This window comes from Mya arenaria, chromosome 6 (genome assembly GCF_026914265.1).
Source record: "Mya arenaria isolate MELC-2E11 chromosome 6, ASM2691426v1".
NCBI lineage: Eukaryota > Metazoa > Mollusca > Bivalvia > Myida > Myidae > Mya > Mya arenaria.
This window is the reverse complement of record NC_069127.1, coordinates 78,460,377-78,582,272: the sequence shown is the minus strand read 5'-3', so window position 1 is coordinate 78,582,272 and position 121,896 is coordinate 78,460,377. Positions and strand designations below refer to the sequence as shown.

The following is a 121,896-nucleotide window of genomic DNA, read 5'->3' as shown; positions in this document are numbered from 1 at the left end:
AATGCTGATCTATACACCACCATGAGGAAGAGAGATACTGGCATTGCTTGGTTTACAACATGAAGTCGGGAACTACCTTCTTCATCCGTCTACAAGTTGCAGCGGCTTTCTTTTGTTTTGTTGGGAAACGATGCTTGTCCAAATAGGGCAGGTCTAGCTGAAAGCATTATTGGAAAGGTCCAGGAGAATCAAATAAAAAGTGTCTTGCATACCTTACAGCAACATATGTCAGTCACGTGTTAGACCGGCTGTGGCTATTGTTGACGATTGGGCCTTTCCCTCCATGTATACACTGTATATGTTCCTTCTGGTTTGGGTGAAATTTATTGTTGTATTGCTTATCAAATCAGTCATATTCCCAGGCAAATATTATTTTCTTATGATTATGACCCAATATACAAATTTTCTTTAACCCATAGACACTACAGCCAAACCCTGTTCGCTCGAATTCCCAGGGACCGGCGAGAATTACTCGAGCCTCGGAAAATTTGAGCCAAGCGAAAACGTTTACATTCAGTATAAAGAAATCGGTCCTTTACATCAACTTGAGCCAACAAGGAATTCGAGCCAAGCGAAATCGAGCCAACGGTTTCGAATGTATATACCCAATTGAGATATATTAGTTTTGTGTGGTCCTCAACTCATTTTGAGGAGTACAGTTTAACACAAGATGAAATTTAGTTAAATACAATAATCTAAACTGGGTTCTATTGAACAAGATAAAATTACAAAAATATGTTTTTATTTTACACGTAATATACACAGAGGTTGAATTAATGATACAATTAACATAGATATAACACCTAATCAATATTGTGTAACTATATTATTAGCTATATAGTGAGCAAATTGTAGTGTTTATTCAAATAATTTATTGTTTGTAAACAATTGTCAAAAATAAACATCAAACTAAAAAAGATACTTCCGATATGTGTTACAAAATTTGAAAATAAACTCCAGTGAAGTTTACTCTGAAAGCAATTATTGACAACCTGTTACATATAGGCCACAAGTAGAAAAGATTATTTGTCCTTTTCCTTACCGAGAGTAGTTGCGACTGGATTATTTTGATTATAAAGGTGGTCATAATTATTTTTTCTTATTTCATAATTACAAAATGTGGGTAGTAAGATAACAACCAAACTATTTATTGTGGCCTTATGGGTCTTAATATTTCACTTGCAGCCTGTGAGGGTATTACAACAAATTGAAATGTCTATAAATAACTGTTTTATTAATAGTCATTTCAAAACAAAATGGAGATGTACGTTAAGTTTACATAACAGATAATGGCTTGATGGATGTGTGAATGATAGAAATAAATTACTGATCACTTTTTACAAGTGAACCACAACAGGCAAAAATTGGTCTACTTTTCTTTTAAAATTGTTAGTTTTACACAAAATAGCCTTTAGATTTCAGACAAAACAGAAAGATGATAACCTTCAAAATACCAATGACCTCCAAATCATGGTGCACCATGGGGGTGCCATCTGTTTATTTTCAGCCAAAGGAGACTACAATGTGTTTATTCCTGTACATTAGTCTTAAACTCCAAGTCCTATTTCTGCTTGTTGCAGTTCAATACAGAACACACGAGACTTGGTTCACTGGACGGACAATTATAGCACAATACCGTAACATTACAAATTATTTTATCAGTTATATTTCACAAAGTCATTTAATCAGTTCTATTTGACATAACAAATTATTTCGTCAGTTAAATTTCACACAAATCATTTTATCGGTAATATTTCACAAACAAATTGTATTATCAGTTATATTTCATATCTGAATATTCTGAAATTTCTTTAATAATTGAGTAATTTTCAAATTGTTTCTGATACACAGCGCACGTAAACGAATCATTGATATTACGTCACATCAAAGATATGCATACTTCACAGCACAGTTGTCTAGATATTAAAATGGTCTCTTCATAGCTAGAAGACAACTTATGATAACAAGTAAACTATTAAATATGAATACAATTAAACTTATTTTCTTGAATGTGTTTAGAATACAAGATGACCTATATCTTCAGCTAATGAATGGCCAATCTGATTTACTATGCTTTGTTGTTAAGATTTGAAGATATCATTTCATCTTTTTGGTCTTAAGTCTACTAAGCATTTTTTTTATTCCTAATCAAACAGACAATACTTTTTTACTACTATGTTTGAATTGTCCCTAAGAAAAAGTTCATCAAAATGTTCGACCACAATGGCATTATTCCTGTAATTACATGAAGTACATAAATCAATACAGATACCGACAATACAGGTAATTTGGTCATGCTATACAAATAGCTCTATTCACTGACATTTACTGACATTCAGTTTTGCAATACCTAACAAGTGCGTTAAATTATGCACAGAAATGTTATTCAACTTTCTTATACAATTCTTGTTCTATCTGAATCTCCTCTTCAATAACACGGAAGGGAATCTAATTCAAATGTCAAAAGAGAGAGAAATTGGAAAGAAATCTACAAATAGATCTCTTTATAAGAAAAGACATTTCTACAACAAATCTTTCTTCCATTATATATTTCTAACAAGAGGCCCATGATGGCAAAATTTACTACAGTGCAATCAGTTATGCTTTAACTACCTTTGTGCTTGATCAATAATGGTGAATCTGTTTGAAAATGTCATGTTATTCAGATGAGCGAAAATCTCAACTGGTAATATCAAATACTTAAGTACAATAACACCACCTTAAATTATTCAGATCTATATTAGTTTTGCTATTTCAAATCTACTAAAAACTTCAACCATTACTTCATTAACAGCCCATATACATGTACCTAATTTCAAAGGAAATATTCCTTAATATTCATTTGTAAAATCTTATTACAAACTGCATTCAAACTAATTTTAAACAGATTAGGTAAGTAGTTGGAACAAATCAAATAGTTAGCTTGGACAAGATGGGGAAACTTTACAATACATTCCTTTCAAAACATACAGAAAAAGCTTTGAATCACAGCTATTTAAAAAAAAAAATTAATTCGTAACTTCAGTGGTTTTCCTGCTAATCAGATTTTGCATTGTAAAGAAAGGGTATTTCCTAATGTTTCATCAGCCTGCTATGACAACTGTTATTCTTGTTTTATCACAGGTGAATTATTGTGTCCATGGCAACAGCTCATTTCTATGGCGACTGCAGCTCCTCAATGTAATCATACCCTGTCTCCACCTGAGAGATTGTCCTGTCTGTAGTCATGTCATCAAACTGTAAATAAATTGAACCACACATGATACACGTCCACAGTGAACAAACCATAATTGTGTAAATAAAGATCATACTTCAATTAGCCTATTTGATATAATAAAGTTGAGAGCACAAAAAACAAACATGAAACAAAGTATTTTACCTTCACAATGGGAGAATGTGTTGACTGGGTATAAATTCAACAAATTGTGCTTTGTAGTCACCCCTTAGTTTATCCATGAACAGTTAAAGATGCACTCTTACTCCCAAATAAGATTTACCCCAATTAATGCAATTGTTTATATACCAAAAAGGATAAATAAATGTCAAAAACTATGGTTTTTATGAAGGTTACCGAGTTTAATTTGAAAGAAAGGTACAGAAAACACTGTATTTCTATCCCATGCGACGATAGTAATCACTGTAAATCTTTTAGCATTTACCAATCTTTTTATCAGTGTTTAATATTTTCCATAAATGCATTAATAAGTAAGAAGTTAGTGGTTTAACACTCAAAATTTAGGTTTGTTATACATGTGTATGTACCTTTTTTAAATTAGTGTCACTTTCAACCGTGAGAGGTGTGAACTAACTGCACTCTTTGCAGATGAAGTCCACTTCCTTAAAGGACAGTTGCACCAAGGGAGTTAAATGTATATTTACTGCACTCTTTCCATACAGATAAAGTTGGCTCTCTCAATATATTGACAGAAAGGCCAAGGGAGGTTGCTGTATTAACTACACTATTCTCACTGCAGATAATTGGTCTCCCTCTACGAAACAGATAAGCCAAGGGAGGTAACTGTATTTACTCTACTCTTCTCACTGCAGGTTAATTGGACAATTAAGCCAAGGGAGGTAACTGTGTTTACTCCACTATTCTCAGTCTCTCTCTATGAAAACAGTTAAGCAAAGGGAGGCAGCTGTATTTACTCCACGCTTCTTACTGCAGATAAATAAAATTGGTCTCCCATTTATGAAACAGTTAAGCCACAAGAGGTAACTGTGTGATTCCATTCTTCTCACTACAGATAAATTGGTCTCCCTCTATGAACAGTTGAGACAAGGAAGTGTGTACTTACTGCACTCTTCTCACTGCGGATAAACTCGTCTCCCTCTATGGAGAGTTCATCAATGTCTTCCTCTATCTCCTCGGCGATGCTGCCATTCTCCTGGTTTGCCTCCGACCGCATCCTTGGGCTTTTCTGGCTTAAACTGTGCCTGTTACAGTGAAATGTAGATGATAATTGGGCTTACAGTTTATTCCAGTTATTGCAGCTTCATTATGAATATTGAAGTTAAAATTATTTCCTTGGGTTGAGTTTTAAAAATGAATTAAATCATTATACACCTTCAGAATAGTTTTTTTATATGCCCATTTCTTTGTATAGAATTCAAGGTCACTTACCCTTCACTCTGGAAATCATCTTCATATGAGTAGTCCTGGCCATCTGAAGCCAGAGAAATGTTATCATTAAAATCTTAATAATATTATTATATGTTATCATTAAAATCTTAAGTATGATATTTTAAGTAGATTTGTGATATCCTAATGTTGTAAGTAAGCAATTGGATGTGTTGCTTATTTAATAAGACATATCATTATGTATAAAGTATTTTCATATATAAGCAATATGACCCTTCCCAGTACATAAGAATGCATAAATCAGTGCTCCAGCTAGGATTTGAAATGAGCAGAGTAGAATTTTGAAAAGGGCAAGCAGCTTAAGCTGCATGGGTGTGGGGGTCAGGGGCCCACCCTGATTTTTTTTTGATTTTTAAACCCACATGAATGCATTTTCCTTCATTTCCAGGCTTTCACACATAAGTTTCAAATGTGTTTTCCAAAAAGGGTGTCTAAATCTTAAAATTTGAATGTGTCTTTTTTGGGTTAGCTAAAGTGTATTCATCCGGAGTCTCATTTTGTGAAATGTCACATTTCTCTCTTAAAAAGCATCTACAAAAAACAGTGACAGCTCACTCTTTGAAACAATCATAATGGTATAAATACTTGTCCTGTTAAAACATCATAATAAGCAGGGGCATATATTGGTACTATCAGGATAAGGTACGAATGTTATATTCAGCTCTGGTGTTATATAATTGTCATTCGTTGAATAATGTTTAATATGCTGACATTTTAGACCAAAATGACATTTATAATCACTTTCCTTGCTGAAAAGTTCACTAAATCAAACTAGAATGTTAAGGAAAAAACTCTGAAAATCGTTTCAGCAAAACAGCTATCTCACCGAATGTTTCCATTTTCTTACATCGTAAACATGATAGTAAAAACGATACCAGAACTGGCAGAAGCATATATATTGTGCTTACAAAACAAAAGTATATCATGAACAATTTATTTTACAAATAAACTATCAATCATTTGTCAATAATTGATGTATTTGATTTTCTTAACACTACATTGCCAAAGTTTACAAATATCTGCGAATGTCTGCACTTCTGAGATAAAAGACGATTATAGTGCAATTGTGTAAAAGGTACTACCCAGTTTAAAGGGAGCAGGGCAAAAAAGGGGCAAGGGGTGGAGCACCTTCCAAAAACGGGCTAGCTGAAGCACTGATAAATGCAATATTAAATACGAATTTTTATCTATAATATTAAAAATATGTAAATATAAATTAGGTGTTACAAAAAACAAGGTTAAATGTGCAAGTGATGTAATGTGCAGATGTGTTCATTAAAGTACAGACAAACCTGGCAATTCATAGATAATTCAAGGAACCATACCAGTAAGCATACACAACTATCATTTCATCATCGAGTATATGGTGACTGAATACATGTTTTCATGAGAGAAAATTTAACTTATTGTAGAAGACTTGAGCATCCTAAATTTCATCATTTCTATAAAGATTGACCCACCGCCATCAAGGCCCAACTCTGCCATACGTTTGTCCATGGATCTAAGATTGTCACTGCCATCGTGGGTTGCTGCAGAAATAAATGTGCAACCCTTTACCTCAACACCCCCTTATGTGTAGAAAACTGCAGTACAATTGTATGACTGTGTTTGTGCACTAAATAGGGAAACTATGGGTAACAATAATTGACCATGGAATGGTTTAACAAAACTTTTGTCAGAAGTAAAAGTCCTTGGTCAAACAATAACAGATATTTGGACACTCTGTACACTTCAAATTGAATTAAATTGAGCATTTACAGCAATTTTCACCATTAAAGCTCCACTGGTACCACTTTTACAATGAAATAAAGAATAATATTAATAACATTTTTCATTCCTGGGTCTGAAACTAGAGGGACCCAAGTTTCTATAGTGCTCAAACTCAGCCTTTATACATGTATCACCATATTTTCCTTACATTTTCTAGCAAGACATTGTCCTCAGAATCTAATAGACTAGCAAGTTTTATCTTTAAAAATCATTATTTCTTGAACTGTGATTTTGTAGTGCCATTTTGTTAAAGCGTGCAATGAAATCATGTTAGAACATTCAACTTTGCAACTGACAAACAACAGAACACAAACACAAATATAGAATTTTTTTATCATTTCTATTACTTAGCATTCATATATTAACTTAATGGTTATGATTTTTTTTATAAATCAAACAATGAAACCATATTTCAAAACACAGTTATTTTTTGTTCACACTGGGAGGTGCAGCCATTTTCACTGTGATGTTTTCACACACATATTACCAGAATATCTTGGTGAAGGCTTTTCCCCATAACTTGTTCTAAACACTGGCAACTGGCCTGATAGATTGTTACACACATTAGAATGGCTGCTCATTTGTAATCATGCAAAAGTTCATAATAAAGTTAACTTCTTAAAAAAAACACTTATAACCAAATAAATATGTGATTAAGACACATGTATGCCACACTAATGACGGTCAATTATTCATTTTTGGGAAACGTAGACCAAGCAACTTCGAGTAATCAATCGGAAAAGCTTCTTGTGTTCAAAGTCACTGTGACGGTGACTTTTGACCTATTGATATCAGGGGTCCTCTATTGGTCATGACCAACCTCTCTACCAAGTTTGTGGATCTGAGGCTTTAGCAATATCTACTTATTAATTGGACAAGGTTGGTCTACCAAAAGACAGAAGGACCAACCTAGTTGTGCAAAGTAATATACCCCAATTCTTTCGAAGCGCTTAAATGCTAAACATCATACTAAGTAAAACAAATGTTGGAAATATCTAGCATTAATTTGCAACAAAATAATCTTACTGTAAGTAAAGCAAAATAATAGCCAGTAACTAACTTTGTAAAACAAAATACAGTGCAACAAGTCAAGTATTCCTGAACAGGACTTATAACATGTGATTTTACTTAAACAAAGGTGAGGAATGTCAAGATCAAATTATTACAACATGAAAGTAAACAAGAACTTTCACAGAGACAGCGCACTCGACTATTCCGCCAATTTTTAATTGAAAGATTGCAAAGTTTTGGTGAAATGTGCATGGATCACAGTTGAATTAGATTTCATGAAAAAAATGACTAGTAAAAAACTAAAAGAAGCAAAATTTGCAATATATGCAAGATAGAATTATCATACTTGATTGTTTAAGTTCCAATGCATACATGATAGTTGCAGAGTTATTGACTTATATGTGCTTACATAAAAAACTTAACCAGAATTTTGATTCAGAAAATAAACTAAAATTTCTATGTTTAATAAGTAAGGGCAATTATTTGCATTATATGCATGATGGAGTTATCTTAGTTGATTGATCAAGTTGACCGGTATGTTGTATAGTAAGGAACACATCTCCTAAGTTTCAATGCAATACATGATGTATTTGCAGAGTTATTGACTTAAATGTGGTTACATGCAAAACCTTAATCAGAAGTCAAATAGTAAAGGGCCATAATTTGCATTTTATGCAAAATAGAGTTATCTTACTTGCTAATTTAAAAAAAGATGGTTAAGTACCGTTGCATAAAGTCTCAATGCAATACAGATATATTATGAGATATTAACCTATGTGTGCTTACATGCAAAACCTTAACCAAGGTGTGATGCTGACGCTGACACTAAGGTGATAGTATAGCTCTCCTTATTCTTTAAATTGTCAAGCTAAAACCAATACCTAAGTCCCATTTAAACTTACGTGATTTTCGGGCCCCCGTACTTCTGTCCCCTGTGAGAGATGGAAGCCCCTGTAGGGAGCTCATACCTCCTGAAGTTTGCCCCTTGCCTGCTGGCCCCGTCTTCTGACCTCCAGTGGGGGATACCTTTCCCTTATCATCGCTATAAATAGACATCAGGAATTCCTTGGTTTTGTGTTATAAGTAGATTAACAGTGTGCAGCAAATGAAAAACACACAGCTGAAACAAAAACTAATTGATGGCATTTTAGAAGTATTTTCTTTCAGCAAGTCAACACTTTTGTTACATACAATGTCTTTAAGGCACTATTTATGGAGCTTTAAAATTTACGTATGATCATCAAAGATAGCAACACAAGAAACAACTTCAAATGCTACTAATGCTTGAAAAGTAAGCAAACAAATAAACTATAAGAGCTCCGTCAACCTTGTCCTGTCCAAAACTAATTGAATCAAAACATACAGTTTAATGGCTGCTAGTGAGAGGGGGCTAACTTGGAAAAACACCAACCATTAAGGAACAGGAACGCAACTTTATAAAGGTAATAGGAAATGGCAGTAACCTGAACAATCAATCTACCAAACTATGAACACTCTTACCCAAGGCCAAGGAGTTCAAAAAAATCCCCCCTATCAAACAAAATGTTTTTAAGGTTAACAACTTAAATTTCATTATTGCTTGCTTTCAAATCTTTACTGATCTAGAAGTTTACTGGGCACAGAATGAAGATTAGAGTCCTACATATTGTATTTAATTTAGGCACATCATAAAAAATTGACCATTACAGGCTAACAATGTTAATCCCATTTTCAACTTTAACAAACATCTGAACAATCGGCCCATTGTTGTGTAACATATGGTGAAGACAATAGATAATTTATTTTTAATTTAAAAATTGACATCCACAATTCCAACCAATGGCATGGGTTTCTACTGTAAGTTATTAATTCAAACAGTTAACTTATTCCCTAATGAAATAAAATATGTCAAAAGTCTAAATTAATTTAAAAAACAAAACATTAATCTATTCTCACTGCAAACCATCTAATGAGGGATTTTTGTGCTGTTAGTATTTGTTTTGGCAATTAGCAGTGAACATATTTGTAGCCAAAATTGCTTGCCAAATAAACTAACATTTAGCAGCTTTAAGCATAACACATTTAAAATAATATTGTGAATCGGTGAATGGAAAAAAAATATGCATATTAAGAATGCCGTGGAGTGAATGTGAGCCCTTGCCTGTTTTAAACAACGAGGATATTTTGATAATTATTAATGCCTGGGTTATAGTGTGTACTGTCTCTGACAACATGTGTACCAAGTTTCATTTCAATATACGGTTTTTGGGCTAAGACACTGGTACGAGTTTTTTCGTCGCCGACAACAACGATGACAGGGCTATGACAATACTTTTTTCTTCAAAAAACAACAACTACAGACAATCTAAAAATAATAAACGTGTAAAGGCATTAAATCTCATCCGGCAATTAAATGGTATGAACATTTAATGTCACAAATAATACAATGAAATGGAGGTTGTTAGTACTATTGATGTAAACATGGACACATTGCTTTCCTAATATATGGTAATTCAAAAAATTCATTACTTCACATAACGATATATTTACTTCATTAAAACACACATGATGTACATATAATATATTGCTGAAAACGAAGCATAAACACAAATCAAGCTCAGCGTCACATAGAACGTAGAACAGTAACATCACATCTGTTACACAGCTAAATGGCAAAAAGTTATGTTTGTACACCAAATGCCATACTTGAGTAAGAAACAAAAAGCACTTGTTGTTTTTTTAATTTTGATCAAAATTTAAATTAAAGATAACTAATTCAAAACATTTGAAAGAAAGACAGGTTTTTATTGTATACGCATTCAAACTTATAGAATAAAAGATGGTGCTTTATTTTCTTATGTAGGTTTGACATGGTATATCATAATTCATTAGTTAAAAGGTAACGTTTCAACCCAGTTCAAACTGCTAGTGTTGTATATGATGAATATAGCTACACAATGCTCCGAACACACAATGAAGTTATCAGCTAGGTGAAAGGTATGTTTCTTCACCACGCTAGGGAGTATAGTAGGGCGCAGTCTTTTGTGGGAGTGCAGGCTGGCTGGGAGTATAATGAGTCCCAGTCTTTGGTAGACCAGCCCGGTTCATTCATGTGAAGTACTCCTCACTTATGAAATCAAACTTGAAGGGATTTTTTCCATAAGAAATTCTTTCATATGAAAAACCTAAATTTTTGTTTTAATTTAATGCTAGATTAAAAAATAAAGAACAAAAAAAATCTTAATAATTATTCGAAAGTTCGTCAATTGTGACTAAAAGTTACCCTATGCATTCCTTTGAAGTTTCAAAAGCAATCTCAAGTGCCTGTTTTATTCCCCAACAAGCCTGAACTTCCCATAGAACCATCGCCTTACACCAGGATGTTTACCTCCGCAGTGCCGAGAATACAGGTATTTGTGAGGGGCGGCCCCCTCCGCTGCTTTTCCGACTTTCCGACGAGCTACTAAGGTTGTCTTTACTACAGGCATCGATATGAATACAGTTCATATGTGGCAATCGTAAATTCTAACTAGGATTTATGATGAAATTCTTTATATTGTTAAATCTGTGCTAATATTGTCATGATATTAATTAACAAATAAAAAAATACAGGTAAATGAATCAACTACATTTAATTTTAAAAAATGAAAGCTTAGATTGTATGCTTAAATTTAATAAAAATCGAAATAAAACAAGTGAAAATAAAAATATATAATTTTGAGAACTATAAACATGCTTCTGAATACATGTAAAATCAAAAGACAAACCATTATCAACGGAACTATATTTCAGAACTAAAAATCGAGAAAAAAAATACCAAAATAAAATTAACTTCTTTTTTATCATATAAAAGGGGTATTCCATGCAGAAAATATAAACAAGGAGGGAAATACATGTACTGTATGTCTTCATGGTGAATAATTGCTTTTTAGTGTTCAAAACTGGTGGATATTAAAGAAGTGTTTTTTGTGCAAACTTGTTGTATTATCAGATATATTTTGCCAATCATGTTTTGAACACTAGTTGGCTATTATGTGGGAGCAGAAATATTTGTATAATCAATGATAGGGATTTTATACAAATGGATTTTATGGCGTCTCCTGTTAGAAGGTTAAAAATATCCCATTAGTAATGCTTGAAATACAGTTCAACACTTAATTTACAAAGCACCTGTTAGCTTGAGGCATTAAGCATAATTAATATTCATCCATTCATACACTTTCTTTTTCCTACACCAAAGCTAAGCAGTCATCACAGATAAGGTTCAATCATATTAATAAGAATTGACAGTTCAAACCATTACATAACTTCAATGTGCCGGCTTAACATTAAAGGCCAATAATTGAGGTTGATGCCAAATTCTTTTATTTTATTTTTTAATTCTTTCTTTGTTAAACTCATTTGCCTTCAATTTTCAAAAACCAAAAAAGCATATGATTGAGGTACTGATAAAAAAAATAGTGATATTTTAGCCTGTTTGTGGCTATGTAGCTATTTATTCAAATTCCCATTTATAAAGGCTAATATTTTTTTTATCCCTACCTAAATCATTTGGGTTTTTTCTGGTTTTAATCATTCATGTCAAGAGTTTAACATGAATATACCTTCAAAAGTGCATCAGCCTATATTGTGTGTCTTTAAGCTTATATCAAAGCCGATTATTTATTCACAATTTTTTAAAAACATAAGCCCAGCATGGCATGCCAACACTCTTCTGTTATTTTGTGTGTTTTTTTTAATCAAACATGGGGTACAACTCAACAATTATTGAAGCAGAGTTATGAACCTTGCAACACATGGATTATTTTTTTTTTGCATGTATTGTCTCTGGCAACATGTGTACTAGGTTTTATTTAAATTACAGTTTTTGAAAAATGGCCACGGTTCAAAAGAATACACAACAATGCCAAAAACAATGACACGAAAGCTTTTTCCAATATCTAGCCTTTTTGTGTAAAAAAAGACCAACTAAACGTTACAGTTATTATGACAAAACATGTAGAGGTCTTTTTTTTTCCAAACACTTATGGATCAGCCCTCTCACCTGGTAAATGATTTGTATCCCGGTGAGGTTGGAAGAGGGTCGTCAAAAAAGTCCTCTTCTGTATCTGTGTTGTTGTTCTCGTGAATGAGATGTTTCCCGCCATTCTCTAGGTTTCTCCTGTTTCGAGAATCCACCAGGCTTTCTGAGTTACTGGCCTTAGGTAGAATACACAAACATATTACCCACAGAAACATTAGCAAGTACATGAAACAAACATTTTATTAATATACAAGAAATAAAGATTATACAGTCTAACCTCGTTGGCTCGAACGCGCTTGGCTCGATTTCCTCTTTGGCTCTAACTTGTTATAAAGGACCGATTCCTTTAAACTGAATGTAAAAAATCCCGCTTGGCTCGACTTCCCCGAGGCTCGAGGTAACTTCACCGGTCCCTTCAAGTTCGAGCCAACGGGTTTCGACTATATATGTGATTTTAACCACTTTTTTGCACTTTTTAAATCTTTCAAAAATCAAAGATAGTCATTAGAAAAAGGTCTCCAAAGCTAGACAACAGCCTCCAAAGCTGGACTACTATTGTGGAGAATTTCAACACACATTTTGCAATTCCAGTCCTCTTTGGCAAAGGGAAACCACCTACCTTACTGACTGGTGAAGACAGGGACTTGTTTGGTGATGTTGGGGAGAGGATGTCGGCCACATCCCCGGACACAATCCCCCGACATTGCAGGAACAGGCGCTTGTACATGCCCACAAACTCCTGAAAACTGATGCCTGTAACACACAACACAGGTTACACTACACTATCAAGGCTGCAAAACATGATATTTTCTATTAAGTAAATAGTTAAGAAAAAAAAAAAAATGAATCTCTTTAAATAGAGGTTGTTAGAAAATGATTTAAACTGCTTGTGACTGCAGTAACTGTAAGATGTCTCAATGAACTATTGATTCACTTTCTACTGATATAATTGACCCTCCATGCTGAACAATAAACATTCAACACAACTTATACATGCAGCATTCTACAGCCTAGTCCTTAATAAAGTGCACTCACATTCATGATTGTACGTTTTAATCTACATGATTAATAATCGAACTTACACATGCATCATTCTACAGCCTAGTTCTTAATAAAATGCACTCACATTCATGATTGTACGTTTTAATCTACATGATTAATAATCGATCTTACACATGCATCATTCTACAGCCTAGTTCTTAATAAAGTGCACTCACATTCATGATTGTACGTTTCAATCTACATGATTAATAATCGAACTTACACATGCATCATTCTACAGCCTAGTTCTTAATAAAGTGCACTCACATTCATGATTGTACGTTTCAATCTATGAGATTAATGCATTCATTTTGCATTATACTAATGTGCTTAACTAGTGAATTATAGAACAAAGCCCCAAGTATGCAATAGGTTATTGTTTTATTTTTCCATAGAGAAGAAACACAAAATAACAAATTTCTAAGATAAGAAATGAAACATCCAAAACAAAAAACAGCCTACAAAACCCAAGAAGAAAATGTAGTCATTTTTGAAGACATTCACAAGACACAATGTAGTACACAGACTACACTACAACAACAACATCACACACATTTACTACAATATATTCCTAATTGTGGAGACAATACATTTGGGTTTTGGCATTAGAAACACAGCGTGAACAATTTTCCAGCAAAGGACATTAAAATGGACAGTGGGGAATTCTCTTGTGAACATCCTTGTCATGTACATAGTATACAGCTATTCTATGTTCTACAAAACATAGGTCAACATTAAAATAGCTAAATGTATGAAAAAAATGTAAGAAACAAAATGGTAATGTTTCTATGAAAGTTTAAGAGTCACATTTCATTTTTACGAATACGAATATATGAAAAAGTAGAAGTTTGTCTGTAAATGTAATGTTCTTATTCCATTGTGCAAGTTGATGCTTTTTTTCCCTGAGCTCTTTAAAACATAATAGATGGAATAATACATGTAAGGAAACTGATATGCAATCATGTGATATACATGTAGCTGACATCTGTGTGTGTATTCTTAAGTTGACAATATATGTTTGCAGGATACCACAAACTTAACCATTGTACCAAAAGGTCCATGCCAGAGTGAAGTGTTACATGCTAAGAAATAAACCCGCTCAACTTTACCTTTACTAGTAATTGATAAATACGACTCTAAAACAAAGCAGAATCATTTGTTTATAGGAGTAATTATCAGTGGCTGAAAGTGTTTGCTGATCTTGCTCAAAATCAGAATTTGATAAGGCCGGGTTTGTTACATTTTCTTTAGCCAATGTTAGTATTTGGGCTTTTTTTTCAAAACCATAAATTCAATGGTTGAATTATGTCATAAAATACAACAAGAGTGCCAACTGGCACAAAATACGCCCATCCTAATGTTAGGCCACAAAATTTAGTGATAAGTGGTAGTATGTTAAGCCATATTTAGAGAGTTGAACCTGTAAATACAGTTTTTGCGAATTATCTTGTCCAAGATAGTATGTCCATACACATTCTGACCAAATTTGGTGAGATTGGACAAACAACTTTAAAATTTTTGATTGGACAAGACTGATTTTAGGTAATTTCATTAAATAAGGGTGATAACTCTCTGGTGACTACAGGTATATGGCTGGTTATCGAACTTGTCCAAGATATTATATTGGCTTTCAAAATTGTATAATGTTAACGGCCATAAATGCTACATACGTGACATATGTTATATGGATGTGATTTCCAGCTATAAAATCAAGTTCAGAATTTTTAAACAAGACACTCTCATATAGTTAATCATAAATATAAATACTGTTACTGAAGTCCCTGTCTGATGCCCTGAACTCATCATTCACATAACGGTCAAGCATGTTCCTGAAAACAAACGATCAGATTTGATAATTGACTCTTTTTAAAAGGATGAAAACATATTTACTAATAAAGAGAATTTTTTTGACAAGCACATGAAGTTTAAGTAAAAGGGACATGCATAATTTTTACATTCAATTTTCTTCTTTCACACAAGAATTTTTAAGCATGTTGTTGTGGGATTTTTTTAATGTAAAGGTATAGTATATTGCTGATTTAACCTTTCACACCATAATAAATATTCTAAATGCAACTACTCTATGCATCATACAATAACCTCTGATTCATTTAATACAACAAGTGGAGGAAGTAGTCCTTAGTAGAGTGAAAGGGCACATGTTCTCAATCATTTGAATACGACCATTCTAAACAATGGTTTTTACAACAACAAAAATCGTTATTCTCACCTGATCAGAATATTAAATATTCTTTCATTACAATATTCTTCATTTTCTTACCTGTTAAACGCTGGGAAAAGGTCCATAAACAGTTCCCGTAACTCATCCTTGTCTATCTCATTGTTCTTGTCCTGTAAACAATCGAAACAATGGTACTATTACAGTGTTCTCAAAGGCCAAAGTGGACGGTTCAAATGGCAATAGGGCCGGTTCAAATTTGGAAAACTAAATGAATTTTCAGTAGAATAAGTAGAAGCTGGTCGTTTACTTTACTATTTGAGACGGTTCAACCAAAACTTATTGAGAACCCTGCTATTATATTGTAACTGTCAACTTATGTCATGTTACATTCAGGTACCTGACCTACAAACACTAAAATACATCAAGTACATGTACAAAATAGATAAAAACAAAGTCATAATTATATTCTTTCTCATACATAACAATAAAATTCATAAAGACTATATTCATTTTTCTAATTTAAAACTATTTGGAATCTTTATTTCTGACAGAAAAATACATGCTTTACACAACAATGTCCACTCACCCGGTCATAATAATCAAACTTTTTCCTAGCATCTGTCAGCTGCTTTTGTGATAACTCCTGAAATGAATGGGAAATTTTATTGACATGAATGTTACAATGACTGTAGAAAGCATCATAAACAGCTGCAGAAATGAGTACTTGCAAACATGTGTCTACAGACAGACTTTTAAACAAGCAACAATAGAACTTTTACAACCTTACAAAAATTAAATTGGCATGATGCCCAAAAGAATTATTGTTAGTGAGTTTAGTATTAACTGGTTAACATGAACTGAACACATTGAATAATTTGGTATCAATAAACATGAAAACTTATCAAAATTTATTTTATAAAGGTGTTGAAGCTTGCATTCATTGAACTTTATGAGAGAGGGATCTATATTAAATGGAGAAACATCACTTTATAAGTAGAACACATAACTGCACATCATAGTTATTACCTGAGGTACTACACACCATAGTTATTGACAGAGGTACTACACACCATAGTTATTGCCTGAGGTACTCGACACCATAGTTATTGCCTGAGGTACTCCACACCATAGTTATTGCCTGAGGTACTCCACACCATAGTTATTGACAGAGGTACTACACACCATAGTTATTGCCTGAGGTACTCGACACCATAGTTATTGCCTGAGGTACTTCACACCATAGTTATTGACAGAGGTACTACACACCAAAGTTATTGCCGGAGTTACTACATACTACTGTTATTACCTGAGGTACTTCACACCATAGTTATTGACAGAGGTACTACACACCATATTTATTGACAGACGTACTACACACCAAAGTTATTGCCGGAGTTACTACATACTACTGTTATTACCTGAGGTACTACACACCATATTTATTGCCTGAGGTACTTCACACCATAGTTATTGACAGAGGTACTACACACCATAGTTATTGCCTGAGGTACTCGACACCATAGTTATTGCCTGAGGTACTACACACCATAGTTATTGCCTGAGGTACTTCACACCATAGTTATTGACAGAGGTACTACACACCATAGTTATTGCCTGAGGTACTCGACACCATAGTTATTGCCTGAGGTACTCCACACCATAGTTATTGCCTGAGGTACTTCACACCACAGTTATTGCCGGAGTTACTACATACTACTGTTATTACCTGAGGTACTTCACACCATAGTCATTGACAGAGGTACTACACACCATAGTTATTGCCTGAGGTACTCGACACCATAGTTATTGCCTGAGGTACTTCACACCATAGTTATTGACAGAGGTACTACACACCAAAGTTATTGCCTGAGGTACTCGACACCATAGTTATTGCCTGAGGTACTCCACACCATAGTTATTGCCTGAGGTACTTCACACCACAGTTATTGCCGGAGTTACTACATACTACTGTTATTACCTCAGGTACTTCACACCATAGTTATTGACAGAGGTACTACACACCATAGTTATTGCCTGAGGTACTCCACACCATAGTTATTGCCTGAGGTACTTCACACCATAGTTATTGACAGAGGTACTACACACCAAAGTTATTGCCGGAGTTACTACATACTACTGTTATTACCTGAGGTACTTCACACCATAGTTATTGACAGAGGTACTACACACCATATTTATTGACAGACGTACTACACACCAAAGTTATTGCCGGAGTTACTACATACTACTGTTATTACCTGAGGTACTACACACCATATTTATTGACAGAGGTACTACACACCATAGTTATTGACAGAGGTACTACACACCATAGTTATTGACAGAGGTACTACACACCATATTTATTGACAGACGTACTACACACCAAAGTTATTGCCGGAGTTACTACATACTACTGTTATTACCTGAGGTACTACACACCATATTTATTGACAGACGTACTACACACAATAGTTTTTGCCGGAGTTACTACATACTACTGTTATTACCTGAGGTACTTCACACCATAGTAATCGAGAGAGGAACTACACATCATAGTTATTGCCTGAGGTACTACACACCATAGTTATTGCCTAAGGTACTACACACCACAGTCATTGCCTGAGGAACTACACACCAAAGTAATCGACAGAGGAACGACACATCATAGTTATTGCCTGAGGTACTACACACCACAGTTATTGCCTGAGGTACTACTCACCATAGTAATTGACAGAGGAACGACACATCATAGTTATTGCCTGAGGTACTACACAACATAGTTATTGACAGAGGTACTACACATCATAGTTATTGCCTGAGGTACTACACACCGTAGTTATTGACAGAGGTACTACACACCATAGTTATTGCCTAAGGTACTACACACCATAATAATTGCCTGAGGTACTACACTCCACAGTTTTAACCTGAGTTACTACACACCATAGTTATTGCCCGAGGTACTACACATCATAGTTATTGACAGAGGTACTACACACCAAAGCTATTACCTGAGGTACTACACTCCACAGTTATTACCTGAAGTATCTCACACCACAGTTATTGCCTGAGGTACTTCACACCATAATTATTGACAGAGATACTACAAACCATAGTAATTGCCTGAGGTACTACACACCAAAGTTATTACCTGAGGTACTACACTCCACGGTAATTACCTGAGTTACTACATACTACTGTTACTACCTGAGGTACTTCACTCCACAGTTATTACCTGAGGTACTTCACACCACAGTTATTACCTGAGGTACTTTACACCACAGTTATTACCTGAGGTACATCACACCACAGTTATTAACTTAGGTAATACAAACCATATTCTACACACCATAGTTATTGCCTGAGAAACTACACACCACATACTGCACACCATAGTTATTAGTGGAGAAACTACACACCACATTCTACACACCATGTACTACACACCATAGTTATTGCCTGAGAAACTACACACCACATACTACACACCATGTACTACACACCATAGTTATTGCCTGAGAAACTACACACCACATACTTCACACCATGTACAACACACCATATTTATTGCCTGAGAAACTACACACCACATACAACACACCATGTACTGCACACCATGGTTATTGCCTGAGAAACTACACACCACATACTGCACACCATATACTACACACCATTGTTATTAGTGGAGAAACTACACACCACATACTACACACCATGTACTACACACCATAGTTATTGCCTGAGAAACTACACACCACATACTACACACCATGTACTACACACCATAGTTATTAGTGGAGAAACTACACACCACATACTGCACACCATATACTACACACCATATACTACACACCACATACTACACACCATATACTACACACCATGGTTCTTACCTGAGAAACTACACACCACATACTACACACCATATACTACACACCATAGTTATTGCCTGAGAAACTACACACCACATACTACACACCATATACTACACACCATAGTTATTGCCTGAGAAACTACACACCACATACTACACACCATGTACTATACACCATAGTTATTACCTGAGGTAAGATGGTTGGTGTCAGAGATTCCTGTGGGGAAAATGGCAGAAAGATAGAGATAAGCTCTGGATTAGGAATAGACAATTATACATACATGTATATACAATGATAGCGTGGAACATGCATTACAGTAGGTGCCATATATTATCATTATATGTTTGCAATTGTTTATTAAAAATATCGAAGACTTGCATCATCTGCTTTGCTATGCAGTTCTATGTAAAGTGCAAATTAAACATGTGCAAAACAAGGATTTATTAACAGTTAAATAATTATAAAATGTTAAATTCAACAACTGTGTAATTATCATTATCATATAAATGTTTTATGTCTTTTAAGCGTGCTCTTTCTTTACATCATTCTTCTTAGTTACTGTGAAGTATTAATTCAAAAGGTGTGGAGAACGTTGATAATATATTTAGAAGTGTACTGAACACGATGGGGGGATTGCTCAGAGTTAAGTTAACAATGTCATAAGGGCCATCATTTTTAACCTTTAAACGTGAAATATTTGATGATGCGGTCAAATATTCAAATATAACCAAGTACAGCTGAAACAGTTGTCTCCAATCATGTTAGAAATTGCAGATCACAAGTGTACCTATTAATCTTACAGAGCATCATTGTTTTGAAAGTTAACAACAATGATGATAACAAAGCTCTGAACAATCAGCCCAATGTCAGTAATATGAACCGCAACAAGCAGAAATGGATCTCTTTTAAAAATCATTATTCTCGGCATCACATCAAATCTATTCAAGGTTCTTAAAAAACCATTAACCAAGTGCAATTGGACTTTTGAAAACCATAAACCTGGTGCAATTGGACTTTTGAAAACCATTAACCTGGTGCAATTTGACTTTTGAAAACCATTAACCTGGTGCAATTTGACTTTTGAAAACCATTAACCAAGTGCAATTTTACTTTTGAAAACCATTAACCTGGTGCAATTGGACTTTTGAAAACCATTAACCTGGTGCAATTGGACTTTTGAAAACCATAAACCTGGTGCAATTGGACTTTTGAAAACCATTAACCAAGTGCAATTTTACTTTTGAAAACCATTTACCTGGTGCAATTTGACTTTTGAAAACCATTAACCTGGTGCAATTGGACTTTTGAAAACCATAAACCTGGTGCAATTGGACTTTTGAAAACCATTAACCTGGTGCAATTTGACTTTTGAAAACCATAAACCTGGTGCAATTTGACTTTTGAAAACCATAAACCTGGTGCAATTGGACTTTTGAAAACCATTTACCTGGTGCAATTTGACTTTTGAAAACCATAAACCTGGTGCAATTGGACTTTTGAAAACCATTTACCTGGTGCAATTGGACTTTTGAAAACCATTAACCTGGTGCAATTTGACTTTTGAAAACCATAAACCTGGTGCAATTTGACTTTTGAAAACCATTAACCTGGTGCAATTTGACTTTTGAAAACCATAAACCTGGTGCAATTTGACTTTTGAAAACCATTTACCTGGTGCAATTTGACTTTTGAAAACCATTAACCTGGTGCAATTGGACGTTTGAAAACCATAAACCTGGTGCAATTGGACTTTTGAAAACCATTTACCTGGTGCAATTGGACTTTTGAAAACCATTAACCTGGTGCAATTGGACTTTTGAAAACCATTAACCTGGTGCAATTGGACTTTTGAAAACCATTAACCTGGTGCAATTTGACTTTTGAAAACCATTAACCTGGTGCAATTGGACTTTTGAAAACCATTAACATGGTGCAATTTGACTTCTGATTTTTTGACTTGCTTATCAGGTTTCAAATTTATCCATTCATTTTATGCAATATGCTTAAAAGCAATAAGATTAAGAATTTAAGATATTCAGAAAGATATGAAAACTGATTAAATGCAAATTAAAGCAAGTTTGAGCTCTCTAACCCACCTGAAGCCCTGTGGGTCTGCTGGTGACAGTCTTCCCCCCTTGAGCTCTCTTCAACACCTCCAGTAGGAGGGGCTGTTTCTGTCCCCCTCCATCAGTGACGTTCAACTCCTTGGCAAGACTGGCACGACCCTCAAAAGTCTGCGCCTAAAATATGGGACAAATATTGGTCAAATACCACACAGAAAGATTTCATCACATGGGCTGGGCAAACAACATAAATGTACATAACTTGGTGTACATGCATTCCCTGGGGATACATTCCAACACACATTTCAACTGTGTTAATGTTGAAACCTTATTTCAAGGTTTCCTATCAAATGTAAGATAAGAAACTTGCAAAGATTAAAAAATATTTAAAATATCTTTTGCTGAACATTTAGAAGAAAATCTGTGTAAATATATGCCTGAGCTTTCATTGAGGGATTTCCAATTTAAAGAACTCAAATATTACTAGCAATATTTACAAGCTCTCTATTACTTATAACACATACATTTCACAGGAAGCTAAAATACTGGTCAAGAAAATTAGTGTTCTCTACATTGTTCATACTTACAACGCCTGACTCTGGTTCAAAGACTGCCTGCGTAAACTCGAGGCTAAAGTAGTCCAGAAACTCTCGGACCAGTTCCACAACTGTGCTGCCTTAAATGAGGACAAAAACAGGTTGTAATCTTGAAGGGCACATTGAAATGATGCTGGTGCCTGGTCTTTCTTGCCTGTACATTATAAGGAAATACACAATTACCGTAAGATAGACAGTTGCAGACACCCACAAAATGTGTTTAAGCCCAGGTGCAAACCAGTGATTTCCAATGGTTGATAAGATGCACAGTCTACCCCAAGAAAGTCAATGTTTATTTTATAAAACAGAACATAACCCAAGATATCCACAATTTGATAATCATAAATAAAGGGTCTATGTGACATGGACAAAATCGAACAGTAGCTATAAATTCCTCATTCAAAGATTTGCCTGACATGGCAGCTCAAGGGCTGGAACCATTTCAGCGATGGGTTTGGGGGATGCTTTAGGCCTCCAATTCCTGCCCAGAGGCAAAACAGGCTTTAAAAAAAACAAAAACTTTTATCGTTAAGATAAACAAGCCGGAATCCTGCGTAGAAATAGCAGTTAACCCAGATGTTAAATTGAACTACTAAATAAGCTTTAGTTGACAAGTTAAGTTGGCTTTGTCTGACATCCTATGGTAACTTCAACCGATGAATGTTCATGCTATACAAAAAATAAAACAATGTGTGATTGCTATAGAGAGGAATGCCTGAAGACATTCTTTTCTATTTTCCATTATAAAAAACATTGTACGCATTAGGAGAAAAAAATTAATAACCACAATTTCACATATAAGCCAGTTTATATTACTGCAGTAGAACTCAATAAAGATTAATGTGAAAGTTTTTGACATTTTAACAATAATCAATAATGAGAAAACAATTATTATTTTGCCAGATTAATGTCCATTTATTTTACTATTAAAATGTTACTGAAAATGTACCAAAAATGCTTAGCGCAAACAGAAAATTAAACAAAAATTAGTGTCGAGAAAAAAAGGAGTAACACTTGAACTTCTATTTTTTAAATGGCAAACTATTGGGTTGATGTGTCTAGTTATTTGAAGATAAAAAAATCTGGCCTTAGATGTTAAATGTATTTGCACCTGTCAATCATTCTCAGGTCTTACCTTCCTTGGTTGACAGGAACTTCTTCAGGTCCTGGTTAAGGAACGGGGTCTTGTTCTGAAAATACAGTAGTTTACTTTGAATGTCAAAAACACCACTAACAAATAGGAACTGAAAAGTTAAAAAGATAATAATTATAAATAAACTACTCATTAGTTCATCAATTCAGATCTTTTTTAACACTCACTGCTCACCAATGCAACCAAGGTTTGATTCCTGGCCTGGGCGCATGAGCGTTTGGTAAGTGGTCACAAAGCCCCGACAAGTCTGTTTCCTCCGGGTACTCCCCAGATTTCCCCACAGCAAGAGACCAAAGTCTCGCACAACATTGTGCCAACGAGAGGCTTAGTATAAGTTATCATTACTTGCATCATAATAGTTGTAAAAATAAAAAATAAATTGTTTAAACTTATTCAGATCTGATCGACTAAATTGACATTAAACAAGAGCACCGGATTTTCAATTGTTGATAAAGTTCCAATGAACTTCATATTGAATAATTCCTTAATCGGCTCAAAAACAATCTATTGATGAGTGTGGTGATGCCAACCTGAACTGTCTCCTGTTCTTCCAAGGCTAAAAACACACTGGCACGCAGCTGGGCCTGCAAAGAAACAGAAACATGTTCTCATTTCTTATAAATAACAGGAAAGCAAATACCCTGAAAAGCATCTTGCCATGTGAAAAGTGAAAAAAATTGGTATATTGTTCCAAAATTCTAATCCACTCATTACAGATCAAGATGCATGTTTTCACAAATTATAATAAAATCTGTTTGTCATGGAAAAAAAGGTTTTGTTTAAAATGTCTGTAGAATACCACAAAACATCAATAGCTGACTTCGTGGTGTTCATTCAGTTATAGCCCTAGATTAAATTACCAACTTAAATTTAAATCTAACAGACATGAAAGTAAGAGTAGATTGTCAGTGTTTTGATTGGACTGTAAAAATAACTAGCCAATATACTGAATGGAATCACTGAGGCATATCTAAGTAGTGTTCAAAGCCACATCAAGATTTCTTAAACAGAAAAAAATGGGAAAATTTCGGATGCAGAAGATCAATCTCAGAACCAGTCCTTAACATACTTATGTCATTTATGTTTTAAATTGAAAACTAAAATACTGATAGTACAGTTATGAAGCCTTTTGCAATTTTTGTATCTGGCCAATTTGGGGCTGGAATTTGGCTCCATTCTCAATGCTAAAATAAATATTTTATGCTCAAAAAAGAAAATTCATTCCAAATTTCTGTTTTGAAAAAAAGGTTTCCTATCGTTAATTCAAATTGGAGGACTAAGGCATAATTACCACACACTTGTACATTTGTTCACATCATGACATGTACTAAATTATAAATAAACATATTATGATAACTTGTAATATGACATGAGGTTTTGGAATTTCAACCATGCCAATAAAGGATTCAAAATTAGGTTAATCCAAACACTAAAACTATTATACTATTATCACTGATCAAACACTTATCAGTTGATCAAATAATGAGTTTACCAATATCTGTTAGAAGTCAACACCTCCAGAATAAGGCAATAGGCTTCAACATTCTTTCAGAACCTATATACCACACATTTAAACTATGCTATGAAAGGAATTTTTCTAAAGATTTCAACTGCAACTGAAAACCAATAAAATCTTATTTATTTCAAGACAATGTTATATTGAATATTTGCGATGTTTAGTAAGTTGTTCAAAGTTTGGTCCTAGTGGAGTGATCTGCTCCACAATTTGATCGCTAGGCCCAATTTTCCTTCAATGTTTTTATATTTTGAGAGTCAATGTAAAAATATCCTAGCACACAATGTAAACAAGAGGCCCGAAAGGGCCTATGCTCTACTGGCATGGCTCTTGTGGTCATTTTCAATCCAGAGCATGTACGTTTGAGTAATAGGCAACAAATATATAGTTCACTTTTAGTGTTTGGGTTAGCTGAAAACGCTGCACGTTCAACATCTGAGGACAGGAAGTGTTGTAAGCAGATTAGTTGCATAAACTATTTTAATAAGTAAAGGTAATCTGAGGGTAAAAAATATTTGCTTTCAAAACTGTACTCATCGTCAAAATTTCATTTCTGTAGCTTTAAAAATAAAAAGTTGGTCAAAGGTCAAAGTCAAGGACATCCGAAGACAACATTAATGCTTGTTTGCAAAACTGTTCACATGGTCAAAATTTCATTACTGTAGCTTTAAAAATTAATAAGTAAGTCAAAAGGGGTGGGGCCAGCTTTTGCCCAAGGGGCATTATTTCAAATGTTTTCAATTGCATCATATGATGCTCCACAACAAATATCAAAGGTATGGGCCTTGTGGTTTGAAACAAGAAGATTTTGAAAATATTTCTTAAATAAATCTCTAGGAAAATACTGACACCCAGGGCAGTGCCAGTTTGACCCAAGGGGCATAATCTGAACAACCATGGTAGTGGACCACTAAATAAAGCCTTGTTCAAAATAGATTTCAGACAAAAAGGTTTTTAACATTTCCCAATTTAAGGGGGGGGGGGGAGTCCGTCCCTTACAAAGAAAAGAGAACTCTTCCCTGGGCCTCCGCCAACGTCGCCGAGGTCGTTTGCATTTGCCGCACTGGTCCCTTGCGGGACAATATCCGTGGGGGGTGCTGGGGCGCAGTAATGACCCCAGGGGCATAATTTGAACAAACCTTCACAAGTAATTGTGACTTTACATGTAAACTTGGCTAAAAATAGACTTCGCTCATGTAGACTTGGCTTAAAATAGACTTAGCTTAAAATAGCATTTTTTTTACTATCAAGACCCATAATCTAGGCATGCGTGGGCGGATCTGGCTGGTTTTTGAAAGGAACCGAGCTCTAATGGATATTTAAATACTGTACAAGTTTCATCGAGATACAATCAAAAATGAAGACTGTATCATGTTCACAACCAATTGTTTACACAATAGCATTTTTTTATACTATCAAGGGCCATAATATATGCATGCATTGGCGGATCTGGCTGGTTTTCGAAAGGAACCAAGCTCTAATGGATAACTAGATACTGTAAAAGTTTCATCGAGATACAATCAAAACTGAAGACTGTATGGTGTTCACAAGCAATTGTTTACAGACGCACGAACGCACGGATGCACATACTACGTACACATTACCATCGCATAAGCTCTTTTGGCCAGTAGAGCTTTTGGCCAGTAGAGCTAAAAATTATAAAAGTTTTGCCAGTCCACTAATCATAAATATGTTGAAAAAATATTCATCAAACATGAAATTATGCAATAAGACATTAACTTGGCATAAAAACTTCTGTGGCAAATAAAAATACACAAGATCACCTCAACAATGGTCATTTAACAATAAAGCAAATGCCAACGTTCATCTGCTGTTGTTGTTTTACTAGTCACAAGGGGAATAATCAAAAATTATTAAAGCCAGAGTTTTGGGCCTTGCTATAGACATGTGTATCTGGACATATATGTACCAAGTTTCAGTTTCTTGAATGTTTTTTAGTGAAATGGCAAAGGTTAAAGCTAAATGCCGCCATCTTAACACCAATGCTATCAAAATATATCAACTTTTGATTTTGATTATGAAGCTTTATTCCTTTAATATAGAAAATAAACCAGTCCAATATGGCAGATAACTGCAATAAATTTTAATGAGTTGAAACAATTACGGAATACAGACAATTTGAAAAAGTCTGTTTTAAATTCTGAAGATGGTCCGTAAATTGGAAAATAGATTAGTTATTTTGTAAAAGATTATGATTTTTTAATAGCAGGAGCTGAGGAGGCATACTGGCAGTTGGTGTTTTGGGGGTCATGTGTTCAAGTCTGCTTAGTCACACTTCCTTCCACTCCCATGTTTAATAAAGCTAGTTTATTGCCAGGAAACAATGTGTGTTTTAGTTGTGATAATCATGACTACAATAGCTTTTTATATGTTCACTGTTTGCCATTACTAGTAATGATGTCATCTCTGATTACAATCTAAATTTGAGACTGTTAAAATGGCCACCAGATCTTTAATTTGTATGTATGATAAATTGTTCTAGCACTTATTTTCAAATTAGTCAACAAATTTCAAAGAGCATCAGTATTAGATTTAACTGGAGCTATGATGGCAATATCGGAAAGGTTTTTATTTATAACAAACCTAGACACCAAATAGTGACATGTCAAGTTCAGGGGGAGGGGGTGCAAAGCTATTTTGCACAAAACAAGCATTAAATGCATTAAAAGACATGTTTGATTTACCTTTCCAACAAAATGAAACTTGAATGACACAGGCAACAACTGTGCCAAACATAACAACTCAACCTAATCGTATAAATAACTCGGCCTCCTCCGACAAGCTTCGAGATAGGACTCGTAAATACAATCGTACCAAATCTAAGTATTCCAATTGTTGTAAAACTGTGAACTGCAGCCTTGCAGGTGCCCTTCATGTGTATATTGTTAAGTTGTTACTGAAATCAATTAACACTTATTGTTTACTTTGCGTTCATAGATGATTATAGGGATGAAGGTTGCAATTACGACAGTGGTGTCTTTCGCACATTCCCATTTTGATAAAAAAATAGGAGGAGTTTGGTTAATTGCACTGTTGAACCTCACCGACACGCCTTCATGCTGTCGTCGATCCTGAATGGCTGATACAAATGCCCTAATAGTCCCGACATGCCTTCTGGCTGTCAGTCAACCGTTGCAATCGCAACAAAACTGTGTATTGTCAAAATTGGTGATTGTTTTGATAAGGATTGTCGCTACGCGGATTAAAGCATGTCGGCATAATTAACGCGTGTCGGTAATAAGCCTTGCCAGCGGAAGGCACGTCGGGCCTGCCAAGCCATAAAGGGCTGGCGGAAACCCTGTGATAGTAAATATTTACACTGAAACTGAAGATATATTTGCCGAAAAATTAATGGTGCTTCATTTGACCAAATGGAATTATATCGGACCAGTCTAAAATATTAGACGTGTTATACGGGATTCTTCCAATCCCTAACGTCTAAACGGGAATGTGCAAAAAAACGGGGGTGTTTTGAAAATATTGAAATTGTTTTAAGTGAAGTATTTTATGGTTGAAATTGATCATAAAGAGTTATATTCATATTTTACCATGTAAGTGAAATGCTATTTTGCACTAAACAAGCATTTAATGCATTAAAACAAGTTGTTTACCTTTCCAATAAAACGAAAGTTGACTGATACAGAAAACAATTATGCGAAGGGGAACAACTCGATACAATCGTAATAACTCGGCCTCCTCCGACAAAGCTTCGAGATAGACCTCGTTATACAATCGTAACAACTCGGCCATGGCCGAAATGTTCCGAGCGATTTAAAACTGTGCCCTGAAGCCTTGCAGGTGCCCTTCATGTATATATCATTATGTTTTGACAGAATGAAATGAAGAAAAGCTGTCAAACTCATAATTATAAGTTGGATATTTATTTTTTTGTGTACGGAACTAATATAAAATAACATTATCTGGTAATATTTCTTGTTTTTATGATATATTATAGACGCTATATGCTTTAACCTGGAATCCTGATCGGAACAACTACCCACTTTTGATACTAAACAATTTGTACGTGAAGGATTTGCCATATCAAAAATCTAAAAAAAAATCAACGTACAATCATTTGGACTAATATCGGACATGTCCGACTCCAACAGATACTTGCATTGAATACAGGTTGTTTAGGAGTTGGGACATTTTGACTTTTAATTGATAGTGAAATTTGACACAAACATATCTTTTTAAACATGTTACAGTGTGACCACAAAATAACGAATCATGATCAAAATGTTGAACATATATTAACCAGATGCACGGTGTGGGGATCCAACCATGCTAGTGTCTGGCGATTGTGTGTTCGAGTCCAACACTGGACACACTATTCGTCAATGGTTTACTTTGAATATTTCTACATTAAAACTCCACCCACTTAAAATAAACAAGTCTAAGCAAGACGATATGCACATCGACTTGTCAAACTGCATAATATAAAATGCAATGTGTCCGAAATGCATATCGATGGCTTAAACACATTTAAATAATGAAAATACCCTTATTCTTCCGAGTACTCCATTTGTTTCTAGAGTTTGGGCTACCAAATCTCTTAACTCGGTATCTTCGTCGGCCGACATGTTGGAAATATCAAAACAAATCGTCTGCGCATGCCCAATTTACTAAACCCAACGAAAAACAAAAGAAAATAAAACCGATATTTTTGTTGGGGAACTCTTTGTCTGGTACTCTGCACAACAAGATAATGAAATGGCACAGGTAACCCAGGCTAGGGAAATCTATGCAGCGTTACTTGAATCTGGGACCAATAATAAATTTAATCCTACTCCCAGCTTGAATTTACCTGTGATGTGTAAAACGTATTTTCGTGGTAAAATAGTATCCGTGAGACGCTCGTGCCACATCAAGAGTTCTTACAATATATATTATATAAAGAGTAATGATTTAATGAGCACATATATGAATTGCTAGAATAGTAAACAAGTGTATCAGGTATGTAATTTTGCAAAACAAATTCATGGTACGTTCTTATTGGGTAACACATTGTCTTTTGTTATTGATATTAACCTGTCTTACAGCTCGTGTCTTAATTACACGTTTACTAACGCTTCTTCTGATTCTGAATCACACAAAAACTTCCTCGCCCAACATAAAAGGTGTTTAAACATAAACAAAAATCGGCCGTATAGTGCCCATGATTTTTACAAGTGCCCTAGCCGCCGAAAAGAAAAAAAAGATGCGAAAAAAAACACAATAAAAAATAGCTAAAAATTAGTCACGCAATTTTCTATTCTCACTTTGTAATCAAGCAATCGTTCAGCTTATACACTCAATAACTTTTTTGTTAAAGCCTCTAAAAACATAGGTTGAGAAGCTTAAAAGTGTGGCCTCCGAGTAGGCGTATTCATATTGCGAGACAAATGATATAACTTACTAACCCGGTAAAAATATCCTCCTTAACACAAAAATCCCTTCAAACACCGCCATTTTATTCCGCATCACACATTTCCCTCACTTAAAATTCGGAAAACACATAGACGTTGGACACCCTGCTCTATGATCTATATTTTTTTTCCTCCAGACTTCATGAGGAACTGGTGTGTCATATTTTCTTCTGTCTTGTGGGTGTGTGTGCATTGACACACTTACTTCCTACACTAAATTTCATAACCATGTTTCTGATCATTTGGATAGATTGTCCAAATCACCTTGTTAAGTGTTACAAGAAGGGTAGGTTGGCTTTTAATTTTTTTTTATAATGCTGTCATCATTGAAGAATGTTTTTTTGAAGAAATCTTCTGTGTAAAGCTTTAAAGGTTTAAAACGACATATTAAAACCCACACTTGATTTGTTTATTTTACAACTGACTATAAAAACGGTAGGGTCGGTGCCTATTTCGAAGTTAGGGTCGGGGAACCCGAACCAAATATATTTAAAGGCCTTATTAAGTGAGTTTGTCAGGCTTGTCAGGCTAGCTGTGGTTTGTATACGTTTGTGTCTCTATAATTCATTGGCGTTTGTACCCGTGCATTGTACCTCTGAACATCAACATTTTACCTTTTAGCTACTAGGGTTTACCCTGTAGTTTTAATTGCATTATCGAAAAACACCCGTCATTTGGATAACATTTGGAAAAACATATTCCCAAAACCTGGGTTCAAGCATGGTTGGGACAAAATAACATGTAAGGGAGGTAACCTTTTATAAGTTTTCTTTTCGATAATTGTTAAAACTTTTTAACTTTTACGCATTTTTTGGTTTATTAACTATTTTTTGTTAAAAATGGTAGATAATTTAAATTCTCAGTAATATATGATATAAGAGAATAGTGAAAGATAAAAAAATGGTAATTAAGATAATAAGCCAATACGAATTAGGATAAATACGAATTGACCAATGAGATTGCAGACAAAGATTACAACTCTCCGTGGCACTTGATTTGAAAACCTGGTGATTGTCCTGATTTCCGTCGGCTTCTTTGGTAAAGTTATTTGCATGTATCCCTGATTTGGCATTTTATCTGAATCATTGCTGTGTGAATTACATGAAATTTACACCAAAATCGCACTTTTAATCGCATATCTTTACCGTAAACAACATTTGCAATGTGACACCAATCGCGGAATTGTATGACATTTTTTCATTTATAAATATATATTTTTGTTTAAGTTTAGAAAATGTCCTAAACCTGCACTCTCAAAGATTTACCATTTTTATATCTTTTTTATTTTTTGTCTGGGAATGAACATCTTTTTGCGTAAATACCTGCAAACCAGTGATAAAAGACTGCTGACAAAAGATCAGATCGCAGAATTTCATATTTCCATTCTAAAGTTACTGTTCTGTTTTATCAGAGACTTGAATGTATGATGCAGATCCCAAGGCTGCCCATGGCTTACTTTTAATAGTTGCCTGTGGCCTCAGTTGGGTAAAATCAGTCTTGAAAAGCCCTGAAAAAAAAAAAAAAATACGACATTTTATGGGCTGCTTAACACGTCATGGAACACAATTCAACTATTAAACATGATTTGTCGACAATATATCAACTTTCTATTAAAGCCATAGTAACTTGCTAATGCACCAGTCAATTCTAAATGTCTATGTCCCTGTAAAGGGTTCAACAGAACAGGAAGATAGATAGATTCTAACCACGGCCCCCTGGTCCGGTATATTGCGGTCCAGCTAAGCCCGGGTAAAATCCCTGTCCTGCGGGGACAAACTGCTTGTAAAATCCCTGCTAAATGCCCCTGCACGCCAGGAACCCCAGTTAAGGCGCATTCCCCACTACTTTTGACGCAAAGACAAAACCACAGAATTCACCCGGCACTGTGGGGCCACCTTGAAGGTGGTCACTCTTCTCAAATATTAAAACAGGCATATCATTTGCATTCTTACTACATTGTTTCTCTGTAACAAAAAAGACTGTATATACATATTTATATCATAATGTGATCCTTTAAAAATACACCTTGACGTGTGTTTTTCCACTTATAAGGGAATGGTGGAGGGGCCCCATGATTAATATGGTATTGTCGACTTGTTTTCAATTACAGTCGAAACTCGTTGACTCGATATCTCATGGCTCGATATCCTCTTTGGCTCGAACCAAATTAAAAGGACCTCTTGTATTTACTCTTTGTTCATATAAATTTCGATCGGATGGCTCGATATCTTGAGGGTCGATATTTCTCCAAGCTCGAAGCCTTAGTCGTTTTCGCGGTCCCAGGGCTCTCACTAGGCTGAAAATTTTGGGAAAAGTGATTTCTCCCTTCAGTCTATTTAGAGACAAGTGGGGAGACTTTAGGGAGAAGTGATACTTTTCGTAACACCTGATACAAAAACTATGCCATACCACACACCTCAGTTTATATTCACATTCAAATTGATTGCTATGACTATATAAAATGTTCATAAAATAGTGTATCATACATATCATTTTTGGCTCAGCAAAAGTGTATTTGTCAATGTCACATAGTTTATCTCCAAAAAGTATCTAAAATGAAACAAAAACCAAGACAGCTAAGGATTTGAAACAATCAAAATGACTAATAAATTAACTGTCAATATAGTAGGCCGGCGAATCTTATTTTGGTACGTTCGGGATAGGGTACGAATGTCACATTCAGCTATGCTGTTATTTACTTGTCTCTGGCTAAATAATTTTAAATATGCTGACATTTAAGAACCAAATGACATTTAAATCACTGTCCTTTATGAAAACTATACCAATACATAATGGGAGGTTGAGAAATTAACTCGGAAAAATGTTCTGACAAATTGGCGATCTCGCCGATTTTTTTTGACATCGTAAACAGGAGAAAAATACTGTAAGTATTAGAAAAAAAAATAAAAAAAAAATTGTGTTAACAAATCAATTTTTTATCATGAACATTTCACTAAAACCAATCAAATATTTGGTGATACGTCATGTTATTGATTTTCTTAGCGCCACCTTGCTGATGGCCCGAGATGGCTATGACCGTCTGTTTCAAAAGCAACAATGTTTAAAATGTCTTGCATTGTTTGTTCAATACATATATCAATTACTTTTTAACTTCATTAATGCTTCACACGATTTTATTTATAAACGGCGATGTTTTGGTAATTGGATGACACCGCCAAATTATCGGATTAGGAGATTACCAAATTTTATGAATGGCTAATTGCGATGTCTTGACTAATGGGACAGTGGCCAAATACTCGCTGATTGACAGTATTACAATGTGTTATAATTTCGGCGAAGTCAATGTCGCTTTGATGATACAAATGGGCGAAGTCTGGGAATTTTAGGCGACCACTTCGCCCAAGTCGCCCCCTCGCGAGAGCCCTGGGTCCCAAACAAGAATTTCACACTTTGATTTGGTTGCTTGGGTTTATGTCATTTTCGCGGGCTCAGTTAAGAATCTCACGCTTTGATTTGTTTGATTGGCTTCATTTAGCACAAGGCGCTAATCGATTAAAATTGCTTGACTGATATTATAATTAAATTATAATTTAAATGGTTTAAGTTTGAATAAACATGCCATCATTTTAAGTTATGTCTCTAATTGTTATCCATCCCTAAATTACTATGCATTTTGATATAACTTTTAAGCTATGTTTGTGTTACCCATTGTTTACAATTGCTTGTTTTCGCATAAATGTGTTTTTATTATAAATAAAAAATAAAATGATATTTTCTAAGAATCGAATAAGTCATATTACGAAATTTAGGGTGCATAACTATGCCCAATAAATACTCTTCCTTCTCTTGCGGAGATAGCGTAGCCAATAACAAACGAGGTAAATAAGACTTTATGTAACAAATGAAAAAATAACATTCTGTAAGCAATCCCGCTTGGCTCGATATTCTCGAGGCTCAAAGTACTTTGGCCGGTCCCTAGAATATCGAGCCATCGAGTTTCGACTGTATTTAATAGTTTTTAACAAAACTATCGACAGAATCATGAATTGCACTCTTTTGCTACATTTGCTAAAGTTTTAGAGCTCAATGCTCCACACAAAAAAGGGATTTTTTTACCTGAGTAGGGGAATATATATGGTTTTCCAGGAGGGAAATGGGACTAAATTTCAGCCTAGAAAAGGACCTAGGTGTCTTCCAGTTTAAATTAGGTTATTCTTTATACAGTGTATTTTTTCTACCCTTTTTATGAATGAGTCCAGGGCCATTAGAATTCTGAAAACAGCAACACACATGCCATAAAGTGTAAAATTACCACAGAATATTTCAAACCAAGCCAATCCCCATGAAGATCCTTGGTTCTGATACAATGAGATTTTGGTACATTTGTGTCGTAAAATGGAATTAGGGTCTTAGATAAGTTTTATTATTTTGCTACAAATTTGAGAGAACTTTAGCCAGTATTAAAAATGAACAAAAGGTCAAGTAAATCAGATAAGCAATGTATTGCCATTTTTGACATTGATACAGATTTAGATTTTAAAGTGAAGTTTCGGCTAAAGTTCTTCATTGAAACAGCCCCTTTGGTTTAAAGACTTTAGGAGATTAAGACTGCATTTGAACATACCTGTAAAGAATTGAAAAAAAACTATGTAAATAAACAGTAATAGTTAGATGACATTAAGTAATAATTTAATGATTAAGAAGGGCTTGTTCAGTAAGCTCACTTTGCCCATTCTTAATCATTAAAATATTACTTCAGGTAATCTGTCATTAGAATAAAACCTCATGGACGACACATTATCAACACAAAATCTGACAAAGGGATTCAGTGATTTTTTTGGTGCAATTTACTGCCTTCTAAAGGCTGTTTTCCCTTGTGAAATATTACCATTTCCCACGAATTCTTTTTTTTTGCCAGATTGATTAATGTAGCTTTTGTTAATAAAAAAAAAGCAATGAATTTCTTGAAATATAAACAAAATCTTGACAAAACTTACACTTTAACAGCTTAATGTATGCATAAAAAAAGTTAGAACATGAATATTTACCATTATGTTAACAGTTAGCTATTTTAGTCTGATTTTGTATATTCCCAAATCAACTTTTTTTCAAAATTTGCAAGGCAGACAGTAAAAATAATTCCAAAAAAAAACACAATGAAATTATGTTTCAGATGAGTTGCATTAAGCAAACATTTAAACACCTGCCAAAGTAGAAATTCTTAATGCTAAGGCTAGCACTTAATGACTGCCTTTCTGCAATTTTGTGGCTAAAATGTAGGTTGTTACATATAATTCTATGTGTTAAACAAAATGAAGGTCTGTTCCCTGATGAGTGGAGGATTTTTATTCATAACTTTAAATGATGTTTATAAAATACATAACAGGTACATGTATCATCAACAGTATGTCCTGTATATTAAGATAAGCAAGACAAGTTTTAGTTAAAAAAAAACTGTCCACTACATTACTTATTATTACTAATGTTGTGAGGTTTCTTTCTTCAGGATAATACTGGACACAACCATCAAACACACAGCTTACGATTCATCTCCCTGACGGAATCAATACCTACCTGCTGGCCAGACACCAAAATATTTAGGCCAAACTTTGAGTCAGTACATCATTACTTTACTTTTACATTACTTTTCTTAGAATTAAAGAGATGTGCAAGTTTTATTCTCTGTGGAGTTTATAAAATCAACAGATTGTGTTGTAAAGTTGTACTTACATATAATATGTAACTTTATATTATTTGTATAAACGTCTAATACTTGACATATATAACAAATTCAACCAACTATTAATGAAAAGTATGTCATGCTAGTATGTGTCACTATAATAATAATTATTATTTCATAAATTCCAAACTGGAAACATGGTCTGAATAATACATTTGTATATTAAGATGTTATGCTAAACCATTCTGACATTTTATTTTTTCACAGGCTGATAAAAAAAAAGTTGTTTCCGTTATATTTGCCACCTAAAGATTTCCACCATGCCAGAATCCAGCAGACTGAAAGAGTACAAGAACAAGGGACGAGATGTGGATGTAAGGACTATTAATGGGAGGAAATTTCTCCCAAGATTTGAAATAAGAAAAATTTGTGTGATAATTAAATAATATAGCTATCATTACACACACATAAAATTATTATTTTTGTTTCATTGCATATGCATGCCCATTGGTGTGTTTTCAACTGAAGGTAATTCTCTTAATTGATCAATCAAAGCAATTTTCACAAAATCACTATGAAGATGTCCATCATTTTATTAGGAGATGCGTCGGCGGCGTCAGGATGTTTCAGTTGAGTTGAGGAAGCAGCGGAAGGACGACCAGCTGTTGAAGAGGCGGAACGTCGCCCTGGACGACGAGCCCACCAGTCCACTCGGGGACGCCTCAAGCAGGGTAAGATTGGGCACTGGTGATCAGTTTTAGAACTGCTGTTCATATAAATAAACATAGTGAATAGGCAGACTTTGTACATGTCTTGACTGCCTTTTTTGTTCTAAATCAACAAGGTTAATAAAACCAGTAAACTTGAATGCAAATTTAAATAATCTTGTTTTACTAATGCTGGCTCATTAGTGGATGGTTATTTATCTTTCGAGTAGTAATTTCTAATTATGTCTCCCACATTCATGGGGAGACATATTGTTTTTGCCCTGTCCGTCAGTCAGTCCGTCAGTCAGTCACTACGTCACACTTCGTTTCCGCTCAATAACTATGGAAGGCTTAGACCCAGGAACTTCATACTTGGTGTGCTAGTTGGTCATTACTAGTAGATGACCCCTATTGATTTTTGGGTCAAAGGTCAAGGTCACCATGACCTTGAGGTAAACAAACGGTCTCCGCTCAATAACTAAAGATCCTTTGGGTCCAGGAACTTCATACTTGGTATGCTAGTTGTTCATGACTAGAAGATGACCCCTATTGATTTTTAGATCAAAAGGTCAAAGGTCAAGGTTTCCTTCAGGTAAAAAAGATATGTTGGCGGTGACTTAAAGCTTAAAAATGGTTTCTGCTCAATAACTAAACAACGCTTGCACCCAGGAACTTCATACTTGGTATGCAAATTGGTCATGACTAGTAGATGACTCCTATTGATTTTGAGATCAGTCCGTTAGTCAGTCAGTCTGTTCGTCACACTTTGTTTCTGCTCAATAAATAAAGAACGCTTGCACCCAGGAACTTCATACTTGGTATGCAAATTGGTCATGACTAGTAGATGACTCCTATTGATTTTGAGATCAGTCCGTTAGTCAGTCAGTCAGTCTGTTTGTCACACTTTGTTTCTGCTCAATAAATAAAGAACGCTTGCACCCAGGAACTTCATACTTGTTATGCTAGTCGGTCATGACTAGTAGATGATCCCTATTGATTTTGATATCAGTAGGTCAAAGGTCAAGGTTGCCGTGACCTTGAGGTGAAGAACAGTTACCGCTCAGTAACTAAAGAACACTTGCAACCAAGAACTTAATACTTGGTATTCAAGTTGGTCATGTAGATGATCCCTCTTGATTTTGTGATCAGTAGGTTAAAGGTCAATGTCACAATGACCTTGATCTGAAAAATGGTTTCCGATCAAAAAATAAAAATGCTTGGGTCCAGGAACTTCATACAATGCAAACTTTGTTTACATTTTCCAATATTAATCAACAACACTTTTTTCTCTTCACTATTTAATATGGGTGAATAATTCAAACTTCACTGTTGGTTCGTGTCCAGTCCAAAATTACAAATTTCATGTCCATCATTTATTTTTTCTCAGCTACGACCACACAATAGGGGAGACGAGCGCATTTTTAAAAGAGCAATCTCTAGTTTTAAATTATTAATTTATGTCAAATGTGATCGATCATTACAAAACTTCTATTTCACAGCAAAATGTTGTTCCGGACATGAGCCTGCAGGAGATGATAGCTGGAATTAATGGGTCAGACAGTGAACTGCAGATGAAGGCTACGAGGGCTGTTCGAAAAATCCTGTCCAAGGAGCGGAACCCACCCATTGATGACATCATACAGTCTGGGGTTATCCCAAGACTGGTTGAATTCCTGTCACGCTCTGATAGGTTAGTAAAATGGTTTTTAGTGTGACTTGTGTAATGGTGTTAGTGTATGGCCTTGATTCAGATTAGGGCATGTGGATGTCACACTGTATTACTAATCATATGTTCACGGGAATAGATCAAATCAATAGTTACAAAATTATATGACTAATCACAAGTAGCTACGCATTAGTTTAAGTGGAAATTCTGTACCCTTTTTATGACAAATGTCATCACAAAATACCTTCCAGTGCTGAGCTTGAGTTCGAGAGTGCTTGGGCCCTTACCAACATTGCGTCAGGATCCAGTGACCAGACAAAGGCAGTGGTAAATGCCGGGGCTGTGCCCAAGTTTGTCAAGCTGCTTGAGTCTCCACACCCTAACGTGTGTGAACAGGCTGTCTGGGCTCTGGGAAACATTGCTGGTATGTGCTTGCTATGTGATTAATAGCCTCTCTGTTGTTTGTGATAATGTTGCACTGACTTAATACTCACTTGGTCACCTTTCTATTTTATAACTTGCTTGTCAGATATACATATCTGGAGTAAAATGAGAAATGTATAAGAAAAAGCTGACAGGAATCATATCATTAATGCATGTTCTAATAAAGAATTTGATTTAGCTTTAAGTTAGACTGAATAAGTGAATAGCACGGTGCCACCCTTAATCTATCATATAAAGCATCAAGCATGAAGAATGTCTACTCCCAGTTTCTGTTTCTTGTAAATCAAATAAATATGGTGGTGTATTACAGGTGATGGCCCAGACCTGAGGGACTATGTGACAGACTGTGGCATTGTAGAACCACTGCTTAGGCTCGTACAGGTCGACACCACGGTAAGAAATGGGATTGCCCCTGCTATCATATTATTAGCGGTATTGAAGAAACAGATACATCTGATGTTTGGTTTTGGTAAAATGTGGCAAAAATTTAAACTAATTTAGGACATATCTTTTAACATGATACACTGTGGTGTTAAGAGTAGTTTCTGTTCTAGTGGTTTAAATGAAAAAAGTAACAAAATTAAAAATCAAAACTAATTTTCCCAGCCTGCATTCCTGCGTAACGTTACATGGACGCTGTCAAACCTGTGTAGGAACAAGAACCCCCCTCCCAACTTCAAGGTTGTGAAACAGTTTTTGCCCACATTGAACCGTCTGCTCCACCACACGGACAAGGATGTGCTGTCTGACACATGCTGGGCTCTCTCCTACCTCACGGATGGAACCAATGACAAGATACAGGAGGTCATTAACAGTGGTACGTTGGGAAGAAGGGTAGTTGTTGTGTTGTGTCTTCCATGTATAGGACCCTCTTCCACTCATAAAATGCAAATGCATCATACAAAAAATCACAAAAATGTGCATGTGGTAAGGATATTGTTGCCCTGAACTGTGTGAAAATATCATATGATAAGTATCCTACAATAATGTTCTGAAAAATTGACTACTGCATTTTAGGTTTTCTTACTCAGTGTTATCTCTGTAATTCTCCAGGTGTAGTTGCGCGGCTGATAGAGCTCCTGCAGCACAATGAAGTGGTTGTCGTTACACCTGCCCTCAGGTCTATTGGCAACATTGTCACTGGAGATGACTCCCAAACTCAGGTAAAGGATGACATACATGGATTGGTATTGCTGGGTTTCATTTCACACTGGCATCTGTAAAGTTTGAGTCCAAATGGCAAATCTCAGAAAAAAATTGTTTTATAGTACATTGTAAGAACCCTGGTTATATCCCCAGATAGATATGTCTTGCACCTATATAAAGAGTTGCGTTCGCCCCATAGTGTCCTATGCCAAAGGTCCGCCCGGTTAGCTCAATCGGTAGAGCATTGGACTCTGAATCGGACAACCCGGGTTCGATTCCCGGGCGGACCAGGTCACTTCTGTTGTGATTGGTTATGAAATCCTTTCAACGACCATTCGCACTGTACCACTGCCCCTGGCATGTACAGAAGTTGTCAGTTCCTTGCAGAGGTGAAGGCACCTAGTACTGGTTCTGCCCAGGATAGGTGTGAGGTGGTTGAACTGTCACTCTGGGACCCTTCAATGTTCTCACGCCGGGACCCGGAGTATAAACTACTAACACCACCATAGTGTCCTATGCCATCACAAACTACCATGCACCTGCAATTTCAGTCGCATTTCATTTAGGCTAACAGCCATGGACTTTGTAAGAAATGGTATAAAAGATCGATCTTGTGTTGCATGTTTATCCAAACATAGTGCATCATATATCATGGAACTTCCCAGGAATATGTTTCAGCCTTGAAAATTGTGCTCCCATGTTGTTTTTGTTTTACATTTAATTTTGTCTTTTCCTTGACAAAAGTCTTAAATTGTGTGGAAAAATTTGTCGCATGTAGCTCAAAAATTACTGCATAACACACATGAAACTTTATAATAAAAATGTTGGTCAGCGTGGATAGTTGTGCACATGCCATTTCATTTACATTCGCTTTGTTTAAACTCAAGTCTGTAATGAGAGCTATGTCACTTGAAATAGTGAAAATTGTTTTAAAATCTAGTGTCAAATGTAGCACTTAAAGTGTTGTACCTACACTCCTGAAACTTTATTGAAATATTGTTCATCATGGGTTGTTGTGTATCAGCACTCCCTCACAGTTGTTTTTGCCTTTCATTATGGTGGCCAACTTGAATTCTTCTCTTAATTTTTTGGATGGTTTTCATCATCCTCCTCCTAATCATCATGATGGATAAATCCCCAATAATATCAGACAAACTTTATAGACAAGTTTTGATTGAATTGACAATGAAATTTGATTCCTAGAATAAATTGAGTGACTATCGAAGTTATTACTTTATTACACTTTCCATATATTGTTCAGTGTATATGAGATATACTAATTCAAAATTATGTAGCTTTTTAGCTCACCTGTCACGTAGTGACAAGGTGAGCTTTTGTGATCACTCTTCGTCCGTCGTCCGTCCGTTCACAATTGCTTGTGAACACAATAGAGGTCACAATTTTGACCTAATCTTTATGAAACTTGGTCAGACTGATCATCTCTATAAAATCTAGGTCAAGTTCGATATTGGGTCATCTGGGGTCAAAAACTAGGTCACTAGGTCAATTAGTAGAAAAACCTTGTGAACACAATAGAGGTCACAATTTTAGCCTAATCTCAATGCAACTTGGTCAGAATGGTCATCTCTATAAAATCTAGGTCAAGTTCGATATTGGGTCATCCGCGGTCAATAATTAGGTCACTAGGTCAATTAGTAGAAAAACCTTGTGAACACAATAGAGGTCACAATTTTAGCATAATCTCAATGCAACTTGGTCAGAATGGTCATCTCTATAAAATCTAGGTCAAGTTCGATATTGGGTCATCCGCGGTCAATAATTAGGTCACTAGGTCAATTAGTAGAAAAACCTTGTGAACACAATAGAGGTCACAATTTTAGCCTAATCTCAATGCAACTTGGTCAGAATGATCATCTCTATAAAATGTAGGTCAAGTTCGATATTGGGTCATCCGCAGTCAATAACTAGGTCACTAGGTCAATTATTAGAAAAACCTTGTGAACACAACAGAGGTCACAATTTTGACCTAATCTTTATGAAACTTGGTCAGACTGATCATCTCTATGAAATCTAGGTCAAGTTCGATATTGGGTCATCTGGGGTCAAAAACTAGGTCAGTAGGTCAATTAGTAGAAATACCTTGTGAACACATTAGAGGTCACAATTTTAGCCTAATCTCAATGCAACTTGGTCAGAATGATCATCTCTATAAAATCTAGGTCAAGTTCGATATTGGGTCATCCGTAGTCAATAACTAGGTCACTAGGTCAATTAGTAGAAAAACCTTGTGAACACAATAGAGGTCACAATTTTAGCCTAATCTCAATGCAAATTGGTCAGAATGATCATCGCTGTAAAATGTAGGTCAAGTTTGATATTGGGTCATTCACGGTCAATAACTAGGTCACTAGGTCAATTAGTAGAAAAACCTTGTGAACACAATAGAGGTCACAATTTTAGCCTAATCTCAATGCAACTTGGTCAGAATGATCATCTCTATAAAATCTGGGTCATGTTCGATATTGGGTCATCCGCGGTCAATAACTAGGTCACTAGGTCAATTAGTAGAAAAACCTTGTGAACACAATAGAGGTCACAATTTTAGGCTAATCTTAATGCAACTTGGTCAGAATGATCATCCCTATAAAATCTGGGTCAAGTTCGATATTGGGTCATACGCAGTCAATAACTAGGTCACTAGGTCAATTATTAGAAAAACCTTGTGAACAAAATAGAGGTCACAATTTTAGCCTTATCTTAATGAAACTTGGTCAGAATGATCATCTTAACATAAGCTAGGTCAAGTTCCATATTGGGTCAACCCAGGTCAAAAACTAGGTCACTAGGTCAATTAGTAGAAAAACCTTGTAAACACACTAGAGGTCACAACTTTAGCCTTATCTCAATGCAACTTGGTCAGAATGATCATCTCTATAAAATGTAGGTCAAGTTCGATATTGGGTCATCCGCGGTCAACAACTAGGTCACTAGGTCAATTAGTACAAAAACCTTGTGAACACAATAGAGGTCACAATTTTAGCCTAATCTCAATGCAAGTTGGTCAGAATAATCATCTCTATAAAATCTAGGTCAAGTTCGATATTGGGTAATCCGCAGTCAATAACTAGGTCACTAGGTCAATTTTTTAGAAAAACCTTGTGAACACAACAGAGGTCACAGTTTTGACCTAATCTTTATGAAACTTGGTCAGACTGATCATCTCTATGAAATCTAGGTCAAGTTCGATATTGGGTCATCTGGGGTCAAAAACTAGGTCAGTAGGTCAATTAGTAGAAATACCTTGTGAACACATTAGAGGTCACAATTTTAGCCTAATCTCAATGCAACTTGGTCAGAATGATCATCTCTATAAAATTTAGGTCAAGTTCGATATTGGGTCATCCGCGGTCAATAACTAGGTCAATTAGTAGAAAAACCTTGTGAACACAATAGAGGTCACAACTTAAGCCTAATCTAAATGTAACTTGGTCAGAATGATCATCTCTATAAAATCTAGGTCAAGTTCGATATTGGGTCATTTACCGTCAATAACTAGGTCAATAGGTCAATTAGTAGAAAAACCTTGTGAACACAATAGAGGTCACAATTTTAGCCTAATGTTAATGCAACTTGGTCAGAATGATCATCTCTATAAAATCTGGGTCATGTTCGATATTGGGTCATCCGTAGTCAATAACTAGGTCACTAGGTCAGATATTAGAAAAACCTTATGAACACAATAGAGGTCACAATTTTAGCCTAATCTTAATGCAACTTGGTCAGAATGATCATTTCTATAACATCTAGGTCAAGTTCGACATTGGTCCATCCGCGGTCAATAACTAGGTCACTAGGTCAATTAGTAAAAAAACCTTGTGAACACAATAGAGATCACAATTTTAGCCTAATCTTAATGAAACTTGGACAGAATGATCATCTTAACATATGCTAGGTCAGGTTCGATATTGGGTCAACCCGGGTCAAAAACTAGGTCACTAGGTCAATTAGTAGAAAAACCATGTGAACACAATAGAGGTCACAATTTTAGCGTAATCCTAATGCAACTTGGTCAAAAGGATCCTCTGTATAAAATCTAGGTCAAGTTCGAGGTAGAAGATTGCTGTCACTGTCATGATGTGCATCCTGCAGTGCCTGATGAGGGTGGAGATGCCCTTACAGATCCACTGGGGTCTGTGCCTGTGGTTGCTACTGCAGCTGGGCCATCTGGTTTGGGTGCAGATGAGCTTTCTAGCCCATCTGTGCAGGGTACTTTGAGAAAACAGATGGAGGTCAATACCCGCCTCTCTAAGCTCTAAGAGCCATCTGTGCCTTGTGATTTGCCTTATGAGTGCACAGGTGAGCGATACAGGGCCATCATGGCCCTCTTGTTCATTTCACCATCAGTTTTCATGAAATGTTCATGTTTTGTAGATAAAGACTTGACAAACATGTTCCAATAGAGGTTTAGAGTAAAATGGCCAAGTAAAACATGGAATGTCATTTATAACAGAACTTTTTGTACCCTTGTACTTAAAACCCAGGCCTCAACAATTTCACTCGCCCCTCCCGAATTTGTAGATTCCAGTGTAAGATTGTATTTAATTTTACTTTTGACCATAGAAAAACTATCTGCACTCGTTGCTTCGCCACTTGTGAAAATGTGTTTTTCTATGACCCTCTTGAAATAAAACATGATCTTAAATTGAAATCAACAAATATCCTCCTCTATTTTCAAAAAAGTAAATAATTGAGGAAAAAAATACAATTAAATGACCATATGTAAAACAGTCAAATCTAAACCAGAAATATGACGTCATGATGTGCAAGTATAAATTTTTATCAAATTCATGGTATTTGATTATATGTTGTAGATAATTCCTGAGGGAATCTTATTAAAAAAATATATTTTTTTCAATTAATAATAAATATAATAAGGTGTTTTTAATAATTTTTAATCAATTAAAAGCCAGTAATAGACTGTATGAAAATGAAGGGTGGATAAATTTTGCGCTTGACCCAAAAAAAATCACGTCCTGGGACCTTTTATGGGATTAGAGATAACCCATATTTTTGTAACAAATAGTCATAAACTGCACAAATGCTCTCTCATTTATTTACTCTATTACCGATTGCCATGTGTTTATGCATATTATATAAAAAAAAAGAGTAAAACATTGTTAATTTCTTTGTTCAACTGAAAAAGATTCAGGCATGTTTTTTCTTGTGTTTTCCAGCATGTGATAGACAGCAAGGCGTTACCGGTTTTCCAGAAACTTCTCCGTCACCCAAAGCTCAACATTCAGAAGGAGGCAGCATGGACAATATCCAACATCACCGCGGGCAACGCTGACCAAATACAGGCTGTCATAGATGTAGAGATCCTACCCCTTGTCATTGATATACTTAAAAATGTAAGATTTTAAATGTTTCATTCATAAAGCACTTTATATTTGTTACCAAAAATATATATTGTAGAATATAACACATTGTTCATACACCTAGCATTTTAATTTTATAGAAATATTTTATTAATTCCATTTTTATTTTAGAACTTTGCGGAGCCTTTTCACATTTAATTATATAGTATTATTTATTATAGAGAAAAAGATCTAAGATTAATGTGTAAATAGAAGGTACTAGTACTTGAAGAAAGCTTTTATTGGTTCTGCGGCAGTATTCAATTACCACTGACATGACTTAATTTTTGAAGATGCACTCTTACTCCCACATAAGATTAACCACAATTAACACTTTTGGTTTAATATTCCAAAAAGGATGAATATATGTCGAACTCAATGGTTCTTATGAAGGATACCGAGTTTTATTTGAAAGAAATGTGCATAAAACACGGTATTTCTACCTTGTGAGACTATATTAGATCACAGTAAATCTTTTAGCATTCACCAATCATTTAATATTTTTGCGTTTTCAGCTATTAAATACACGGTTCCAATCTTGTTATCAGTAATAAATATTTTCCATAAATACATTATTTAGTAAGTAGTTTAAGGTTTATCACTCAACATTTATGTTTGTTATACATGTGTATTTATGGATTTTCAATAAGAGTGTCACTTTAAGGTTAGAAAGTTTCAAACCAAGTGTTTTGATTGGACTGTAAATATAACTAGCCAATGAACTAAATGTTATCACTGAATTGTTTCTATTAAAGAACAAGGATAAGAATACTGCCCCAGGTTAAGAGTACGTAGTATTGTTACCTTAACAGGCATTTATAGTAAATTTGGCTTGAAATTGATAACATGATTCCCATTTCTCTATGTATCTAGGGTGACTACAAGAGTCAGAAGGAGGCCGTGTGGGCGGTCACCAATCTGACATCGGGAGGAACTATGGAGCAGATTGGGCTCCTCGTTAATCTGGGCGTGATCCCACACCTCTGCAACATGCTCACTGTCAAGGAGTCCAAGGTCATACTCGTCATACTTGACGCCCTTGGAAATGTACTCCTGGTAAGACTCTTACAAGGTAGTTGTAATACATGGTCTAGGATTGTGGTCTAAATTGCCTGTGCTGGTTAAAATTTAAACAGACATTGTCTGAGACATAATAAATTAAGCTTATATTTAATTTGAATATTTGTGCCAGGTCAATTAATATAAATTCAATAGTTGTATTTTTTTAAGTGCAAAAGTACATCCTTCACTGTCTAGATGCACTCGTTTCCTTCCACAGGCTGCAGAGCGGGCAGGTTCTGAGGTTCTGAATGCAGTGACCCTGATGGTCGAGGAGAGCGGAGGGCTGGACAAGATCGAGGGGCTTCAGAGTCACGAGAACGAGACCGTCTACAAGGCCTCACTTGAGCTCATCGAGAAATACTTTGGGGATGGGGTAAGGAGTTGATATTTCTAGTATTTTATGTATTGTATGGGGTTTAGTGTAAGATTGTTGGATATTTTGCTTACTAAATGCAAAAGTATGTATACATAGCCACCATTTGCAACTATGATATTACGTGGTTCTTCATCAATGACTTTGTAGTTAATCCTCTTTAAGACTGAAACAATGTTCAGCAATCGCCCATGTTTTCCAGGAGGAGGACCAGAAACTGGCTCCCGAGGCTCAGGAAGGGGCCACAGCCTACCAGTTTACTGCCGCCAACGCAGCCCCTGCTCAACAGTTCTCCTTCTGAGGCCTCTCACACGGAAGTAGGGATTCACAACACACGGGGTGGGGACCCCTTAATACAAGACTATTTAACTAAACTACCCAGGACTTAAGTGTTGTCTTGACATTCTTCTACCAATGTGTTCAATGTCCTCTCTTCCTTGAATTACTTTCTTTTTCTTTTTCAGCTGTACTTTTTTTGTCATCAGTACTAAAGTATCATATTAATTAGATCTTAAAAAGGATTATTGAAATTTGTTAATCTATTTGGTTTATAATATTATAACATTTGATCTAACAGAATTATGAAAACATTCTTGAAGGACAAAGTTGCACATAGCTTTGTTAATACTCAGAGATTCCTTCCACATTCCTAAATTTCAGGAACAAAACAGCTCAGTATTGATTAGTACAATCAAGGTTTTGTGTAGACACAAGCATTTTTCATCAAGTTAGGCATTTCAGGAGATTGTTTTGTGAGATTATAATATGTGCTCAAGTCGGATCAATGTAATTATGATTGTGCTATTTTATGCTGTGTAAGTGCTATATAAAGTTTTATACAAAAAAGATTGGATGACTTTGATAAAATATTGTAGTGATTACCTGAATATATGAATGAATGGTTTTATAGCTGCTCAAGTCGGTACTACTGTTCTATTAGATGTTACATATATGAAACATTTCTTGTGTAAGACACTAATTTTCCACATCAATGATGTATACACCCTGTTATTTTTGAAACAGCTATTTGTATTTCAGGTTTCTGTGCAATACCCTCTCTTCCTATCCTCTCTCACTCTCCCTGTCATTTACATTTTCACATCGGGTGCAGGCTTTTGTATACAAAACATCATGTCATTAAATTATTCACAGATATTTGACTTTGTAGTTTATAAAAAATACATGATTGTACATCTACCCTTCATTGTGGCGGATCCGTGGTCTAGTGGTAACACACTTAACTATCAATCCAGAGGTCGTAGGTTCGATTCCCCGTCGCATCACTAAAAATACTAATAGTATTCCGGGAGGGACGTTAAATGGGGGTCCCATGTGACAGTTTTATACACTGGTGCACGTTAAAGAACCAGGGTAGCTCTAACCAGGGCTACATTCTGTCTGTGCACTATGATCCAAAAAGCTAAAATGACTAACACTCTTAACAGAGCAATCGCCGAATGGGCAAGGCCCTAGTGCGAGTATAAATAAGCTTACACACACACACACACACTACCCTTCATCGTATGGGCATCTAGATGCGTAATGTCCTAACACCCTTTTCATAGCTCAACCAAGGGAAGCCCTAAGCCTTGAAGTAGGATAATCGCCTTGGTGGAATAATAACACCGACCCCTGCGTTTACCTCTCTTGCACTGCTAATGGAACATAAAACTGTTTGACAATTTCCCTGGACGCGAATTATTGTGAAAAATACCACAGCTAAGTCAGAGCAAGATGCAGAACATTAACAGTGAAGTATAAAATGGAAGGCCGTAGCATGACAAAACTTGGTAATACAGCCTGTCGCAAGCTCTCACACATGTGGATCAAAAGACCTGAACAGTCGTCATGTAACCCTCATTAATTTAAATATGACTTGTATTTCAATATTGTAGTTAGTCGGTGAAGCCCCCATTGCTGTTGTATGCTAAGGGAGCACCTTAAACATATTACTTTCATAAAGTATTCGTAACTCGCCAAGTCCTGCATTTGTTACAAATGCTGGAATTGCTTCCCTTAGCTGGATCGTCAGCATTGTAAAATCTTGGCGAAGCGGAGAACATCTTAGTCATAAAAGATTTTTCATCAGATGTTTTAAATACCGGTAACATAGAATATAACGTGTTTTAAAAAGACAATGAACCAAATGTCTGTTTAGTTGTTAAACTGTGTTTCTTAATGAGTCAAATATACGATAATGTAGGTTATAAACTAAACTACGTACATCCGTATTTGGGAACTGCTCTTCCAACCGTATACCTTAACAGTACATTTAAGCAATATTTCTTGCCTTTTCAATACGAAATCACTACATAAACATGTATGGTGCTTTACACTGAATTCAAATGATGTCCTCGACAGACATGTTCCATGTTTACCCGCCCGGCGCGTCAATTTCATCTGTTCAAGACTTCACTTTACCACACACATTTTCAAACCTTATTGTCCCTCCTCATCATTATTGGCAATGTTAGTTTCATTGATTCACCAATTCCAATTAATGAAGACATATGTTTTAGACCCTAGAGTTAATATTTGTACAGAAGAACCGATATAATACTGGGAAAGCTCACACCTCGCCACGGGACGGTATAGGGGAAAACAAGTGTTTGCATTGAGGGGAGATCGCGCTCCAATGTTTACTCTTCCATATTGTGTAATTAACTCGACGTCGGATCATTTTCATTATGGGTTTTAAAATAATGACTGCCAACATTGGGCAATGGGCACTGAACTGATGCGCTCAAAAACCGCTTGGAATAATAAAGATAAACATAGTGGAGACGAGGTCACGGGCATGTTCTCTATCTTGATTGTTATCATGTAGGTACAGTGTGATGATTGTGATAGGGAACGCGGCGTTGACGTTATAGGTGGTGGTAATAATGATGAAGATGATGGTGTTGTTGTTGGTGGTGATTATGATGATGATGATGGTGGTGGTGGTGGTAGTGATGATGATGATTATGATCATGATGTTGATTGTGGTGGTGGTGATGATCATAATGATAATGAAGACGATGATGATCGTTGCGGGGGAGAAGTTATCTTTATTACCAATTATAATCTATATATAGGGCGTTTTTGATGGATTGATATTCATGAAACCCAAGCCCTCTCTCCTCCCCTGCGCATTAGCCTCGTGTTGACTTCAGGTCTTGTATTTCACCGCTGGCGGAAATCTTCTCTCTTCAAATATTGACATAGATGACACATAAAATACAAATGGGTGTCGAACTTCGTCTGTCTACAATTCTTCAATCAAGAATGTTGTAGGTGAAATGTTAAAAACTGAATCGTCAAAACAGACTAGATCGTTAAAATAACACCTACAATTGTGTCAGTTTGCACAATGTACTTATTACGTTTACGTAATTGACGCTGACGTCGTTCAGTGTGACCTTGATATTTACAGAGTTTATGTAACAATTTGATAGTATACGTATAACAGTGAAATACAGAGACAGAATTTTTCAGTTATCAAATAAATTTCAAAACAAATCCGTTTCTCAGGTAGTAAATCATGATAGAACTCCACGATAGTCCCTATCTGGTAGAGGGTAGAAGGCCTTTCCACACAGGTCTGTTTCATCAAGAGTTCGTCCATCAACCCCAGGCACGCATCGCCTATTTTCCGGTGAGAGATGATAATTAATTCGAGCCGTCAGAAGACATGTTTGTTTGGAATTCTCGACTTATCTCGCGGAGTTCGAGACTTTGAAACAAACATGGCGAGATCGGAGATGTTCGGGTAGTCGGTCAACGCCTTGGTCAGGGTTAATGACATATGTTGGGCTATCGTTAGCATTAACATTTTTTCAGTGTATTGAAGAGCTTGAAATGTTTTGAGCTGTTCCCACTCAACCAAACTATCGTACTAAAAATGTTATTAAATAGATACTGTTTTGTGCGTATTTTTTAGACAATATTAAAGCTGCACTCTCACAGATTAAACGTTTTGACAACTTTTTTTGTCATGGAACAAGCCAATTTTTGCGAAAATCCATGGAAACCAGTTATATAAGACTGCTGATAAAAACTAGATCGCAGACTTTTATATTTAAGTTAATAAATTTATGTATTATGCATTCTTTCTCTACCCGTTAGTAACGGTTCAGCCATAAAACATTAATTTTAGAACAGAAATATGAAAATCTGTAATCTGATCTTTTGTCAGCAATCTTTTATCATTGGTTTGCAGATATTTATGCAAAAATTTGCTCTTTCCAATACAAAAACAGTTGTAAAATGGAATATATGTGAGAGTGCAGCTTTAAACCAAACATCTTTTATTATTTCGGAAAACGGCTTTTTAAATCGAGTAAGTAAATACTAAATAGTCATGATATTCGTTTCAACTGTAAATCTCCACGCAGCTTTTTTATGGAAATCTTACAAATCTTCAGAATATTGTCGCAGCAGGTTTTGTGTATCCAATTGAATAAATGTCGTTGAAGACATCAAACTACAGTGATTCCTAGAGATAAAATATCAATTTTCCGGCAAACGACAAATCCCGATCAAAGGACAAGAAAATGACATGAACTCCACTCCCGCTCTGCATAATTAACTGCAGTGTTACAGTCGGAGTTAAGTGAGCGGTTTTCTCTGTTTTAGCGACAATCAATTTTCCGCCTGGTTAACCGGATAAGGATGCAGGGCCGTCAAACGTCCTGATGACGCCGATGTCTGTATGTTTGCTCAAGGTTAACCAGACGCTTATCGGATCTATGGGCATCAAGCTGATAGATTTATCACAGTATTACAGACTTCCATCGCGTTCAAGCTGTTCTGAGAATTTGAAACAAGATTTATTCCATTCTGTACAGTTTTCATCAAAACAGGGATATACCTTAAAATCTCCGACAGTGATACAAAAAGCTCAGATCAATTTAAATTCACAGTGTTTTACTGAACTTGTTATTTTTGTTTAGAAAAAAAACACACATTCGTTATTCATCTATTCCAACATTTTCTTCAAAATATAATTTCATCAGTAACACCAAATGGAGTTTTAATAAACAAACAACCAACTGTCCAGTTGGAATGACCACGTGACTCACATGCTTATAAAAAATAATTAAAACAAACCAAATATGCTTTTCAAATGACCAGACATATTCAAAAGGCATTTTGACTAGTAAAATCCTTCGATGGTATTAATTAGACGCGGCGCACGTGCGATTATTATTTTGACGTCACGGTCGACTGACAACGGCACGTGACATGTGATTTTCGTCACATTAACTGACAAAGAAACAAAACTGACACAGTCAAGTGGATAATGTGACATTGTGGAACTCCTGACAATCATTTGAGGAGTATTAACAGCTGATGACTGTTTAATTTAAACGTTCACTCTGTCATATTATATTTATGAATGTCATTCATTCATACGTTCGTTTGTTCGTTCGTTCGTTCGGTCGGTCGGTCTTTCTTTCGTTCGTACATTCATTCATTCATTCATTCATTCATTCATTCATTCATTTTCGTTCGTTCGTTCGTTCGTTCGTTCGTTCATTCATTCATTCATGCATTCATTCATTCATTCATTCATTCATTCATTCATTCATTCATTCATTCATTCATTCATTCATAAATTCATAAATTTATTTTAATATAGCAAATCAAGGCGTATAAACTGGAATTTTAAACTTTTATTTCTCTGTAACAAGATCAATATAGCATAAACAATAAACTCCAGCTGACATTAACATGAATCTTAGAAATAGCACCACTGAATAAATACTTTACCATACATACATAGGGTTGAAAGATTTGGGGTAATCAAACATACTTTCTGTTTAATGTTACATATTCCTCGAATCTATTTTTATCAACCGCATGCACAGGCGCAACAGGGACTCTTTCTTAAACGACATCATTGAAAAAAGTATGTATAAATATAACGATTTATGGTAAGCTTGCGCATTTTACAACTACTCGAAATGTGTTTGGGGTGCCCTTTCACCGTCGCTGTCATTTCTATGGAAACACTTTTGTCACAGATATGTAACTATTGCTATCTTTAGATACTGAAGCACGTATGTCAACTGTTTTCGACTAGGTATTTTATAAATCAGACTAAATGATTCCTGAAAAAAACGTAGTTCATTTACGATTACTACACGTACAAAAGCCTTTTGTATTCATGCACGATTTAACATTATTCTAATTTCGGATCTTGTGTATTTTAGAACTATCAATGAACAAATCCATTGGCCATCTGATATTGCTGTGCATCCACAATGACACTAGTGTAGCCAGCCTGAGGCATGCCGTACGGCTTACTTGGTAGGCCCTGGGTCGGGTAAACTGTTCCGGTATTGTAGGACTCATATCCGTAACCATTTCGTAAACACTGCATAATAGGATCCTCAGTCAATGCTTTGGTGTTGATTTGTTTCAAACCATCATACAATTTGTCAGGTGAATCCTCATTGAAGAAATTTAAGCTTGGACTATTTTCTTGCTCGGGAGAATATTTAACAACTTCCGCGTGCGCATGCGCAGACCGCGGTGACTTAGACATATTTGACTTGTTGAAATCACAGCTATACCTCGGGGACGGAGGGAAAGTTTGATTCACATTTGGCATTCTCATTATCACTGATTGTTGAACAGGCTCATTTGGCACATTTGAATGGTCACTACCTAGTTTTGGGCAGTGGTTGTTTTCAATTTTATTTACATCTAGGTCATCGGAAATGACGTCAACATCTGACGCGGAAGAATCTGACCTATTACCTGACATTAAGGCTTCGCCTCGACTACTGCTTCTTGAACAACTCGCAGGGTTCCTAATTTCTCGGGACAGTGGCGTGAGCTGTATTGTTTCATCCAGCTTTGGCTCTTCGCCTCTTAGTGTGTGCAAATGAATGAAGTCAGTGTTATTGTCACGTGTAGAAAACCTCTCATCACAAACTGGCTGTCTGTATTGCCCACTGTCAAAGTGACTTTGATGTGGTGCGTAGCTGTAAGCACAGTCTTTGAACGCGTGAGATCCAGTGTTTGAATACGGTGCGTATAACGCACTGTACCGCTCCAGTGCGTCATGCGCGCTGAGAAGCCCTGGCGAGTACGGTATACCCTGAAACCCGTGTATGGGACTTCCGATGTCAAGGTCACTTTTAAATCCATTTTCATAGTCGGGTGCGAAGTCTCTGGAATCACTAAGGGCTGGATATGGTGATTGTCTGTGTTTGGACTTGGGTGTCCGAGATTTACCAAGTTTGTGTCTGTCCTGAAGAGCAAATTCGGGAACATCTTTGTGCGGCGTCTGGTCAACATGTGTCCGCAACTGGGCGGCCTCAACGTCACTAAAACATAGATTAGAGACGTTTTATATTATTATATATATTTACATATTTTTATTTCGAACTTGAAGATACGACAAACATTTAATAAGGCATATATGCTTGTTTCAGGTTTCATGACCAACAAAGAGGGCAGGTTGGTCGGATTTATTTCCTATTAGCCTACTTGTTTCTCGAGATTATATTATTGCAAAGGTCTAAAGTCTGGGCAAAAAAATAAGGGTAGGTCGGGAAACCTGAAACAAACATTTTTAACGCCTAACAGAAACAACCTACACGAATCCCTTTTACTGTAATCACATTCCCCCCGAACCTACCTGAGAACGTAGTTTACGCTGACGATGCAATGAGGCCGGGATGAGCGACTGTTGTGGACAATGGTGGCGTAGCTCTGCACCCAAACCCAGCCACCGTCCTTACACATGAACCGGTAGTAGCGCGTCGTCACCTGACCCTTCATCAATACTGCAAAGAAAAATACTTGTGTGACCCTGACCTTTATTTCATTGTCAACATTTGTGTGTGTAATTTGCCCATCTTCTCTATACAACTTAAAACTTTAAAATCGCCATATTTAGATTATCTATACACACTACTTGCTTAGTGGTTATGTAGTCATGACCATGACACTCTCACAGATTGAGCGTGTTGACAAAAATTTTATTTTTTGTCTTGGAACGAGCCATTTTTGCGAAAATCCATGGAAACCAGTTAGATAAAGACTGCTGACAAATAATTAGATCGCAGATTTTTTATATTTAAGTTCGAAAATTGATGTTTTATGCATTTTTCTTAAACCGTTAACCGTTAGTAACGGTTTAAGCCATAATATATTAATTTTCGAACGGAAATATGAAAATCCACGATCTGATTTTTTTTTAGCAATCTTATATCATTGGTTTGCAGATATTTACGCAAAAAAATGCTCTTTCCAAAACAAAAAATAAAAAAAGTTAGAAAAATGGTAAATCTGTGAGACTGCAGCTTTAAACAGACTGAGGGTCAATATATTTGCGCTTGCCTATTATTCAAACGACTATATTACCATGTATACCGTTTAGTCAGACGGACGGACGGCAGATTTAAGTTACTACTTTGATAATTCGTAAAAAGACAGGCATTCGTAAGATGGACCTGTTTTGAAACAGCCGCGAGATAAATCTTTGTTTGAATTGATAAATGTCATGATATTTACACCATTGTGTGATGAGCCTTACTTCGCTTGATTGGAACCTTGATTGAATTAAATTGTTACAACTTAATTTCATAGAAATGAAGGTTTGAAATTGCGATAATTAATTATGTAATATTTACAACTTAAACGCCTACCAAAATCTTAAAAAAATAAACATAAAAATCTCATTAGCATAGTTCATTTAGACCGGGAGCCCATCGATCCCATCCAATCAATTCCTCAAATAAACCACGCTCTTATCATCCAATAAATGCGACCCATAATTCTACCTATATGGAAAAATAATTGTTCACAGGTGTTTTACATTTTGCTTTCATTACATTTGGTCCAAATTATTTATCTACGTGTGAAATAGCTATCTAGATAATGCCGAGACTTTTCAATCATTAGTTTGATTCGAATCCACCGATTTCACATCTGTTCAACGGAGGAATGGCCACTCAAAAATCAACAAATACTCCAAAATAAATTTGCATTGACTCACTTGTTCACGGCAACAAATACGTTTATTTTGAATGTGGCTGTTGAGGGCCACTACTTTATTGTATTGATAATCCCCCTCTTATCCCAGTTAAGACGCAAGTATTTCAGCTGATAAATGTAACAGATATTTGAGGCAATAAAATTTCAAGCTATTTCAAATAATGTGTCTAGACCGGGCACCGTAGACCATGGCTTGTATTTAATTATATCGATGAAAAGGAAACACATTTCGAAAGAACCGTCTATTGTCTACAGTATTTATAATGAGCATATTTTAAATAGAAAACACATGTACTCCAAAAAAAACGCGAATTTTTAGAATTAACCATCAGATGAACCCTTGTCAAATTTAAATAAAATCGCTTTTCGTACAAAAGTCAGTATGCTCTTTCCGTTTATTCTTTTCCAGAACGAAAATGGAAGTGTTTCATAGTCAGAATAATTTCTGTGTTTGTTTCTAATTAAACGTATCTGCTTCTGACACAGCCTCACAAACGTACGTGTATCTGTTATATATATATATTTATTTAAAGGTTCGGTAAATGCTGCACTAGTGTACATCAGATTGGAAAGTAAATGCCGACAACAATAAATACAAAACTCTAGCACTCACGTGTCTGGTGGGCGAACCTCATGTTGATAATGTCAGACACGTGTATATGGTGGTACAGGGTCTTCTCGATCAACTCCTGGGGCTCGAACCCCGTCAACTGGGCTACCCTGGAAAACAACAACCACGTGTTTTTCTTTTCTTATAAATTCCTTAATTTCCCCCTCTCAAATGATTGGAAACGGGGGAACCTTTCCTTAAAAAATACCGTTTACATTAAATGAATGATATAAATTTTGCATTATGATATTGGTTAAAAAATAAATAAATAAAAAAAAATGAAAAAAATAAAAAAAATGATTAATAATTTGAATATAAAAAAATACTTTCATATGAGAATTAATAGATAAATTTCAGAATAAATAAATAATTCGACAGTTATTTATGAAACAGTAATAGATAATATATATTACTGTTTGATAGTTTTTCTTTTCTCTGACCATTTCACATTCATACAGTTAATATTCATAAACAAAATACAAATGCATAAACACACGAGTCCCCCGCGTACCTTGCGTCCAGGAATATGAGTTTGAGATCGAGGCTGGCGCGAAACATGAACATATTGTTGAACATCTTGATCTCGGTGATGGCACTGGGCGGCAGGGAGTGCCCAACAGCCACCATACCCACGTTCTGGATGAAGCTGCCGCTTCCCGTCGGATCATACGGCGACGGCTCCACGGGACAGTTGCGGACCTTCAGGTAGCCGCTACAGTGAATCACCTGTCCGTGAAGTATTATTGTGGATGAAATACTTCGTTTTGAATTCATCAAGATTATTTATAAAAAAAATGTTGAGACCAGGGAATGTTTCGTCATAGTTTTCGGTGTTTAATGTAAGGGGCTTATAAGCCTTCTATTACTTTTTCATTTTTTGTGTTCTATGATTTGATGCAATTTTTCATGTAGATAATGGTTTAAAATCGCGTTGATTTATCATTTAATACAACTGTTCATGTTTACGACTGTTTACCTTTGCCTTCTCTTTGTACCCCCTAAAACAAACGACCTTTACCCCCTGTCCTCACCTTGTAGCCTCCTGAGCACAGTCCAGCGTTTCGTTTGGCAAGAACGCACTTCATTCGGATGAAGAAAGACCTCTCTACCTCAAACTCTGAAAATATTGAAAGAAAACAAACTTTTCAATATATCCATAACAAATGAGAAGGCGCCCGTTCCATTGAAGAAACTAAGTCGAAACTAAAATAATCTAAATTTTTGCATGAAAGTCGCAAATGGCAACAAGTTGATTTTTCATATCGCCTCAGACAATAGAGTTTTTATTTCTCCAAGTTGGAGAGTAAAGTTCACCCCTGTCTTCAGTTATTTGTAAGTTGTTCCTTTTCTTCATAAACCAACACAATGTTTTTCTGACCAATATAATTAATTTGTCATACATAGTTGTGAAAAGTGTTCTCTCAACTCAACTCAAAACTATTTTATTAGTACGAACAGTTCATCTTGTACATGGCTTTACATATTTGTTAACATTTGAATACAGTAAATTGTAGAAATAGGTTAAACATACAGTGGCTTACAATTTTTGAAACGTTTCTATATGAACAGCATTTTTTTTTACAAAAACTCTACTTAACCATTTATAACATAATGAATACAGAATATTAACGATGCACTCTCACAGGTTGACCGTTTTGAAAACTTTCTATCTTTTTGTTTGTTTTGAAATGAGCCAACTGTTGTGTAAATGTGTGAAAACCAGTGACTAGTGGTATAAGGCTGCTAACAAAGATCAGATAGCAGTTTTCCATTTATGTTCAAAAAATTATCTTTCATGGCTAAAAGCGAAACTAATGCTATAAGAAAAATGAAATATTTGGCATTTTCCAACCACAGAGATATGCGTTATTGTGAGTTACCTTATATGACTGAATTGAAGGAATTGATGGCAAATTCGTCTGATTCTGAGACAAAAAAAGTCCAATCTGTGAGAGTGGAGCTATAATGTATCCTCGAACAAGGAGTCGATATAAAACTTCCGGTTACCTCGTATAACATGCGGGTTGCAAGGCTGCTGCATGGTTAAGATGGCCGCCATCTCATCGTGGTCGCTCGGGTGGATGTACTCGTATATCGAACTTCCGGTAAGCTCAACCTGGGGGAGGGATTAGAGTTTATTTTATTCAAGATAACATTTATATTTAATATTACGGCGAAACTTCGTGTTATTTTGTTAATCATATACACCTCTTCCAGGGCAAAAAATACCAATCCAGTCACTTTCTGGAAAAATGCATGGCAAAATGCAACAATCCATCTATTCGTTTGGTAACAGACTTGTAAACGAAATGTTGCTGATTAAAATTACAAATGTTTTAAATTAGATTGTTATTGAATATGTCCCACAAGACTGAAGTTGAATAAGGTGAGATCACTCACTACCTGAGAGAGACCCAGATGGACGGACGCCGTCTCCGAGATGTACATAATCTTCCCGTCCGGCGCTACCACGAATATAAACCCGTCCAGCGTCTGAAACAACAATCATCATCATCATCATCATCATCATCATCATCATCATCATCATCATCATCATCATCATCATCATCATCATCATCATCATTATCATCATCATCATCATCACCAACAACACCAACACCACATCCACCACATCCACCACCATCATCATCATCATCATCATCATCATCATCATCATCATCATCATCATCATCATCAGGAGCAGCAGCATAATTAATTTATTATTATTTTCATCTTCGTCAACGTCGTCGTTGTCTCTCGGACGTGACTACTCGTCGAAAATGTTCGCGTTAAACTTGGTTATCTTTTTGTAAGAATAAAAGGTGTTTTTCATTTATAAAAAATACTCATATCGGTTATTAATAATACATAATTAGTCTGCTCTTTTTATGTTGAAATGCATATACACCACAAACACCAATTTCATTTCGAAATTGGCAGTCAGATTCCTCATTACTTCGCGCTAATTATCTTCCAGCGCAAAATCAATTAGCTTCTATCCCCATTTAATCGGAAACGGTCCAGAAATACTTCCGGTTTTGTCTTAATGTATGGTGCGCTATCATTTCAAAAGTAATCGTATGAACGCGCCTTAAAGGCTCTTAGTGAATTATAGTGCTCTTTTAGAGCATTTTATGTCACGCGTGATTAGCAACATTGACGTCCGTTAAGTGGTTCAATACGCGCACGAGAGAATTGACAGCCGTGTTAAATTGACAAGGTTACGAGAGAGGCCAAGGAACTCTTTAAGCCGCTTTTGATTTTAACAAAACAGAAAGTTTTAGACATTGTCTCGCCATGCACGTTTAGAATATATCGCTACGAGCGTGCATAGGCTTTACCAAGTTTTATAAATTATATATGAATATGAATAGATTTTATAATAATAAAAGTGAAAGTGAAATGAACAATTTAGATCCCCTCCCCCACCCAATCTTATCTTTATTACTTGGACTGCTCTTCGCCCGATGATATGAAATGAGATTTAGATATTTTTAAGGAATCACTCAAATGTTTTATCATGAATGCAACTTGTAATCACACCACTATTTTCATAATTTATTATATAATTATCCTGCGATGAGATGTTATATTTTCTAATGAACCTGCTATGGTTTGTTATATTTTCTAATGATCCTGCTATGCGATGTTATATTTTCTAATGATCCTGCTATGCGATGTTATATTTTCTAATGATCATGCTATGCGATGTTATATTTTCTAATGATCATGCTATGCGATGTTATATTTTCTAATGATCATGCTATGCGATGTTATATTTTCTAATGATCATGCTATGCGATGTTATATTTTCTAATGATCATGCTATGCGATGTTATATTTTCTAATGATCATGCTATGCGATGTTACATTTTCTAATGATCATGCTATGCGATGTTACATTTTCTAATGATCATGCTATGCGATGTTATATTTTCTAATGATCATGCTATGCGATGTTACATTTTCTAATGATCATGCTATGCGATGTTACATTTTCTAATGATCATGCTATGCGATGTTATATTTTCTAACGATCCTGCTATGAGATGTTATATTTTCTAATTTTCCTGCTATGAACTGTTATATTTTCTAATGATCTTGCTATGCGATGTTATATTTTCTGATGACTCTGCTATGAACTGTTATATTTCCTAATGACTCTGCTATGAACTGTTATATTTCCTAATGACTCTGCTATGAACTGTTATATTTTCTAATGACTCTGCTATAAGCTGTTATATTTTCTCATGACCCTGCTATGAGATGTTATATTTTCTAATGACCCTGCAATGAGAGGTTATATTTTCTAATGATCCTGCTATGCGATTTTATATTTTCTAATGACCCTGCTATAAGATGTTTAATTTCCTAATGATCCTGCTATGCTAGGTTATATTTTCTAATGATCCTGCTATGAGATATTATTTTCTTATATTTTCTTCGCTAACGCCTCGAACCACCACCCCCCCCCCCCCAAAAAAAAAAAAAAAAAAAAAATATATATATAAATAAATAAATAAATAAATAAGTAAATAAATAAACAAATAAATAAAAATAATAAAAATAATAAAATAAAATAAAAAAAATAAATAAATAAATAATTCACAGATCCCCCATTTTTCCGTAGTGGGTCAGTATCAGAACAAACAACTAATATTATATTTTCTATTGACCCTGCTATGAGATGTTATATTTTCTAATGATCCTGCTATGAGATTTATATTTTCTAATGATCTTGCTATGCGATGTTATATTTTCTAATGACCCTGCTATGAGATGTTATATTTTCTAATGACCCTGCTATGAGATGTTATATTTTCTAATGACCCTGCTATGAGATGTTATATTTTCTAATGACCCTGCTATGAGATGTTATATTTTCTAATGATCTTGCTATGAGATGTTATATTTTCTAATGACCCTGCTATGAGATGTTATATTTTCTAATGATCCTGCTATGCGATGTTATATTTTATAATGACCCTGCTATGAGATGTTATATTTTCTAATGACCCTGCTATGAGATGTTATATTTTCTAATGACCCTGCTATGAGATGTTATATTTTCTAATGATCCTGCTATGAGATGTTATATTTTCTAATGATCTTGCTATGCGATGTTATATTTTCTAATGATCATGCTATGAGATGTAAAATGTTCTACTGATACTGCTCTGAATGTTATATTTTCTAAATTTCTAATGATCCTGCTATGGTATGTTATCCCCGCTCAAGATTGGTCGCCGCCTGTGTATGAGGGAGGGGAGCTGACAACAGCGGCGGAATGCGATCAATTTCCAATTACGACGGCCCAACAATACCGAAACGTAGCGATTTCGCCCTCCGTGTCAAGAAAACAGAAATGATTAGAACCATTAATGAGCGATTCTCTGCCTCAATGTAAAAATGCGGTCCGGAAAACATTGATATGCACAAGCACGAACTGATTTTGGTTTTCCATAGGTTTTGACGCTTAAACCGAAAATGGTCGTTTTACGCTTAATTTTGATTATCTCTGTCGCTTGTCTGACGCGAGTCGGTTAATTTTTCTTCCTAAATCTTAAAATTAACTTTCACAAAAGGAAGCTGAATATTCACAAAAATCATCGCTGTGAAGAGCGGTTATCAGAGGCTACAAATGCGGAAAGCAAGCTGTTGTCCCATGCTGTTTTGTTGAACAAGCATTTAGACAACTTTGAGATGCAGCGTGCATGTCCCCTTGAGCATTGATCCAAGTGTATACATAATACATCAAACGCAAGTGACATGTTTTGGATACAGACACACGACAGAAGTTAGTAAACATAGAAACGTAATATCTGCGCCATTGTTCAATATAAATAATAAACCAAAAAAGAAAACAAAAAGAAAACAAAACCTGGCGACAAAACATTATATCAAAGTCGTGACATTCAGACGGCTTGGTGATCTAGCGGTATATAGGTGACTGTCTCGCACCCAAAAGGTCTGTAGGTGCAACCCACACCAGAATCATGAGTATGACATCTCATAATGGACTTTACTACTGGTTTCTACCCGAGAAACGGGCCAACGCGTGGTTCTATTATCTATCAGTTTTCGTCACAATTGAAGAGAACGAAATCGATCTAAAATCATACTCCAATCACGGAATGTATATTATTTTTTAAAACATCGTTATCGTATAAAAAGGCGACCTTTAATCTTAACACTATTAATTACCTGTAGAAGATGAGATCCGAGCTCCTTTTCCAGCGGTGTCCGGTGCTTGGATGGAACTTGGCCCCACTGGTCACCCAGACCTGAAATATATCAGGAGCCCCACATAAACATTTGCGAAGCTCGAACCCGAATATGGTTTCCTGCGCCCCGTATATCCCATATCGGGCCACATACTAACCCCATAACGTATGTATCACGTCGACATCCTGTTTACATGTTTAAATGTTTCATTTATTCATCGGAATCGGAACATAGACACCATATTGATACGATATAAATTTGGTGACCCGATATGGAAAAATATGGGGTCACCGTGTGACCAGTCTTGGACCAATGGCGTCGCGTCATTTATGTTGGAGGCGTGATATAGTCAAATAAGGAAACGTTAAATGTTTTAGCTAAAGAGTTTAGGAAGGGTGCACCCTGTTATTTTATGGAGACCAGCATATGTACCCTTCTGCCTTCATATAATTAAATGCTGAAGATAATCAACTGTTATTAAAACGCAAAAAAAAAACATATTATAAATACATGTTTGGCATTTGAAAACTAATATTACTTCAGGTAAACACAATTCTTAACCGTTTCTGTCATTTTCATTATGTTCAAATTATATTCAGCCCTATAAAGTGTGCCCTTTTCACCATAAGCCCACACTCCCTCTTCTGCAGTACACTGTCCTTCATAAAATCTGTCTAAAACCCTAGAACGTGCACGTAATAGCCACGTGCTTTAACATAGCATTAGAAATAATATGCGCTTTTCGAATAGTTTTAATGAAAGTACAGATGACATTGAAACTGATCGTGGCAAACTCTAAGAGGAGGAAGATTGAAGACGCAGGTGAGGTTAATAGACGAAGGATGCCATATCAAGTTCTCAACAATCCACGAACACGTGTATAAGTAAGATGAGTTTACTTTGCAGCTCAGACTTTGGCTCACGTTGGGCACAGAGCGTGTTGCTTAAATCTTCAATCTTGAATAAATCAGGCCTGTGAAAACTGCTACATAGGAACGATCTCCTGCTAATGATGTAATGTGCATTTCATGACACGAGCATCAAGCGTTAAGCTTGTGCTGTAGATAGTCTTACCACCCTGGCAATAATTCCGTCACCACCTCCACCTCACCACGCAACGAGATTACAGGGAGGTTGAGCGCCACTTTCTCGTGCATGACGCGTTAACATTAAACATTGACGTAACCTCGTGACACGTGCATCACGCCTCGCTAGTCATTGTTGTCACGTGGAGTAAAATCGGCTGATTTATGTGCATTTCATGCAGTTTGACATAAACAATTCGTTTTGATCTTCACTTACAATTTCACATTTAAAGAACTTCTGGGAGTATTCTAAACTTGAATCTATATCATTATTACTATTACTATTACTATTCCTTTTATTCTTCTTCTTCTTCTTCTTCTTCTTATTATTATTATTATTATTACTACTACTACTACTACTATTTTTATCATTAGTAGTAGTAGTAGTAGTAGTAGTAGTAGTAGTAGTAGTTTTATTATTCTTATCATTATTATTATTATTATTATTATTATTATTATTATTATTATTATTATCATCATTATTATTATTATTATTATTATTATTATTATTATTATTATTATTATTATTATTATCATATATGTAACAGTATGCATTAAGATTTTTTTTGAGAAATAAGAAATTATATCATATCATGAACTATATATAATACCCATGTAACACATGTAACACATTTTGAACCTGTTTTCACAGTAGAGTGGCATTTATTTTCAATCCATTTCTTAATAATGTTGATTCAAGACGAAGAAATGTAACGCACAATTGAGATCTAACGAAGCAAACTAATACAGCCGCTTTGAATTATTCCCTATTGAAATCAGTGTTTTCAATAGAAAATAACATAATGCCAGATGATGAACGTTATAAAATTACAATTATATCAAATCATCAATTTTTATTTTCATTTCTTTCTTTCTTTTTTAATTTGTTTCTGTTAATAATTATATGAATATAATTATATATTGTTTGTTTTTTATAAATCGCTTTATCTAATTATATTAATTGCATCCGGATTGTTTTATAGGTAAAGATTTATTGATATAATTGTGCAATTAAAACAAGTATATCAACGACTTATTTGGTACAAATAATTCATTTTTAAACGAAACAAAACATTTATGTATAGTGAATAATGTTGAAAATGAAGTTAATTCTATAAATTGAATTAAAAATTAATACAAGATATCAAACACAAATACGTTGTATCGCTGTATCAAGTATAAACACATTTCATACATTTGACAGCATTGAAGTGAAAGTTTTCAATACTTGAATGTAATAAAAATGTTTATAATTTATTGATAACGTTTCCTATGTTAATACTTTCTTAATTGTTTACAAATGTTTGTTATATTATTGCTAATGATCATGAATCAGTTGCCGTGGAAACTTAAGGAATCCTTTAGGAATCATATCTACTTTGCCTTTTGCCAAACCTGTTTTGGTCATCTTAGAGAAACGCCATCATTCTAGGGGTCAAGTGAAGGGGAAACCCGACACTTGAATTAATATACATCGTAAAACCAACAAAATCAAATCATGAAATCGCAATTTGCCGCATTTAAAAATTCATTTCGTCTCAATGGGCCCTTTATTTTGACAGGCCGGTCGATATGGGGCCGCTCCGGGCAAATTAGCACTATGGCTGTGGACTCTGTCATGATATGATGCCATTTTAGAGGCTTGATAAGAAAGTATTAGTAAAATTCAAAGCCATTCTAGTTTTCAAATGCTTTTATATTGTTTTTTAACAATGTAAATATATAATGCACATAAACATAATCAATCGAAACCAAAATTAGCATATGCATTTAGTTTACATCTGGATTGATTACAATTGTGTTTTGTTGTGTTGTTGTTGTTTTTTTCATTCGTCTCCACGCCAAAGGAATACACATGAAAACACGGCATAAAAAGGAATATTTTATTGACTAAAATGCATTGTCATCCAAGCAAACCAAACTCCAAAAGATAATTAAGTTCGAATCCGAACCAAGGCCCAAATATACAAGATAGCCGTTAGATACCTGCTAGATACCACTGCCTGGCCACCCAGTGTTTTGGCTAATTACTTCGCGGCTCCCGGTACACCGGGCTCCCGGGAGCTATTGTCCCGGTATTGACGGTCTAAGGCGGAAAGTAAACATGCGACTGCACCGTCAAGCAGAGGCGCTTGATTAATTTATGTAGAACCGAGCACAGGTGTGCGAACAGATTGCTTCATATTTGCCCTTACTCGGGGAAGGGTGTCGTAAAATCTGTATGACACTGTCGGAATGCTGACGTCTCAGAGAAAAAAGTGACACCGCTTAATAATGTATTTTTTCACTATACGTACACATTGACCTGAATGACATAACAAATTAAATTTAATCATCCTTTATACCTGGAAAGAGAACATAACGTGTGCATTTCATATTATATCATATTGTTCAGGTCTGAAGTCAAACCCTCAAAAATAACTCATAAGGGTTATGAAAGGCGTTGGACTCCACAGAAGACAGGGGGTGAGCCATGATTACTCAAAACGCGTTATCTCGCGCATACGGTGATGCTATTAACCCAGAGATAGCCTGTGTTGGCACCATGTAATGAACAAAGACACTTTAATTACTGTTGTTAATTTGCAAAAGATAATCTCTTGACATGCGATGAAAATGAAAACACTTGTATCGCTCGGCGGATATTAATTGAAGATCTTACGACGTTAGCGCGCAAAACATGGAGGACAAATTTGCATGCTGAGAACATTTCCCTCTTTAAGATCACCTGTCTCCGTTTTCTTAGTTCCATTAACGCTAGAACTATTAACAGTATTAAGGTTCTTTGCAATAAAAACTGGGCGATGACAATGACGACAATGATGACAATGGCAAGGATCAAAGGACAGCAACCTATAAAGTAACGTCTCTGACAAACATCGACATTTTAAAGTATAAAACAACTCCCTCCTCATTTGTAGAAAATAATATTGCACAATACTTGAACAATTCGTACCACACGATGGTTCCATTCATACAGTATTAAATCATAGAGATTGTACTAGTTGACCTTAATTCATCATCTCATTTAAAGGGTCCGGTTATTGATAAAATGATAATATCCATCGGACAAGAAACTAACTCAATATAGCCCATCCGTCTTTGGCACCAAATGCCATCAAAAATCATGACAGGAGACTGATCCTTCCAATTTAATCATAACATATTACATTTAAGTCAACTGATTTTCTTCTTTCCTAATTGGATTGGCGTTTTAACAAGATATTCCCTCTTCTCGTGGACGAAAAAACACAACGGATTTTAATGGTTTATTAAACTGATGATTATATCGATCAGTGTCCACCAAAAGCTTTATTGAGGGCCATAACGAGAGTAATAACGTTCCTGAAAGCGTCTTCAATAGCGCGTGCTACATTATTTTCCCCGTCAATTAGTCGGCGCCCGTTGAGATTACCAGCTACCGGAGAGACCGGGGGCCGGAAAATAGCGCAGTGAGAGAATATTAGTTTGATTACGCACTTGCCATTTGGTACGAAATTTTTGAATTGATATTATTTAGTTTTGTTTTTGAAATAAAGAAAACAAAACAGTAATGGCCCAACTTACTTAAAAAAACAAGAACAACCACAAAAACAAAAACAAAACAAAAAAGCAAATATTTAATACTAGATAAATTTGGAACGAAATGAAAACAACTAAAGCGAATATTAATAAATAAACAAATAAAAATAAGATATTTTAGTAAATTGACTGACGCAAATCTCATGAAGTGAGTCCCAAATTCAGTAGCTAATGTATTCATAAGCATGGAACCGCACTACTGGTTATGGAAGCAGACGTCCATATAAATATTCAATAAATTTGATGCGAAATAATTAAACAAAGTCACGTTTAGGTGAGCGAATTTGATATGTTTCGCGTGTTAAATCGACTGTTCTTGTTTCAAAATGTTCTAGTATAATTACTTACTTACTTACTTACTTACTTACTTATAATGCTTTGAATATTGCATCATGTATCTTTCATTCACACCTATTCTATATTCTCACTGCAGAAAAATAGAGAAATATATCAATGACAAAGATGGCCATTTTTCTTTGAAAAATCGGTTCGATTTCAGGTTTGCCTCAAGTGAAATACTCAAACAATTATTCCAAATAACAGTACTAAGCAGTATTTTACCACCATCAGTATTAAGTCATTTTGCAAACATTTAAAAATGTTGCCTTCAAGATGTTCTGTAAGATGTCAACTCTAATATAGAGGGAGGTAGCGAAACTAATCCCCGATATAAACATCCCAGCAAGATTTCTACACCATGCGCGCAAATTAAAGAACATAATGTTAGGAAAAATCTGCGTTCATAACTGGCAAGGTTACGGTATGACATCTTTATAGAAAAAAGTTCATTCCAAATGTGATAGAGGCGTACAAGCCAGGTGTTCGAGGTGTGAAAGAGGAGATTACCGATTTACTTGAGTGTTGGGTTTCTTTCTGCACATATATAGCAGGCTCATTGCTGTTCAATGCCCCCCCCCCCCCCGATATTTATGTATTTTGATGCGCTGTTGAGCCAAGACAGCTGGTGTGGTGAATGGTTAACAGCTATGGAAGACCTTTATCGTCTCATAATCATTACTTAGTTATAGAAACTAACTACTTATAATTTAGTAATCGTTCGAACATATTTTGTAAAATATCAATGATTAAGAAGGGAGCCTATTAAGATGTATAATATGTAATCTTGTGTATAGTATATCAGTGAAATGTAATATTAAGATATTACAATATATGTTCAGACCGACTGAGATTATAACCAGTAGGCGAGGAACCAAAGTATGACGTCATGTCTGTTAAGATGTCACGATGCAATTTTTAATGGTTAAGCAGTAATAAGTGTATTACTCATTAACAGAGTTTATGCAGTTTCTTATTGGCTGGATTGTACGATATAATATAATGTGTACTAGGTTTCATTTCAGTGAAATACTTAATATTAGTGAGATACTTAGTCATCGGCCATAAAAGGTATAAAATAATATCTTACAAACTACGTTATTTATCGCTGGAGCAAGATAGTGACACTATGCGTTTCTATCAGCAAAAAACACGAAATAGCTAAATACAATCGCTGTTAACAAAGAACGTATTATTTAATGAGTAGGTTCTTTTATCATTTGTATATTATCTTTAATTAAATATAAGCCTATGCAACTGAGTGCGAAATACACAAAAGAGATACAAAAAAGCAAAGCAGATCTTAACAATGAGGACAATTTATCGATGTCCCGTGTACAGACAGTCATACCACCATCATCGCTCAGGTCCTAATTAATGGGCTTCCCTCATTTGGGCCAGGTGTGCACGAGATAACAGGCCCGACACCTACCCAGAGCTTCAGAGATGGGGAGAGTGTGTGTGATCACTGATTTACAGTGTGGTTTGTCTAAACAGCGTAAACCGCGTAAATCACCCAAGTCCTCAACACAACCGCTGTTTTCCCGTCTACTCTCTTTACCCGGCTGCTATATAAACATTTCTAATATCAAACATTATTGAACAGTCGTACATTAAACTCTGAAATCTTCTATTTGGATAATACTGATAGAAGCACAGTCGAGGCTATTGATTCGAAATCTTCCTTTAAGTCTATTAGCTGTCAAATTAAACTGGGTAAATATAATAGATGCGAAATTCCTCAACAATATTTCGATATTTGAGCCTCTAAATCCACACGTATTGATAGCCTGTTTAGCTGGGCTCAGATGGCTTTTCTCGAGTGGTCTCTCAAAATTATTACTTTTAAATTGGCGTCCGAGCACTAGTGCTGTCCGAATTGTACTCAAGATGACCACGAGATTGCATTAAGGCACTTCAGGTGAACTCTTTATTAAAAAAAGTTTTAAAATGTATTAAAATGTATCTTTTTTGACAATTGTTGAATCAACTTTTATCTAGTATGCCACATTCCATGGATAAGACTACCTACGAATGTTTAATCTTATAAGGAATTTGAAGCTTTAATATCGCACGTGTGTTCTTCAGCACGAGGTGCAAATAAAATAGTGATTAGTTAAAAATTATTTGGCGGAGCTGTTAAAGATGCCATGTTTATTTATTTAGCTGATTAATTTCAATGGCGCTCAGTTATTTCTCAATAGGATTCAAATTCTTAAAAAGATTAAAATCGTTAAATTTGCATATGGAGCTATATGCGCCATCGGTGAAGTTAACTAATTTGAAGGGGCAGTTTAAAAACAATTTCACGACCCTTGAAAAGGGTCGTCAGAAGGGTCCGAATTTTCCTTTCGATGCTTCATTGTCCAGATATAACGCACCTGGATCTCCAAACCTGGGACCACACAGACATGGGAATGTTTTCGCGGTTCTCATACACCTCTGGATGTAAGCTATAAATAGTGTATGTATACTTTGATGTAAAACATCGTGTAGCTATGGTTTCTGAAACAAGACATACGTCAACAGTGGAAGCCGGGAAGTATATATTCCGTCTAAGGCTGTAGAAGATAGGGCTTTGTAGCCTTTGTATACTGTGTAAGCATACATGTATGTATGTTTTGAACATTGGTGAAACCCTTTCTTTGACAGACCCAATGCAGTATCAAATTGATACGTTTGGTATGTGGTAAAACTTTAAAATCACAATATTTAGATAGTACATTTCTTCTCCGTTTCAAAGGGCTCAGTTCCAGTTTTACTTGGTAAAAGGGGACTGCGGTGAACTAAGTTGGAATTGGGGTTACCAATGTCCAGAACTATATATTTTTTTATATTCAGTTCAGAGTAGTGACGCTCATATACTCTCACAGACGACACCTGGCCCTAATTTATCGAAACATCGCAAGCCCCATGTAACATGCAGGATCTGCAAGGTCAAGCTCAGCGCACTATTTTTGATTTAGTATAAATTGTGTGATATTCACTTTTAAAGGGTTGTGATGCTTTTAAAGGAAATGATATTTAGGATCACTTAGATAAACGACTTTTTTGTAAAATGATAATTAAGTAAGTAAGTAATTTTGATAAATGGAATAAGATTATCTTAAAAGAGTAACGCTTAATAATTTTGAGACATAGTGGGCCCGGGTCATATTCATAAAACTTTTAAGGTTATACACTACTAATTAATTTCCTTTTGCATTCAATTCAAACAAATAACACTTCAGAAAAAATGCCATTTTTAGCGTTTCACGTATATGACAACCATACATTTCCTAAAAGCTGCACTCTCACAGATATTCCATTTTTTACATATTTATTTTTATTTTTTTTGTCTTGAAAAGAGCAAACTTTTGCAAAAACATCTTCAAACCAATGATATAAAATTGCTGACAAAAAATCAGATCCTAGTTTTTCATATTTTCGTTCGAAAAGTAATGTTTTGTGGCTTAAACCGTTACTAATAGGACTGTGAGATTGCAGCTTTAAAATTCAGTTACCAAAGGTTTAAGAAGAATGCAGAAAACATCGATTTTTGAACTTAAATGTAAAAATATGCGATCTAATTTTTTGTCAGCATTGTCATACAACTGGTTTCCATGGATTTTCGCAAAAATTGGCTCGATCCAAGACAAAAAAAAATAAAGCTGTCAAAACGTTCAATCTGTGAGATTGCAGCTTTAAAATTCAGTACAAGCCTAACTGAGCTAAAACTAAAAAGGTATGTTGCGTTTCTCCTAATAATTCACTCACTATGAAGTTTTGCACCGTCCATTTTTCAAGGAATCCATGTTGCCCCAGGTCGGAATTCAGCAAGTTCTAGTTCCAACAAAATTATTTATATATTTAATCTTTGAGATATTTATGTAAATTTTCTCTCTGTCTGAGGTATTGGACTGAGTTATGTGCATCACTCAGACATAAACAAACTATCAATCTGAAGTTCTCAATCTCAAATATAGAGTGGGCATCCTGACTACATCCTGTTACCTTGGATTTAGTTATGACGTACCTTTAGTATTGTTAAACGTAATGAGAAATGCTATTGTTTTATGTTGAAAACTAGTAAGTTATCACACCAAAATGTGTAAGCAAGAGGATGGGCCTAATAACAAGACAAACGAATCGATATTTTGAGAAATAGAGGGTATTTAAAATATAAATAATACATTAAAAAAAATGGAAAAAAAAATCCAGTTGAAAATGTTCACTTAAAAGCTTTATGAATACGTATTCACTTACGTTTTAAGTCTAAGTTGGAGACTAAGACTTAGAAAAGCAAAAGCAATATATTTAATTATTTTAGTTGAAAAAATGCTTTTATAGGAGCAAATGTTGTAAAAATTGCTGTATCTGTAACAAATATTTGTTCTACAATCGGACACACATGTTTTGTCAAAATTAGTTACATTTAAGATATCTGGAAACCTTTAAGAATTCAGTTTTCTGAGCATGAGTAACAAACTCGGACTCAATACCTGAATACGGACACAGTTTTTGTATTTATTCAGAAAAGTAGGGAAACACATTCGAACGTGATTGAAGCTGTCATCAAAACCGAGCAACAATGACACAACCTGTATGACGAATATACACAAAGCTGAGTGGTTTGATCTAACAGAAGTAAATTACCCACTGAATATTTGTGTCTGTATGTATGGACATATTGTTAAACTTGTGTTCTTCGCATGTGATCCCCCCAGGCACATCTCGTCGTGAAACAAGTGCAAGCTATACAGTGTTACACTTACCATCCGGGAAGACGGTTCTCATCTTCAGGTAGCTGGTGGAGAGGCGGATAATGGACGCCTTGTCCAGCTGGCTCGTGATGGCCGTCGGCAGAGGAAGCATCTTCGCCAGCTCGTAGAACTCCGCGTTCTCCTTCTCGCGCCGCGTCCGTGCGGCGTTCTTAGACTTGTCCTTCATAACCGGAGACCTGGGAACGAGAGATGTGTCTATTTAGTTTTTTTTCAAAGATAATGACTGAAAGGCTCATGTTTATGCTTCCATGCGTCGACTCATATATCATGTTTTCTGAGATTAGCTTAAACGTATGTTTACTGTTTAATGGTACTTTTGGTGGGCAATCTGTCATCATTTGTGCTGTTTGTTCTAAGCTTAATTGAATGTAAATCATAACGAAACTATAACTATACTTCAACGGGAGATAAATGAGAAATAATACAGAAATTATGGGTGGGTGGGGGTATTAAAAGTTTTACCATTTTAAGTTTTTAAACTATCGAACTAGCAAAGATATGCTAGATCTATTACTGATAGTATACAAATCAACTATTATTTCTCTTCATATTCTTGTTTTACATGATCATGCAGCAGAACAAGCGTTCTAGGATTTCAGCCAGGTTTTCAAGAAGACTGGGTGCGGCAGAAAAGGGACTGGGTGCGGCAGAAAAGGGACAGGGTGCGGCAGAAAAGGGACTGGGTGCGGCAGAAAAGAGACTGGGTGCGGCAGAAAAGGGACAGGGTGCGGCAGAAAAGGGACTGGGTGCGGCAGAAAAGGGACTGGGTGCGGCAGAAAAGGGACAGGGTGCGGCAGAAAAGGGACTGGGTGCGGCAGAAATGGGACTGGGTGCGGCAGAAAAGGGACTGGGTGCGGCAGAAAAGGGACTGGGTGCGGCAGAAAAGGGACTGGGTGCGGCAGAAAAGGGACAGGGTGCGGCAGAAAAGGGACTGGGTGCGGCAGAAAAGGGACTGGGTGCGGCAGAAAAGGGACTGGGTGCGGCAGAAAAGGGACTGGGTGCGGCAGAAAAGGGACTGGGTGCTGAGGGACAATAGGACACATTGTATCGAGCAGTGAATACTCAAAGCACCATGAATTTCATAGAAAGTATTATAATTTGTGCTTATTTGAGGTAATATTAGATTTCATCTACTAAATATGCAAAGTTTGCTTGATTTCATAATCATATTTCCAATTTTAATCAAAAAAAAAAGATAATCGTAAGCAATTAATTCTTTGAAGGCAGGAGGGTACACATTCTGGTCGCCATGAGGACATAAGGGTGCTTCCAAAAAGGGCAGGGTACTGCACCCTCCCATAACCCTCTTGCTAAAACCCTATGTCCAACAAGGGCTCCTTTAGTACATCTCTGGTTCTACACAAACACGCTGGAAATTCCCTTCCAAGAGAAGTTTGTATATGAGACAACTGCTGTAAAAGCCAGTTAAGTAAACAGTTAAATATACCAAATTCATTTACAGAAATATTTTGTATCAACAGCGAGTTATTTAAGAAATTCTAGTAATTAAGGAAATTCGCCTCGCCTTTCAGTATGTTACACAAGAAACCGCAGTGGTACAATGGCGTGAAATTTATTCACCAACGTTTATCAAACCTCAATTACCTAACTACATACGTGTTAAATGAGTCAAAATCCTATAGACGATCACTGAGGAACGTGTTTAAAACGTCGTTAATACAAGCACAGACCTGAGAGAGGAGTTAAATCACGAAACCGTCCTCACAAAACGTGTCAAAGACAAGGTAACAAAATCTCTAGCAGAAACAGGCCTTCATATAAATCGGTGCCAAACTTAGCTATGTATCTTGTACAAACCACGGTTCCTGTGACCCCGTTTGGCCTCTCGTTGCTATCTTGTCCCTTATCAATCCCATGCACTATATATCTCCACAGCAAAACATCAATTTAGAGTTGAAGGAAGTTTTGAAATATAATAGGTACTGATCATAGATGGCAGTTTCGACCAAAGATGGTGATTCTTTTATATATAATAGTTTCTACTTATAGTCTACTTCCATTGCTTCTTGACAACTGACTTTATAAAAAGAAAAAGACAGAAGAGGGAATCATGTTTGTGTTGCAGTTGGGTGCAGTATATTGCAGTACAATTAATGCAATATTAAGTAGACGGTGGTCGTACAATGCGTTCTCACAATTTATGCAATACAAAGATGACAGTGGTCGAACAATGCGTTCACATAATTAATGCAATATAAAGTAGACGGTGGTCGTACAATGCATTATCACAATTAATGCAATATTAAGTAGACGGTGGTCGTACATTGCATTCTCACAACTAATGCGATATCAAGAAGACGGTGGTCGTACGATGCGTTCTCATAACAAATGCAATATTAAGGAGACGGTGGTCGTACAATGCGTTCTCATTACAAATGCAATATTAAGGAGACGGTGGTCGTACAATGCGTTATCATAACAAATGCAATATAAAGTAGACGGTGGTCGTACAATGCGTTCTCACAACTAATGCGATATAAAGTAGACAGTGGTCGTACAATGCGTACATTGCATTCTCACAACTAATGCGATATCAAGTAGACGGTGGTCGTACATTGCATTCTCACAACTAATGCGATATCAAGAAGACGGTGGTCGTACAATGCGTTCTTACAACTAATGCGATATAAAGTAGACGGTGGTCGAACAATGCGTTCTCACAACTAATGCGATATAAAGTAGACGGTGGTCGTACAATGCGTTCTCACAACTAATGCGATATAAAGTAGACGGTGGTCGTACATTGCGTTCTCACAACTAATGCGATATCAAGTAGACGGTGGTCGCACAATGCGTTCTCACAACTAATGCGATATCAAGTAGACGGTGGTCGTACATTGCATTCTCACAACTAATGCGATATCAAGTAGACGGTGGTCGTACATTGCATTCTCACAACTAATGCGATATCAAGTAGACGGTGGTCGTACAATGCGTTCTCACAACTAATGCGATATTTAGTATACAGTGGTCGTACAATGCGTTCTCACAATAAATGTAATAATAAAATGACAGTGGTTGACAATGCGCTCTCACAATTAATTTAATATTATAATGACAATGGTCGTACATTTTTTTCACAATTTATGCAATATTTAGATGACAGTGGTCGCACCATGCAATATTTAGATGACAGCGGTCGCACCGTGCAATATTTAGATGACAGCGGTCGCACCATGCAATATTAAGATGACAGTGGTCGCACCATGCAATATTTAGATGACAGCGGTCGCACCATGCAATATTAAGATGACAGTGGTCGCACAATGTGTGCCATTAATGCAATATTTAGATGGCAATTGTCGCACAGTGCATAAAATTAACGCACTATTTAGTCAACAGTGGTCGCACCATGCAATATTTAGATGACAATGGCTGCACACTGCAATATTAAAATGACAGGGGCCGTACAATGCATAGAATTAACGCAATATTGCGATGACAGTGGTCGCACAATGCATAGAATTAACGCAATATTTAGATGACAGTGGTCGCACAATGCATAGAATTAACGCAATATTTAGATGAGAGTGGCCGTATAATGCATAGAATTAACGCAATATTTAGATGACAGTGGTCGCACAATGCATAGAATTAACGCAATATTTAGATGACAGTGGTCGCACAATGCATAGAATTAACGCAATATTTAGATGAGAGTGGCCGTATAATGCATAGAATTAACGCAATATTTAGATGACAGTGGTCGCACAATGCATAGAATTAACGCAATATTTAGATGAGAGTGGCCGTATAATGCATAGAATTAACGCAATATTTAGATGACAGTGGTCGCACAATGCATAGAATTAACGCAATATTTAGATGACAGTGGTCGCACAATGTATAGAATTAACGCAATATTTAGATGAGAGTGGCCGTATAATGCATAGAATTAACGCAATATTTAGATGACAGTGGTCGCACAATGCATAGAATTAACGCAATATTTAGATGTGAGTGGCCGTATAATGCATAGATTTAACGCAATATTTAGATGACAGTGGTCGCACAATGCATAGAATTAACGCAATATTTAGATGACAGTGGTCGCACAATGCATAGAATTAACGCAATATTTAGATGAGAGTGGCCGTATAATGCATAGAATTAACGCAATATTTAGATGAGAGTGGTCGCACAATGCATAGAATTAACGCAATATTTAGATGACAGTGGTCGCACAATGCATAGAATTAACGCAATATTTAGATGAGAGTGGCCGTATAATGCATAGAATTAACGCAATATTTAGATGACAGTGGTCGCACAATGCATAGAATTAACGCAATATTTAGATGAGAGTGGCCGTATAATGCATAGATTTAACGCAATATTTAGATGACAGTGGTCGCACAATGTATAGAATTAACGCAATATTTAGATGAGAGTGGCCGTATAATGCATAGAATTAACGCAATATTTAGATGACAGTGGTCGCACAATGCATAGAATTAACGCAATATTTAGATGAGAGTGGCCGTATAATGCATAGATTTAACGCAATATTTAGATGACAGTGGTCGCACAATGCATAGAATTAACGCAATATTTAGATGACAGTGGTCGCACAATGCATAGAATTAACGCAATATTTAGATGAGAGTGGCCGTATAATGCATAGAATTAACGCAATATTTAGATGAGAGTGGTCGCACAATGCATAGAATTAACGCAATATTTAGATGACAGTGGTCGCACAATGCATAGAATTAACGCAATATTTAGATGAGAGTGGCCGTATAATGCATAGAATTAACGCAATATTTAGATGACAGTGGTCGCACAATGCATAGAATTAACGCAATATTTAGATGAGAGTGGCCGTATAATGCATAGATTTAACGCAATATTTAGATGACAGTGGTCGCACAATGCATAGAATTAACGCAATATTTAGATGACAGTGGTCGCACAATGCATAGAATTAACGCAATATTTAGATGAGAGTGGCCGTATAATGCATAGAATTAACGCAATATTTAGATGACAGTGGTCGCACAATGCATAGAATTAACGCAATATTTAGATGACAGTGGTCGCACAATGCATAGAATTAACGCAATATTTAGATGACAGTGGTCGCACAATGCATAGAATTAACGCAATATTTAGATGACAGTGGTCGCACAATGCATAGAATTAACGCAATATTTAGATGACAGTGGCCGTATAATGCATAGAATTAACGCAAAATTTAGATGACAGTGGTCGCACAATGCATAGAATTAACGCAATATTTAGATGAGAGTGGCCGTATAATGCATAGAATTAACGCAATATTTAGATGACAGTGGCCGTATAATGCATAGAATTAACGCAATATTTAGATGACAGTGGTCGCACAATGCATAGAATTAACGCAATATTTAGATGACAGTGGTCGCACAATGTATAGAATTAACGCAATATTTAGATGACAGTGGCCGTATAATGCAATATTAAGATGACAGTGGTCGCACCATGCAATATTAAGATGACAGTGGTCGCACCATGCAATTTTTAGATGACAGTGGTCGCACCATGCAATATTAAGATGACAGTGGTCGCACCATGCAATATTTAGATGACAGTGGTCGCACCATGCAATATTTAGATGACAATGGTCGTTATAATGACCATGATATGCATCCATGGAATTAATTGTTCTAATACTACATAACATTTTGTTTAGCATGATAAAAAGAATGAATAATATGAAAGTACATGTATACTGGTGCCCATTGAAAACTAGCGTAGTAATTTTTAACTGTTAGATATAAATGCATCCTATCTATTTCATATATTTAATAAGACTAGAATAAAATACAATCGGTTATGTATTGCACTTTTTGGATATTTTAATTATATCAATAAATATATATAATATATATATTTTACATTGACCAAAATGTGGTTGCAGAATTTCTTAAAAACATTACTTTTTTTTTTTTAGTTATATTTGTGAAACTGTTGCAAATTAGTCGAAACGGCAGTTTCCCAACATATTTAAGGCATGTAAAGAATACTTCAGACAGTCTAATTTGTCTCCACGACTTTCTCAGAACTGACCTTACTTTGCACCTGAGACAAAAGGTGGGATTGGCAGTGACCGAATCGTGTTCAATGTGAATTTTAATTAAACCGTGGTCACCTGATACTCCTGACCTAACCCAGTCAGACCACATAGTGATCCTGGGGTCAGAATGATCAACTCCGCTACTCATTTCTAAACGTATCTTTGTCTTTCTTTTTAAGAATCATCCTTTATATAATATAACAGTGTGTGTATACCACGTGATAAATTGCGTTATAAATGCTTCGTCGGAAGACAATATTTTGCTTCGAATGAAGACTTTAAACAAAGATAACTTAACTATTTGTTCACCATTTTAAATGAAACATAGCGATGTCTGCGCCGCTTACGAAGCCCCGCTTTCGGCCTTTTACCAGAGTTTGATTTAGAGTTTAGTTTCTTAAAACACTTCAACAAACCTTTTAACAATACGGCCTTCCGACGGAGCACTTTTGGAAACAGGTTTGTCGAAGTGTTTGATGAAACTAATCACCTTATCAAACTTCAGTAATAAAACGAAGGCGGGGCTCTTAAAGCGGCATAGACTGCCCTTTGTTTTATTTAAAATGGTGTACCGAAAGAGAAGTTAACTATGAGTTAAGTCTTTATTTTAAGCAAAACATTGCCTTCTGACGTAGCATATATGACGTAATTTATCACGTGGTATACACACACTGTATTATAGCAATCATATTAATTAAGTAGTAGTGATCACCGACAGACAGATCACCATTCAGACTTTCAGAAAGCCTCTGGAAAAAGCGACCTTTAGTTATTAATTGGGTTAATCAGCTGTTCAGGCATGCGCCATGGCTAGCATGGCGACATTCGCTTCAACACTAAGATATATTTATCCATATTTTGCTTTACCAATAAATTAAATCAGTAGTCGAGCTGTAACGTATTTAATATATACCGATTTTTGTTCAATATAGTTATGCATTAAAGTAGTCTATATAGAAATACACCATTTACAACAGAATAAGACTAATACCCCGTTTACATGACGAACATTTGCCTCTGGTGTAAGTTTCCCCTCGCCGGCAAACTCGCCGCTGTAGTATTTTTTACGCGTTGGTATGGCAATTTCAAAGGAAATTTAGAAGAAATCCTGCATCGCAGTAAGTTATCCCGGGAAAACCCCAAATCCCTTAGTATAGAAGCATCCCCCACCCCCATACACACACCCTCAGTTTCGGTACACGATATTCTGGCGCTATTTGATGAGTATTCGGGAATCAGACGACGGTCCGCGGTACACAAAAAACCGACTCTTAAACAAGCTGGCTGTTCAGGATTCGGTTAGAAAATGGTGGAGTATTTGGTACGCAAGTGTTACGGAATAGTGGAGGGGCGCGGAGGATACAACCTCAGTATCAATCGGAACACTTCGGTCATTATTGAACAGATATCCTGAAGCTTGCCGGAGATGACCGAGTAGTTACGATTGCCTTAGTATGCAAACATACGTCTTGTTGTTGTTGTTGTTGTTGTTGTTGTTGTTGTTGTTGTTTGGAAGCACCAGTAGTGAAATAAGGAGCAATATTTACAATTATAGACACTACAAACAAATATGTTGGACTAATTTCAATTTAGATTCAGTTTATCTGAATAATCATGAGTTGTACTTGTTCAAAAGAAAGTGGCAATCTTTTGTGCAAACAAGTTATCGTGAGAATCAACACACTATGTACAGCTATCTCGCCAAATTTCAGTATGAGCGATGAGTTCTGAACAGCCAGTCTTCCACACATTGTTTATATTATCTTTGGTATCAGAGGTTTAGCATACATATAGGCAGGTAGCTTTAAGGCGGTGCCTTTTATGTCCAAATTTGCGGTGCCTACTTCAATAGAAAGTATTGTTTACTGTCCATCTCGTCAGTAAATAAAGCTATTGTGTTACCGATCTTAGATATATACGTGTTAAGTGCCCGTATAATCATTTTAATCCAGTTAAATAAAGCTATTAGGAGAGCCCAATTGATGCAATAAAGGGTTTTGGTCCAATATGGTCCGAGATAATAAAACCACCTTAACACCGATAGCTAAAATTATCTGAAATTCTAGAATTAGTAATCGCGAGAATGTGTTAATTAAAATGATAAGCGAACTTCAATGCCCAAAAGTTGAAACCAGTACCTCCCATTTGATTTGAATGCATTTATATGGTTATTGTTATTTTTATCATATTATTTTTAAGACATATTTATTTATTAATTTATTTGATTACTATTTGTTATAAACAAAATATTATTTATTCAAAAGACGCTTACCATGAAATATCCAGTATCAAAAATTCAAAGAGTAATTATACTATAAATTGAGCAAATCGTTTTCACAAATTAAAACATATTCATTTCAAAGAAATAAGTAACAGTGCATCGGTCACTGATACATCTCTCCTGAAACTAATGAGATAATGCCTGGTTCCATGTTAGTAATAATTATATACATGGATTGTGTATTTCAGGTTACATAACTAGGTCTAGACCCAAGGTGTCAAGCACAATACACAACCTCTGGCACGGGCCTCGCAGGTCTTCGCGCTATGACTGACAATCTCAGTGGGAGGCCCGGCGTGACTCGTAAATGAATAATTCATTTAGTACTGCTATTCGTATTATCAACTGCAAGACTTATATTATTATGTTTTCCGGGTTAAAAAATCTCACGTTACAACCCATATATATACTCACATAATAAATTATGTATATATATAATTATTATATGAAACCAACTAGCAATCTTTTTCCAAAATTTATCCTTTGCCTTTTGGACTTATATAAAAATTAAGGAAAAACTTCAGGCGGAACTAGACTAGATTTTCGGAATGCAGCATCTATGAATTTATGTTATCAGGTTTGTTCAACTCATGCCTTCTGTTCATTGTTATTTATCACTGTTTTTAATTTAATATTATTATTTTTTTAAATGTATTTTTACAATTAAAAATATGTTTTCTATCAATGTTATAATTTCACCGATATAGTGTGACCAGTTGTCGCTTTTCCACAGCTGATAATTTTATTTCATTCCAATGTTCAATAGTTCATACTTAAGAACCAAAAACAACTTTAAAACTTTCTGAATCTAATTAATTTGCATGGCGTAACTCTTTACACTAGAAGATGTTATAAAAATGCCGATGTAAATGAAAGTTGATCATATCCGCATTTGCCAAACGTATCGGAGAATTAGCTAATTGAAATATTATTAAATCGTGAAAAGCGAAAAAAGTATTTTTGAATGAGTATTACATGTGCGAATGCGCAAAACATAATTCCTCCGGGGAGGGAAGAAAGGCGAAGATTTATTGCATTATACGGTGTTTGTAAACATTGCGAATATATCTGGTGTCAACCTGGGATTATATTTACCATATGAATAAGGGTGGTGGGGCATTGATACACGCACCTGGGGGACACTTACGTTTCGCTATGGTACATCCCAGTGTTTCAATAGTATCTGTCTGCTTTTGCAGTGAAGGTGCTTGAATGTCAGATGTTTTTATTAAAATGTGATTGTAAATGGCTCGACAAAATGCTGTTATACCACGTGTGTTTTTTAATATAATGAAATAAATGGTTTACACATTCATACAATTCAAACAGAAGAATTTTTATCAACGATAGCATCAATTTAGCCCCATTATTCTTAAATTCTTGCAATTATTATTTTATTGTTATTTTAATTATTATGCTTTTTTTTTAAATTTCTTTATTCATTGTATCCTTTTTATTGTAAGCAATTAGTCAACGTTTTATAATTTGGCTTGCAAAGCTTCAATTTTCCATTTAAAAATATCTTGGGCAACTTAAACAAAAGTAACACATTTTGGTGCTTACTCGGTGAAATATATTGCGATCTTACACAGAAACAAACATTTTATCTGTTATATTTTTTTGTGACTACCAGAATCATTAAAAGCCATTAAAAGTAGTTTTTGATTATTTCTTCAATTTTTTTAAAGTATTTTTACATATCAGATTTTTTCGGGATGAACAATCATCATCCAGACATCTGCTTGTGGACGATTTCCTGCCATAGTTGGCGAATTATTTAAATCCTGACAAATTGTTTCACATACAGATCCCATTCAGCGCCGACCATAAGGTTTTTAGTCCTTTGAAAACATGGCTGGTGCTCAAAGAGTTGTTAAAAAGGGAGTTTTTATCCGTATAATGTTACATTTCAATCATTTGGATGGGTGATTACAAATTAATTTGATATCAGCGACATGATTAATAATATTCAAGTCGAAAACACAAAACTAAGGTTTTGAGGGTTTAGTTATTAATGAAAATAATAGTTTCGAATCTCTGTGCCGCTTTACCGCTTGCCGTTCTATGGGTATGAAGAAAAACCTGTTCCATATTCGTTTTATTGAAAAATGGACAACAAAGATGAAAAGAAAATGTGAATAAATTCTTATTTTTACTAAATATTTAAAAATTCTTGATATATACGTATGAACCAAATTTAATCTAGATTTCTATATAATTTCTATTTCTTTTCACAACGGCTTATGTGATAATATTTTTTTTAAAGCTCAGCAACATATTGTATGAAAACAACTTTAATAAGGGCGTCTGTTAAACACTGGTTGACCAGTAAAAAGTGCTGAGTATTACATACGTGTTGTTCTATATTTCTGGTATAAGTTGTCCACTTACAATGTTATTTGTGCTAATTTTGAAGTTTTTGTATGCATATGTCTTAATTATTTTAATAAGGTTATTATTACTACTAATATTATTGTAATCATTATTATTACAATGATTTTAATTATTATTACAATTATTATAAACATTATTATTATAATAATAATTATTATTGTTATCATCATCATCATCATCATCATCATCATTATCATCATCATCATCATTATCATCATTATTAATTATTATTATTATTATTATTATTATTATTATTATTATTATTATTATTATTATTATTATTATTATTATTATTATGTATATTATCATCATCTTATGTTCGGATGCATAGTGTCTGCATTAATTTGACATTTTAGTCAAGGAAAACATAAGAAAACACAAACCAATTGCCCCGCTTTTTGAGTCAAAGAAGTTAAATTGAATGTGATCAAATATTACCTGACTGCTTATTTAAAATGCCCATGATGACTGAAAACATGAAAGATGATCTTCCATAAGCGGTCGACGGCTGTTTAAAACCGACATTTCCATCAGACTTCAAAGGGCATATACCCATATTAAATTGCATTATTAAACACTCTGTTCAAAATGTTTGTTGTGACAGGCTGTTTTAAACTGTTAGTCAAACAAGTTTGGAAAATTTACCACGATTTTGATTAGAATCTCAACATATAAAATACGACAGGCCTAATAAAATAAGTCAATTAAGGATTAGCTCTTGAGGACTACTTTAAATGGAATATATCCTTCGTTGTGTTTTTGGCCAAGTGTAATAAATGATAATAATTCATCAAATTGTTTAGTCTCATTGTATTTTATTTCTGAGTCCTAAATTAGCTTCCATAACCATCACACTGATAAAACTACAGTAATAAATTATGTTATTAATGTACGATTATTTTAGAATGGTGGAATTTCAAAATTATTTAGTATCATTTAAAGTGTTCAGTTACTGCAGCTTTGTAAGATGTTATCATCCTTTTCTCACTCCGGTTACGATAATCTGTCGCACGGATTTGATTCATTTGTATCTAACAGTGTTACAAGTTTATCTATTTTATTATTTGTTTGTTCAGGTGGAAAGCAAGTGTAATCAATTACCATTCGTTAATAAATTGCATTTCAATTTTTATTTTGCTCAAAACAAGTGCGGACTACCTTTTTTTGAACCTTGGTACGTTTCACAAGAAAACTATTTCCCCTCCTTCCACTCACCTTGCATAACGATCCTATAAATCAAATTTTAGAAACGTCGAAACAACACGATCCTGTGTATTGTTACAAGTATGTCAATTCATTTTGTACAATTCGAATAATTTGTTTAAGTCCACAATTTCCAATCGACGGCACGTTCAGTTCGCGTCTGCGAATCGAGTGTAGATTCCAAAACCGTCGATCGAGCACGTTTGTCACTGCTGCTTGTTTTTACAGACGACCAAGCATGGCCTCGCTACTGGACCGGGCACCCGGCTGCAGATAATGAACGTTCGATGTTGGTTCCGGCTTTTAGTGATTGGGCACGTTCGATTGCTCGAGCACGTCAAATTAAACTCGAATGTATTATTTCAGTCACACTTTCTCTAGCGAAGTTTTCAGGCGAAGTTTCACTCCCATTTTCTCGCAAGCTCTGTTGGAATGTAGATCCAAGTGTGCTGGAATAATTTTTTAACTTTTAAATTTGTCTTCCTTTTTCTGACGTAGAACAGTTGGATTTTATTAGTTAATTGTTTGTTGAATAATTATGAAGCGAGATTGTGAGAAACCAGTTTCCTTTCTAAAGAAATTAACACTTGTAGAATTTTCCCACACGTCTTTTTAAATGAGAAGAATTAAAAATTAATTCAAATCTCAAAACGTAAACTAGCAATAACAAGGCTGGGAACCGGTGTCTTGTTACCAATGCCGTTATACGAGTTACCTATCTAACGAAGTGAACGTTAACCACTTGAAATGAACACCTGTGCCCAATTCTTGAGTTTTAATTTCATGTTCCGGTGACTTCTAATTTCCAAAGTTCGGCATTTGGGATGTGCCGATAATCTCAATTAAAGATATTGTCTGACTTTTCGCTTGTGTTTTTGTTTTAAAATATTAAATTTCAATACGTGGACAGAGGTTACAGATTAGGCGACAAGATAACGCGCGTCATTTTCAGACGGTAGGTGGAGCTCTTAGCGGGGTACAAACTAAAGTGCGCTGATTGGTCGAATGTGTAAACAATGAGCTGTCATTGGAGGATTATTGGAAAGAACTGCAGCGTAAAACTCACGCCCTCTAGAACGCCCATCTCTTGATGGAATTTTAATAACTTCTTGGGAGATTTGTACAGAAATAAATACAAGTGGCGAATATTATTATCTTGAGAAGACATTTTGAAACTTGAGAAATTTAAAACACTGGAATCAATATTTGATTTCCATTGCCGATGCAGACCTGGCATTTCGTTTTATTGGAAACCATATACCATCGCGACCGCACAGAAGTTTAAATATTAAGCCCATGAATCCATTTTATAAAGTATTTGTCAAACACAAATACCAGCAAACAAGCAGCAAATTAATGTTATGCAATCTTTAAAAAGTATGAAAGGATGAGCTGTCAGTGACATGTTACTTAACAAAAATATGATGGATTTTATAACTGTCAGGTTTCCTTATTTGCGTTTTAATTTAATGAGTTTGACTTCCCTGATTTTTAGCCACGGCGATTCGATTTTTTACCCCAAAAGACCAAAATTAATGAATAAAAGTCAGAAAATCCCGCTCATCTCCGTGGTAACAAGGCGTTTCTAGCGATGCTTTCATCCATTCTTTGGATTGATTTTATTATTTTTTTGCACAAAATTCACCGTTTTTAATTATCATGTTGATACCCTGTTGTGTCAAAAAACATTCCATTTGACACTCAAGTATATATAATTCCATCTTTCATAATGAAGTTTCGCAGGTGCATCAATAGACAGTATTTCCATTGGATCATTGCAATAGTATCTTAAACGACAAAAATGGGAATCAGCTTAAAACTTTTTCTGAAATTTTAATATTTATTGTATATTTTTCATCGAAAAAGAAAAAAAAAGTTTCGAAATTATAATATTACGACAAAGATGAAATCTTAAGAACAGAGTCTATAACTATATTACAAAAAAATAGATTAAATTAAGGTACAATAATGTTGCACGTTTAGAACGAAAATGTAAAATATGCAATACTAATATAATACTAATATGGTTGAATCGGCTTGATTGTACATTTTACCAAATTTTCTTGATTTGAAACTATCACAGCAGCAGCAGGTTTGTAATCTTATGGTATAAACTTATGTTCGCTTATGTTTCGTATGAAAGCGTATATCGTGCCCCATCAACAGCAGATATGAAATATTCCATTTACCTACACAATTTGTTCCGTATGGAAGCGTAAATCGTCCCCAGCAGCAGCAGCAGAGCTGTTTTCTTACATTTAACTACACAACATGTTTCGTATAGATCCGTATATTGTCACCCACCAGCAGAAGTGATGTACTTTTACACTTTACTACACAAGTTGTTCCGTATGGAAGCGTATATCGCCCCCAGCATCAGCAGAAATGTAATCTTACATTTACCTACACAAAATGTTCCGTATGGAAGCGTATCTCGTCACCCGGCAGCGGAAGAGATGCAACCTTACATTTGTTGACTCGTTTATTTATTATGTTGATATGTCAACCGAACTTAATCATTCAATCATTTAATCAATAATTTAATCAATAATTTAATCAATCGATCAATCGATCGATCGATCAATCAATCAATCAATCAATCAATCAATCAATCAATCAATCAATCAATCAATCAATCAATCAATCAACCATCAAGCAAAGCAAGCAAGCAATCAATCAATCAATCAAACAATCTATCAACCAACCACCTAACCAATAAATAAATAAATAAATTAATCAATCAAACTACTACTGCTACTGCTACTACTACTACTACTTCTACTACTACTACTACTACTACTACTACTACTACTACTACTACTACTACTACTACTACTACTACCACCACCACCACCACCACCACCACCACCACCACCACCACCACCACCACTACCACTACTACTACTACTACTACTACTACTACTACTACTACTACTACTACTATAATAATCATAATAGTAATAATAACGTTAATGATATTTATAAATTTCATTGCTCTTCTTTCATATCATTTTCTACAAAGACAACAAACGTTCCATGTTAAAGTCGTTGAATAGTTGTTATGTCTTCGTACTCTTTCCATTCTTTCTTGTTACGTGTTGGGGAAGTATATGTACGAGTGCTTGTAAACCGGTTAAACCCCAGTCTCAAGTCTGGGTTCAGGCTCAAGTGGCAAAACTGCAAATCAGCATTTCATAGTAATGTTCTTTCTAGTTAAGTTTTGAGAATGAAATTTGCTGAATTATATAATAATTCGAATACTATTTTTTTCACATTCATTTTTATTAAACGAATGAAATATAGATGAATCGTTGAAGTAATAATAATAATAATAATAATAATAATAATAATAATAATAATTATTATTAATAATAATAATAATAATAATAATAATAATAATAATAATATTAATAATAATAATAATAATAAAAATAATAATAATGATACTTAAAATAATAATAATAATAATAATAATAATAATAATAATAATAATAATAATAATAATAATAATAATAATAATAATAATGTTACTGACCGTTACAGGGCATAGCCGGGAGTATTGGTCCGGGGCATAGCTGGGAGGGAGTTTTGGTCCGGGGCATAGGTGGGAGTATTGGGCCCTGGCGTGATCCGTCCCATGGCATAGCTAGGAGTTTTGGTCCGGGGCATAGGTGGGAATATTTGGCCCTGGTGTGATCCGTTACTGGGCATAGGTGGAAGTATTGGGCTCTGGCGTGATCCGTTACTGGGCACAGCTGAGAGTATTGGGCTTTGGCGTGATCCGTTACTGGGCATAGGTGGGAGTATTGGGCCCTGGGGTGATCCGTCCCATGGCATAGCTGGGAGTATTGGTCCGGGGCATAGGTGGGAGTATTGGGCCCTGGCGTGATCCGTTACTGGGCATAGGTTGGAGTATTGTGCACTGGCGTGATCCGTCCCATGGCATAGCTGGGAGTATTGGGCCGGGGAGTAGCTGGGAGTATTGGGCACTGGCGTGATCCGTCCCATGGCATAGCTGGGAGTATTGGTCCGGGGAGTAGCTAGGAGTATTGGGCACTGGCGTGATCCGTCCCATGGCATAGCTGGGAGTATTGGCCCGGGGAGTATCTGGGAGTATTGTGCACTGGCGTGATCCGTCCCATGGCATAGCTGGGACTATTGGTCCGGGGAGTAGCTGGGAGTATTGGGCACTGGCGTGATCCGTCCCATGGCATAGCTGGGAGTATTGGTCCGGGACAAAGGTGGGAGTATTAGGCCCTGGCGTGATCCGTTACTGGGCATAGGTGGGAGTATTGGGCCCTGGCGTGATAAGTCCCATGGTATAGCTGGGGGTATTGGGCACTGGCGTGATCCGACCCATGGCATAGCTGGGAGTATTGGTCCGGGGCAAAGGTGGGAGTATTGGGCCCTGGCGTTATCCGTAACTGGGCATAGGTGGGAGTATTGTGCACTGGCGTGATCCGTCTCATGGCAAAGCTGGGAGTATTGGTCCGGGGCATAGGTGGGAGTATTGGGCCCTGGTGTGATCCGTCCCATGGCATAGCTGGGAGTATCGGTCCGGGGCATATGTGGAAGTATTTGGCACTGGCGTGATCCGTTCCAGGGCATAGCTTGGAGTACTGTGCACTGGCGTGATCCGTTCCAGGGCATAGCTGGGAGTATTGTGCACTGGTGTGATCCGTTCCAGGGCATAGCTGGGACTATTAGGCACTGGCGCGATCCGTTCCAGGGCATATCTGGGAGTATTATGCACTGGCGTGATCCGTTCCAGGGCATAGCTTGGAGTATTGTGCACTGGCGTGATCCGTTCCAGGGCATATCTGGGAGTATTGGGCACTGGCGCGATCCGTTCCAGGGCATAGCTGGGAGTATTGGTCCGGGGCATAGGTAGGAGTATTGGGCCCTGGCGTTATTTCACCGACCGTTCCGGGGCATAGGTGGTGGTATGTCGGTCAGGGATGGTAAACAGTAACAAGAATGTTATTTTTATGATTATAGTCCTATGTTAACAATATCTCCAAAGCAGTTGCCTAATAAACTGTATTTTTATAGTAATTACCTGCAGTTTCATTGAATATTTTGGAAGAAAACTTTCGCAAAAACCGTGTTCAAAATGTTAAACTGGTTTTTAAAAAAATCAATATTTTTATCCCATTTTATCGTGTTCTTTTTAACAAGAACTCCGTCGGATCGTGAACATAGTTAACTGCCTTCTATCGTGCAAAAATAATTAAATGTGCATGTAAGGCCACTTAAAAGGCAAAAGCTTGTCCAAGTTTGGCTTAAAAAATACGTTTGTTTCCGGTTTCCCGACCTTCCCCGTTTGCCCCGGCCTTAGACCATTGTATCGCCTTGAAAAAAAAACTGTTATTATTTGTTTGCTTTTTTCTTTTAAAAATTACAAAAAAATGAGGTGTTTTGGTTTTCAACAATTGATCCTAATACTGATTGTATATACAAATAATTATGTTCTTACGCATATAAGTTATAGTTTTTGGCCTTGTGCCCCGTTCACACAGCTCTGCGACCTTAAGAAAAGCATGCCGATTACTCCGATCACATCGGGGCATATCGCCGTCAAAAATTAATTAATTTTTTATTTTTAATTTTACAAATTAAAGACTGCATCACGGCTGTATTGTGATGTTTCTACGTCAAAAGCGCTGCTGACTCGCTTCCACTACGATTACACCCACACCAATGCCGTCCCAGCCCTCGACTACGTTACCTTTACGATGATGTCGCTACGCTGGTGCTGACCTTCTAGTATGCTTCTAGTACGTTTTGTAGCGATGTCTATATAAACCGGGGTTGTTAGAGCCTTTCTTTTCATATCCAAACTTCGAAAATGAACGGTCCTGATGCTGATTCAACTGGCTCTGCTCAATCTAAACAGATGCTTGTTGAAATCCAGATGTAAAATTTAAAAGTAATACTGTAGAGGAGGAAACCAAGATTATACTGGGTACGACCATGGCTGGGTGCAGACAGGAGGCTCCAGTGTGGGCATTATGAAAGAGAACTGCTGAGAGAACTCAGAATGGAAAACACCACCTCCTTTTTCAATTTCGTGAGGATGCAACCAGAGATGTTTGATGAGTTGCTCCAAGGAGTTGGTATGTGGAATAACAACGGCTCGAAGCTACCACGCTGCTTGTAAGATACTTGCGTTGCCACTATCGCTCTTAAAAAGACTTTAACCTGTCCGATGACGTTTGATGCTCCCTCGTTTGGCCCGCGATTGGCCTCATTTTCGGCTAGATGTCTAGTAGAAGCGGCGTCTATGTGTAAAGGGGGTAAAACAAAAAGTTCTTCCGAAATAATTTGCCTAATAAAAAAGGAAAAAGTTAGCTACCTACCCTATTATTATTTTATTTTTCAATGGGGGCGGAGGGGGGGGGGGGGGCATGTAAGTTAGTTTAAGTGAGCTTAGCAGCGTCGATCGATTTTAGGGCGATTTTAAGACTTTGCTTTTTCATTTTGTATTTCAATCAAATGGCATTGCGGATTTCAAAAACTAAGCTTGACGTCACAGATACGACGCCATTACGAAAGTACATCATTGAAATGACATGCTTTATTAGCATATAAATATTCTTACTAGCCTACAATTTTATTTTTGAATGTACGTGAAGTTAGCGGCCTAGCGGCGTGAAGTTAGCGGCCTAGCGGCGTGAAGTTAGCGGCATGGCGGCCTAGCGGCGTGAAGTTGGCGGCCTAGCAGCCTAGCGGCCTGGCGGCCTAATTATTGTTTATTTTTCCAAGCAATTGTTAATGCGTTTTTTTTTAAACAATGATAAATCAAAGTTTTTTATTCATATAGTTACATAGCGGCCTTAAATTGTTTTCTATTCACAACATTTTTCTTTACCTTTTATTCTAAAACAATTTTAAATTAACTGTTTTATGTACAATTATCACTCTGAAGCGTTAACACATTAACACATTGAAGCGATTATCAACATTTTTTTCAGAAACGTCGATAAAGCAGTCAGCTGATTCAAAGCATTAAACATGCCTGTTCTTCTAAACAATGATGTATTTACTGTTTTTATGCACAAATTATCACTCTGAAGCGTTTTTCATTTTTTTTCAAATAAGTCGATCGAGCACTTCAGCGGCCTAGCGGCGTGAAGTTAGCGGCCTAGCGGCCTGGCGGCCTAAAATGCTATCTTATTTCAAGCATGTATATATGCATTTTCTTCTCAAACAATCTTGAAACTGTTGATAATCGCTAATAGCTTCAAAGTGTTAATTTGTGCATAAAAACAGTTAATAAGTCATTGTTTTAGAAGAAAATGCATGTATACATGCTTTGAACCACTGAAGTGCTCGATCGACTTTTTTGAAAAAAATGTTGATAATCGCTTTAGTGTATAAATGTGTGCTTAAAAACAGTTAATATGTCATTGTTCTAAGAGAAAATGCAAAAAAAGGCCGCCAGGCCGCCAACTTCACGCCGCTAGGCCGCCAGCCCGCCAGGCCGCTAGGCCGCTAACTTCACGCCGCTAGGTCGCTAGGCCGCTTACTTCACGTACCCTTACACGGAATCTTTATGGAACACAAATAAAGGAAAGTGCTTGCTGTGAGAAAAGAAATACATTGAAAAAAACATTACCTTGGTTGTTTTATATTTACTGATTATCTCAATTGCAATACCCAAGCTTATATGTCTTTACAGGTACATCCAATGGTTGTTGCAAGTGTACCGTGAAAGGTGTATTATTAATCATAAACATTAGATCATTAGAACATTTTCATTCGCCCGTCTGTCCGTCTGTAGCGTTCGACACTTGCCGTATATAGGGATCCCGTAGGCACCATGCAGTTTTCACGGAGGGGCACCAGAACCTAAACGTCAGGTGTCGTGACGGGACACAAAGTATTTGGGCAAAAAGTTAGATAGGAACCCAAATTCAAGCAGAAATTAAATCGAAAGAAATGATTTTATTTTCGGATTATTTTGCATAGTTGGGTTTTTTCCTACATGGTATTGATTGGTATTCTATCCATTCTATCCATTTGTAAGTAATTATTTATAATATATACGAAAGCAGGTCTGCAAACAGCATATTTTAACTTCTGAAGCCTCCAACATATTGATGAAATTTCCAAACATGCAGAAACTCGGTTGCGAACTCCGGGCTGCTCAGTTCACGCTGAAAGTCTGCCAGGCTGTTCACTTCACGCTTCCAGGCTGCCTGTCTGTCTGGCTGCTTACTTACATTTTTCACAATCGTAAAACATGTTATTTGTGTATTTTCTTATTATGAATTTTGCACTTATGTATGGTACTCTCGTCAAGAAATGAAACATACCGGTACTCGTACATTACCTCGATCCGTGAAATCGTCTCGAGTATCTGTCATCCTCTTGAAAACAAGTCGAATTATATTCGACCCTGCAGACTGGTGCCCCGGACACCCCTAAAGCCCCGGCACCCCTAACCCAGCTGCATTAGGGCGCAAATGATGCGCACAATTGTGCATTTTATACTCTCGTTTGCATTCCGGGACCCGTCACCTAAACAATCAACCACTCTTCAGCCATTGTTGCCCATTTTCGTTTTTCTTCTGCGTCATTGAGGCCGGATTGTATAAGCCCGCTGATTTGGAAAATCAACACACATTTTGATATAGTCCTCAATGATTCATTGCAGATTTGCCCATTATATCGTCTTAATGCCTCAATTTGCGACAAATCACGTTCGTCTATTGTTGTTCTTCAATAAACCGCTCGGGTTCGCTACGGCGGCCGATGCTCTGGGTTTCAGGCGACTTTTCATGGCCATTGGTTGATTAATTGATGGCCTTCTGTGACCGCCATTGCTCAAATATGTTTTTCAATGCAGCATTTCAACGGGTAATCATTCAGGATTAGTTGCAGTTTCGCACCTGGAATAGTAATGTTCAATGAGTTGTACAGCCAGTATAGTTAGGATGTTCCTTAAAATATTGTGTCTAAGACAACGCATTTGTGAAATTGTTTAGATATAATACTAATTACAGGAATACAGAAGAACCATGGGTTTAAGTTGCCTCTTTTCCCTGGAAATAAAATTGTGTGACCAAAGGATCGTAGAATCCTGGGACGATAATACGAGATTGGTATAATCTCCTTTTCAAGAATTTCGACATTTGATAGACCAAAACAGAAACTCCTCAAAACGTTATGTGTATGTCGATTGCCTGTTCAATATTAAAACAAGCATTATACGCGTGTCCTTTCATTCATGTGTTCATGCTTTTACTGTTAAGCGAATGTTACGAAACAAGATTTTATCAGATGTTGATCCCAAACGCATTTGCATTTTTGTTCGAAAGTGTTACAAGATTAGGAATGGTTTCAGGTGATAAAATGTTTGACACTATCCAATCAACTATGTGGCTTTGTGTTGATTGCTTCTAATTTAATAAAGATATTTGCATTTTTGTAATCACGAAGTGGATTTTAGTTTTTTTCCCCATTTCGTTCATTTTTTCCCGAAACTTTCAATTTAAAATCGCCCATGGCAAAAACCTCCCATACCATTTTTGACTAGGTGGACAAAGCCTCCCATGTCGTTTTGACAGTGTCGACACAACCTCCCAGATCATTTTGACGGTGTGGACAAAACCTCCCACATCATTTTGACAGGGTGGACAAAACCTCCCACATCATTTTAACTCGGTGGACAAAACCTCCCACATCATTTTGACAGGGTGGACAAAACCTCCCACATCATTTTGACAGGGTGGACAAAACCTCCCACATCATTTTAACTCGGTGGACAAAACCTCCCACATCATTTTGACAGGGTGGACAAAACCCTTCAACATTATTTTGACAGGGTGGACAAAACCCTCCCACATCATTTTGGCAGGGTGGACAAAACCCTCCCAAATCATTTTGACAGGGTGGACAACCCCCCCCAAAATCATTTTGACAGGGTGGACAAAACCTCCCAAATCATTTTGACAGGGTGGACAAAACCTCCCACATCATTTTAACACGGTGGACAAAACCTCCCACATCATTTTAACACGGTGGATAAAACCTCCCACATCACTTTGACAGGGGGATGAAACCCTCCCACATCATATTGATAGGGTGGACAAAATCCTCCCACATCATTTTGACAGGGTGGATAAACCCTCCCACCTCATTTTGACAGGGTGGACAAAACCCTCACACATCATTTTGGCAGGTTGGGTAAACCCTCCCACCGCATATTGATAGGGTGGACAAAACTGTTCATGCCTTTTTTGACACGGTGGACAAAACCTCCCACAACAGTTTGACAGGGTGGACAAAACCCTCCCACATTATTTATACTAGGCGGACAAAACCTCCCACATTATTTTAACCGCGTGTATAAACCCTCCCTCATCATATTGATAGGGTGGACAAAACCCTCCCACATCATTTTGACAGGATGGACAAAACCCTCCCATATTATTTTGACAGGGTCGACAAAACATCCCAAATAATTTTGACACGGTGGACAACCCCCCCCCCCCAACATCATTTTGACAGGGTGGACAAAACCCTCCCACATCATTTTGACAGGGTGGACAAAACCTCCCAAATCATTTTGACAGGGTGGACAAAACCTCCCACATCATTTTAACACGGTGGAAAAAACCTCCCACATCATTTTAACAAGGTGAATTAAACCTCCCACATCATTTTGACAGGGGGATGAAACCCTCCCACATCATATTGATAGGGTGGACAAAATCCTCCCACATCATTTTGACAGGGTGGATAAACCCTCCCACCTCATTTTGACAGGGTGGACAAAACCCTCACACATCATTTTGGCAGGTTGGGTAAACCCTCCCACCGCATATTGATAGGGTGGACAAAAATGTTCATGCCTTTTTGACACGGTGGACAAAACCTCCCACATCAGTTTGACAGGGTGGACAAAACCCTCCCACATTATTTATACTAGGCGGACAAAACCTCCCACATTATTTTAACCGGGTGGATAAACCCTCCCACATCATATTGATAGGGTGGACAAAACCCTCCCACATCATTTTAACAGGATGGACAAAACCCTCCCACATTTTTTGACAGGGTGGATTATCCCTCCCACATCATAATGACAGGGTGGACAAAACCTCCCATATCTTTTTGACAGGTGTCAAAATACCTGTAAAATGATGTGGGAGGGTCTTGTCCACCCTGTCAAAATGATGTGGGAGGTTTTGTCCACACTGCCAAAATGATGCTGGAGGTTTTGTCCGCCTAGTATAAATGATATGGGAGGTTGTCCAACCTGTCAAAATGATGTGGGGGTTTTTGTCCACCGTGTCAAAAAGGTATGAACAGTTTTGTCCATTGGATGTTTTGTCCTGCATTTATTTTACTGAAATTATTGATCTAACGATATTTTGCCGTACGCACGTTGAACTTATAAGGATACTTTTGCCATGTCCTTATATAACAATTCTCCCACTGAGCTCTATAAACAGAATATACAAGTTAGGCTTTGACTTACAACGTTATGATAGATTTTGAAAAATTGAAGCAACATTACTTTTTATACGTTTAAGTTCCAGTTTCATTTTCTCAAACATTCACATGTTCAAATATTCATAAATTTGCCACACATTGCCACTGGTTTGCCTGATAACGAACTAATGAAGTCGACAAAATTCTTGACCATACCCATGTACTAATGATTATGCGTGTGGAGTTACTACGTTTAATTTATGCAAGCTTTTGGTCGCCGAGGACATTTTTAGTTGGAAAACGTATTCATTACTAATTCATTTATTCAAACAATGGCGGCGGAAAGCCGTGGACAATTTTAATAAGGAGCAAGTGTCACGAACATTGCGTCATCTTGCGGCTTGACAGGATGGTCACAGTATATCAAATTACGCAATAACAATACAAAAGGAAGTCTTTCAGACAATAAAATTTCCTCTAGCATGCTAATCAAAGGTTCAAATCAATCGCAGTTTTTTTTAATAAATTATGAACAGCATAACCCCGGAACGTTACACTTGGCAGACTATCTATACTAACTGGTTTAATTTCATATTTTTTTTAATATCCGATTACAGCAAACGTAGAAATACTTACAGTGGAATCCATACTGACCGAAGACGAGCGATAACTTTTGGCATTGTCCGTCTTTCAGGAATTATATGAACCAAAGAGAGATAAGCGGAATTTACTTACATTGAAAATAGCACAGAGTTATATCACTTTGTGCATACTCGCAAGACAGCTCGGCCCTATATGGGGTCCAATTCACCAAGACTCATAGGACACTCCTACATACAGGGTTCAGAGGGTAGAAAATTATCTCTCTATATGCTTATCTAATATTGCTCTAAAGAAACCGCTCCTAGGATTCTAGTAATAATTATGTCATTCAAACAGATGTCACAGTCCAAGCCTTCTGCTACACTTATAGTATATTCAGCTCATGACCACATGTAGATGAAAGGATAAATGGATGGTTTTGATTTGATTAATTTGCATTGCACGCATTTCAAACAGACGAACAAAAACTAGATCCAAACTATATAAATAACATAGTTACGCCAATATAATAGGTTATTGAACATAAACCCCAGTATACCCCCGGTCTCAACACAATTGTTAGACTATCTGCGCATGCGCGCAGTTAGTCTTTAGACCGCAAAATCCAAAGAACTACTTCTTTTCATGTCGTTTTAACCCATTTTTGTCTCAATGCGCTCTATGTTTAGCAGAATGACGACGAAATCATAAAAATAGATTAGTTGTATTGCGGTCCGAGTATGAGTTTTGCTTGTTCGGCTATTTCCGCGCTGTATTTCTGTTTCCCGGCGTTTTATTTTTAACAGAATATATAACTATTTATAGATCGTTACATTTATCAGATTAATGTGGGTCAAAATAATGGAGGCTCTGGTAGGAAGGTAACATACTGATATTCACTCGGAGTTTAGCCCAAGATGTTCTAGAAATTATTACCGACCGCAAGTGTCCCATCGCCTGCAGGGTTTGTTATTACAACCTGGTGTAACCCTGAAGCAAGCTTATTTGTAATGGTGTATTTTTGATATTACTTTTATGAGATAAGAAACAAACATATGATTGCCTGAAAGTCAAAATAGTTGTATCTTAGGTTTCGCGTGCTAATGCTTCAAATACTATGATTTGCCTGCTATACAATAACAAAATAATATTCATTCTATGATTTTTAGGCGTATACTTATCTAATAAGATGTTTTCATTTTTTTTGCGTAATAGCTTCGTTCCGGTGTATTCTTGGCATAGTTTTGGACATAAGGCTTCCAATTTATGCTTATGCACCTGTCAATTGTAACCACGCCCCCCTAGGTCTGGGGGACTTTGATTTTCGGTCCAGCACAGCCCGGGTACAAACCCACGGCATTCACCCGGCACTGCGGAGCCACCGGAAAGGTAAAAACACGGCCCATTTCCCCGGCTATCCCTGGTATACCCCCGGACCTGTGGGCCCGTGGTTACAATTGACTGGTGCATAACACACATGCCCTGATACGACGGTGAGTTATGCATACGTTTGATGAAGCGAAGTAGTTCGGATTTAACCTGTAAAACATCTAAAGATTGCGAAGCATTCATAACAGCACTAGTATTATTTCTACCCATATACTTACATAACACATAATTAATAAATAACATTTATTTATCATTAAACTTGAAAAATCATGTTCCCATTCTTAGAACAGACAATTTCCGATAATCTAAAAATAATTTCAACTACATTAACTGACCGATTTTCTAAAAATAGTTTCTACATACATTAACTGACCACATGTTTGTCCTCACCGCGGGAAAACGACCATCTGATAAGCTCTGCATTTTGATTGGAATTATTTCTAAAGTTGCTCGTAAAAATAAAATCATTTTCCTTAAACAATTAAAACGTGTATTTTCATAAAACTTGCCTTACGTATGATATCTAATCAAAGCACCGAAAAATCTTTAGAAGCGGTTGAAAGGGGCATGCATTCTAACTTTAAATACACGTCGTATGAAGTGATAAGCTGTACATTTTGAATTGAATTATTGCTGAAGTTGTTTGTAAAAAACTGATTTTCCTTAAACAAAACGTGTATTTTCATTAAAGGAAATGATATATATGATGTATTGTATTTTCCTATCGTATGATATCTAATCAAAGCAACGAAAAATCTTTAGAAATGATTGAAAGGGGCATGCATTGTCACACTAGTAAAATACATAGGGATGGGGAATAACGACGATTGAAGTGACATTTACATAAATAAAATGACGCAAGACGCCATAAAATAGATATAGATATTGTTGTTTTCTCGCCCAGTGTGGGCACAAGCGCTCTTGGCCCACGGCACATTTTTACTTTTATCTATGTGCCCTTCACCCATTCGCATAGTTTAAATAAAATTTGCAACTCTCACATATTTGCCCGCAGATAGTCTTTCAGCGCTTTGCGCTTTGATTTAACTGATCGTATCAAGTTTTTCTCGAAATCTTATATTTTACATATACAAAGGGCAACTACTCGTCACGAAACCAATTAATGGAACAGCGAAGTACCGCCTCTTTTCACCGCATCACACCAAATGCATTTTTATTATTACGCAATACAACGTTATTATATTGTTTCTATTTTCATATATTTAAATTTATCTTTACTAATCAAAGGAACAATATATATATATATATATATATATATATATATATATATATATATATATATATATATATATATATATATATATATATATATATTAAGAAGTCTGACATATTTTAGCTTTTTCTTAAGCTCGAAAAGTCAATGTGGAATGAAGACAAAAGAAAAGGAATGTTGCTATATAAAGTATCGAACAGTTAATTATTGTTTTAATAGAAAACATGTAATGCTCACGCATGCACATAAGAAACATTTGCTTAATAATCAGGTCGCCGAAATAACTACACCGGTGATTCGTCGGGTACATATACGAAAATGACCCTCACTTCATTTGTACAGAAAAGTACCAGACATAATAAATATTTAGATCTAAAAAGACAAATACTTTCATCATGTTTAATGAAGAGAGGTTAAAAAAAATAATGTGACTCATTGGGTATCTTTAAAGAGCTTCTTGTAGTTGACCTAGTGACCTACTTTTTACCCAACTTGATGAAAACGTTGGACATTACATTTCTTTGTTTTAAATAATATACGGTACATATGTCAGTAGCTATCCCTCTATTCATGTGGATTCATAATTGTGCTAGAGGGGTCCTGAAAAGTTTGAAAACCATGGTGCAATCTGGTGCATTCAGGGCAGTCTGAGGTGCTTTATTCAGTACTGGACTGTTTTAGAATCATGTACTCAAGTACGCATACTGCAACTTTGGCTGTGTTTTTTGTTGTTTTTGTTTGTCAGAATCATGTGGATTCAGCCTCGTACTCGCGTATACGCAGCTACACGCGTGTATGTATATATATATTGACCAAGATGTTTCCTGTTGTTTTAATGGTCTGTAGATAAATGGTTATGGTCATGATCAAAAGTGTTTTCAAAACCTTCTACGCACAAAGCGTGAGAATGATTGAATGTGGGACCATGAAACTTCAGCGGTGTCCTCGGCGACCAAAGGCTTAATTGACCAGTAGATTAACATTGATGTTTTTGGGATAAGTAGGTCAAATGTTAAGGTACAGTAAATTTGGTTATGAAAATGTTTGTCATCATAATCAATAATGCCATAGAACAATGCAGCTGACTTCCTATTATTTTCAGGGTCAATAAGCCTAGGTTTCTGAAACGGAAGTTGTATGATGAACTTGACAATTAAGTATGTATGTATTTATTCAGACCTTGTGGCCAAGGATAACCCGTGAAAGTGCAAGCACTTATTTCCAAATGGGTCCTTTGTTTTTGCTGAAGGAATATCACGCGGAAGAAACAGTGGTGGGATACAATAAAGTGCGGGTGCGATACCCTAGCTCTTTTTCGAAGAGACCCATTGGTTCATTCACGTGCTCGGTGTAAAGCATCGATACACGGGGTACAACTTTCCTTGGTTGAACCAGTACTGAGTACACCACATTTCCAAGCATTACACTTTTCATGCCGAGCGCCAGGCAAGAGAGCTACTTGTTCCAACTTTTAACGTATTTCGGTATGACACGGCCAGGAATCGAACACAAGACCTCCCGCTCTGTAGGCGAACGCCTTAACCACTAGGCCACCGAGACGGAGTCGGCTAGTGTTTTCAGTAGATAAAACGCTTGGGAATGATTTGACCTTTCTAAGATAAAAATAAACAACAACAACAAACATACTGAAGTGGTAGGCTGCTTATGATCAAAAGATGGCCCCAAAACATGTTGGTGTCAGACGGTAATACAATATCATTTAATAGTCTATAAGTCTATACTCGATAGCTAGGATACATTTGTTTAGCAACTCATGACTGCGATCGGAAACAGATAAAACACAAAGCAGTTAAAAAAAGCAAGGTGGCACTAAATGTATTACTGTAAACGTTGTTTTATCTTGTATTCTGGGCCCGGAGGCTTTTATTTACAAATATAATTCAGTCTAGGTCCGTTGAGGTCGGTGGTCGAAGTCACAGAAATGATAGTGATTTTCTAAATGCATTTGCTGTATTATGACACAGCTTTATGGAACATTGTAGCTAAGTTGACCGTGATAAATACATGTCAATCGCCCCTATAGGTTAGTCGGTAAAAGGTCAAAATCATACACATCAAATTTGCAAAAGGTCTGACCGTGCAGTAAGTTGAGAACCGAAGGGTTTATGCATTGTATGTAGGTTACCAATGACCAAGATCACCGTATCTAATTTTGTGATGAAGTAGTTTGAAAGTAAGGGTCGAATCCAACCAGGGTGTGTATTTTGCTTAAAACGAAGACTTTAAACAAAGATAACTTTTCTTTTACTACACCATTTTAAATGAAACAAAAGGCAGTCTATGCCGCTTAAAGAGCACCGCCTTCGTTTTATTACCGGAGTTTAATTAGGTGATTAGTTTCTTCAAACACTTCGACAAACCTGTTTCCAAAATAATGTTTTACAGTGCTCTGATCAGGTAGCGGTTTTGCGAAAAGATTTGTCGAAGTGTTTTAAGAAACTGAACTCTTAGAAAACTCTGGTAAAAGATCAAAGGCGGGACTCTGTAAGCAGCGTAGACTGCGCTATGTTACATTTAAAATGGTAAAGAAATAGTAAATTTATATTTGTTTAAAGTCTTCATTCGATGCAAAATATTGCCTTCCGTATATTGTAGCATTTATGACGCAATTTATCACTTGGTATACCCACACTGTCAACTACTGTGCACTTACAAGCAATGACTTTTTTCATGAACAGTAATTCAGTCCATATGTCACTGCGGCACCAAGATGTGGTACGAAGAGATGGTCAATTTGTACTGTATAGTGGCGGATTCGAACACTCAGTTTCAACACTCAATGAGTTTCGTTCAACGCACCGTTCTTGCCAGCTTTATTTAAAACTACGATTGAATTGATCAATTGGAGTGAAACCCAGGCAAACTGTACACATGTGGATGCTTTGCTAGGGTAATGAGCCCTCTTCTTAAGTAGTTAGTTCCAAGTGATACGTTAAATAATACCCCAGATTGCTGATTTGATCACAATTTTGATACGTGTAGTCGATTGACATGGTGTAGATGTTCGCTTCATATAAAATTCACTGCATCGGTGTGGGCGTAGTATAAGCCACGATCATTCAATGCTCCAGTAACTTGCAAACAGTAGTAATTTTCCGCAATCATGGTTATTTGATCCTATTTCAACGTTGATACAAAATTTTAATTTGAAATATCCAAACGTCTGAATCCTGAAATATCCAAAACTCTAAAACTGCGTCATACCCACAAGGTTATGCTATACCCACAAGGTTATGCTATACCCACAAGGTTATGCTATACCCACAAGGTTATGCTTGTGGGTCCCTCAAGGTTGTGCTATACCCACAAGGTTGTGCTATACCTACAAGGTCATGCTTATGGGTCCCACAAGGTTGTGTTATACCCACAAGGTTATGATATACCCACAAGGTTACGCTATATACCCACAAGGTTATGCTATATACCCACAAGGTTATGCTTGTGGGTCCCACAAGGTTGTGCTATACCCACAAGGCTGTGCTATACCTACAAGGTCATGATATACCCACAAGGTTGTGCTATAACCACAAGTTTATGCTATACCCATAAGGTTATGCTATACCCACAAGGTTATGCTATACCCACAAGATTATGCTATGCCCACAAGGCTATGCTATGCCCACAAGGTTATAAATATACGATCATACGCGGGAACAAAGTTCTCTTTTTATTTAAATTCAACGCAATATTTTTTTAATAACAATTATGTAACAGACAATCTTAAAAACAAAGGCAAACGTCTTCAAAATATCGTATTTGAGAATCATGCCTCAATCAATATCAGAGCATGGTGGCCCTTGAGTGTTTCCTGACGACACCTGGTGCAGACTTTCTCCTTCTGCTTGCTTGAGTTGACGACAGAGGCATACCAGGCGAAGTCATTGAGTTGCCACCGTTCTGTTCGATTTCTCGGTTGTCAATGAGCGGGCTCTTATCATTGTCCGGAACATTGTCTTGTGTGAAAGGACCGATCATTTTCAGTGCTTCAATCGAGCGAACAGTCGCCGTCCGCCAATCTTCGCAAAATTCCGTTTCTCGGTTTTGCTGCTGTCTCCGACGCTCCTCTTTAGAACGTTTCGTGGATCTCCTTTCTACCACTCCAGCGTTGACGAGATCTTCATCAAATGCAAAAATGGTGTCTGAAGTAACGGGTCTCTGTCGAACAACCGACTTGCTTTTTCTTAAACCAACTGTTATGTCATCCTTTGTCATTTGACCGTTGGGTGCTGGAAAGAAGACGGTATCGTTGTCTTGACCGCTTTCACTGACATCGCTATCAGTTTCGGTCGCGAATTTGTATGACTGATTGTTAGTACTTAGTCGACACAGTCTGCCTGTTCCAAACGAGTCCGACTCGGAAGAAGCCGGACTTGGCTGCTCAGATGGTTGCTCGAAAATCTCTTTTAGTAGTTTCAGTGAAGGTGTACCGGCTTTGCAAAGTCCAATAAACACAAACTCTTCTCGTAAAAGAGCAGATAGCTGCAGTGGATTATCACCAAACATAAGCTCTTCTTTTGTGTAATGTCGGTTTGTCAAAGCAAACAACATTTCTTCGTTCGTCCAAAAGGTTTCATTATTATCCCTCAAATTAAAACACGCTGAGCCTGTTAAACAATTCGTCTTTGACCTTAGACACAAAAACTTCATATCTGCTACTGTAATTTCTGCGAGTTTAATGTAAGGGTTCCGGATATGGCGGACAACAGCCCCTACCTCGCTCGCGTTTAAATCGAGAACTAGTTTCTTCCATTGATTGTCATCGTGTTCCGGATCCATTTGTATGTTTTCCCTGTCAGCAACGGCAAGCGGCATGAACGTGTCGGCGGAGTATACGCCAACAAAAAGTAGTCCAGGCGAAAGATTCATGAGCGCACTTGTTCTCAACATCGTCTGCGAAAGGGGAGATGCCATTGTTTCTGAGTCTGTTCTTTCCTAAGTTCCTAAAACAAACAATTTATTACACAGTCTTAACACCAAAGGTTGTAAAAGTTCCGTTGCATGTGCCCTTTTGTTTAAACACATTAAAATAACATTTGTTTCTCGCCACGCGTTTTAGACTGTCACTAAATTGCATAGCCTTCGGTATTTCATCTAATTAGGTACAGCTTATGTTACATTATATGTGCCATAAATAATCTAGACATCACATCCATGTGTCTATACTTATATAGATGACATTTTCCGGAATGCTGGAGATATGGTGAAATTGTTACTTGTAATACTTGTCACATGCGCTCGAATGTACTTTACATTCCGGAATAAGTGCTTTATGAAATGACTAAAACTATTAAAGATCAGTAACTGTTTCCGATGTCGAGTGTATGAGATACATACAGTATTAAAACATTATGGTTTAAATCATTTAACTAAAGAGATGGCCATATTTTTCAAAATATTTGAAGTTTTATTTTTAAATTGGTCGACGTTTCATTTGCCGTAATTATTGGTTTCATCGACAACATATTAGACGTTTTCATAAAAAATGTTTAAATTATGTTCTGTGGAAAAACGTATGAGTATCATATCATCAGACGTTTTAATAAACGTTGTATTATGGTATTGTATGATTTCGTTAATTAATAATGAAAAATACCAAGTGATGAATAATTGACAAATTTACTTGAAATGCAAAAACTTTCATGTACATTCATGCTGCTGCATTTATCAATTCGTACGCAAACACATATTCAGCGATAAAAGCAAAATATAATCAAAGCACTGAAAGTGTTGATGGACGGTGCCATATGTTACATTTGTTAAAGGTAAGGTTGGTGTAATCAGTTGTAAGGTTAGGCAACGCCGAATAAGGGATGTTAACTCAATGTTTATTATCGCACAGATGTAGATCATAAATATCGTAAGCGAATTGTATTTTTCTGTTACGTGGTGGTCAAAGAGTGGATTTAGGCGGATTTATATTTAAAAAGTTTTTTTAAATAAACATTGTTAACATGGCTTGGAAGAGATTATGAAAAGTATGGCATTTATCACTGACATAGGAGCATGGGAAAAAGCATGTGGGCCTTATTAATTAGGAATTATATGTGAATATATTTTTAATGTATTGAACTTGTCTTCTTTGTTAAAGTTCATGAAATTTAACAAAGTTTGCACACAAAAAGTGAAAAAAAGACATGGAAATATCATGAATAAAAGTTGTATGAATTAGTTTTGTGGAAAATAATGGGTACTTACAGTAACTCACTTCAAGAGGATCTTCTCTCCAAGATGGAATAATTTGCTATATAAAGTGATAATGAAAGTAGATGTTGTTTAAAAGAATAACAATAATGCTCATCGGTAAAGCTCAACGTTGGCATGGTTTGTCTTCATTTTTTGCATTTGAATAAGTGGAAATTAATGTCATATGTAAGCGCAAACTTCTTTTCTTTCATATTTGCATGCTTGAAAGAAGTCACAAAACAATAGACAACAAGAGCAGCCACAGACTGCCATATCCCCGCCGATTTTAGAACAGTATCAACTTCGCCTCACGACAAAGGATAACAATGAAAATTAAAAAAGGACAATAAATAAAAAAAATACTGCACCCAGAGTTATGCACTCTATGCAATGCACAAACGAAATATATCTGTATATGTTTGGAGTCAGTACCTCAAAGTATTTTCAAGTTATGTTTCGGACAAAAAATAAGTATGAACATTAACCTACAACAGTTAATTAAAAACAAACTGCAACCTGGGTGATGGTTTTATGTACTTCTTTTCTCCTCAATGCGATCTAACTGACATGAATATTAAAGTCAATTCCTTAAAGACTTATGCCCTGGACAAGATTGCTCGGACGCACGCACGTCACACAAACGCATGACACACAAACGCACGCGCGCGCGCGAGCACACGCACACACACGGATTCGGGTTTTGAAAACAATTTTTTAGAAGTGAAATGGCATTGAATTGAAGCTTCCGTTTCGGAACAAGTACAAATTAACAAATCAATGGGGCTCATCTTATAAACGAGCGTACGACAAAATGTCGATGTAGATGTCAGTTTTATTTCCGGCTCTTTGAGAAATAGTTCTCAAATAAAAAAATATATTTTATGATTTACGTGTGTTTTAATAATTAATTAATTAATTTTTATTTATGCATCTATATTCAAAATGATAACGGTTACTTTTTTAAATTGTGCTGGGCATGAATGCATGACCAAATAAACTCTGGTCACAATTAACAGAATGAAAATTCGGAAAGGTCGAACGTGTGAATAAAAGAAATGTTAATTAACAGTTTAAGGGTTTGTTTTATGATAATTGGGTATTCAATCACCACTCACTGTCAGAGATTTGTTAATTATCATATTTCTTTGAGGTCGCTTTCTACGTCATTGTATAAATATAATGTTAATATATTTGTAAATTATGTATATGTTACACACACACAAAAACACGTTAAGTTTGCGTGTAGGAACTTTCCTCTGATACGTCATATGAACCTTTAATATAATGATGCCGAACACAAACTACGTTTCTTCCTTGATCTCGACTTGACCATGCGGTAAGAAACTGATACGTATTGTCTGGTGGAGAATCCTTATTAAGGACTTTAAACATCATCTATATATCTCTCGAAGTTAATGTGCCTGAATCCCTTCAACAAAAGCTCTAAAATATGCCCGTCGATGTGATGGTCTTTTCTCTGCTGATTGTCTACGTCGGCTTTTTCTTGCATTTGTAACAAGTCATCAGCATACAGGCTTTATTCATTCCAATATAATTTACAAAACTTATTTTGATGCAAAGGATCCAATACGCTGCAAATGTTTGTGATACATGATTACTACGTTCACAAGCATACCAAGTTTGAGGTACCTGGATTCAAACATTCTTCATATATTACGGGAAATCGGATTTTGACCTCAAGGTCACCACGACCTTGACCTTTGACCAACTGACGTCAAAATGTTAGGGTGCAGGTCATGTTGTTTTTTTAAATCAAAGCTTACGGTCACAGCAACCTCGACCTTTGGCACGCTGACTTAAAAGGCAATAGGGATCATTTGCTGGTCATGACTAACCTGTCTACAAAGATTGAGGCCCCTGAGCCATATCGATTTTCAGACCGGAAACCGATTTTTCGATTAAGGTCACCACCACCTTGACCTTTGATCCAATGACCTCAAAATTAATATGGTTCATCTTCTGGTCATGACCAATTATACTACCATGAATTATACTACCATGTTTGAGGTCCCTGTGTCAAAGCGTTCTGTAAACCATTTTTCAACTAAAGGTCTCCACGACCTTTGACCTAAAAATCAATATAATTTATACCATGGTTATGTCCAACCTACCTAGAAAGTTTAAGGTCTCCTGGCCTAAGCGTTCTTTATAATTATATTGATCGGAAACCTATTTTCAGTTTCATGTAATCTTAGGGTCTACACGACATTGACCTTTAACCAACTGACCTCAAAATTAAATGGCTTTATCTCCTGGTCATGACCAGCCTGCCTAAAAAGTAAAAAAAAAACACCTGGGTCTATGTGTTCTTCAGGTATTGATCGGAAGCCGTGGGAACGGATGGATGGATGGATGATAAGATAATAAGTATCTTCCATGGGTGTTTTGCGGAAACGAGGTTTGCCGCGTTTCCCTAGAACACCCTGTGCGAGGGTTGGGATGAACCTATCTCACAGGAGCGGTCATGGTAGATGCTTATTCTCCCACCTCAGGAAAACAAAATAAAGTAAAGATGTATTTTTTTCGCTGGAACTCTTTTGTGCTGAGTGAAAATAATGCGTATAGATATGTGATAATTCGTGGTTGTCATGGATATGCGCTTAGTGTTTCAGATTATGTTTATAGTCAAATCGTTCTTTAAATAGTTCTGAGGAGAGTGCAGCATTATTTCATGAATGGAGCGTGAACACATTTTATGGTGTCATTTGAAGCAAGAAATAATTAATTAGGATTCTAAAAATTTCAACTAGACAAGGTTTCCATGATACTACAGACGACGGTCTTCAACAAGGCAGGTAATTGTGTGATGACAATAAAAAAGGAGTTCCATACGGGTACTAGTTCTATCTTTGTCTTTGTCAAGATAAGAATTTCTAGCATGGTCAAATTTTTGGGTCCTCTTATCTGAGGTTGAAGAAAAGTATATGCCATCCTTTGGTGCATACAAATTCAAGATGCTTTGAACACAACAATTATGAACTTAATGTGTAATGTTTTTAGGTATGAGTTAAGTGTGGCACACGCTTTTCATGAGTAAGGGAAATTCAATACCCATACAGTTTATACGGGTTATAATAACAGGAGCATATATGAGAAAAGAAAAATTAAAAAGTAATTATAACAATATAATGATATTTTCGATAGTCATTAATGTTATATTTGGCTGCCTGGTGACGCAGTATCATTGATACTATTTGAAAGTGTGTATTTTTGTGAAGAAAGACGATATGAAAAAAAAAATCAAAATCAAAGTAATTATTGTAAAATGCTAACCCTAAACTATTTTCAAAATAGGCCATTCGCGTGTAATTTAAGTTGAAACGAAGAACAAAATTAAAAACTGCAATAAATTTATTTATCAAGTATTTCGGTCATTTATTTTTATACAAGTAATCAGCCAGAAAAATCCTTTCAAATGATGATACGATAATATGGGTTACCAGGTTTTAACATTTAACAAAAATGAAAAGTAAATTGAATCTCGACAGCACCTGAGAAAAGAACCAATGTATTAACCAGAAATCGTAATGCAAACTATTATCAGGACACAAAATTATAAAAAAAGTGGGATATGGAGAGCAAAGAAAACTACGCATTAGATGGAGGTGGTGTAAACACCTTGTTGTAAGAGTTCCTAATGGCGTTGCACTTATCCGTGTCTCGATATACTGCCAATCCTTACGAAAAAAAATACACTTCAGTTTTTCAGGCACCGCTACATTCGTTTCTTTTCCACACGCTCCAGTCTTTCAGATGAGCTTATTTTATTTATTTTACAAATCTATTTTTCACTCAAATTCGATCGATTTTATTGTAGTTTAACCATCAGTCTGGACAATTATCAGCTGTTTATCAGTATCGCCATAATATAGATAAAAGAAGGTGAAACAGAAGAAAAAGTATATTCTCAGCGTCCAAATACAAGGTAGTGGCAAAAGCAATAATTAATGCCATGGAGAATTTGAGCAGTTATGTGACTGATTGTAATTTGCTTGCATTATTGCGTAAATTTAATCATTAAAGTGGCACCCTTATTCAAAATCAATACATACACACGTGTAACAAACATAAATCTTGACTTATAAACCTTTAACTGCATACTAAATAATGATTTATGGAAATTATATATAACTGATAAGAAGATTGTAACCGTGCATTTAATAGCAGAAAGTGCAAAAATATTAAATGATTGGTGAATGCTAAAAGATTTACTGTGATCTACAATAGTCTCATAAGGTAGAAATACCGTGTTTTATGTTCATTTCTTTCAAATCAAACTCAGTATCCTTCAAAAGAACCATTGTTTTCGACATTTATTCATCCCTTTTGAAAAACTAAAACAATATTATTAATTGTGGTAAATCTTATTTGGGAGTAATAGTGCATCTTTAAGTTACTGACAATTCTGTTTAACAAAAGCATTTTTTTTCTAGAACAACAGCCTTTGATAGTGTTTCATTTAATGTTTAAGTACACGAAGCTGTTGCATTTTTTTGGAAGGTTGATAAAATTTGATGTCAAAAGCATTAAGTCTATGTCCACGGAATTTCATACCAGTATTAATAGTGATGAAGGAAAATGTGAAATACAGCCACGAACCTATACCTTTGACTTGCTCACCATTTGTCTCTGCCGCAGAAATACACCGCTTGACAAGCAGAAAAAAGAACTAGTCTGATGAACAATACCATCATAGACTATCTTAGAAGTATGAATGTGGGGTTTACATCAACATGCATGGAGAGTGGTTAGGTCTCTGTGATTGTCAGTGGTATATAGGCCCACATTTGGAATGAAATGGCTGCTGTCTTTGTCCAATATGGAACCATATTAAGGTATATTTTTTTTAAAGAAGAACATTAGTTTGAGCATGGCTCGAGTATTGATCATGCGCTAGACATGAAGATAAATGACTTTTAAAACAGGATTAAAATGTATTGCAAACATTTAAGTTTGGAACAAAAGTAGTTGGGGGTTGAACTAAACATTTTTTCAAGGCTGTCGATATGAATAAAAAACAATTTAAATATTCATTTAAAATTTTAAATGCATTTAAGACACTATATTTATACTGAAAATCAGTCCAATGTACAAAAGGTTGTGTTAATGAAATTTTTCTGTCATTGTTTCATTCAAAATATCACGGAACAACCTCTTTTCGACCGCATTAGGATTGTTTTCATTTGCAAAATAACAAAGAGATTATAAAAAAATAGATATATGTGTGTATAATTTAAATCAATCACTTATCTTTGAAAACCCCTCAAAATAAGATCCGTATCTTTCGTCCGTTGTTTTCTTTTTGAATCCAAAATGGCGGCTGCCACATGTAGAAAGTTGGCCTCCATACAACCGGTTTTCGACCATGACCTTTAACTAGACGTCACAACAAAATTGTGTGCTCAATAAAAAAGATAAAACTGTTAATTTGTATGAATTGCTTTAATTTAACTATTAAGAGCATTTTTAGTTAAACGTTTGTACATATTTGCGATTCAGTCACTATATAGCCACTTTATAGCTACTGGTCACCTTTAGAAGGGCAAAGGAATACCTCACCCCTTCTAATGGCTTTAATATGGATACAACAGGATAAATGCACCTATCATGAACACTGGTAGCATTGGCCCCACTCTTTATGATCCTTTTATGACCTACCTAGGTTGCATTATGTATAAAATAATGATAATTGAGAGTAAAATTAAATTAAGTTACATGCAGTTAAATCTAATTACCATGTATAAGTATAAGCAATACCCCTATTTTGATGCGCTTTTTAATTTTGTACAGTTTTTTAAGGAAACGGTATGGCATAGTTTTTTGGCCCTGATATATATGTTAAGTCCGACAGACGAAAACAACACTATTTTTATCTAGTGTTTTTCAAGTGAAATCATTCTAAATCAATGGGATGTCATTAATTACAAATGACTAGTAGATGTTGTTTCAAATAAAACTTAAATGTTTTTAGCTCTTGAATTTCCGTTTTTCTTCTCATGAAATTTCCTGGTAGTTATACTGTTATGGTAGACAATCAGCGCATGTTTTACCGGAAATTACGCTCATTACGTTTGACCTATTTTTCGGGGCCGGTCGAAAATATGTTGTATTCGAAAATAGATTGTTTCGGGATACGATTAAAAAATGGGAGATAAAAATGAGCGCTCTCCTCTCCATTTTTAAAAATAAATATGATATGCTTGTAAAACTAAAGTGTATTTCTTTTTGCCGTTTTATAATCGGATTAAATGTACCCCTAATAATTATTCCCTATCACATCTCCGAAATCAGGCAACATTGGATATCATAATTACACTACTTTTGCTTTTATCCCGCACAAAGTAGTTCACGTTGTATTTTAGAATACTTTCTTGGATTCGGTTACAATTTGCGTTTTGGCATGGCTGAGGACGAAAAGCAAAAACAGCATATTTGGTACAATCACGAAATAAGAAAAGGAAAGGTAGTGATATACCGTTACCGTAAATAATTTAGTCGGGAAACATTTCCGTTCTTAACAGCATGACAGTTTCTTTTATAAGTCGTGTAAATAAGTCGTTTCGAACTTTGAACTTTGTTTAACGTGTTGTAAAGTCTTGGAATTGTCTATCATAAATATACAAATATATACCGTCTTCGAATTCGATCGGATTTAAAATATAACAATTCCTTAAAGCATGCCATGGCTTCGAACTACACTTGTACACAAGTGAATAAGGAAACACACGCACACGCCCACACACTCACACACACACACACACACACTCACGCACGCACGCACGCACGCACACACACACACACACACATGCACATTTATATATCACTATTTATATGCACTGCCACAGCTATTAAATTTATCTTTGAATTCAGAACGTTTAATCCGAACTTTTTCATTCCGCACAGGTGCGAGATTGATATAAATTGTTCGGTATTTTGTACTGCTGATATGCCATGAGGGGCTTCGTCCAAAAAACGAGTTAATACGGCGGGTTTTTTAGTAACAAAACTCATATACAATTATAAACGTAATAATTGATGAAATGGTCTAAATCAACATTTATCGTTCGTTCAGCATTAAAGGTTTATTCTTTCCGTTGGGGAATCCGCCTGGTTTTGCGGTACGTAGCACTAGTCCCACACGTTATACCTTGTTTCAAATAGGGTTGCTCCTGTTCCAAAATGTAAACACACTGTCTGCTTTCCGGCCATGTAGCTCGTGTTCCGCATTTTATATAACACCTCCTGGTTTCACGTGACGTAGCTCGTGTTTACCACATGGTGTCACGTTTTGTCTGTTTGTTTGTCTCTTTGAGTTTATCAAGGTATGCCCGCGTCTATTGCCAGCATTATGTTTTGACCCCGTCGTGACGCCATCAGGACTTAAATAGTGTTTAAATGCCATAACCGACATGAGATGGAAGTGACTGCACTTCGTGGTCAAACCAAGACATAACAACACTTAAAGAAACAAGTAAAGTACAAGATATCCAGGTGTGATTTCTTGGTTCTTCAACGTGCTCGATTTAAAGTACGTATTCACGGAATACATCTTTCCTGGGTTGAACCAGAACTGGGTACATTTTTCCAGTAGTACCCTTTTAATGCCGAACACTAGGTAAGGGATCTCCTGGTGTTATATTTGAACTGGCACATTTGTTGAAAATGCATATTATAAAAGTTATATAACTGTGACGCCAAACGTATCTAAAATGTAAAAAGAGTCATGTGTTAGATAGCATCTTTTTGCACTAACCGACAACGCCGATATAAGTCATTTTAGCAAAAATGAGGAAAACATGCCTGACACATCATTCTGGCCAAATTTCAAAGAATTTGATAGGTATTTTATTTTGAACGTCAATTTTGACGGGGCAACGTATCCCACCACCTTAATACACATCGCCTGGTTTCCCGTTACGTAGCTCGTTTCACGCCTTGTATACACACCTAGTTTTTCCGTTTAGTAGTGTACCGCATTTTATTCACAACCGCCCGGTTTTCAGTTCCCCGCCGTGTAATCCGGTAAATACCTCGAGCCCCGCATTGTATACGCACCATCTAGTTTCTTGTGTATTTTGTACGCATCAACTACGTACTGTTAAAGAATTCTTAGATGATAATTGAATTCATAATTCCTTTTCATTTCATGAAACGTTTGTAGTTCGTTAAATTAAGCATTTCTTGTTATGAAATCATTAGCTGGTATATTAATAATAAGGAGAATGCAACATGAAATCATTTACGCATTAAACAATTGACCTCTTTGCATGATCTTAATCAGTAATTGAGAAAAATCCGTGTTTGTGTGCCAAGTGGTTTGATCATACATGACAAACGTTGATTCTGAACACAGGCATTTACCTACTGGTTTCAAAATATGTCAGCAATTGTGTCAAATTGTCACCTAGTTGCGTTTTTATACCCAATAATCAGATCAGTATTCGTAAACGGGCGGACCATATCGCTATGATTGCCCTTGGACCCTAGGTTGACGCCATCTTGGTTATATTTGTGACATTTGTTCAAAGAATCCATCAAACAGGTTTGTCCTGAACCATTCATTATAACTCTGAAGGGCTATGTAAAATAATTGAATCATGAAAACAAATCATATATGGCAATGATATTCTTGTCCACCCGAATCCTGCTCTATTTGACGTTGCCATCGTTAGAAAATAGTGTTTTACTTTCTTTATTTAGAATGACCATCTATGAAAGTAAACTGTAATGAAAATTCAAGTTTACATTATTTTGAATTGAATGTTCATGTATGTCACAGGACATGTGTTGATTGTATTGAATACATTAATAAAATATATTAAATTTGCATTAAGTTAGGAGTCTTTGTATTTATTACATCCACGATATTCGTATTATTCTTATTTCCTATATTTCTACTTTTGTCCTTACCTTGATCCAACTAAACTCCGCCCTAGGTGTCCTGTGATCATTATTTTACTCTACATTTTATTCTACCATTGTTCGTACTAACCTGTCACGCGTGATTGGTCATCAGGTATCGAGTGTGTTAATCTTTGCACTTGCCTTTCTGATTTTATAGTGACCAGTCACATTATTGTTATAATAAAATATCTAGGATATTTTGATTTGTTACAGGTTAGTACATTTTTGGTATTTAATAAGCATATAAGATGTGTTGAAATATATCTTAGTAACAATTAACATCTGATGTAATTATATCTTTACATGAGTATTATAACTATATAAGTATATAGCCTGAATCTCGTTTGTATAAATATCTACATGTTTGTATTTGTATTGTGCATTTGTAAATCGGCACTTGCCTTCCTGATTTTATAGTGACCAGTCACATTATTGTTATAATAAAATATCTAGGATATTTTGATTTGTTACAGTGGTTACTCTACACAAACGGATCCTAATTAAAAATATATGCCGACTGGGCTACGTCGACATTGGCGCCCAACGATTGGTTTTGTGTGAAGCTTCAACGTCTTGGACTGAAGTGGACATTTGTTGAGATATAACCACATTTTGTACATCAGTGTACATTACACAGGTGTATCCGTGTTATATTTGTGTTTACCTGGACAGTCCAGTGTGTACATATATTTCCAATACTCGGATTTAATGAGTATTCACGAATTGAGTGTCGTGTTGTAAAGAAGGATTCTCATTGGTTAATAGTAGTGCGGCATTATGCACTTGACCTGGTGAACTTCACCCCGTTGACCGGAGGAGTGTATCTTATTGGACGGTCACAGTGCGCGATTATGCATTTGACCCGGCGACCTTTCCGCCGTGAAAAAAGATCGCTTCTATTGGATTAGCCTCTAGCGGCTTGCCATATTTGGGACATCGTATCCAATATACCTTTACGGATATAAACATTGTCACGTGTGCGCAACGTTATTTTTTTTGGGCCCGTTTAAACATTGTTCCATGGAATTAAACGTTAACTCGAGACGTCGAGTTGAATTTACTTCGTGAGGTGCAGCGGTTCTTCGCGCAGGATTGTGCCACAGACATTTGGATTTATATTTCACCTACGGTGAAATTGAGTGCTTTGACACTTAACTTTGACAGTGTGTTTGTGTTGTGGATGTGTTTATTTGTGTATGGATTTAGGATTAGACTGGTAAGACTTATTTTATTAATTATAAAATGCAATTTTAGATTTTTGTTTTTATATTGTTTAGTTTAAGTGTGCTAGATTTTGATATTAGAGTTAATTGATTGACTTAGTCTTTCATTTACACGTGCATTAGTATATATTTTTTTTCGCTATTAGATTAAGTGTTTCATTTTTTAAGTGCTAATTAAATTGTTGCCTCAGATTCCTAAGGTTTGATAAATAGGCATGTAGGTTCACTTGCACGATACTAACTAGCAAATTAATCTTACATTGTATTTTCCCAGTCCTCTCATTGACCTATTCATATCCATTTATCTACCTGTGTCTGAATATTAGTCCCGATAGCCCTGTGGTTTCGTTGAGAGCTCGTAGTCTAGAGGTCCTTGGTTCGCAATCCCGTCATTCTACATTTTTTTTTCTCTGATTTTTTTTATATTTTTTTTTTCTCTTATTGGATGTAAAAAGTACATGCATTAAGATATTTTTGTGGAAAAGCAAATAATAGATCACAAGTTTGAGTTTACTTCAAATGTGATTTCATATCTGATTTTACATTGGAAGTAGATCATTGCGTATACAATCCTTGCAAGGTAGACTTATACAAAATACACAGAAACCTTCATACGGTATTTTTGAGTTCGCGTTCTCTTGAAATATTGTAAAAGTTTGCAGATTTAAATATCTGGAAAATTTACATATATTTTAAGGATTTGGTATCCGAGGTTTAAATTATTGATTTCTTTCGACACAAAGGTACTGGAGATTTAGCCGATAGTTGTAAATTAGTAGTATCCTGTATCTGATTAGAGCATCTGGAGCGATAGCCTAGTGGTTAAGACGGTAGCTTTGTAAGCCTGAGTTCATGAGTTCGACCCCGGCCAGAGAAAGGTTGAAAATTAAAAAGTTGGTAGTTAGATATTCTGCAGATATCTGTATGTATAAATGTAATGATAGCTTCTAAGTAATACTAGTGCTATGATGTACTAGTTGCTATGGTGTAGGTAGGAACGATAACTCTACAGATAACGTGAAATTATCATGATAGCTAATAATAGTGAGTTGTGTCCCTTGTTTCTAATATAGTCATTAATTTGTCTCAAATATTAGTTTATGTGACTTTGCACTGTGTACTTTGATTATTGTGTTGTGCAATATTGATTTGCTTTGTGTGTATTATTATTATTATTGATTGATTTACGTGTATGTGATTATCTTTATTGTGTGTTTTGTGACCAGTGCTGTGATTCAAATGGATTTATGTGGAATTTAAGTGACCGAATAGTGTTTTAATGAACTTAACATTTTACAGACACATTACCAGCGAAATAAAGTTATTGTGTTTGAAGTGCATTTAGTGTTGTGTAAATTGTGAATTATGGTTGAAGGGTTAAGTGAACGTGAAAAGAGATTGATTCGTCGGAACATAGTGAGGGATACAGAGTTAAGTGTTGAGCCTGACAGAATGAATATCGAAAGTGATGTAAGGAGACGTTTAAGTGAAAGTAAAAGCTATGTTGGTGCATATGATCATGGTGCACATGCTATCGAAATGGATAGATTAAGTGACATCTCAAATTTGAACACGATTGATGAATATTTTCACGAGAGTACTTCAATGGAGATACGGGCCATGGAAAGAAGTGTGGATTCAAAAACCAGAGTGAAAGAAAGCTTAAATGAAAGTAACTTAAAATATCTTGATGATCACTATGAAAGGTTAGAGCAAACTTTGCGAGAGCTTAGATACGATGATGATTTGCTTGATCAGAAGCTTACAACTGAGCCTATGAGTAGATATGGAATTAGGGCCAATTCCATCGGGGAGAGGGGAATAGCTAAAAAAGCTAGAAAAAGCTAAACGTCTCAGGCACTTTGACGATTTGAGTGAGACAAAACTGAAAGGTAGCTATAAAGCTTTTGATATGAGGTATGATGTGATGAAAGATGTAAAGCACAAAAGTGTTCAAAACGAAAGTCCTCGTGATTTAAAGACTGAAATTAGAAGTTTAAGATTGGACCAAGAGGAAATTAAAAGTCAATCTAGTAGATATGAGCGTGAAAGTTTGAAACTGAAACAGTTACAAATGGAGGAGGATAGAAAGCAGCGATTTATGATGGAAAATAGACAGAGATTGAACTATGAAATGGAAATGAAGAGAAAAGCGGAACATGAGTTAGTAGAAAGAATCAAAATATTAGAGCAACAAGAGTTGGAACTGAATAAAAGAAGGAATGAAAATGAAAGAATTGAAAGAGATTTAGAAATGAGGAGAGAACATGAAGAGGAATTGAATCATAGATTAATATTATTGAAAGAGAAAGAACAGTTGCTTCTGGATAAAGCTGATAACAGAAAAACTGAATTTAATGATCAAAACAAAAAGAAAGAGGAAAGATTGAAAGGTAGAGAACAGAAAGCTGAAAGCGTTATGTATAAAGTTGGTTCACCAAAGATACCAAACTTTGACGGAAAGCATTTTGAGCAGTGGAAAGTGGATGTTTGTAGTATTCTAGAAAGTAATGCTTATCCAGATCATGCTGTAGTACAAGCAATTAGAAACTCATTGCAAGGAGATGTAAAACAAGTTCTCTTGACTCTTAAACCCACTGCTAGTGCTGAAACGATAGTGAATAAGTTGAAAGAAGTATATGGTAATGTGAAAACAGGTGATAGAGTAGTAACGGAGTTTTATTCAGCAAAGCAAAAAGAAGGAGAATCATGTTCGTCTTGGGGAGTAAGAGTAGAAACATTGTTTCAACAGGCTGTTGAAAAGGGTGAAATTGATGAAGAGAAACGAGATAAGAAGTTGAAGGAAAGATTTTGGAGAGGATTGAGATCTGAAAAGTTACGAATGACCACTAGAGTGGCATATGAAAGTAAAGACTCATTTGAATGTTTAAGGAGAAAGGCTAGGTCAGAAGAAGAGGAAGAGAATAGTGAAGTCAGAGAAGAAAATACGCGTAGTGCATATGTCAATCAGATAAGGGATGAAAGTGGAATGAAAGAACTCTTAGAAAGATTGAAATCCATGGAGATAGAAATGAAAAGGTTGAAAGGGCAAAATACTAGTTATAGAGGAAATAATTACAACAGTAACTTCAGAAGACCCTTTAGAGGAGGGTACAGAGGTGGAAATAGAGGATTCAGAGGTAGAAGTGACGATGGGAAAAAAGAGCAGAACAAGGAAACAGAAAAAGGACCAGAGCAGAATGAGAAGTCTTTAAACGAGAAGAAGCTTTCATCGGAGGGCACGATGGAAGCGAAAAAGTAGATAACCCCATCAGAAATTCAAAGAATAACTTACATGAGAGATTAGTAGGGAAGTCGAATGAGAACTTTGTTGAAATAGAAGGGCAGATAGTTAAAGCGTTGATAGACACGGGGTCTATGATAAGTACACTATCAGAAGAGTTTTATTTGTCCATGAATGAAAAGCCTAAATTGAAAGGTCTAGATGAGTTTGAATTGAACGTTACAGGAGCAAATGGTCAACAGATACCATATAGTGGTTATATTGAGGCCAACGTTAGTTTACCTAACACTGATATGCCACCATTAACAATACCTCTGCACAATGTTAAAAGCACAGAGTATAACAGAAAAGTACCTGCAATAGTTGGCATGAATGTTATTCGTGAATGTGCCGTGTGGTGTAAATGCGAGAATGTAGACGACATTCCTGATGAATGGAGCATGGCCTTTGAAATGTCGTGTTGTTCTAGTGTCGGAGTAGTTAAGGCTACCAAAGATTTTTTATTACAGCCGATGGAAGTGAGAACTGTTACAGGTCTGGTACGAAAGACATCAGAGATAGAATCTGCTGTAACAGAGAACTTCGATAATGCAGGTCCAGATAAACCCACTATAGGTCCAAGAGTTGTTACACTTAGTAACCCAGGGAAAACTACAAGAGTGCCTGTACGTGTGTGTAACCTTTCAGCAAAGGTTTTGAAATTCAAGGCTAGGACGCCTATCTGTCAATTACAAGAGGTGAAAGTGCTTAGATCAGCACCAATTTTTGAAAAGAAGAAAGACTGCCTAATCTATCTGAAGTCTAGCAAGTGCGAGTTCTTTAAAGAGGAGACTACGTACCTCGGTCACGTTGTATCAGCTGAGGGGATCAAGGCTGATCCGAAAAAGACGGAAGCCGTCAAGAACTGGCCCACGCCTAAGTCCACAAAGGAAGTCCGGCAGTTCCTTGGTTTCGCCGGCTATTATAGGCGCTTTATTCGTGGATTTTCGACTATAGCACGGCCTCTTAATGATCTTTTGATTGGTCAACCGACCAGCAGGAAGACAGGTTCTAAGACCCCGAGAAAGATCAAGAAGGTACCATTCCAATAATCAGAATCACAGCAGAAGGCATTTGAGGAGCTGAAGGCACAGCTTACAAACCCTCCAGTGTTGGCCTACGCGGATTACTGCAAGCCGTTTTCGGTGCATACTGATGCCTCGTCACTTGGTCTTGGTGCCGTATTGTACCAGCGTCATGATGGGAAGGAGCGGCCCATAGCATACGCCAGCAGAAGTTTAAAGCAGAGCGAGCGCAGTTATCCAGCGCACAAACTCGAATTCCTTGCCTTAAAGTGGTCGGTTACTGAAAAGTTTCACGACTATCTTTATGGCGGGAGATTTGATGTTGTGACGGATAACAATCCGCTCACATACGTAAACACCACTGCCAAGCTGGATGCCACTGGACATCGATGGCTCGCTGCGCTTTCCAACTATGATTTTACGATCTCTTACCGGAAGGGAGCGAATAACCAGGATGCTGATGGCCTCAGTAGGAATATTCCGACCGATGTCATTCACGCCGTCAGTCATGCTGCGACAGCAGAGACAGTACCGCTGTCAGAGACAGTACGCAATCCGGAATCGACACCACTCAGTCATCATGTGGATATTCCAGATGATATACTCAGTGCCCATAGTCTATCCTCTACGGATTGGCACAAGGCACAAGCCCAGGACTCGACCCTCTCACAGATTGCAGACCATATATCACGCGGAACCCGACCGGCTACGCCGATGGACCGACATATGACTACATATCTGAGGGAGTGGAACCACTTTATTGTGCTTCAGGGTGTCCTGTATCGGAAGTCCAACCTCCATACAGAAGAACGCCTCCAGTTGCTGTTGCCAGAGAACCTCCGTACCGAGATATTCAAGGCGCTTCACGATGACCTTGGTCATCAAGGACGCGACCGGACGGTTGCACTCTTCAAGGAGCGATTCTACTGGCCTGGGATGGACAGTTTTGTCGCTGATGCTGTCAGGAACTGTGGACGTTGTATTCGCCGGAAGTCCCGCGCATCTGTGGCAGAGATGTGCCCAATCACGACTACAGCTCCGATGGACATTATCTGCATCGACTATTTGTCATTGGAGCGGTCCAAGGGAGGCTTTGAGAACGTCCTTGTATTGACAGACCATTTCAGCCGGTATGCTCAAGCTTACCCCACACGCAACCAGACTGCGAAAACCACCGCCAGGATATTGTTTGAAAATTTCATCGTGCACTATGGTTTTCCCGCAAGAATCCACAGTGACCAGGGAAGGAATTTTGAATCTGCGCTCATCAAGGAGTTGTGTGCCCTGGCAGGTGTGGAAAAGACACGCACTACGCCCTACCACCCCATGGGTAATGGAATGGTCGAGCGGTTTAACCAGACGCTACTCAAGATGCTCGGGACCCTTGAAGAGTGTCAGAAGCTTGACTGGAAGTCTCATGAATCGGGTCTGGTGCACGCCTATAATGCCACGCACCATGAAAGTACAGGGTTTTCTCCGTACTTTTTGATGTTTGGGAGGCACCCCAGGCTCGCCATTGACGCTTTTCTTGGGCTCCCCACTGACAGCTTGTCGTCGAGCACACATTCAAAGTACCTTGGTAAGCTGCGAGACCGTCTCCAGTTCGCCTACGCCAAGGCCCGGGAGGTAGCAGCGAAGACCTCGTCGACGAACAAGGCCACCTACGATAACCGTGCCCGCAGTTCTGTGTTACTGCCAGGAGATCGTGTTCTAGTCCGCAACGTGTCCATCAGGGGAAAACAGAAGTTAGCAGATAGATGGGAGCCACATCCGTATATTGTCATCGACAAGCCCATTGATGACATACCTGTATATGAGGTGAAACGCGAAGGAGCACGGTATTAGAAGTCTAGGACTCTGCATCGTAATCTACTCCTTCCGTTCATGTCTACCACTGATAGGGATGCTCTTGTAGATGATGTTAGTGCGGATGACAATGAGGCATCAGATGTCAGTGTTTGTGTGGATGAACAGGAAGATGATAATAATGGCGGTGTACAGGATGATGATGACGACAACGATGTGGATTCCGTACCTAGATTTGCTACCCCTGCCAGAGAACATCCACAGGATATTGGTTTCACCCCAAGACCGAAGAGGATACGGAAGAAGCCGACCTGGATGACTACAGGTGATTGGAAAGTGTGAGATGTGACCCTTGAGTGGTGTTAAGTGGAGTACAGATTTTAAAGAACTTTACTATTTTAGCAGAAGGTGTGAATGATAACATGTATGTGTGATACGTGTAAATTGCTAATGTCGACATATGTTATACGTTGTCATTGTTATTTGTGGAAATGTATGATTTTCAAGCCCATATCTAGAAGAAGATATGAG

At 36.3% G+C, this 121,896-nt stretch overlaps 4 protein-coding genes and 1 non-coding gene across 11 annotated transcripts; 3 read left to right on the top strand and 2 right to left on the bottom strand.

Annotated features, from left to right (window-relative positions):
- Positions 1–725: 725 nt before the first annotated feature.
- LOC128238162 (centrosomal protein 43-like) lies at positions 726–29,474 on the bottom strand. Of its 6 annotated transcripts, none has more exons than XM_052953768.1 (18): positions 29,378–29,474; positions 23,869–23,922; positions 23,321–23,375; positions 22,177–22,265; positions 21,623–21,766; positions 19,713–19,742; positions 16,235–16,291; positions 15,748–15,818; positions 15,234–15,295; positions 14,576–14,602; positions 13,045–13,178; positions 12,447–12,601; positions 10,791–10,880; positions 8,326–8,465; positions 6,900–6,956; positions 4,625–4,667; positions 4,299–4,437; positions 726–3,237 (listed from the first exon to the last, which is right to left on the bottom strand). In XM_052953768.1, the coding sequence occupies exons 1-18, from the start codon at positions 29,456–29,458 to the stop codon at positions 3,157–3,159; spliced, it is 1,509 nt and encodes a 502-aa protein (XP_052809728.1). In that variant the 5' UTR covers positions 29,459–29,474; the 3' UTR covers positions 726–3,156. The 6 variants fall into 6 exon arrangements, with proteins under 6 accessions (XP_052809728.1, XP_052809727.1, XP_052809731.1 ...); XM_052953767.1 differs by lacking the exon at positions 6,900–6,956 and adding an exon at positions 6,103–6,171; XM_052953771.1 differs by lacking the exon at positions 6,900–6,956.
- A 1,763-nt stretch (positions 29,475–31,237) lies between these two features.
- LOC128239390 (importin subunit alpha-5-like) lies at positions 31,238–47,855 on the top strand. Its single transcript, XM_052956011.1, has 13 exons — positions 31,238–31,321; positions 35,751–35,857; positions 36,192–36,298; positions 36,524–36,655; positions 38,131–38,321; positions 38,549–38,721; positions 39,052–39,134; positions 39,348–39,558; positions 39,795–39,904; positions 45,083–45,259; positions 46,139–46,321; positions 46,545–46,700; positions 46,903–47,855. The coding sequence occupies exons 3-13, from the start codon at positions 36,245–36,247 to the stop codon at positions 46,999–47,001; spliced, it is 1,569 nt and encodes a 522-aa protein (XP_052811971.1). The 5' UTR covers positions 31,238–31,321; positions 35,751–35,857; positions 36,192–36,244; the 3' UTR covers positions 47,002–47,855.
- On the top strand, positions 40,101–40,177 carry Trnaq-cug (transfer RNA glutamine (anticodon CUG)). The gene has a single exon. It is a non-coding gene; the product is annotated as a tRNA-Gln (tRNA).
- Positions 47,856–52,342: 4,487 nt separating the features above from the next.
- Positions 52,343–85,454, bottom strand: LOC128238773 (single-minded homolog 2-like). 2 transcript variants are annotated; one of them, XM_052955013.1, is made up of 10 exons: positions 84,265–85,454; positions 72,287–72,471; positions 62,509–62,588; positions 58,705–58,797; positions 58,312–58,420; positions 57,336–57,421; positions 56,816–57,030; positions 56,308–56,414; positions 54,334–54,481; positions 52,343–54,019 (listed from the first exon to the last, which is right to left on the bottom strand). In XM_052955013.1, exons 2-10 carry the CDS (start codon positions 72,459–72,461, stop codon positions 52,903–52,905), a joined length of 2,130 nt encoding a protein of 709 aa, XP_052810973.1. In that variant the 5' UTR covers positions 72,462–72,471; positions 84,265–85,454; the 3' UTR covers positions 52,343–52,902. The 2 variants fall into 2 exon arrangements, with proteins under 2 accessions (XP_052810973.1, XP_052810975.1); XM_052955015.1 differs by having other exon boundaries at positions 58,708–58,797.
- A 31,709-nt stretch (positions 85,455–117,163) lies between these two features.
- On the top strand, positions 117,164–118,513 carry LOC128238069 (trichohyalin-like). Its single transcript, XM_052953645.1, has one exon. It carries the CDS (start codon positions 117,164–117,166, stop codon positions 118,511–118,513), a length of 1,350 nt encoding a protein of 449 aa, XP_052809605.1.
- Positions 118,514–121,896: the final 3,383 nt, after the last annotated feature.

What these genes read in the sequence shown, in the direction of transcription:
- LOC128239390 (XM_052956011.1), top strand. Translation starts at nt 36,245, where the DNA reads ATGCCAGAATCCAGCAGACTGAAAGAGTACAAGAACAAGGGACGAGAT. An exon ending in TCGGGGACGCCTCAAGCAGG is followed by an intron (nt 36,656 to 38,130) that starts GTAAGATTGGGC and finishes TCTATTTCACAG; the next exon opens with CAAAATGTTGTTCCGGACAT. An exon ending in TTCCTGTCACGCTCTGATAG is followed by an intron (nt 38,322 to 38,548) that starts GTTAGTAAAATG and finishes AATACCTTCCAG; the next exon opens with TGCTGAGCTTGAGTTCGAGA.
- LOC128238162 (XM_052953767.1), bottom strand. Translation starts at nt 29,458, where the DNA reads ATGTCGGCCGACGAAGATACCGAGTTAAGAGATTTGGTAGCCCAAACT. An exon ending in GCAGACCCACAGGGCTTCAG is followed by an intron (nt 19,743 to 21,622) that starts GTGGGTTAGAGA and finishes TTTTCCCCACAG; the next exon opens with GAATCTCTGACACCAACCAT. An exon ending in CTTTTCCCAGCGTTTAACAG is followed by an intron (nt 15,296 to 15,747) that starts GTAAGAAAATGA and finishes GTTTGTTTTCAG; the next exon opens with GAACATGCTTGACCGTTATG.
- LOC128238069 (XM_052953645.1), top strand. Translation starts at nt 117,164, where the DNA reads ATGAGGTATGATGTGATGAAAGATGTAAAGCACAAAAGTGTTCAAAAC.
- LOC128238773 (XM_052955013.1), bottom strand. Translation starts at nt 72,461, where the DNA reads ATGAAGGACAAGTCTAAGAACGCCGCACGGACGCGGCGCGAGAAGGAG. An exon ending in TGTGCTCAGGAGGCTACAAG is followed by an intron (nt 57,031 to 57,335) that starts GTGAGGACAGGG and finishes CTTCACGGACAG; the next exon opens with GTGATTCACTGTAGCGGCTA. An exon ending in GAGGTTCGCCCACCAGACAC is followed by an intron (nt 54,482 to 56,307) that starts GTGAGTGCTAGA and finishes TTTTCTTTGCAG; the next exon opens with TATTGATGAAGGGTCAGGTG.